At 36.8% G+C, this 144179-nt stretch overlaps 7 protein-coding genes and 1 long non-coding RNA gene across 33 annotated transcripts; 3 read left to right on the forward strand and 5 right to left on the reverse strand.

The window, feature by feature from the left end:
* The first annotated feature begins 9260 nt into the window (after positions 1-9260).
* On the forward strand, positions 9261-23144 carry LOC127871367 (probable G-protein coupled receptor 75). Its single transcript, XM_052414186.1, has 2 exons — positions 9261-9373; positions 19261-23144. The coding sequence occupies exon 2, from the start codon at positions 21127-21129 to the stop codon at positions 22507-22509; it is 1383 nt and encodes a 460-aa protein (XP_052270146.1). The 5' UTR covers positions 9261-9373; positions 19261-21126; the 3' UTR covers positions 22510-23144.
* An 11168-nt stretch (positions 23145-34312) lies between these two features.
* Positions 34313-59344, reverse strand: LOC127871363 (mitochondrial ribonuclease P catalytic subunit-like). Of its 2 annotated transcripts, XM_052414178.1 has the most exons (7): positions 59181-59344; positions 55986-56910; positions 54332-54379; positions 50810-51038; positions 48490-48650; positions 38754-38946; positions 34313-34638 (listed from the first exon to the last, which is right to left on the reverse strand). In XM_052414178.1, exons 2-7 carry the CDS (start codon positions 56891-56893, stop codon positions 34363-34365), a joined length of 1815 nt encoding a protein of 604 aa, XP_052270138.1. In that variant the 5' UTR covers positions 56894-56910; positions 59181-59344; the 3' UTR covers positions 34313-34362. The 2 variants fall into 2 exon arrangements, with proteins under 2 accessions (XP_052270138.1, XP_052270139.1); XM_052414179.1 differs by lacking the exon at positions 38754-38946 and having other exon boundaries at positions 34499-34638.
* A 9116-nt stretch (positions 59345-68460) lies between these two features.
* On the reverse strand, positions 68461-76740 carry LOC127871364 (uncharacterized protein DDB_G0271670-like). 2 transcript variants are annotated; one of them, XM_052414180.1, is made up of 8 exons: positions 76573-76740; positions 75953-76459; positions 74408-74621; positions 73203-73300; positions 72135-72314; positions 71399-71476; positions 69858-70037; positions 68461-68994 (listed from the first exon to the last, which is right to left on the reverse strand). In XM_052414180.1, the coding sequence occupies exons 1-8, from the start codon at positions 76631-76633 to the stop codon at positions 68522-68524; spliced, it is 1791 nt and encodes a 596-aa protein (XP_052270140.1). In that variant the 5' UTR covers positions 76634-76740; the 3' UTR covers positions 68461-68521. The 2 variants fall into 2 exon arrangements, with proteins under 2 accessions (XP_052270140.1, XP_052270141.1); XM_052414181.1 differs by lacking the exon at positions 75953-76459.
* Positions 76741-77826: 1086 nt separating this feature from the next.
* Positions 77827-84286, reverse strand: LOC127871356 (uncharacterized). Its single transcript, XM_052414165.1, has 2 exons — positions 84117-84286; positions 77827-81042 (listed from the first exon to the last, which is right to left on the reverse strand). Exons 1-2 carry the CDS (start codon positions 84151-84153, stop codon positions 78041-78043), a joined length of 3039 nt encoding a protein of 1012 aa, XP_052270125.1. The 5' UTR covers positions 84154-84286; the 3' UTR covers positions 77827-78040.
* Positions 84287-87823: 3537 nt separating this feature from the next.
* Positions 87824-93407, forward strand: LOC127871373 (uncharacterized). Of its 24 annotated transcripts, none has more exons than XM_052414240.1 (10): positions 87824-87929; positions 88237-88356; positions 89165-89228; positions 89664-89771; positions 90062-90113; positions 90165-90274; positions 91599-91673; positions 91792-91893; positions 92256-92366; positions 93072-93407. In XM_052414240.1, the coding sequence occupies exons 2-10, from the start codon at positions 88305-88307 to the stop codon at positions 93298-93300; spliced, it is 903 nt and encodes a 300-aa protein (XP_052270200.1). In that variant the 5' UTR covers positions 87824-87929; positions 88237-88304; the 3' UTR covers positions 93301-93407. The 24 variants fall into 24 exon arrangements, with proteins under 24 accessions (XP_052270200.1, XP_052270204.1, XP_052270199.1 ...); XM_052414244.1 differs by having other exon boundaries at positions 91602-91673; XM_052414239.1 differs by having other exon boundaries at positions 90165-90273; positions 91595-91673.
* Positions 93408-99886: 6479 nt separating this feature from the next.
* On the forward strand, positions 99887-101566 carry LOC127872575 (uncharacterized). Its single transcript, XM_052415901.1, has one exon. The coding sequence runs from the start codon at positions 99887-99889 to the stop codon at positions 101564-101566; it is 1680 nt and encodes a 559-aa protein (XP_052271861.1).
* Positions 101567-115143: 13577 nt separating this feature from the next.
* Positions 115144-118288, reverse strand: LOC127871380 (uncharacterized). The gene is made up of 3 exons (XR_008045307.1): positions 118199-118288; positions 117244-117390; positions 115144-116708 (listed from the first exon to the last, which is right to left on the reverse strand). It is a non-coding gene; the product is annotated as an uncharacterized LOC127871380 (long non-coding RNA).
* A 3796-nt stretch (positions 118289-122084) lies between these two features.
* On the reverse strand, positions 122085-123790 carry LOC127871368 (fork head domain transcription factor slp2-like). Its single transcript, XM_052414187.1, has one exon. It carries the CDS (start codon positions 123612-123614, stop codon positions 122334-122336), a length of 1281 nt encoding a protein of 426 aa, XP_052270147.1. The 5' UTR covers positions 123615-123790; the 3' UTR covers positions 122085-122333.
* Positions 123791-144179: the final 20389 nt, after the last annotated feature.

Consider the following 144179-nt stretch of genomic DNA (forward strand, 5'->3'; position numbering starts at 1 on the left):
CCAGAACGCGGCTAAAATATCAACCGTTTATTGCAGACCAACGATGGCTCCAATCTGGTTTGCACTTGCGCCTGCTCTCGCCGTGTTGATGACGTCATACAACGATGCGCACGCTCAAGCGATCAAGGATGCTGAACGTTTGTTCAGTAACCTAATGGTGGATTACAACAAAATGTTCAGGCCAGTGTTGAATCAGTCGAAACCGGTTGTTGTATCTACTTGGTTAGATCTCGTCTCTATCCAAGATTTTAACGAAGTCGAAGAGAAAATATCATTTACAGCTATATTGTTCCTGACATGGACGGATGAGCGACTGGGTTGGGACCCTGAGAAATACGGCGGTATTAATCACATCAATATTGACGTCAGCAAGATTTGGGCTCCACAAATGATGCTGCTTAACAATGTCCTAAAATCGAGAGTCTTTATGAAGACTGGCATACAGTCAATGTCAATGCGTCGGGGAGTTGCCTTTATTTCATAGCCAACGTCTTAACATCATCTTGCGATGTTGACGTCACTTTCTATCCATGGGATACGCAGACATGCGCGTTTCAATTCATGCCTGCGAAATACGAGCCTAGAAAGATCGTTCTGTGGCCACTCAAAGGCAATGTGGATTTCAACTACTACTGGCCTAATGGTGCCTGAGACCTCGTGAACACCAGCGTTACCTCAGAGATTTACGGCTACATAGTGAGTTTCAAGATCGAGGTGGAAAGGAAGCCGCAATTTGCGATAGTGAATGTGATACTTCCGCTGATTATCATGTCCGCGCTGAATATCCTGGTGTTTCTGATCCCTACGGATTGTGGGGAGCGCATCTCCTTCTGCTTAACGGTGCTGCTTTCCATCGCGGTCTTCCTGACGCTTGTGGGAGACAACCTCCCGAAGAACTCGAGGCCGATGTCGGTGTTCAGCTACTACCTGGTGTCAGTGCTCATCATCAGCGTCGCCATCTCGCTCGCCGTCATATGCAGCCTTCACACGTACCACCGAGGTGAGAAGCAACATCCTGGTGCCGCGTGGAGGGCTGTCGCCAGGCGTTTAGGCTGCTACTGTGCGCGGCGGTCAGGGCCAGAGAAAGCGTACAGGGTTACCGGTATTCCGGGTGTTGATTACAAACTTGCTCGGCCGGAAAACGTTACCCCTCGGGCTTCGCTCGGCATGCATTTAGTGCCATACCCGATGCGCAATCATCGTGGTGTATTCCTGAACCGAAACACACATGTTAACGGGACTCTGTCTTCAGATCATTCGGAGGACTCAACATTTCACGAGGAAGATTCGCATGAAGGTGATAGCTCAGTAATGGAAATCAAATGGTCAGAAGTGAGCATTGCCTTGGATAAAGTATTTTTCGTCTTTTTCAGTCTTATTCTAACGACTGACACGCTGTGCTTTTTCATGGTCATTTACAACAATGTAACTCTATAAAAGAGTAATTTAAAACTTACAAAAACTATTCAATGACCAAATTGGACAGTATTGTTTTCACGGAATACTCTTAGTCGGCTAAGATCACATCAATTATAACACGACATCTTGGTGGTGATAAAATGTGTTAAACCGTAATTACTCTTAAGTTTCCAGACACTAAGTTTTCGGACGCCCTCTTTTTAATCCCCAATAGATATATTTTGTAACTCCTACTTTTCGAACACTCAGGTTTCCCCGAATAAAAGTGAGTCTTAATTTGTGGACAGATGTATTGCACGTGTATCAACATTCGTACTATTTGTGTTGATCCGTTGAATGCGAGATGGGGGTTAATTTGGTTAAAAGCGCTAAATCGAGATCGGATATACTTAGTTTTAAAATTAATGATGGAAATGCATAATTAGAACTTAAAAACTTCGCAAGTTATTAGGAAATAAATTAACCGTTTTTATGGATAATGGTGCACGACTTAACACAAGTGTGTTTTGGACACTGACTGTTTTAACCGACTGTCAACCTCCTGTTCTACAGACTGCAATATTCCTCCCAATTAACACATTTTCTTTCTTTAGTCCGCACAAGCGAATCAGAGACGACACTTTCCGCTTTTATAATATTTTTCGTTTAAAGAATGTCTCTTCTTAGCAAAAACCAGTTTACGCGGAAAATTTCGTCACTGATTAACCTATGCGGACTGCACAGGCTAATCTGGGACGACGCTAAACGCACATGGATCAAACTCCATTTTCACAGAGCAAGCACAATTATTTACATACGATGATAAAATAATACGTTGGAATGATACAGCTCGGGTGGTTCTAAATAACCAATAATAGGTAAATAGGGAAAACAAGTGCAATTGCCGTCATATGTTTACAAAATAAACATGCACTGTTATTACAGCCCGGGCTATTAGAATAACTCTCGGTCAGTTTTCAAATTAAGAAAGTGCACATCGGTAACGTCTGGGGGACCGTTTCATAAACGATCGTACGACAATTTTAACTTACGAGAGAATTTTGTAATCTTAATTAGTAGATGAACTAGTTCGCCATGCTCGTCAAATATATACGGCGCTTGAGATGCCAATGTAATTAATTAAGTACTTAAAATTTATAATCATATGATATGGACTTAAGCAATTATGCATCTTTGAAAAACGTTTCGTATCGTACATTTGTACTACGACGTTTATTGAAACGGTCCCCCAGGTGAGTAAATTAGATGCAGTATTAGCCCCCAACGATCTTATGTAGTAAGAATATATCAACTGATGTAATCTATGTTGTTCTTCTTGATTGAAGATTTTGCAAAGGATTAATGAACGTGCCTTAATCACACAATATTCAGACTCAATTACCTTCGCAGAATACGTACGTTGCTAATAAAGCATGGATAATCGTTACTTTGACAACAATAAGGGTAACTATCACCCATTAACAAGTATCAAATTCAAAAACAACTTAAAAATAAATCGAATAACCACATAACATCAGTCAGTATCGATGGCAGATGTTGAAACTGGACCTAAGGGAAAACATTTTTTGTTTAAAAAATCCTGGAGAAAAATAAATTATTCTAACATTTGGATTTGTTACATTTTAAAGATTTAATGTGGCTTTTGTAATATATGAAATGGTAATGTAAAGGTAAAAGGAGGCGTGCCCTGACGTCTCGGTTGATGTAAACCCATACAGGTAACGTGTTTATAAATACCTGTACACCAAATCATTTTAAACTTCAGGGTGATTGTGTTCTTTTGTTAGAATTTATGATGTTTTTCGGCATCTTCGACCCGCAACACAGGCGAACGCAAACGCCGATGCTGATCGACAAGTTATTTGAAGATGGAGAAGTATATACGCATTAAAAGTGTGCGACAATTTACCATACTGATACCGACATGTTTCCCCGGGTTATAATGTTACTGTCGGTACGTCAGTTTGTGTGGCTGTAGTGAGCCTGCGAAACAGATTTGTTTTCGTTATTTGGGAATACTATCATTTAAGAGCGCGTGCGCCTTGACAAACGCAATACACAGCTGACGATATGAGTGCAATAAATACTGATAAAGTGACTACTGTCCAACGATTATATGTATATAATGTATGTATAAATTTAACAAACAATTTGAGCCGCGCTCTGTGAAAAAGGGGGTTCAAAACATTTGCGTCAAGTGTCGTCACAGATTAGCCTGTGCAATCCGCCTCAAACTGGATTTTTGCTCAAAAGAGACTTTCTTTAAACGAAAAATCGCATAATAGCGGAAAGTGTCGTCGCATACTAGTATTAGCCTCATGAACGACACTTTACGCACATGATTTAATCCCCTTTACTAAGAGCACAGTACATTTATATAAATTCAAGAGGGATAGGTCGGTTGAATGTCACGAAGCGCGATCAAAAGAGTTACTTCCCTTACCAATATTTGGTATAGTTTTGCTTAAAACTATTTTATTTCGACTACAATATTTGAACATTTACATACGATTTGATATATTCGTTTGATCATGACAATTGTTTAATAGTGTGAAAACAGATTGAACAACACAGTTGTTTTTCATGCTCAAACTGCGGTGCACTGTTAAGTCAAATTGATTAGCGTCTTTAAAAAATAACATCTTAGATTCGAAGCCAACAGTACAATATTAAGTGTCAACTGGTTAAGAAAATTCAAGTTCTAATGACCATTTACTAAGCCCTAGTTGGTGAGTCCTAAAGGGTCGCGTGTAAAAATTGCATTATTTTATTTTCTGAACATGACTTGTTTTGAGAAAAAAAATCCTACACTCATAAGAGAATTGTATACGATATAAAAAAACATTACTCCGAGCAAGTTTCCAAATTCGAACTCGTTTAATATGAATTATTTTGAATAGTTTGAATAGTTTGTTGTATTTTTATGTTAATATTGAACCATTTAAAAAAATCAAGGATGACCACAAGACCTCCCCAATTATCATCTGTTTTATTCGTTCAAACGTACCAACTAGTACAATTTGTGCATCTATTTCAAATGTTGATTTATTTAAAACAAAACATTTTTTACAGTGTGTTTATACTGCTGTATATACGTTTGTCCTTTCTGTATGACAACAGCTGAAAACTTTATTAATCTGCTTACTAGTCCCTTGCGCAATACGAGGTGTGTAACAGCGTAAAAACGCTATAAATATGACGTTTAATGTACACATTGGGAGTAGCATCGAAAAAGCAAAGGGAGTCTAGTGATTTCCGATGCAGCCTGAGTGAAGTCGCCAAATGGAAATCCGACGTCACAGGTCGAAACATTGAAATGCCTGTTTTAACTGAATCTAAAAAAAATATTTGCAAACGTCGAATACGAAGGAAATGTGCATATTATCTCCAATTCAGTAACTTATGCTTTAATATCATAGTTTAACAGGTGAGGGAGGAGACAACAAAGGAAACGACTAAGCGTTCAAGAATACGTTTGGAAGGTTTGTGCTTTGCCATAGCCAACCCTTACAAAAAACAACAATTAGTTTTGAAACCAAACTTACACATCAGACATGCTCTTTTGATATAGTCTACGAATTCCAGTTTTTAAAAAAATCATGAAGTAATAATGGTTTTTAATTTTCGTTCGTTCTTTCTTTGAGGTCAAAGCGGTGATAATTTGTAGCGCAAAGACATACGAATGTTAACTTACTAAATATATCGCCACGAGACTTGATTTGTTTAATATGGGAATTTCATTCAGAATTCCTCAGTTCTAAATGAATTCCCCAGATGGCCAAATGGCGACCCGATGAATTCCCCGGATGACCAAATTTCATATTTCATATATATAGACAATATGTAGACTGTCATACTCATAACACGAAATGATTGAATAATATTTGGTTGCCGCGTGGAATAAGTTTAATATTAGAACATCTGTCTTATCGCAATGTTTTGTAATGCAATTGCTTTTTTGCTAATATCTTTTTTGTTGTTAAGATTTAAGTGAAATTTTACGAGTGAATTGAGTTAAGTTGAGTTAAGTTAAGTTGAGTTGAGTTGAGTTGCGAACGAAACATCTTGAAACATATTATTTGTGTGTGTCTGCCCGTATATAATTTAAATATTGCTTTTAAAATCGCAACTTAAGAAAGCACACTTATCTTTTGAGGACGAAAATATCGTGAATGTATTAGCACCGTTAACCCATTTATGCCCAGCGTCTAGAAAAACGGCCTTGTCACACAGCGTAGACCCAGATGAGACGCCGCATGATGCGGCGTCTAAACTGGGTCTGCGCTGTTTGCTTCAATGAACTTCTGTAAGAAATATTATAAATATAGAAATAAATATACTAGACATCCCTAATACGGGAAATAAATTGATCCAATTTAGAAGGATCGCGGAGTCCACTAGGCATAAATGGGTTAAGCATCGTATGGATATAAAGAGATAATTTATTCCAAACATCACAAAAGTGCCTGTTTAGTACGCAAGTAGAGCAAATATGATGACGACTGTATAAGAAACCAGTGAATATGAAATAAAATCATTTGCAATCACCAATCAATAAAAATTTCGTCTAACTACATGATCCTTTTACACTATAAATGTAGTTTCATGAAAGAAATACCCTTTAAAAATGTGCTTATCAATATCAAAATATACAATTCTGATTAGAGTAGAAAAGAGTAACCATCCAGCCTCTACTTTCTATGGCTTTCTACAGCTATCGGCCTGCGACCGTATTTGCTGACAAAGTTTGTCAATTCCAAGTACTTTTTTTCTTTTTATGCTCTGTTTTATAAATTTGAGCAAAATAGTAATAACAGCACCAAACATAGCCACATAGTAATATTGCGAAACGTTCAACGAGAAATCCCTGGTCGATATTTTGGGCCGAATAATTCGGGTTTGTCTACTATAGACTCTTACTACATGTATTACTACTACTACAACTTCGTCTAAGTGAGACAGACAAATCAGGAACATGATTTACCGGTTAGAAATTTGTTTAGAACGTTTGAGTTTTGCTTGTGCCAATACTTTCAAATAATGACAATCATGTTTGCAACCACGGGAACATAGCGCACAGGCGCTTTTGATAAATTCTCCGAATTACTATTTGAAAAAAATATCAATTTTATTTAAAATGTTTTTATTCACTTTCGGTCGCAGTTTATAAAAGGTCAAAGCGGCTATCTATTGTAGAGCGAATGCATTATATTGTTTAGTAACTCTACATATCGCCATGAGTGTATGATTCTTTAGTACGTTAAAGATAAGAACGTAGGAATTTTAATCAGAACTCATTCCTAATCCAACAATGCGCACTAGGTAGCGCTAATGAATTCCCCGGATGACCGAATGGCGACCTGATGAAATCCCCGGATGAAATCATGGCGGCCTGATGAATTCGTCGGTCAACACACCCTACACCCAACAGACATCAATCATATCAAATTTCATATGTGCAGACGATATGTAGACTGTTATATCCATAACACGAAATGATAAAAAAAAATTGTTGCGCATGGAAAAAGATAAATATACAAACATCTCTCTTAACAGAAGTGATGATAAATACAAGTGCGTCTTGTTAATATTTATTTTGTTGTTATTAATTAAGGCTATTTTACGTGTTTTATGGACATGTTATGCATATTTTCAACACACTTACATATTTTGTTACATGTAATATATTTCTGTCTTCACGTGAAATCCTCTTTTTACATGTATTTTGCTAACGAGAACCCTTTGATATGCGTTTTGCCTGTGTCCATCTTCCAACCTATGGCTAATGTAAGTGGAAACTTAAACATTATAATTGGCCGATATTGACATTGAGATATTACTTGGATAATGGATACACATCAAGACTGCACGGTAAGTACAGTAGTTGGTACGCATGCTTCTCGCCTTTGTTGAGATCGTCCATTTTAAACATATAAATAACCTGAAAGAAACCATCACAATTATTTACATGAGACATTGACTTGAAACATAATAAACTTATTTTGTGGCCAAGAGATAGTAACCCTTTTTGTCAATGTTTTGGGTCGGAGGTTATCTTCGCTACTTATTGAACAGGCCCATTTTGGTATGTTTATATCATATCGATATTAATATCATTTAACGCGAACAAAGCAGTCCGAAAGCAACGTTCTTACCATAATAATTATCAGTTTAGACCAGAACGATATGATAACCTAACAGTTTATTATTAAGCATATACAGTTCATCGCACAAAAATAAAAAACAACATAAATACAGATGCGCCAAAATAACAACATGTTTATGCATTTGTTAAATATATGATTTTTGTGATAATGTAATATGTAAGAGAAGGCACTTTTTTAACAAAGTTAAGGAAATATTTTAAATCCGTAATTGATTTAGAACAAAATGCAAAGGTATCATGGTAAAGACTCAATGTGTGTTATAAATATTGGGATATCAAAATTAATTTAGTTGTGGAAGTGCAATATATTGACTTTCGTTGTATATATGGTTTAATAAATTAATATTGACACTTGACTTGATCAGCATAACCATAATTCGCCGATTCGAGAAGTGCACACTGTCAAACAATCCAATTCTTTACGTGCAATGTTTGACAAATGACAACGCTGGTTTGGCGATATTGTAGCTTAAATGTTGCAAACAAGCTCATATATAATCGTAACACGACATCCTGTAATCCGAAATTCGCAACCAAATTTGAAAATGCCGGGATACGAAATATTTGCGGGTAATTTATCAAGAGATATACGACAGAAAGATAAGAACTTATGTAAACGCTCGAATTTGCTTTAATGCAATTATCCGCCATAAAGTTGTAATTATCAGCGACTCGACGAATAGCAAATCCATTTCTGTATTAAGGAGAAAACTTAGCAATTCCCCCGTACTTGGCTTAACTTCCGTGCTGTAAATAACGGGGTTTATCGCGAAGGTATTTCAATTACATCGTTAGACCCATTTACGCCACACGTATTCCCTTCTTTTTTTTAGTTGAAAAGGTGATTTTTTGAGTTTTCCGAGATTTGCATACTATTATTAATGCTGTTTGTTTGTATTGTTTGCTGTTTTTTTAAGTTATATAACGGCGGCCTGTAACTCGCACTATTCCTTAACAAGGTTAGATGATCGAAGTATATTTCAAGTACTTAGAACCGGTTCTTATTCCAGAAAATTACGTAAAGATAAGAACACTTTTTAGGCAGTGACTTTCCTAAGTCTTACTTGAATAAAAAACGGGGTTTAATGGCAGTAAAACACATTTCAGCTCAATGAAGTTATGTGGTCGGTATGTCACTCCAACTCCCGAATCCAGGATTGATAATACGGTACTGTTCTTATTGAGATGGGTCGTGCCGGGTGCGAATCTTATATAAATATATATTTATAACCGTATTCTTTTAAGATAAGACTCTTGCTTTTGTTGTCCTTAAATCGGTAGTTCGTTGCCATATAGATGTACCGCGCTGACAACATCCGATTTCTGTGTGAAAACAACATAACAACAACAACATCAACAGCAATTATATGTTCTGGATGCTAAGTTACACAGAGAATATTCGTCAAGCAGCATGGTGGATGAGAATACATATTTGTATTTTCTGCTTTGATTAATGTATCAATGTTCAATGTTTCATGCGGCATATAATTATAGATAATACGTTCAAAATTGGCTCTGTCGTGTACAAAAATATTTATTCTACAAAGTTTTATTTCATGTCTAGAAGTTAAACTGTTTATAAATGTTTCTTTATTAAACGTCGCGTCCAATTTAACCAGTCTGAAGTTTAGCCCAGTTCCATCTTTTATCTTTCATTTGTGATAAGGGTTGAAGTAATAGATTAAAGTTAGCAACTCTATAAAATTATCTTACCCATTTTACTGCGTGCCTTTGTAAAAAAACACACACTATATACCGTGTAAAGAGGATACGCGTGTGTCACATTAGGTAAGTACATGTTCGCATTATGCAAACATTTTAATGAAACAGCTTTAAGAATGTTTATTAAAAATTGTCATCACCCAAATGTTGTAAAATTATAATATTATCTATAAAACATCTGTGAAATTGGACTAAACTCTTCGCAGATGAAAGGCTATTTTATGATGCAATTTATTTTATGTTTATTTCAGACTTAAGTCCGCTTTGACATTACTTTCGCCTTATCAGATGTAGGTTTTTGCTCAACAAATATATTATTTATGAGATATTTATTCACATAAATTCTTATCAGCGCGTTTTGCACGAATGTGAGATATAAAACTTATAATTAGCGGAGAAATTATAAGCAACAAAACACAAGTGCTGTTTCAAATACCCAAGATTAGAATCGATTGCTAGACAACTACAACTTCAACAACTACAACAACAACTACAACAACTACAGCAACAACTACAACAACAACTACAACAACAACTTCAACTACAGCTACAACTACAGCTACAGCAACAGCAACAACAGCAGCAGCAACCGCAGCAGCAACAGCAGCAGCAACAGCAGCGACAACAACAACACCACCAGCAGCAACAACAACACCAGCAGTAACAACAACACCAGCAGCAGCAACAACAACACCAGCAGCAGCAACAACAACACCAGCAGCAACAACAACAACACCAGCAGCAGCAACAACAATACCAGCAGCAGCAACAACATCAACCACTACCACTACCACTACGACTACTACTACTACTACTACTACTACTACTACTACTACTACTACTACTACTACTACTCCTACTGCTGCTGCTGCTGTTGCTGCTGCTGCTGCTACCACTACTACTTCTGCTGTTGCTGCTGCTGCTGCTGCTACTGCTACTGTTACTGCTACTGCTTCTGCTACCGTTGCTGCTACTGCTATTCTCATTTCAATCATGCCAAACCTACAATCGCTGGTTTTGTTTCTTATAACATTTTGCTGATGTTATGTCTTTTTCTTGATCAACTGCTTCTATTGGTACTGCTACTTTTGAATATACTTTAAAGGTCAACATATCTACTAGTTCTATCACATATGCAAGCATTTTCATTATGCCACCTGGTGACTTATTTAACAAAGTGACTTCTCTTTGTGAACGATTATCTTATGTTATTATTATGTAAGTTATTTATATGAACTTTTTCAAATGAAAAATCGCTGAATTAATTGGAAAAGACGCGAACTGGATTAACATGTAACATAAAACATAAGTTAAAACGGTGGTTTTAAGTATCTTGCGTTTTAGATGGTATCACTTCTTCCATTAGCAAAGCTCTCCATCATGGTTGTAACTTTATCTTATCGTCAGTTTATGCAGAAACGGAATCTGGAGTTTCAGTCAATCTTGAGTGAATTTCACAATATCTTTATAGCATCTTTTATACTTACCGTTATCGCTTCTTTTCAAATGCGTTTTTTTCGTTTTATTTCATCTTTGGAAATAAACGTACTATTCTTGTTGTCAAGACGCCAGGAATTAAACTGATTTAAAAAAAGGTTTTGTGCTAAAATGTTTATTAAAAAATATGAATGTTCTTGCATATTAACTATTACCGCGTACAAGTATATTTTGCGGTAATAAAATTTGTATTTTTTTCATCTTGATTATAATTTTGCTCAAATGTTACTCATGCAAAATTAAGATAACCCAGTACACAGGACTAACAAATTGCATCAATATGACTAAATATACACATAACCACCTGTGCCACAATCACCACAACCAGTTCAACCACAAAAACATATGCTGTAACAGCAAACACTACCAAGACAACCAAAAAACACCACAACAATAAAGACAGCACGCAATCAAAGACCATCACTATAAAAATACCACCGCTACAGTTTATCGGAACCAAGATTTAGCGGTTTAACATTGTCACAAAACCTCGGCGGTCGCAGGTTTGATCCCTGTTAAATCCTTCCCTACTAATTTGTCTGTCTCATGAGACGTTATACCGGTTGCAATGATCTAGATGCGTAACACCGGGCACGAAATTACCCAGGGTCGTCTGTGGAACGGGATGTCATCTGTATCTAGCAATATCCTCTGTTAACTTCTGAACATTTCTGTATATCACATATTCTGCGCAATCGATAAAAAGTATTATACTCTCAAAGAACATTACCAACCCGATAACAAAGACAAATGCGAAAATTACCAACATACTAAAGACCATAACTACCAAGTCCATCAATAAAACAAAGAGCACACCCTAACAACCAATCTCAACAAAACACTACCATCCTCGTCCTATAATAATCCTGACAACAACAAAAAACGCCGTAGCATAGAATACCACTACGACAAAAACATCATTATAACAAAGACCATAATTGTAACAAAGACTACATTACAACACAAACTATGATTGTGACATGGAACATGATTATAACAAAGACTATCATCAGAACAAAGACCACAATCATAGCAAAAACCATCAATCTATATCTCTACAACAAAGACTAACTCTACAACAAAGACCACGCTGCACTCTAACAAAGACCGGCACCACAATAACAAAGTCTACCTCCTCGCGAAATACCACCACTATAGAGACCACAACAAACACACACACAACTATTACGATAAAGACTACCATCACAGACACGGGCCTCGCTCTGGGAAAACTTGACAAAATGCATGTGCATATGCTTAACAGGGACCACACTTTCCGCCTAAACTGGATTTTTGCTAAGAAGAGACTTTCTTGAAACGAAACATATCATAAAAGCGGAAAGTGTCGTCTCTGATTAGCCTGTGCGGACTTCACAGGCTAATCTGGAACGACACTTAACGCGCATCCATTAAACCCACGTTTTGCCAGAGCGAGATTTAAATTTAACAGAGGAATGATTAAAATGAAAATACTGTCAGCAACGGTTTTCTAATAAAGATGTTGCGGTTACAATTAGGTTTTTTGCTTAAAAACGATCCCATAAATTACCCCAAAATATGACTTCAGAGCGCATACGACGAGTGAAAGTGAGCCAAATAATAGGTGTATACATTTGAACGAACCTCACTTAAATTAAGTGCATCGGTAAATTTATTTTCCAAAACGAAATTTGAACCTTTGATTTTCATGTTTTCCATTTGCAGCTGTCGGCTTGTTAGTGTGTGATGAGTTACTTACAAGCGTTGAAGCAGACTATTATTTGCTGTTTGCACTTATTGAGCTTAAAGCAACGATTATTTCGATGGAGAGAAAGTTTAAATGGTATGACGTTGTTTAAATTATATTGCAAGGGGTATTTACAGTTCGGTAGTAATATGTGCTGAACTTTTCACAATCTGGTAGCAATCTGGTAAATACACATTATGAACACCTTATACAAATATAAATTTAATATGTGTAAACATACATAACGCGCATAATATTATTAACTAAACAAACTTGTGTATTCAATCGCATATATTCTGCTATAAAACATGTTGGTAGAATAATATAAGCGTTTTTATTTAGAGTAATTATCGGATATGCATTATGTTGACTCTATCGTGTAAACGGATGTTTCCGTCGGATATTTATTTCAGAAAAAAAGATTAGAACAAGAAATACATTGTCGTATTGAAACAATATTACCGCGTAAAAAGAAATCGATAACAAGAATCGGGGTTCGAACCCCAGTGTTTTTTTCACCTATAGGGGAATGGTGGCGGGGCCCGTCCAAAGGGGAAAAACGCGTCGTTTATTAAGGAAAAGGGCATAATTTCACTTAAAACGGTATTATGTTTTCATTTATAGGATAATAAATTCAACGCCAACAAAGCTTCGAATATCAACAACCACAAGTTACAGTGTATCACAGTAAGCCATAATTTACTTCTTTAATCACCTTAGGGACTACCCATCAATATTCAAGGCAATACGTCCTCGTTATCATTGTTTCACTGCCAGCTCAATTGGACACGTATGCATTCAACAAAGAAACCCTAGTTATCATCGTTCAAGTCAATACGACCCCGAAATGGCGGCGAATCTGTTTGTCCAACGATTTGGTGTCTCATCTGATTCCAATATTCAATATTACATGTCACTTGATAGCCCATTTGCTTTATAAATTGTTTGAACTGTCATCGGTGGATTAAGCGAGATAGATTGGTCTTCTGAAATGCGACAACTGAGCTTTATACGATGGTTATCAAAGACTCAATGTTCGTCTTTTCTGTTTGTATATTAAACGATTAGGATTGTCAGCTTTTGCAGTCATGGGTCCAATGATAACCTAAATAATAAATAATGTATATAAAACGCTGTCGATTAAATTTCGAAATATTTCCATTCTATAAAAATATTACCTAGCATTCGGACTTTCCGCCATTTTGATTATAGTTGGGTGCATCGAATGGTTATTAAACAAGAGGGCCTGAAAGGCCCAAAGTCGCTCACCTGAGATAACAAGATATTATTGGGACAAATCTTCTGAACAAGTTTCACGAAGATCGAAAAATAAATGTGGCCTCGAGAGTGTTAACAAGGTTTTACTATAGCCATATAAGGAAAAATACACCGCTCCTTGGCAGCCATGTTTTTCAACCAACCAGCATCATTTTTAAACTAATCCAAGATATTATCGGGATGAATCTTCTGACCAAGTTTCATGAAGATCGGACAGTAAATGTGGCCTCTAGAGTGTTAACAAGATTTTACTATAGCCATATAAGGAAAAATGCCCCGCCCCTTGGAAGCCATTTTTTTCAGGTAAACATAATTATTTTCGAACTCATCCAAGATTTCATTGAGACAAATCTTCTGACCAAATTTCATGAAGATTGGACAATAAATGTGGCCTCCAGAGTGTTAACAAGGTTTTACTATAGCCATACAATGTATGTAGCCATATAAGGAAAAATGCCCCGCCCCTGGTGGCCATGTTTTTAAAGCAACCAACACCATTTTTGAACTCATCCAAGATATCATTGGTACAAATCTTCTGACCAAGTTTCATGATGATCGGAAAATAAATGTGACCTCTAGAGTGTTAACAAGGTTTTACTATAGCCATGTAAGGAAAATAGCCCCGCCCCTGTGGTGGCCATGTTTTTCAACCAACCGGCATCATTTTTGTACTCGTCCAAGATATTATTGGGATGAATCTTCTGACCGAGCTTCATGAAGATCGGACTATAAATGTGGCCTCTAGAGTGTTAACAAGATTTTACTATAGCCTTTTATTGCCATATAAGGAAAAATGCCCCGCCCCTTGGCGGCCATGTTATTCAAGCAAACGTAACCATTTTCGAACTCATTCAAGATATCATTAAGACAAAATCTTCTGACCATATTTCATCAAGATTGGACAATAAATGTATCCTCTAGAGTGTTAACAGGGTTTTACTATAGCCATATAAGGAAAAATGCCCCGCCCCTTGGCAGCCATGTTTTTCAAGCAAAGGTTACAATTTTTCAACTCATCAAAGATATCAGTGGGACAAATCTTCTGAGCAAGTTTCATGAAGATCGGAAAATAAATGTGGCCTCTAGAGTGTTAACAAGGTTTTACCAGAGCCATATAAGGAAAAATGCCCCGCCCCCTGGCGGCCATGTTTTTCAACCAACCGGCATCATTTTCGAACTCGTCGAAGATATTATTGGGATGAATCTTCTGACCAAGTTTCATGAAGGTCAGACAATAAATGTGGCCTCTAGAGTGTTACCAAGATTTAACTATAGCCATATATAGCCATATAAGGAAAAATGCCCCGCCCCTTGGCAGCCATGTTTTTCAAGCAAAGGTTAACATTTTTGAACTTATCCAAGATATCATTGAAACCAATCTTCTGACCAAATTTCATGAAGATTGGACAATAAATGTGGCCTCTAGAGAGTGAACAAGGCAAATGTTGACGTCGCACAACGCACGACGGACAAAGGACAACGGACGACGGACAAAAGGCGATCACAAAAGCTCACCATGAGCACGTTGTGCTCAGGTGAGCTAAAAACATGACCTTAACCAATTTATGCCTATTGGATTCTCCCATCCTTCTTAATTGGATCAATTTATTTCCAAAATTAGGGATGTCTTGTATATTTGTTTCTATATTTAGCATATTTCTTACAGATTTTTTTCCAGCAAACAGCGCAGACCCTGATGAGACGCATCATGCGGCGTCTCATCTGGGTCTACGCTGTTTGCCAAGGCCTTTTTTCTAGACACTAGGCATGAATGGGTAAATAAATGTGAATTTATTACTATGACTTGATGAAACAGAACGGGATGTGTTCTATTTATTGCCGTATGGGTATATAGGGTTCTTTCTTCAACCAACACGTTTGGGTTTCTAAATATATTATATTTATGATTTAATATCATCAACATACAGGTTTAACAGCATGAATGATATGCAAAGAATGACTCTCTTATCATAAGTATACATTTCAATTATATATAAAATGGTGTGTTCCGACGGTAAGATACCAACAGAATTAATACACAAATACAACTATTAAAACAAAATAAATACAATAATACAACCGACAGACATGAATACAATAGATGGATAAAATGCATATTTACCTAAATATATTATATTTATGATTTAATATCATAAACATACAGGTTGACAGCATGAATTATATGCAAAGAATGACATTCGAAATAGTTATTCATGCACACGGATGGGGTTGATTGAATAAACTCATGCTTGACAAGCCAATTTACGTATTAAAATGTTAGTAAAAACAGTTCACCTTTCTACCCAGTCTCTAAATACTGAAAACTAATCAACTACTACAAAAGAAAGCTAGTAATTCTATTTACAGTTTAAATCTACTCTGTCCAACGATTAAACAATCAGAGCAATGTTTCCTTTAAAAATAATTTACTTCAATATCATTAAGAATAAATATATGTATGAACCAAATATATTTACAACAACGACAATTTAAATACGCCTATAACATATTCCGCCTATGGTCAAAAGCAAATACGATTAAATTTCGACACTATATGAAAATGGAACTGTTCTCAATAACATACCCTACCAAATGACCTTACCAAATGATTAACTGTACGGAAAACATTGCTCTTTTTGAGGCTTTACTGTTGATAAATGATGCGCGACAGTATATTCATTTAAAGTTACTATTTACACAGAAAATGTAATTTTCTAAACGTCAATATTCGTGATTATTTTCTCCGATGTAGCTCTCTAAAAGAGGTGGAAATGTAAACGAAATGCTTTCAGTGGGATTTGAATAAAATGATTTATCATTGATAAAAATGTTTTGCCGTCGATTCTTTTTTGTAAGAACGAATCACTTACTTGTCTCGATATTTGACAAGTTAAAAGACATCATGCAGAGAATATAGAAATCAATGGTAAAACAGCTATTCTCGAGTTAACATCTTACTATAAACGTTTCATATCTGACATCAATTTGATTGTATTCATATTCCTAAATCTCTCGTGAATTGGCACGATTTAAATATAGTTTGATCGCTCCTCTAGAAAGAAACAAGCTCATAGATTTTTTTCTAAAAACGAATTGAGTTATGCTTCGAACAAGAACATTTAAACGGCAATACTAAGTCGTTTATATTTACGGTCAAGTTGTGTTTTTCGTTGTAGTATATTAGTGAAATATGTTATTATTATACTAACAGGTTCTTTTTTTTTAAATACGGTACACATTTGTGCGCGATGACAATGCTACACACACCGTATTTGCTTTGATATGAGCCGTGCTCCGTGAACAGAGGGTCTATTGCATGTGCGTAAAGTGTCGTCCCAGATTAGCATGTGCAGTCCACACAAGCTAATCAGGGACGACACGTTCCGCCTAAATTGGATTTTTGCTAAGAAAAGACTTCCTGAAACGAAAAATAACATAAAAATGGAAAGGGTCGTCCCTGATTAGCCTGTGCGGACGCACATTCCTTAAACCACTTTTTAATAGAGCACGACCCATATCTTTCAGATAACTCGAATATCATAATGTAATCATGTTGTTGGTCGTTAACAAATGAAATGCAATAAACTAATTTGGAGTTATATGCTATTAAATTATAAAAATTTCGTGAAAAATATTAGCCTCGCCGTGAGAAAATGGACTTAATGCATGTGCGTTAAGTGTCATGCCATATAAGCCTGTGCAATGACGAAACGTTGCCCTGCAATTGTATTTTTCATTAATTAACCCTTGACTACTTAGATACGTATTTTAACTCATTTGTAGTCTCTTAGAAAATCAAATTTAATTAAAGACCTTTAAAATCCGGTCCTTACATACTGATGAGCAGCAAACAACATAAAACCTGAACAGACTGCGAGTTACTCGCAGGCTGTACTGGTTGAATGCTGGTTGCAAACGCCATCTTAACATTGCTTGTTATGGGGGAAAGGGTTTTAAAGGACGTCTCTTTTACTCGAAAATTTAGTACAAGCGGAAAGTGCCGTCCATGATAAGCCTGTGCGGACTGCACCGGCTTACATTGGACGTCACTATGCGTCCGTGCATTTAGTCACCGTTTTCCAAGAAAACGGGGCTAATAAACGTTATTTTGCAAAACCCTGTCCAGCAGGAGATTTATACTCCAGTTTTGGCAGCCCATGTAATTGTTTGCTTAAGTCATTCACAACAAAAAGAAAACAAAAACGCTGATTTGCGATTCTCGTCCAATTACGTTTATTAAAAAGAGATGATAATTTGTTCTCCTGTTCGATGTGTTTAACAGAGGTATAAGTATTACCTAGTTTATGCTTTTCAGTTGATTTGAAATGATTCTAATTTCGTTAAATTGCCAAAATCCTACCCATTTTCAAAATCCTATTATAAAACGATTGTAAACGTATTGTTGAGGGGGTAATCACGTGGCAAACAAGATGGCGACGTCCATGCCAAGGAAGGTATTTTTCGTCGTTTTATACCCTGTATTACTTGTATTATTTCTTTTTATTCCGCTCACTTTCCAGCCATATTAGGAAGAAAGTTAATGGCTTTTATTTCATAGTAATATTCGCTCTATATCTCGACTTTACTCGGTGCATAATTTCTTAGCGGGATGACCTAATTACAGCTCCATAAGAAAATTTGCGGGGAGTAAAGTCGAGATACACAGCAAATTTAAATACAAAACAAACGCTAATAACCTTTTTACTGATATGGCTGGAAAGTGAGCGTCATTTAAAAAATAAACATAAGTAATAAAGGGAATAAAACGGCGAAAAATAACCGTCTCGGTATGGACGTCGCCATCTTGAATATCACGTAATTACCCCCTCAAGTAAATCGTATAACGGCATGCGGTCTCAGTGTAATAATCAATTGAGTCTTGTTCTGCGAAAACTGGGCATAATGCATGTGCGTAAAGTGTCGTCCCAGATTAGCTAATCAGAGACGACACTTTCGCCTAAATTGGAATTTTTGCTTTAGAAGATACTTCATTTAAACGAATAATGTCATGTCTGAACATGCTAATCTGGGACGACACTTTACGCACATACATTATGCCCAGTTTTCTCAGAACGCGACTCAATTTAACCATGTTCTGGGAAAACTGGGCTAAATACATGCGTAAAGGGATGTCCCAAATTAGCCTGTACAGGCCACACAGACTTGCGTAAAAGATGTTAATGTCATAAGATACTCTTTTTTGTGTGTCAGGTCCAATTAAAACGGGTTTTTGATTGATTAATTCATGTCATACGATTTTATTCTCGTTTAGTCTTTTTATTTCATAATAAAACATATATATATCGTGATAAATTAAACCTTATTTTACAATACGTTTGCATAGGTCACCATGAGATTATCTTAGTCTACCATGATTAATTTCGGTACATAGACATTGTCAGCTACACCCACAAAAATGTAACTAAAATTTAATGTTTTTCATTCTTTACAGAAGGGACACATTTAACCCCTAGACTTCGAATTCGACTCCCTAAGCAATTAATAAATTGTACCGATGACAAAAAACCAACATTGTCGTGAGACGGGACGTGCCAACCCAAATCTTGCCTGCCGAGCCAGATCGGGTGCAATTTCACATAAATAAAAGAACACTGTATGAGCGGGTAGGATCAAGTATCATCGAGCCCGATCGGATTTTACCCTTACACCAGGAGCGCTTAATTGATAACCATCAGTGGCGTGCTTGATTTATGTTCGCAATCGTGGGACTAAATCGGTTAAATATATTTTACATTTCCCCGATGGTCTTTGTTAACGTTTATAGCTTAATGATTGCGTAGTAAACTGAAAAACATATTCTGTCGAGTCATTATAGCCGAAATTGTTTCATTAAACAGCATCAAGACTCGGTGTTTTGGATTCAGTAGAATGTGCGCATGTTATTTAAGATCTGTAGGATTTATCTAGATTGTAAACACTGACAAAACATTCACCAAACATCCAGGCGAGAGAAAAAAAAAACGAACTGAAAGTTCTGAGACGTTGCTGTGAAGATGTGAATTCCGGATGCAATATTTAGATTTTCGCTCGATATCGTAGGAATTAGCTTGAAAACTGTTTATCTAAGACGCTTTAGCCGCGAGAAAGGGAGTTTACACTGAGATCTAAATATGAAATACTGAAGAAAGATTGAATATTTCACGTGAGTGGGTTTGATCAATAATAGATCGCAGGAAAAATTGTATTGAGACAAAATACGTTACTTCATAGACATCAGTTTAGACATTAAATTGATGGACTAAAATCAACAATCAAGGAGAATCTGCAATCTAAGGCGTGTGCAAACATTTTCTGTTGATGAACAGAGAACTCCAAAGAGGATAAATGTTAAAGGACGAACCAAAATGACATATCAAGTTTAATACTGAAGACGATATATATGTTCTTGTTTCAGGATATTATTTTAGATGGTAAAGTAACAAACAGACAAACTGAAAACGGATACACATGTGACTTGTGTGTGTGTGAATGGGAACGTTTAGACCATTGAACAAGAATGTGATGATAAAAGATATAGCATACACGTGGATGCAAATATTGAATGAAAATAAAATATCACATCATGCAAAATTATTCAAATTAATGGAGAAACCCCGCTCGCTATTTTGTATACAGTGTTCCATAATCCACTGAGGTATTGCCCTGAGTAAGGGAGTATATTATTGCGCTTGGATGGACGGGCTTTATCATCATAATATCCTTCATTCATTAAGACGCAAGGAATGTCCAGAGGATTTCAACGCAGGACTTAATAAACACACAGCGAATTAAATAAGATTTCATGTTTGAGTCGCATCGAGAGAGCGCAGTATGGATTTTACATTAGTCTCGCCCGATTGAAACTTCGCTCACTCGTGAAATGCGGGTTTGCTGATGAACTTTGCGGAATACACAGGCATCTTTGGACTGAATGGTGATCTGTTAGTCTACCAAAACGGCTCGACGAAGCGACAAGCACAGACACTGGTTTATTAAGTGTATTTTGGCGAAGTGCACAAATGGACGATTGACTGCAAATTTTTGTGACACCGCGTTCTGAATGGGGACTCATTGAAACGATTGTGTGCGGATAAACATTACAGACCGGCTTCGTAGCGCGATCTTCGGAGATTAGTCACTGATTGAATATCGGGATGATAGACTGGTAATTGAATATATTGACTGAACGCTTTGCGTCCCGCACAGAGAGGCATATTTTACGAGCTAAATCCTCTACTTGAAACACGCCAAAGAAAACGTTTTAATGAGTGTTTAATTTTCACAAGTATGCGCGTTTCTTCTTGAAAAATGTTGTAAAATGGGGAAAATTATTTTGTATAAATTGACCAAAGTATCTGATCTGAAATCCTCTAATTTTATCGAGTATGATATGATGGAATATATGGAAACGGAAAACGTCACCGTATCTCATAATACCGTAATAACTATGACGTCGGACTGTATTCACACGGCAACGCTCGCGGTGTGCACAGTGCTCGTGATCTTCGTGCTGTTTCTCGGCTGTGCAGGAAATGGAATCGTCTTGTTTAACGCGCTGACAACCAAGCGGCACCGGCACGCCAGCGACCTCCTAGTGATTAATCTTGCCGGCGCAGACTTCATAATGTGCACGTGCCTTTCGCCGATGTTCCTTTTCCTTTTGTTTTCAACGTCAGAAATACCAAAAGTGTTTTGCGCGAGCATTTTATTTCTTGGAGTCACCAGCGGCCTTCTGTCGCTGCTGAGTCTCGTCTCAGTCGCCATGCACCGGAAGTGTCGAGTCGCCGGCCTGTTGCGCAAGTCCATGAGTTTATCGAAGATTTCTGTCGTTGTCGGCATAATCTGGATTATTAGCGTCACCGTTGCCGTCGCCGGAACCCTACACGTGACGCTTTTGTGGAAAGACGAGACAATAAATGAGTGTACAAATGTGATTAATGGAGGTAAAAGTGGTAGTTTCGTCCTGTACTATCTGTCACCGGTGACAATAGTAGGATTATTATTAATTTGTGTGTGTTACGGGAGCATAGCGAGCGCCGCCCGAGGGCATCAAAACTATGGTCAGTTAGGTATGGCCCCCAGGGCAGGCGGTTGCCATAGTAACACGAATTGCGTGAACCGCAAAATTGACAACCAACAATTTTGTGCTGATAAATGTTCATCCCCTAGTCCCGATTCAAGTACTGATAATGGAAATAAAGCCTTAATTATGTGCTTCGTCGTAACTCTTACTGTTTCATTGTGTTGGGGACCATTAATTATGTCGCAGTTTGTTCAGATCTTTACGGGGGAAACTATTATATTGTACCAGGTTAAATTATGTGGCATTGCTTTGATATTTCTCAATAGTGCCTTAAACCCTTATCTTTATGGTCAGAATAACTGCAAGACGAAACATAGATATATTAAATGGTTATACGCGTGTGCGCGCTGCGAATATTCCCTACCTATAAAGCACAAACTGAAACAAAACTTGGATCACGAACTTGAGCAGTGTCCCCTTAAGGGATCGCCGCCAAACCAGGACGATACGGTGAGCGGCCCGATTTCCGGCCCCTCGTGCAACTCGTGTAGCGACTGTCGCGTCACGGACGCTCTGCACGCGCGCCAGTACCTGACAAACATCCGGTACGCACAGCTTCTTATGACCAGTTTCCGGGACTCGTTTGCAGTAAAAACAGCGCCCGTGGAAAACGTGTGAAATTGATCCGGTTATTATTTTTATATTAACCGATGTTGTGTTTTTTTAAGAATGTGCCAATTTGAAGGACAATCGAAATTGAGCTTTGCTGGTACTCGAAAAGATTCCTAGTGAAAACTTTAATTTCTTCCAATCATATAATTTATTTAAAATGATAAGTCACTAAGATGTTCGTGCATAAATTTAAAAATCTTTGGTCCGAGTATTGGTTTATTTACATTGTACAAAACTAGACAAGCGTTGTTTAAATTATTATTTTTTCGACATGTATAAACGTTAGTACCCTGTCATTGGATTTCGCAAATGCACTTTGATTTAAAGTGCATCTAAGTATAACGTTTGTTAAGATTGCTTTTAAATAATTTGTTATAACAGTACCATCGACATTGCTCGTTTAATAGCCTATACATTAACGTTTGTGATTAAACTTCCCTTGTTAATTAGCGAGTTAATTAATTGTTCACCGCATGTTAAGCGAGCGTAGCCATTTTGTTATTATATTTTTAAACTATGATATCTTACTTTAAAAAAATATGTTCCGTTTTTTTTATGTTCCCTATGTTTACTGCTTGCGCGTATATCATTTTATATCGATATGGCTGATTTTAGATAATAAAACTTGTTTTTTTGGTTTCCTTTTGTATTATTCATATATAATCAATGCCATGCGTGAAGGCATTTTACAATGCCCGAAATTATTTATCATCGACAATTGTACAATAATGTTGAAAGTCAAATGTCTTTCGTATGCTAATGTCCCTGGCAAGGAAATGAATCTATAGGTAATCAGTTGTAGGTAATCAGTTGTAGGTAATCAGTTGTAGGTAATCAGTTGTAGGTAATCAGTTGTAGGTAATCAGTTGTAGGTAATCAGTTGTAGGTAATCAGTTATAGGTAATCAGTTGTAGGTAATCAGTTGTAGGTAATCAGTTGTAGGTAATCAGTTGTGTCAATGTTAACAAACTGTTTTAAACATATGGTAACTGTATTAACAAGAGCATTTTGAAAAAATAAAAATTAACCCATTTATGCCTAGCGTCCTGAAAAAAGGACATTGCAAACAGCGTAGACCCAGATGAGACGCCGCATAGTGCGGCGTCTCATCTGGGTCTGCGCTGTTTGCTTAAATGAATTTCTTTATGAAATATTCTAAAAATAGACATAAATATACTTGACACCCCTAATTTTGGAAATAAATTGATCCAATTTAGAAGGATAGGAGAGTCCACTGGGCATAAATGGGTTAAAAATGTGTCAAACCACTGTAATCTTCTGAAGCGTAAAGAAGATGCATTTTATTCTGAAACATATCAAATGTACGTATATCGCTGCGATATGTATGTCGTTACGGTGTTTACAATTATCAACACATCTTTGTTATAGGAAACATGACAGTGATCATCGTTATCATCATCATTATCATCGTCATCGTAGTCATCACTATTATTTTTCCCTTTTTTGTATTGTTTAAATAATAATAATAATAATAATAATAACAATAATAAATACTATTATTTTATAATTATTATGAGTAGTTAAAGTAGTGGCAGCAGCAGTAGTTTTTTTTATATATTTTACACAAATCACCTCCATTCATGTACACTTGACGTTAGTCCTGAAAAAAACTGCTAAAAACGAATAGTTAATGGCATGGTCAAGATATAGCATGTGCAAAGTAGATGCAAAAAGCATACAACATGAGAAGTTCGATATTTGACCGAAACAACCGTCTCAGTGTTATGTATATTGACATATTTATTACCCTCATATTTAGAGATTTTAATACGGATTACTTTAATATAAAAATAATAACGTAAATCCTGTAGAGGTTGTTTCAAGGAAAAAACGAAGGAGTTATGTTTAAGTTGGTGTTCTTACTGCAAAAAAAATATATCTGTGTAAAAAAGAACAGCGTTGGGCGACTTTTTCAGTCGCATTCTGAGAAAACTGGGTTTAATGCATGTGCGTCAAGTGTCGTCCGAGATTAGCCTGTGCAGTCCGCACAGTCTAATCAGGGACGACACTTTCCGCTTTAATTGTATTTTTCGCATAGTATACTTTTTTGTATAGTTTAAGCGGAAAATGTCGTCCCGGATAAGCCTGTGCGGACTGCACAAGCTAATCTGGAACGACACTTTACGCACATGCATCAAGCCCAATTTTGTCAGAACGCGTCTCATTTGATTGCAGGTATACGATATTTCCGGGTAGTTTACACATGCCAATTCATAAAGCACTTGATATAAAACTCAGCTACAATATATTTTATTTTTATTTATTAAACATGTTATTTCAAATACTAAACTAAAATCACACGATAAACCGGGACTTCAACATGCCATATCATTGTTCCGTTTATTTAATGTACACTCCGCACAAAGGGCGTACAATGACCAATAAAGAAGAAAATCGCACATTTTATTGCAAATGTATCATAAATCATGAACAGTTTCAAACAGATTAAATATCCTCCATAAATCTGGGATCATATTGCTTTTTCAAATCCTTCATCTACCCACTTATCAAAGTGTCAAAATTTTATGAAGAAAAAATGTAGGCTGATTTATTGCTGGAAAGCAAGCTTATTACTTGTAATTTCATTCAAGTGTTCTTCGGTTAAGTTGTTACATGGACTCTCAATATATATTTTTCAATAAACATGCCGGGAAACATATTTATTGTTGCAATTGAGTATTTAAAGAATTTATATGAAACAGGCTTTTTATTGAAATGATCGGCAGACATGGGTGCACGAAATATGCACATTTGATTCACCATTTGCAGAAATTATTTATGTTTTTTTTTTATACAGTGGATATATACACTTATTATTTATGTATCTACATAAAATATACAGTCCAACCCCTCTAAAGCAGCCAGTCAAGGGAAACAGCCTAATTGGCTGCTTAAGCGGGGAGGCCTCTTAAGAGGGGGTTGGGTCATAGGGAGTCTGGAGTTGATGAGTGCATGGCCAACTGTTCAATTTTTTTATAAACAAAATGGTAAATATGTGTACATGTACTAAACAATGTATAGACTTAAAATAATTTGTATGCGCTTATTTAAAAAACGTTTTGCCTGAATGCAAGTAACGTTTTTAAGTATGGACAAGATGTAATTGTGTCCGTAATGAAAGCTTATAGAGTCACGTCATGCGAGAATGAGTCTTATGTCATAATCGACCAGTGTAGCTGACGATCAGCCTGTGTAGTCGCAGTCTTGTCAGGACCTACTCCGTCCCGATCAGCCTGTGTAGTCGCAGTCTTGTCAGGACCTACTCCGTCCACTAATGAGACCACAAAACCTTGTGGGATTTTAAAGCGGAGAGGCCAAGCGCCTAGCCAGAATACGAGGATGATCTGCAGATACGCTGGCCGCATATGACAAAAAGACCCATTTTAGGGCGGCTATTCTGCTTAAACTTTAATGTAATTAAGACTATGCTAAACATAATCAAGACTATGCTTAACATAAAATTAACGTGAACATGTCTTGTAGTATGTTTACGTGTTCTTCATAGACAGAATGCCGACTCGACAAATTTTGTTTTCTAAACAATTTGGCTAAATGGCCTCACATCTCTACTGAGAATAGCAGATGATAAACAAGAAACCGTCGGAGACGGGTGATGCTCCTGAAAGTTTTTTTTTTGTCACAATATTGCACTATACATTCAGATAAAAGGAAACGTCTTGAGGGCACAGTAGTTGGGGGGTGGACAATAAAAAAATTTATAGAAAATTTCAAAGGGCCATAACTCTGTGAAAAATCATCCGACCAGAACCCGCTGATAATATGCACATCTCCTCTTGGTAGTGAAGCTTCCCATAAAGTTTCATTGAATTCCGGTCATTAGTTGCTGAGAAATAGCCCGGACAAAAATTGTGCACGGACGGACAGACAGACAGACGCAGACTAGGACAGACGAAGCGGCGACTATATGCTCCCCCCCAAAATAATTTTTGGGGGAGCATAAAAACTGTCCTGAGCAGGTTGTATTCACAAGATTTAACTTCAGTTGTGTAAGGAACAGTCTTCCATCTATCTGACGTGTGTTCATATAATCAAATTTGAGCTAAAGAAGTAACAACTGCACTTCCACTTTCGACCATGTTTCTCAACAGAGAGAGACCATTTACTTACTCGTTGGATACATCATAAGGACAACATGGCGTGGCGTCGTCATTTATATTGGGAAAATACTGCTTAATGAATTCTGGGCAAATGCATAACTTCTTAATGAATATTGCGAAAAATACGCTACTTCTTACTGAGTATTGGGCAAATACGTTAATGATTAATAAATAGTGCCAAGATACGTGCCTTCTATGTGAATATATGGCAAAAAATGACATCTGCACGAAAAGCGGGCACATACGTGACTTATTGAGTGTTAACGATGTTTCACTATACACCATACAAGGACAAGAGCTGTCCCTGACACTCCACTATTCACCCACTTCGACAGTAGGATGTACATTTTTTGACAGTCACAATAGTGACATTTTAATGACAGATTTGAAAACAGATAAAGAGGCATATGCAAACTAAAATGTTGTTTTTTTAACAAGGTTTTGCCACGTAACAAGAAATGCCTAAATGTTAACCTTACATTTATGTTGTAGGCACATCTTAAAGGGGCCTTTTCACAGATTTTGGCATTTTTTTAAATTATTCATTGAATGCTTTATATTGATAAATGTAAACATTGGATCATAAAAGCTTCAGTAAAAAATCAAGAAAAAAAATAAAAAGGAAAAGAACATTGCCCGGAGCAGGTTTCGAACCAGTGACCCCTGGAGTCCTGCCAGAGTCCTGAAGTAAAAACGCTTTAGCCTACTGAGCTATTCCGCCGAGTACACATGCTGAACGTATTTTATACCTTATATAAGCAATCTTCGTAGTTTCACAAAATTTAACGACAAAAACAGAACTCTCCAAATTATTCAATCGTTTCGCGTTGCAACGCTTTATAATTTTTAGGTTTTAAAATCGTCAAAAGATGCATATAATGGCTATATTAGAGCATGGTTAATGTTCAGTATTACTGTTTCCTCACAAATATCAATTTACCAAAGCGTGAAAAGATCCCTTTAAATCATGTTTCTTTAAACGAAAAATCGCATAATAGCGGAAAGTGTCGTCGCATACTAGTATTAGCCTCATGAACGACACTTTACGCACATGATTTAAAGGGATCTTTTCACGCTTTGGTAAATTGACAAAATTGAAAAAAGTTGTTTCAGATTCGCAAATTTTCGTTTTAGTTATGATATTTGTGAGGAAACAGTAATACTGAACATTTACCATGGTCTAATAGAGCCATTATATGCATCTTTTGACAATTTTAAAACCCAAAAATTATAAAGCGTTGCAACGCGAAACGATTGAATAATTTGGAGAGTTCTGTTTTTGTCGTTAAATTTTGTGAAACTACGAAGATTGCTTATATAAGGTATAAAATACGTTCAGCATGTGTACTCGGCGGAATAGCTCAGTAGGCTAAAGCGTTTTTACTTCAGGACTCTGGCTGGACTCCAGGGGTCACTGGTTCGAAACCTGGTCCGGGCAATGTTCTTTTCCTTTTTTTAATTTTTTTCTTGATTTTTTACTGGAGCTTTTACGATCCAATGTTTACATTTATCGATATAAAGCATTTAATGAATAAGTTAAATAATGCCAAAATCTGTGAAAAGGCCCCTTTAAAAGTAATGTTCTTGAGTACAAACCTTGATCATAGCAGAACTCCCATGTCTTCTTCTACAAATGGGCGAATATTACATCTAAGACTATGCATTACTAGTAGATCTACAAACAAATGTTGTGTGCTGTCACAGTAAAAAGTCTATAAATAAAAAATAATAATGAAAATACGCAAAGACTTTAAAACAAGAAATATCTTTTAAAAAAGATATACGTCGTTGATTGTGGTTGGAGTTTATGAAAGGTAAAGAGTTCAATGAATGAGATCAAGGATAGCGAATGTCTTTTTCTGTGCATTTCTTAGCTGCATCACACGCAGTACGGGATGTTAGGCGGAGTTTTTGCGGCTTATTTTACATTATTACATATTGCTGGTCATAAAGCTATAGAAACAAAACAGAAAACCAAAAGAATAATGGAAGTGCAATTAAAACATATGAGTCAACCGGCCACACGCGAAATGTCCGTACACATTTTAAATATTTATACGCGCGTTCTTCAAACAAACCTGTTTTAGTGGTTTGTCGGGCATTGCTATTTGATTCGAGTATTAACAGTATCGAGAATCATCGCGCTTATGCTTAATACATTAGTTAATATGGTGGAATAATTCTTGTTAAATTAATTAAAAATAATATTTATCATGGTATTGTTGAAAACACATTAAGAATCTATTATTGACATACCATAATTATATCGCTGTATATCTTAATTTAACATCTTTCTGGTCTAAAGAAAATTCCAGTTCACCTAGTTCACGCTATAGCGTCTTTTTTATATAACGATTATTTTACTGGCCGCGAACTCCGGTCAGCACATAAGGGGGCAGGGGATATATTTTTGACCAAATTTCGAGTTCCGAAAGGCCGCAAACAGTCAAATCCATTGCATCAAAACAGAAAGTGACACAAGAAAGCCTTTTTGTGTCAGTGTCATAGCATAGGCATTATACATTGAAAATACAACCAAAGACAAGGCTGGCTTCTTCACTTGTGAAACTATGGCCCTTGATCTTTCCCCCCACCCACCTCATTTTTAATGAAAAATTGAGAAATTTGACCCATTTCATGGCATGCACAGAACATTCAAACAGAATGCAATCCTAGTTTTGGCTACATTACTCATTAATTTCATCCCTGTGCTTTGTTTATTTGCCTAGAAAAGTGTCTCCCATACGTTTAGATTTTTCACAATTTACCTTCAAAATTTTGTTCTGTTTCTGCAGCGTGAAATATTGACTTCCGACAAAAGTGAAAACCTCCTTTTTGAAGATTCAAAATTTCCTTGCTAGGGAGCTGTGGCTAGTTGTAATGTTTTTTTCCAAAATTTTGAGACATTCTTTCTACAACCTTAAACAAGAAATACATCTTATAAATTCCTAATTGATTTTTAAAGACCATAGGTAACACCTACCCTAAAGATATGTAATTTTCATGGACCCCCCTTTCACTGATATATCCCCTGCCACCTTAAGTTTTTTAATGTATGCATAATAAAACAAAAAGCTTTTGTTATATTAAAATATAATGTTTAATGAATTAAATGCAACATTTCTGAACTGTATCCTGTGTTTTGTTTGTATTTCATAGTAATTCCAAAAATTCACACAATTCAAGGGAAACAACCAGAACAGAAATAATCAAAAAAATAGTGTTCCTATTCACAACATTTGACTCTATTTAGCAGAGAAGCACACAAGTTATATGTCAAATGTTTAAAATGATTATTGACACTATCAATCAGTCTTACAGATGTATATTCCCATATGATTACATAATACATGCACCAAATATTGATATTCATTCATTAAAATACCATTCAAAATTAGATCACTCCATAAGAAATCACAGCACAGTTATAAAAACAATCACGCTAGGAAAAACAAAGGTGTACTTTTCAAAAAAGGAGTATTTCCAAACTATAAAGTTTCTGCAGGCATGTGCCCTGTGTAGAGAAACAAGTTCAAGATTCTATTCCGTTGAATTCAGACCCTGACCTGGAAAGTGTCGTGCGATTGGGTGATTCTGTGGCTAACGATGTCTTGAATGCGTGTAATCGTTCTCGGGGTCCACTCGTTCTCCCTATTAAACTGCGACCACATCAAACAGTACCACAGTCTGAAAATCAAAGTGCTACAATTGGAAACAGTGGGCAAATATATCTGACTATGAGAACATCATTGTAAACAAGACACAGCTTGGAAACATTTTCAAGTGCATAAGGAACCTTCATGAGCACATATTTTCCTTTTGTTAATGCTTTGAGGCCCATAACTTAAGTGCTTGATGTTGACACAAAGTTTACTGTGGCATAAATGTGACACATGCATTTTTGATGACATGGCATGTTTATTTTCAAGATAATATAGTGCATGGTGAGCTTTAAGCCTTAGCCTTTTGCCGCGGAAACTACACCGCAGAACACCATAGACGCTTGGAGTGTACGCCCCCTTCCAGATGTGGCATTCACTTATTATTTCGTATTTATTATCAAATAAATGCTTCAATCTTAGTCTTTCTTCATCTGTTAGGTGTCACATGAAGAAATATGTTGCCATAATGACTTCAAATAAGAAGAAAAAAAGAATTTATGTTTGCGGCATGTTACAAACCACTATTTTGCATAATTTTCCTATTTTTACCAACTTTTTCTACAAAACTGCAGACTTATCTTGCTTATTTAAGTATTCAAGCTCAGAAAATGTGCAAATGTAGATGCTATTACACAAATATGAGTTTAAACATTGTTTTCCAGTGCGAAACCAGCACACGTGAAATTTTCCTAAAATTAGCAATGGTTTTAACATTATTACCTCCCTTTGTTTTCCATAATCTCAACCATAGCGGTTAAAAGATATATGCAAAATTATGTTCGATTTGTTACCGCAACACATTTGTGGAATACATGTATCAATTTTCGTATGATATACACAATTTTAAAATTTTGCGTTTTGCTATTAAGGGGGCAGGGGATATATTTTTGACCAAATTTCGAGTTCCGAAAGGCCGCAAACAGTCAAATCCATTGCATCAAAACAGAAAGTGACACAAGAAAGCCTTTTTGTGTCAGTGTCATAGCATAGGCATTATACATTGAAAATACAACCAAAGACAAGGCTGGCTTCTTCACTTGTGAAACTATGGCCCTTGATCTTTCCCCCCACCCACCTCATTTTTAATGAAAAATTGAGAAATTTGACCCATTTCATGGCATGCACAGAACATTCAAACAGAATGCAATCCTAGTTTTGGCTACATTACTCATTAATTTCATCCCTGTGCTTTGTTTATTTGCCTAGAAAAGTGTCTCCCATACGTTTAGATTTTTCACAATTTACCTTCAAAATTTTGTTCTGTTTCTGCAGCGTGAAATATTGACTTCCGACAAAAGTGAAAACCTCCTTTTTGAAGATTCAAAATTTCCTTGCTAGGGAGCTGTGGCTAGTTGTAATGTTTTTTTCCAAAATTTTGAGACATTCTTTCTACAACCTTAAACAAGAAATACATCTTATAAATTCCTAATTGATTTTTAAAGACCATAGGTAACACCTACCCTAAAGATATGTAATTTTCATGGACCCCCCTTTCACTGATATATCCCCTGCCACCTAAGGTAGTCGTGAAGACCCAGCGATGACGTATATACACTCTGACATTCACACACACTTACCGCGAACTGACGAAGGTGTATAATCTACGCACAAATTGTTTTGATGTGAAGAGTTGAGTGTAAAACTGTTCTATCTATCATGCCTTTTCATAAGAGATCAAATTGTTTCATACTGAACACGCAGTAAAAACAGTGTTAGAAAGACGCGGCCATGTTTCCAATGGTCTGGTGGTGTTCTTAATTCAGCAAATGGACTAAGTGAAGTGTATTCATTCGTGGGTAGCCGCGGGCATTTTTATGAATGTAACCTAAAGGTCACCTAAGGTCAAAAGTGATGTTAAACAGCAGCGGAAAAAACTTGATTTTTAAGAGGTCTTCGATATAGCATTTATGTTTATTAGTTGTACTCTATTTCAAAATAAGTTTGGATCAAGGGAGTAAACTCTAATTGTTTGCTTAATAAGAAAACGACTATGCTCTCCCCTAATAAACACTACTGTGACAAAAAGTAATTTTCCAGGACATGTCGTCTTTTGCAAGAAACAAATGAATGAAGTTGATTTCTATATACAGTTATTCTTAGGAAATATTAAACTTGAAATAATAATCAAATCTTTAAGACCAAAATTAATTATTAAAATCATTAAATACTAAAAATTTGAAAATGACAGTAAGATATAATAATGGAGGACAAGAGATGTGTTTGTCAGAAACACAATGCCCCCTACTGAACCGCTTTGATGTAAACAGTTTTGTTTTTGATTATATCCCTTCAAAAAATATTACTTCCCTTGTAAAATTATTTTTAACTGCCAAATGAAAAACAAGAGAGCCTGAAAGGCCCAAAGTCGCTCACCTGAGATAACAAGATATTATTGGGACAAATCTTCTGACCAAGTTTCACGAAGATCGGAAAATAAATGTGGCCTCTAGAGTGTTAACAAGGTTTTACTATAGCCATATAAGGAAAAATGCCCCGCCCCCTGGCAGCCATGTTTTTCAACCAACCGGCATCATTTTTGAACTCATCCAAGATATTATCGGGATGAATGTTCTGACCAAGTTTCATGAAGATCGGACAGTAAATGTGGCCTCTAGAGAATTAACAAGATTTTACTATAGCCATAAAAGGAAATTGCCCCGCCCCTTGGAAGCCTTATTTTTATGCAAACATAATTATTTTCAAACTCATCCAAGATATCATTGAGACCAATCTTCTGATCAAATTTCATGAAGATTGGACAATAAATGTGGCCCCTAGAGTGTTAACAAGGTTTTAAAATGCCCGCCCCTGGTGGCCATGTTTTTAAAGCAACCAAAACCATTTTCGAACTCATCCAAGATATCATTGGGACAAATCTTCTGACCAAGTTTTATGAAGATCGCAAAATAAATGTGGCCTCTAGAGTGTTAACAAGGTTTTACCATAGCCATATAAGGAAAAATGCCCCGCTCCCTGGCGGCCATGCTTTTCAACCAACCGGCATCATTTTCAAACTCGTCCAAGATATTATTGGGATGAATCTTCTGACCAAGTTTCATGAAGATCAGACAATAAATGTGGCCTCTAGAGTGTTAACAAAATTTTACTATAGCCATATAAGGAAAAATGCCCTGCCCCTTGGCAGCAATGTTTTTCAAGCAAATGTAACCATTTTCGAACTCATCCAAGATATCACTGAAACCTATCTTCTGACCAAATTTCATGAAGATTGGACAATAAATGTGGCCTCTAGAGAGTGAACAAGGCAAATGTTGACGTCGCACAACGGACAACGCACGACGAACAAAAGGCGATCACAAAAGCTCACCATGAGCTCGTTGTGCTCAGGTGAGCTAAAAATAGAAATAATCTCCCTTTGAAACTTGTTACTTCCCTTGGATTTTTTTTTTTTCCTTTGATCTTAAATAATGATCTTGACCTTTCATCACTCAAAATGTGCAGCTACATTAGATACACATAAATGCCAAATATCAAGTTGCTATCTTCAATATTGCAAAAGTTATTGCCAATGGTAAAGTTTTTGGACGGACGGACTGACTGACAGACAGTCGGACAGTTCAACTGCTATATGCCACCCTACCAGGGGCATAAACAGTTTGAATCAATCGCCTCACAAATGATATAATTTAACACAAAATTGCCTATGTATGTTACTAGTTTCGTAGAGAATCCATGTACTTGTCTAGTTGCGTAACTGACAGACAGTACAGTAATAAACACTTAAATTTTACACTGCTAATACTAATTTTTAATGGATTTAACCGAGAAAGATCTATGTTCTTGTAAATGTACAAGGTTCTGTTGAAAAGGGAAAGGGGTGAATACACAGATTCATAAAGTATGTTAATATCCATTATCCAATGAAAAAGACTGGACTTGGAGAGTAGAAATAAGAGTTGTGTACTTGCCCACCGTTTGCCTTGCTTACATAAGCCAACAAATATACCCCCTACATTTGAAGGACATTACATAAAACAACAATGTTGATACAGTATTGTATGTTAAAATTTAATTTACAGGTGTTTCATGCAATGTATTTATTTAAATTTCACACTGCTATCCTCAAGTTTTGATGTCATTCTCGTTTGAAGCTTATCTCTGGCCGCCCGTATTTTCATCACTTCCTCTGACTCATTGTAACCAGGCGGTTTGCGAATGCACAGGAAAGTATGTGGGGGGAACACTTTGTCTAAACGCGAACGTCTTTCAATGTCCACTGTCTCAGGTTGAGGTAATTTTTTCTCGCTCTCAAGTTTGTACGGGACATGCCAGTGAAGGTCGGACTCGTGGGTGACACAGCGAGCATTTGGGTACTGAAATGACAGCATACACAGACATTTGGGTACTGAAATGCACAGCAAACACAGACATTTGGGTACTGAAATGACAGCAAACACAGACATTTGGGTACTGAAATGCACAGCAAACACGGACATTTGGGTACTGAAATGACAGCAAACACAGACATTTGGGTACTGAAATGCACAGCAAACACAGACATTTGGGTACTGAAGTGCACAGCAAACACAGACATTTGGGTACTGAAGTGCACAGCAAACACAGACATTTGGGTACTGAAGTGTAAAACAAACACAGACATTTGGGTACTGAAATGACAGCAAACACAAACATTTGGGTACTGAAATGCACAGCAAACACAGACATTTGGGTACTGAAATAACAGCAAACACAGACATTTGGGTACTGAAATGACAGCAAACACAAACATTTGGGTACTGAAATGAGAGCAAACACAGACATTTGAGTACTTAAATGACAGCAAACATAGGCATTTTGGTACTGAGTGACAGCAAACACAGACATTTGGGTACTGAAATGACAGCAAACACAGACATATGGGTACTGAAATGACAGCAAACACAGATATTTAGGTACTGAAATGACAGCAAACACAGGCATTTGGGTACTGAAATGACAGCAAACACAAACATTTTGGTACTGAAATGACAGCAAACACAAACATTTGGGTACTGAAATGACAGCAAACACAGACATTTGGGTACTGAAATGACAGCAAACACAGCCATTTGGGTACTGAAATGCACAGCAAACACAGACATTTGGGTACTGAAATGCACAGCTAACACATACTTAATCCTATCCAACTCAGAAACAAAGTGAAAATGGGTATGTGCAAACAGCATAAAACCAGAACAGACTGTGTGTAACTCGCAGTCTGTTGAGCTTTTTTATGCTGTTTGCTGCTAATCAGTAATTAACCCTTTGCATGCTGGGAAATTTGTCCTCTGCTAAAATGTTGTCTGCTGAATTTCTAAAATTAGCATTTTCTTCGCTTCTTTTCAAAGAATACTATCAGAATAGCAAACAGTTTGGATCCTGATGAGATGCCACGTTCTGTGGCGTCTCATCTGGATCCAAACTGTTTGCAAAGGCCTTCAAAATTCGGTTCCAGCACTGAAAGAGTTAAGGGTTAGAAAAGAAGCCATTAAAACTTGATTCGTTGAATTAAGTAAGAAAAGTATTTAATTAAATGTAACTTTCATGGGTCATGCTTGGTCAAAAACTAGGTCACGGGGTCACTTAGTGCGTTTTAAACATTCAGCATGTTGTCCGCTCTGTAATGCAAGTAGTTTTCATCCAATCTTCACCAAACTTGGTATCTAGATGATCTCTAGGCCAAGTTTGAACATGGGCCATGCCGGGCCTAAAACTAGGTCATGGGGTCACTTAGTGCGTTTTTTTACATTCAGCATGGTGTCTGCTCTCTAATTCAAGTAGTTTTCATCCGATCTTTACCAAACTAGGTCAGAAATTTTGTCTAGATGATCTTAAGACCAAGTTCGAACATGGGCCTTTCTGGGTCAAAAACTTGGTCAAAGGGTCACTTATTGCGTTTTAAACATTGAGCATGGTGTCCGCTCTCTAATTGAAGTAGTTTACTTTCGATCTTCACCAAACTTGGTCTGAAGTTTTATCTAGATGATCTCTAGGCCATGTTCGTATATGGGCCATGCCAGGCCAAAAACTAGGTCATGGGGTCACTTAGTGGGTTTTACACATTCAGCATGGTGTTCCCTATTTCAAGTACTTTTTATCCGCTCTTCATGTGGGGGTATTTGTCATGTCTGTGACAAAGCTCTAGATTTTATATAATCACAAAATGAATAGCATTCGTGACAATCAGCTTAACAAGTTGCTTACAGGCATTTAGTGATTGAAATATTAATGACAATATGAACTGACTGGGATCTAGTGGTAAATATTTATCTTAATTCAATCTAACATCATGCAAAATAGTTTTTTTAATCCATCCTTTAACCCTTTACCACTTAGATAGGTATTTTGCCGCATTTGTAGTCCCTTTGAAAGCTAAATTTAATTAAAGACCTTTCTTACTAGATTCAAGTTTTAAAGGCTTTATTTCCAACCCTAAGATACTGATTAGCAGCAAACAGCATAAAACCTGAACAGACTGTGAGTTATTCGCAGGCTGTTCTGGCTTTATACTGTTTGCACATGGCCATTTTCACTATGCTTCTGAGTGGGATGCGGTTAAGAGGAAAATTCGTTAAGTAACTGTTGTATACAAATCTTTATAACCATGTGACCAGTGCAGTTTAATCCATTAATTCCTAGCGTCTAGAAAAAAAGACCTTGGCAAACAGCGAAGACCCAGATGAGATGCCGCATGATGCTGCGTCTCATCAGGGTCTGCGCTGTTTGCTTAAAGAAATTTCTGTAAGAAATATTCTAAATATAGAAAAAAATATACTAGACATCCCTAATTTTGTAAATAAATTGATCCAAATTAGAAGGATGGGAGAGTCTACTAGGCATAAATGGGTTAAACCAGAGCACTGTGCAGAAGACTACTGTCCCATGTAATGTACCAAATGTACAACATGTGATAAGTGTACTGTGCCTACTTACAGGCATCCATGACAGGTTTTTTTTCACCATTTTGGGAATGGGGCCGGGTCCCTTTGAATTGGGAACATTTGTGGCGTTTTGACTAAAATTGGGAAATTAGTGTTTTTGTTGTTTTGCTAAAAAATGCTTCAAAATTGAGAATACAAGTGTTTTTAGTATTATATTTACTAAGGTTGAACTTATATGGACAGGACGTGAACAAAATATTGAGATCTTAATAATTTTTTAATTTTTTCCGGAAACCTTCCATTTGGAATTTTTAGGTCTCATTTGGGAACAAAAGGGTCATGATGGCCCTGAATCGCTCACCTGACTTACCTTGCTACATCAACTTAAATTCTATCAGACCCATTACAATCCCAAGCCAGATTTCATTAATTAATACATTCTGACAAAATTTCATTCAGATGTGATGAAAACTGTGACCTGTTTCATCTACACAAGGTTTTACTAGAATTGGCCCAGTGACCTAATTTTTGAACCCAGATGACCCATATACGATCCAAAATCAGATATTATAAAGATAAACATTCTGACCATATTTCATTAAGATCAGATGAAAACTATGACCTCTATTGTCTACACAAGGTTTTTCTATGATTTGACTAAGTGAACTAGTTTTTGACCCCAGATGACCCAAAAACAATCCCAATCCAGGTTTCATCAAGATAAACATTCTGATCAAATTTTATTATGTTTGGATGAAAACTGTGACCTATTGTCTACACAAGGTTTTACTATTATTTGACCTAGTGACCTAGTTTTTGACCCCAGATGACCCAAATACAATCCCAACCCAGATTTCATCAAGGTTAACATTCTGACCAAATTTCATAAAGATTGGATGAAAACTGTGACCTCTACTGCCTAGACAAACAAATTGTTGATGGACGCATGCACACATGCATGCACAACAGACGCCAGACATCACACTGTCACATAAGCTTATCATGTCACTTCGTGACAGGTGAGCTAAAAATATACTCTTTTTTCCATTGGGAATGGGACCTATTACCGGACCAGATTTTGAATGAAAAAAGAGATGTGTTTGTCAGAAACACAATGACCCCTAATGCGCCGCTATTTTTTTTACCTTTGACCTTGAAGGACGACCTGGACCTTTGACCACCCAAAATGTGCAGCTCCATGAGATACACATAAATGCCAAAGATCAAGTTGCTACGTTCAATATTGCAAAAGTTATGAAGAAGGTTAAAGTTTTTGTTAAAGTTTTGGGACACACACAGGACACATACAATGACAGACAGGCCAAAAACATTAAACCCCGGATCTTTTGATGCGGGGGCATAAAGAACACTGCATGATGATTCCAGTAAAACCAAAAATCATGTACTTCTGAACAGGGGGTACCATTATCAAATACCGTAAACACAAATCCTGACTTGACGGAAAGTTTTGTCTGTAGTTAGCCTGTGCAGAGCACAAGCTAATCTGGGACAGTACTTGATATATGTACGACGTCCAAACGGGGCTTGATTGACCATTTAATCCCTACCTCAAACACAGATTTTTGTTTCCCCAGAGCAGATGGGATTTGCAAATGGCACTGTTTCTGCCAGAGCCAGAACAGGTTTTGGTTCGGGACATCCAACCGGGCGATGTGGTCACGGAAGAAGTCGCTTGAGGCCAGGTAGCAGCGCTTGCCACTCAGCATGGCTGCTGTGAGCCCGTACACATCATCATATGTCCTGCCATACAGAAACACTGTACATGTATTTACATGGCTTTTTTCCTGTTTTTTTGAAGCGACCTTGCCACCCCACCACTCCCTCCATTTTGTGAAAAAAATTGAATCGTGAACTGTTCAAAATTGTGAAAAAATTAGTCACAAACTTTCAAAAATTGTGAAAATAATAGTCGTGAACTTCTTGAATTTGTGAAAATTCGAGTGGCAAAGTTCTTGAAATTGTGAAAATTTTAGTTGCCAATTTTGCAAAATTGTGAAAAACAGCCATTCTCACAGAAGAAAAAAAAGACCTGATTTATTCTCCTTTATAATGAAGTTACTGGGATAAACATTTTGCTTGATCTCTTCTTCGTATTTCACTTGTGTCCATTTTGATTGAGAGTCGTACAGTGGTGCATGGTACAAGGTAGACATGAGACACTCAAATGTGCAGGTATAAAAGTAGGTTAAACAAGATTTGTGTTTGTCAGAAACACTATGTCCCCTTTTGCACCGCTTTGAAGCTATATATTTTAACTTTGACCTTGAAGGATGACCTTGACCTTTCACCACTCAAAATGTGCAGCTCCATGAGATACACATGCATGCCAAATATCAAGTTGCTATCTTCAATATTGCAAAAGCTTTCATTAAATGAGTGATTTTGACCCATATATTTGACCTATGGCCTTGAAGGATGACCTTGACCTTTCACCACTCAAAACGTGCAGCTCCATGAGATACACATGCATGCCAAATATCGAGTTGCTATCTTGACTATTGCAAAAATTATTGCAAATGTTAAAGTTGGGGCAAACAAACAAACACACACACAAACCAACAGACAGGGCAAAAACAATATGTCCCCAACTATAGTGGTGGGGGACATAAAAATCTTCCTCATTGTACTCTAAAGAGTATATAATAACAATACACATCACAAAACAACTCATATGTGTTTCAATATCTATAGTATTGGCATACAAACTTGAATTGTTACAACTAGAGCTTTGTCACAGACATGACGTATACCCCCACATACAGCATTTACACAGACTATTTTGCATGCTGTCTTTACAAAACAAGAGAATCTTATTTATGGCGATTTTTAAGAATTATTATGCCAGTATCATTTATAGCCATTTTGACCTTTGAACTCTTGAATTTTTTCACATGACACGCTGTCCAATGAATGTGAACAAAATTAATGTTAAGAGTAATTTTAAGATCTCACAATGAATGACATAGTTATGACCCGGGCAAGATCATTTATTGCCATTTTTGACATTTGAACTAAAAGTGTGACTTTGACCTTGGAGATATCGACGTTATTCTTTTGTGTGACACACCTTCCAATGATGATGAACAAAAGAGCCAAATGATTTAAAAATTTCACAATCAACTACATAGTAATGGCCCGGACAAGCTCATTTATGGCCATTTTTGACCTTTGAACTCAAAGTGTGACATTGACCTTGGAGATATTGACGTAATTCTTTCGCCAACACACCTTCCAATGATGGTGAACAAATGTGCCACATGATTTTAAAATCTCACATTGAACGACATAGTAATGGCCCAGACAAGCTCATTTATGGCCATTTTTGATCTTTGAACTCAAAGTGTGACCTTGACCTTGGAGGTATCAATGTAATTCTTTAGCATGACACACCATCAAATGATGGTGAACATATGTGCCAAATGATTTTTAAATCTCACAGTGAACGCCATAGTTATGTCCCGGACAAGCTCATTTATGGCCATTTTTTACCTTTGAACTCAAAGTGTGACCTTGACCTTGGAGATATTGACGTAATTCTTTCGCGCGACACACTGTCCAATGATGGCGAACAAATGTGCCAACTGATTTTAAATTCGCACAATGAATGACATAGTTATGGCCTGGACAAGTTAATTTATGGCCATTTTTGACCTTTGAACTAAAAGTGTGACTTTGACGTTGGAGATATTGACGTAATTCTTTCGCGCGACACACTGTCCAATGATGGCGAACAAATGTGCCAACTGATTTTAAATTCGCACAATGAATGACATAGTTATGGCCTGGACAAGCTCATTTATGGCCATTTTTGACCTTTGAACTAAAAGTGTGAACAAGACCTTGGAGATATCAACATTATTCTTTCGTGCTACAAACAGTCCAATGATGGTGAACAAATGTGCCAAATGATTTTAAAATCTCACATTGAATGACATAGTTATGGCCTGGACAAGCCCATTTATGGCCATTTTTGAACTTAAAGTGTGACCTTGACCTTGAAGATATCAACATAATTTTTTCACACGACACACTGTCCAATGATGGTGAACAAATGTACCAAGTCATTTCAAAATCTAACAATAAATGACATAGTTATGGTCCAGACAAACTTTCGGTTTAAAACACACTAAATGACCCTGTGACCTAGTTTTTGACCCGGCATGACCCATATTCAAACTTGACCTACACATCATCTAGGTACAACTTGTGACCAAGTTTGGTGAAAATCAGATGTAATTTTGGGACAGACCGACAAAGTGACTCCTATATAGCCCCCATTACCACTCTTCATAGGCGAATTTGGAACACTTTCCCATTTTATGGTGTGTGTTTTTTTTTATAAAGAAGGTCTCTCGAAATGAAAATTCAGCCCAGAGTGGAAAGTGTCACTAACAAGAGAGATCTTGATTAGATTCCTTAATTTGGAACTTTCCTGTCCATGGCTAAACAACAACCCTTAATGTTATTACACTTTTTCTAATAAAAGTGCTTAGCAATCACAGAACGTAAGAAACAAGAAATGTGTTTGTCAGAAACACAATTCCCCCCTATTGCGCTGCTTTGAAATAAAATTTCAATATATCATTTGGCAGGTTTAGAAATTATCTCCCTTTAAAAGCTTTTTTTTTTCTTTTTTTTATTCACTAAAGGACATAATGTATACATGTATATGATCATAAAAACAAAGTGATACCATGTAGCAGCAATAATGTTCAAACATGTTATACAAGATATGCTAATATATACTTTTTTGACCTTGTGTTTTCCTTTTTATTTAAAAAAAGGTTAATATGTATTGTTTTCTTTGGTTGTTTGTGATTTTTAAGAAAGAAAAACAACAGAATAATTATGAATAAGGATGAGTTGCATAAAGTGGGTAGAAAGCATACTGGACTTGTTTATAAAAGTTTAATGTGTTTTCCTTTTTGTTCAAATATATAAAGAGTATCATTGTTTAGGGCTATTTCTTTTTCAATTTGAATCTTTAGTTTTAAATTGATAAAACAGTTCATTGTATGTTTTTGTTTTCTGTATTTTATGCTGAATATAAAATATTTCATTAATATAATTATGTAATTCACAGCGTTATTAACCTCTTGTATTTTGAAGGTATTTACCCCTAAACTGATGTCTAAGAGAGATAGTTTAACATTTAATTTTTGTTTCTCTAGAAAGGTTGTCAATTGATTCCATAGAGATTGAATATGTTTACACTCCCAGAAAAGGTGTTCTATTGTTTCAATATGTTTACTACACATATCACATAGATTTGTGTTGGATAGGTTGCACTAAAAAAGATATTTATCTGTAGCTATGATTCTCTGGATGTATTTGTATTGAAAATTTCTCAGTGTGCTGTCAGTAGTTGCTTTATATGGCATGACTTATATTTGTTTCCAATTAAATTCTTGTTCTCCAAGAAGGTTTTGCGATTTAGTTTGAGCTTTGGAGATTTCCGCATGGTTTTTAATTTGAAGTGTGAAAAATATTTTGTTCGTTTTTTTTATTTTTATATCTTCAATAATATCATTTGGTAGGTTTGGGAGAACTGTTAGTGTGTAAATTAATTTAGGGAGCGCAAACGTTTTCAACACGGTGTTTTTTCCGATTAGTGTTAGTTGCTGCCATGATTTTAAACAATTTTTAAATTTTTGTAATTTAGGCAATATGTTTTAAGAATTGTTTCATTTTCATTGCATGTAAAGGTCATTCCTAACATTGTTGCTTCATCTGATGTCCAGTTGAATTTAATTTCTTTTTTAAGATGAATATTACTTTGTTTTAATTTACCTACTCTTAGCACAGTGCATTTACTTTTGTTTAGTTTAAGACCCGATGCCATTCCAAACAAGAGGGCCAAGATAGCCCTAGTTCGCTCACCTGAGAGGAGTCGGTTCATTTAATTTTTACCAAATGTCAAACTTGACCTAGATATTGTCCAGACAAACATCCTAGTCAAGTTTCATCATTATATCATCTGCGAGTCATGATCAATGTACCTATGAAGTTTCATGATCCTAGGCGTTAGCATTCTTGAGTTATCATCCGGAAACCATTTTTCTAAGTTGAGTCACTGTGATCTTGACAGCCATTGTGTGAATACGTTTTTTGGCACTGTGACCTTGACCTTTGACCTAGTGACCTGATAATCAATAGGGGTCATCTGCCAGTTATGATAAATACACCTATGAAGTTTCATGAACAGAGGCATAAGCGTTCTTGAGTAATCATCCAGAAACCATTTGATTATTTCAGGTCACCGTAACTTGACCTTTGACCTAGTGACCTGAAAATCAATAGGGGTCATCTGCAAGTCATGATCATTGTATCTATGAAGTTTCATGATCCTAGGCATAAGCGTTCTTGAGTTATCCAGAAACCATTTTACTATTTCAGGTCACTGTGACCTTGACCTTTGACCTAGTGACCTGAAAATCAAGAGGGGTCATCTTCGAGTCATGATCAATGTACCTATGAAGTTTCATGATCCTAGGCTTAAGCATTTTTGAGTTATCATCTGGAAACCATTTTACTATTTCGGGTCATCGTGACCTTGACCTTTGACCTAGTGACCTGAAAATCAATAGGGGTCATCTACTAGTCATGATCAATGTACCTATGAAGTTTCATGATCCTAGGCCTAAGCGTTCTTGAGTTATCATCCGGAAACCATTTTACTATATCAGGTCTTAGTGACCTTGACCTTTGACCTAGTGACCTGAAAATCATTAGGGGTCTTCTGCGAGTCATGATCAATTTATCTATGAAATTTCTAATCCTAGGCATAAGCGTTCTTGAGTTATCATCCGGAAACCATTTTACTATTTCGGGTCATCGTGACCTTGACCTTTGACCTAGTGACCTGAAAATCAATAGGGGTCATCTGCGAGTCATGATCAATGTACCTATGAAGTTTCATGATCCTTGGCATAAGCGCTCTCTCTTGAGTTATCATCCGTAAACCATCTGGTGAACGGACAGACCGACATGAGCAAAACAATTTCCCCCCTCTTCTTCGAAAGGGGGGGGGGGGGGCATACTGAGAAAACTGCCCCACTCCCAGCAGCCATGTTATTCAACTGACCTAAACCATTTTTGAACTTAACTCTCGTATCAAGGAAACAAATGTTCTGAGCAAATTTCATGAATATTGGGCCAAAAATGTGACTTCTACTGTGTTCACATGTTTTCACTACATACATATAGAGAAAAATGCCCCGCCCACTGGCGACCATGTTTTTTCACAAATCCCGACCATTTTCAAACTCGTCAGAGATATCAATAAAACCAATGTTTTGACCAACTTTCAAGATTGGCCAAAAATTGTGACTTCTAGAGTGTTTACAAGGTTTCTCTATGGCTAAATAGGGAAAACTGCCACTATATACATATAGAGAAAAATGCCCCGCCCACTGGCAGCCATGTTTTTTCACCGATCTCGATCATTTTCGAACTCATTTACAAGGTTTTTCTTTTTTTTGACCTAGTGACCTAGTTTTTGACCCGGCATAACCCAGTTTCGAACACGGCCAAGATTGTATTGGAACAAAGCTTCTGACCAAGTTTCATGAAGATGGGACAAGAAATGTGGCCTCTAGAGTGTTAACGAACAAATGTTAACGGACGGACGGACGGACATACGACGGAAAAAGACCGGTCACAAAAACTCACCTGAGCAATCAGGTGAGCTAAAAAGGTTAGCGATTCTATAAGATTATTGAATGAGTCACTACAGTCATTTAAAAAATAAGTTGCATCGTCAGCAAATAGGGACTGTTTAATTTCTTCGTCAGGTTCTAGCGATATTCCCTTTATATGTGTATTTGATTAGATATAGTGTGATAGATACTCGATGCATATAATAAACAGCGAGGATGAAAGTGGACATCCTTGTCTTACCCCTCGTTTGATGTTGAAACTGTTTGAGAGGAAGCCATTGTTAATAATTATTCTGTTAATATTAATATAAAATAGTTTAACCCATTTTATTAGACTTTCACTGAAGTTCATATTTTCTAAGCAAGAGAACATAAACGAATGGCCTAGTGAATCGAAAGCCTTTTCGAAGTCTGCAAAAAAAATGAGGCCAGAATTGTTTGGTTGGTTGAAAAAATTTATGCATTCTTGTATCAGACGTACATTTTCACCAATGTTACGTCTTTTAATGAAGCCAGATTGAGATCTTGAAATGATTGATGGTAATATTTTTTTTAATTCTGTTTAATATACTTTTAGTTGCAATTTTATAATCATTGTTCAGTAAACTAATCGGTCGCCAGTTTGATAAGGATTCTAAGTTTTTTCCAGGTTTTGGAATGAGTGATATTATACCTTGTTTTTGTAGTGTAGTTAAGTTTTTGTTGTTAAATAAATAGTTAAGTGACTTCATTAAATGTGTTTTAATATCATTCCAGAATATCTTATAAAATTTGTTTGTGATGCCATCAGATCCTGGACTTTTGTTATTTGCATTTCTTTTAGTGCGAGGCCACATTCATATTCATTAAGTAATCCGTCACACAATAATTTTTCTTCTTGATTTAAAGCATGCTGTGTATTTTTTAAGAGGGTGTTATTTTCAACATGTTTTCGTTTATAGAGGGTTTCGAAAAATAAACGTTCTTCTAGTATTTGAGTTCTGTTTGTTATATCTTCGCCATTAACTACTAATTTGTGTACATTTTTTTGTTCACTTTTACATTTTTTCAATGTTTGCGAAGTATTTTGTATTTTTTTCATTGTGTTCAACATGCTGTGCACGCGCTCGTAGTATTATTCCATTGAGTTGTGTATTATAGATTTCCTCTAATACTTGTTTGTTTGATGTTATTTCATTTTCAATGGCAGTGGTATCATTTGTGTTTGTTTCATGCAATTGTTTTTCAAGTGTTTCAATGGTTTTGATGGTTTCAGTGTCAAGTTTGTGTGTTTCTTTTTGTTTAAATGATGTGTATCTAGTTGTTGTGTTACGTATATTTCCTTTAATGACTTCCCATAAGGTGTTTGTGTTTGCATCTTTATTATTTTTAACTGTGTTTAATATTTCCTGTTTTATTTGTGTTTGAAATGTTGTTTCTAATAAGATGCTGTTATTAATTTTAAAGTATCCTGGGCCTCTTTCAGGTTGTATATTGTGCAGTTTGAGTTCAACTAGAGAGTGGTCAGTCATAAATCATGGTTTAATGCTACATGTGTCAATAATGTTGCAAAGTGACTCAGATATTTAAAAAAATAGTCTAATCTACAAAATATTGTTGGTTTTGTGTTTGAGTGCCAGGTGAATTTGCTTTCGTTTGGATTTACTGTACGCCAGATGTCAATCATATTGTAGTTTTCAATTATGTTATTCAAAATGTTTCTATTTTTAGAATGAGTATAAAGGTTTTCCTTCTTTTTATCTAATAATGGGTTCAGGACAGTATTGAAATCACCACCGATTTTAATATTTTTATCCTGGTTATTAAGTATAAAGGATTGTAATGTTTCGTAAAATGTGGAATCATCTATGTTAGGACCGTAGACGTTGATTAATATTAGTTGTGTTTCATATATTTTGATATCTATATTTGCTAGTCTGCCAATTATTATTTCGTTAGTTATCCACTGTGATCCCTATATTATTTTTTATCTTTCATCTTTTAAGGTTTGTGCTAAAGTATGTGTCAAGTGACTTTCTTGTAATAGGCATATACTTCTTTTTTTCGTCTAACCATTTGAAGATTTTTATGCGTTTGTCTTTATTGCATATACTGTTATATGCATTTGTAAATTAATAAGAACAAAGTTTTTTTTAATCAAAAATTTAGATTCTGAAAATAACAAACTATGAGAAACACAGTGATAAGGGTTGCTAGATATAATTACATACTTTATATTTGCTATATAGTTTCCAATATTTCATCGGATAAGGAAGGTCAGGGCTCGAAATTAACACTCGCACACTCGCTAAATGCGAGTGAAAAATACCGATTGCGAGTTAAGTTTTAAGCCACTAGAATTTGTTTGTGAGTAAAGAAATAGTGAAAAAAGAGTAATATTGCTAAATGCGCTCGACGTTGTGAACGCTAAACCGCAGGTCAATTTATAGAACGTCCGAATACCCATATGCGGAAGCTCGCACCTTGTATGTAGACTGGTGTACTTATAGTACATATATGCGGATGGTATTGGTACAAAGAACGTGAAACAGTCGATTATCCACACATGTTCATTATAAGAGACATAAAACTTAAACAGTCATGGCGTCGAAGCGAAAAATAACTAGTTTCTTTTTGCCCACTGATGGAAATAACTGAGCCCAGTTTCTCTTTAAGTTCTTCAAGCGTTTCCCTTATGATATTTTTTATGATTAAGCTGTCATCTTTTGTAAGAACAGTTGACAATTTTGAGCTGATCTCTTTTAAGCGCTTTTCGATCGATGATAGCGATTGATCTGCTGGCATTTCCGTTTCTTTACTTGTCATGAAATTAGTCAGGCTTTTCTGGTTCGATATAGCTTGGTCGGTCGTTTTCTTTTTATAATGTCTCTTAGTTTGCTTTGATGTTACGGGTGTTTCAAAAACTGGTGGTTCTAAATGGCTATCGTCTCTTAAAGCACTTTCACTTGCTGTTGATGAATGGGGTCTTTTATTAATTGTTTGTGGTCATAACCACGTGATTTTACTTTTACTTTAATCACAACAATCACGATAAAAGAAAAATAAACCTCTGGCTCGGTCACCCTCGACTGATCTTCTGTCATATTGTACCGTATTGTACCTATTGTCTGAATTTCAATAGCTTGTCACACTGTTGTTTGGTAGGTTATTCGACAATTAAACTGTTCAATCATGCGTGACAAACTAACTGTAAACTGGTGGGTAGGTCTAAAATTTTCAATAAATTGGATACCCAACCTGCCGCATTATACCGGTAGAGGAAAAGATTTCAAACAAACTACTAATAACTTTATGATGTAGTTTTCTAAATTGTCATACTTGCGTTTTGCTCATTATCCTACACATTAATCCATTCATTTTCACCATAAAATATCACTTTAAAAGCTTATTACATGTACTTCCCTTGGATTGTATTTTTTGACTTTTGACCCTGAAGGATGAATGTGCAGCCTCATGAGATACACAAGCATGCCAAATATCAAGTTGCTATCTTCAATATTGCAAAAGTTATCGCAAAACTTAGTTTTGGGATAGAATGAGAGACAGACAGACCAAAAACCATATGCCCCCGATCATTCGATTCGGGGGCATAAAAATCATAAAATCAATTAATTGTCTAGCTTACTTTCTCGACACAGTAAATACGATACAACTTTTCCTGATGCGTTCCACATAGGCCTTTGGAAGGCAATTCGTCCGCAACGTTACATTACGATGTATAATGAGAATTTGCTTCCCCTGGTTGCGCAATACCTCGAGATCAGACAGGAAGGCATTCATTATTTGCTACAAAAAAGGAAACACAAGCATAAGTCATTTAAACAAGTCTTGAATTATCTCTTAAATAAAGTGCTGAATTCATTAACTCTTTCAGCGCTGGAACCGAATTTTGAAGGCCTTGGCAAACAGTTTGGATCCAGATGAGACGCAACAGAATGGGGCATCTCATCAGGATCCAAACTGTTTGCTATTCTGATAGTATTCTTTGAAAAAAATAAAAGAAAGTGCTAATATTAGAAATTCAGCAGACAACATTTTAGCAGACGACAAATTTCCCAGCATGCAAAGGGTTAAATGCACATGCCCCCAAGGGAAGCATTGTAAGAGTTGATTCATTTATTTGAATGAGCAGGTCCGAAATCCCACCAGTAGGTCAAGGTCAAGATGAGGTCAGGTGATATGAGTGTTCTGAGTGATTGGTTGAAGTATCAAAGCTGTTTAGTATAAAGAAGAATTAATATTAATCAAAAGTTAAATTTGGATTAATAAAAAAATGTTTTGAACTACTAATAATTCAAAAGTAGGTCAAATGAAGGTGAACATGATGAGTAATTCAAGAGTAGGTCATTTGAAGGTCATGTTGATAATTTTAATGTTAAGAGAATAGTCTGTGCATGTGTCTTTGCTTTGTAGAAAGCATAATAAATGTAAATGGTACGTGCAATTTGTCTTAATAAAAAAATTGGAACTTCTGAATTAGTCCAAAAGTGAGTCCATGTCAGGTATCAATGCGGTAAGGGAGATGTTATGTTGATATTATCAAAGCTTTATGGTAAAAATTATTAATATTACACAAAATGGTTAATTATAGGTTAATCTCTTTAAAACAGAAGGACAGATGGAAAACAAATGGTCAGTCAAAAAAGTATATGCCTCCTGCATTATTTTATGCCAGGGTAATAAATAATAAATTTGTACTAACTGACCACTGATAATGTGTGAGTCTCACTTCCTGACCACTGATAATGTGTGAGTCTCACTTCCTGACCACTGATAATGTGTGAGTCTCACTTCCTGACCACTGATAATGTGTGAGTCTCACTTCCTGACCACTGATAATGTGTGATTCTCACTTCCTGACCACTGATAATGTGTGAATCTCACTTCCTGACCACTGATAATGTGTGAGTCTCACTTCCTGACCACTGATAATGTGTGAGTCTCACTTCCTGACCACTGATAATGTGTGAGTCTCACTTCCTGACCACTAATAATGTGTGAGTCTCACTTCCTGACCACTGATAATGTGTGAGTCTCACTTCCTGACCACTGATAATGTGTGAGTCTCACTTCCTGACCACTGATAATGTGTGAGTCTCACTTCCTGACCACTGAAAATGTGTGAGTCTCACATCCTGACCACTGATAATGTGTGAGTCTCACTCTGGGATAAGAGTCTTCATGTGTGAGTGTAAAGTGTGGTCCCAGATAAGATGCTTTATGTGTGAGTGTACAGTGTGGTCCCAGATAAGATGCTTTATGTGTGAGTGTAAAGTGTGGTCCCAGATAAGATGCTTTATGTGTGAGTGTAAAGTGTGGTCCCGGATAAGATGCTTTATGTGTGAGTGTAAAGTGTGGTCCCAGATAAGATGCTTTATGTGTGAGTGTAAAGTGTGGTCCCAGATAAGATGCTTTATGTGTGAGTGTAAAGTGCGGTCAAAGATAAGATGCTTTATGTGCGAGTGTAAAGTGTGGTCCCAGATAAGATGCTTTATGTGTGAGTGTAAAGTGTGGTCCCAGATAAGATGCTTAATGTGTGAGTGTAAAGTGTGGTCCCAGATAAGATGCTTTATGTGTGAGTGTAAAGTGTGGTCCCAGATAAGATGCTTTATGTGTGAGTGTAAAGTGTGGTCCCAGATAAGATGCTTTATGTGTGAGTGTAAAGTGTGGTCCCAGATAAGATGCTTTATGTGTGAGTGTAAAGTGTGGTCCCAGATAAGATGCTTTATGTGTGAGTGTAAAGTGTGGTCCCAGATAAGATGCTTTATGTGTGAGTGTAAAGTGTGGTCCCAGATAAGATGCTTTATGTGTGAGTGTAAAGTGTGGTCCCAGATAAGCATGTGCACTCCGCACAGGCTAATAAGGGACAACAATTTCCGCTGATAAAAATATGTGGAATTATTTCTGTGAACATGAAAATTGCCTTCATACATCAACTTTCTTACTGAAAATCCTCTGGCTAACGCAACATTCTCCCCATCGATGACGTAATCAAATGGCCCACAGAACGTCAGCATCTTCTTGAACTGTAGATGATCTCCTGGCTCTGTTGTGTAGAAATGGTTTTTAGTCCCAAACGCCTGCATGGCAAGATGGTTGCCTAGGCATTTTATTTGGGAGTCTGTGAATGGCTGATCCTTGGTCAGGTATTCGCCGCAATGATCACACTGCCATCTTTAAACAAGAGATGTGATCGTCAGAAACACAATGCCCCCTATTGCGCCGCTTTGAAATAAAAATTCAATATATCATTTGACAGGTTTAGAAATTATCTCCCTTTTAAAGCTTATTACTGTCTATGAATTGTATTTTTTGACTTTTGACCTTGAAGGATGACCTTGACCTTTCACCACTCAAAATGTGCAGCTTCATGAGATACACATGCATGCCAAATATCAAGTTGCTATCTTCAATATAGAAAAAGTTATTGCAAAACTTTAATGCAAGGTTAAAGTTTTTGGACAGAATGACAGACAGGCCAAAAACAATATACCCCTGTTCATTCCATCCGGGGGCATAAAAAGAACACAGTGTTTGTTTATGTACAAATGCCTGGCAACCATGTTACATAGTTTACATTGTATACATATGAGCCACGCTCTGTGAAAATGGGGCTTAATGCATGTGTATAAAGTGTCGTCCCAGATTAGCCTGTGCAGTCTGCACAGGCTAACAGGGACAACACTTTCTGCCTAAACTGGATTTTTACTTAAATGATACTTTAAACAGAAAATATCATTAAAGCGGAAGGTGTCATCCCTGATTCGCCTAAGCAGACTTCACAAGCTAATCTGGGACGACACTTTAGGCACATGCATTAAGCCCCCTTTTCACAGAGCACGGATCATTTATACTTAGCTAATGTGACTGAAATATGTTACAGTATGAAACAGCCATTTTACTTTGTTATTTTACTTTAAACCCTTTCAGTGCGGGAACCGAATTTTAAAGGCCTTTGCAAACAGTTTGGATCCAGATGAGACGCCACAGAACGTGGCGTCTCATCAGGATCCAAACTGTTTGCTATTCTGATAGTATTCTTTGAAAAAAATCGAAGAAAACGCTAATTTTAGAAATTCAGCAGACAACATTTAAGCAGACGACAAATTTCCCAGCATGCAAAGGGTTAAAGATGAACAACTAAGGATCATCGCAGCCCAGTTTGATTCAAGTCAAATTCAAGTGGTTTCGGTGATATTTTCCTCAATTGATGTAACATTGCAGCACATCTTTATTATACTTGTAAAACAATTAATAAGGACTTGCACAGGAAATTGCTCATACATACAATTAGCCCTTTACCACTGAGATATTTATTTTGACGCGTTTGTAATCCCTTAGAAAGTTAAATTTAATTTAAGACCTGTTTTACTAGATTCAAGTTTTAAAGGCTTCCTTTTTCAACCCTTAAATACTGATGAACTGCAAATCACATAAAACCTGAACAGACTGTGTCGAGTTACTTGCAGGCTGTTCTGGTTTTATGCTGTTTACACATTTTTACTTTGCTTCTAAGTGGGAGAGAGTTAACTTAAAGGGCAATATTAACATCTTATATGGTATGCAATTCCAAAGTACATAATATGAAACCATAGCAACATAGTAATATAGAAATGGATATGATGGTTATAATTAAACACCCTATAGAAACACTTACTGTTGAGTTCTACATTCTCATTGAAGAATAGGATGTTTGTGGGTGTGAGTTAGAATTTCACTGTAAATGTGTAAGAAACAAGACATGGTCTATTGGACAACATGTTAGTTTTGTTACTGAATTTATCCTTTAACCTCGAAGTGTGACCTTGACCTCTTACAAGATAAGTGTTAAGTGTGCGAGCGTTCCATAATTGGTCACGGCAGTTATTGTGACCCGTTTTTGGTCACACTGTGACCAATATTTGGTCACAGTGACCAATTTCTGGTCACAAGTGGAACCCCGCGGCTATATAAAGTGACCAAATTTTGGTCACAAGGTTCATTCTAGTTTTAATCTTTAAAGAGGTAACCTCTATCATGTTTTTCTCTAAAAAGTAAGCTTAACATTAACAAAAGTAACTTTGGTATTGAACCCTTGAATTTTGAGACATAAGTAATAGCTCATAGCCTCATACTAAGTTCTTTTAAATATTGAGTAATTGAACTATTAAATCTAACTTTAACTACCGTATTAGATTTAGAGGAGCGTCATTGAATCTTTGACATCCATTACTATTATGTGACTACGCTACATTGTCAAGAACGTAAAGTCTGATGAATGCCACGTATTAATTAATGTATCTGATGTTAACATTTTGTATATCAGTACACAATTATAACTGTTTAGTGTGAATAAAACTGTTGAACATTTTGTACCGGAATTGCGTTATAAATTTAGTACCACGGAACGCAACAATATATGGCAAAGTTATGATTGAGGCAAGAATTTTAACTATGTTTTATGATGGAATTTGACCTTTGACCTCTTAGTGTTACCTTCACCTTTGAGGTGGAAAGTTATTATACAATCCATCATATAATACAAGTTATGGAGAAACCTTTGAGAAAGGCAGAATGTTTGACAAATGACATGCCTTCATAAATGGGTAAAATTTGTGCCAAGTTGTTTTTGGCATTGAATCAAGCCTTTTACTGACCATTTCAGGGAAAAATGAAATTTCAGGATCAGGAAATTTTTTGCGTGATTTTTTTCCCCACCTATTTGGGAAAAATATATAACTTTTCATATAACTTTTTATTATTATAAAATTAGAAGAACGAAATCTCATGTATTATAGTTATAAAGTTTTAGATGTAATTAAAATAAAATTGAGACAGAATAATCATAATAATTACAACTCTTTCTTAGAAAAAACAAATTGGGGTGAGGGGGGGGGAGGGTGAAATTGTGATTAGAAAAAGTTGCATATGATAACTAGATACAAATAGTTATAAAGCTTTTACTAAAGCCATATAAGGAAAAATACCATGCCCCCTAGCACCCATGTTTTTCAACCAATCAGAACCATTTTCGAGCTAGTCTTGAGAGATATCACTGGGACAAATGTTCTGACCTAGTTTCATGAAGATTGGACAATAAATGTGGCCTCTCGAGTGTTAACAAGGCAAATGTTGACGACACTGTATGATGGACAAAAGGTGATCACAAAAGTTCACCATTGATCACATTGTGCTCAGGCAGGGACATATAAGTCCCTGGCTCAGGTGAGCTAAAAATGCAAATATTAAATCATTATAAAACCAGTGTATAACGACTGTCCAAGACTTCCTAAAATGAGACTCAGAAACCTTGTGGTTGTGTCAAAATCATCTCTGAATAATAAACAATCCCTTCATTTACTTATTCCTTTTTTAAGATCAGAATGTCGGCACGTGTAAGCATCCAAAAATCATGCCACTCATCATTTTGATTGAATACATCCACAAAAACAAAACAATCTGAAATTATTTCTTCGACATTTAAGTACCTGGACTGCTTGTTGATTGTTGTCAGAGCAACACTGCCAGGAGATAACCTACAACAAAAGATTGGCACAGATATATATTTCGCTTGCTCCATGAAAAAAAGGGCTTTATGCATGTGCGTAAAGTCTCGTCCCAGATTTGCCTGTGTGGACAGTCCAAAGTCAGAAAAAGCCGTCAATGATAAGCCTGTGCAGTTTGCACAGCCTAATCTTGGACGACACTTTACACACATGCATTAAGCCATGTATCCCAAAGCAAGGCTTTTATGTGTAGCAGGACGAGTTATTAAAAGAGCACTTTTACTGTCTTGCTCAAGGAGCTAGCTGGATAGTATTTAACCCATTTATGCCTAGCATCTAGAAACAAGAAATGTGTTTGTCACAACACAATGCCCCCTCATGCACTGCTTTGAAAAAAAAATCAATATATCATTTGGCAGATTTAGAAATTATCTTCCTTTCAAAGCTTATTACTTCCCTAGGATTGTATTTTTTTAACTTTTGATCTTGAAGGATGACCTTGACCTTTCTCCACTCAAAATGTGCAGCTTCATGAGATACACATGCATGCCAATTATTAAGTTGCTATGTTCAATATTGCAAAAGTTATGAAGAAGGTTAAAGTTTTGGGACACACACACACACATACAATGACCAATGACAGGCCAAAAACAATATACGGTACCCCGATCTTTCGATCCGGGGGCATAAAAAGGCCTTGGCAAACAGCGTAGACCCAGATGAGACACCGCATGATTTGGCGTCTCATCAGAGTCTGTGCTGTTTGCTTAAAGGAATTTCTGTAAGAAAAATTGTAAATATAGAAATAAGTATACTAGAAATCCCTAATTTCGGAAATAAATTGATCCAATTTAGAAGGATGGGAGAGTCCACTAGGCATAAATGGGTTAAAAATCTTTGATTGGTAACTTGGTAAGTGTGGTATCTTGGCATAGTAGATTACAGAACAGAAGTATATTTAACTCTTTCAGTGCGGGAACCGAATTTTGAAGGCCTTTGCAAACAGTTTGGATCCAGATGAGACGCCACAGAACGTGGCATCTCATCTGGATCCAAACTGTTTGCTATTCTGATAGTATTCTTTGAAAAAAAAACGAAGAAAATGCTAATTTTAGAAATTCAACAGACGACATTTTAGCAGACGACAAATTTCCCAGCATGCAAAGGGTTAAATAAAAGAGCATCCCTCACACTCAAAGTGTTTGGAGTTAAAATTCAATTGAAGGCTCACATTTGTTGAGAGACTGTCAAATTTGTTTTTCCTACTCTGTCTAAAATTATGTTTACTCTTACTGAATTTCAAAAAGTACTAAGTACCGGTGTACAGAAGAAATTCTAAATTGCCTTCAGAGTTATGGGCCTCGATATGTGAATGTTGCATGTTGATCCCAAAAACATCATGAGTAAAGTTTCATTTAAAAATCTGTATTAGTTACAGAGACTCGTACATGTTGCATGCAAAGTTGACACTATCCCCTTTTATGGTATTTCCCGTTTAAAGAAAGTATTTTCTTAGCGAAAATCCATTTTAGGTTGAAAGTGTTGTCCCACATTGGCCTGTGCAGTCTGCACTTGCATTAAGCTCCATTTCCCCAGAACACTGCTCAACTATAGACCTTTACCTGTTATGACTTACCTATTGAAATGTTTCTGCACAGCAGCTGCTTGATAATCTTTGAGGTACATGTTATGAACTTTCAACAGCTCCAACAGGACATCATGCCCATATAAACCCCTCTGCCATTCCTCAAATAACAAGTCAGCAATCGTATCCAACTGCTCGCTGGGGTCAGTATTTCGAACGTGATACTGATGCAAAAACAGGAAGAAAGTGTGGTAGTCTTTATGTTTTAGGGAGGCCCTCAGAATGTAAAAAGCGCTTGAGATGAATGCAGGGTCATCCACAGGAAGCCATTCATAATATATTTTTGCCTTTTCCCAGACACGAGTCTGTGAAACTGCATCGATCAAAAGCGCGCATTCTCTCCAAAGCATCTTTAATTTTGGATCCTTTTCCAAATCAACAAGTTCCTCTAAAACTAAGTCTTCATATTTCGTGCAACAGGCAAGCATGAATTGCAAAGTTGTAGATATAGATGTCTTCTCTATATGTTTCAGAAATTCCATTAAAGATTTTGCTAATTCTGGCTTTTTCTGAGTCGAAGCCATTTTCATCAAAGAATGATCCATGCCCTTAGCAAAATTTGGATTGTCTTTCTCAATTATATTTCTTAGTTTGGTCCATTCCTCAAGGGACAACTGGAAATCATCCCTTAACATGACTTGATCATGAAATTGATCAAAAATGTCACTCTTTTCATTCCTAAACCTTACATGTTTTAACTGTATTGATACGGCACTTAAAAATGTGTTATACGAATTACAGGTCGAATTAACAAGACTTTTCCCGTTTATTTGTGTGTATCTGTCCAAAACATATCCTCTATGTATTATCAGTGGAAAACACCATAGTTGCATGTGTCTGTTCAGTAGTTGATGATGCCTTGCCCAGAGATTTCTTCCAATTCTACATGAAGATATCATCTTGCATTAACTGCGTTCTGAAATTCAAGTAATCACAGTTTATATCATAACCACATTATCATACAATACAGAAATTATAATAAAGTTTTAGCACCTGCTTAACCCTTTACCACTAAGATTCGTATTTTTACGCATTTAGCAGCAAACAGTGACTGCGAGTTACTCGCAGGCTGTTCTGGTTTTATGATGTTTGCACATAGCCCAGGGTTTTTTATCTGATTTTGGGGAAAGGGCCTGGCCTTTTTTGAGGGGAAAAAAATCGCGCAAAATGCCGGATTTTTGGGAAAAAAATCACGTGAAACGCCGGATTTTGGGGAAAATAACTTATTATAAGGAAAGTCTTAAATAATCAATTCAACATATTTTGCTGTTTTTAAAACAAAATCAAGGCAACATATAATTTAATTATGCAATATGTTATATTTTCTACACTGGATCAGGTTAACTTATGTATTTAAAGTTAAAAAAAAAAAAAATTTTTTTTTTTTTTTTTAGGGGAAAAATATGAAGTCTGGGGGAAAATTTACCTGCTGAGGGGAAAAAAAATCTGAGGGGAAAGGGCCGATTTTCGGCGGGTCCCAAAGAAGGAAAAAAAGCCCTGACATAGCCATTTTCAATTTGCTTCTGAGTGGGAAAAGGGTTACAGAGTGTTTTTTTTCATTCAAAATCGGGTCTGGTACTCGGCCCCATTCCCGATGGAATAAAGTATATATATTTCCCAAATGTGAACTTAAAATTCCCAATGGAAGGTTTCCAAAACAAACAAATATTTTTTTTATATCTCAATATTTTGTTCATGTCCCATCCATGTAAGTTCAACCTTAGTAAATAGTTGCAATAATTCAACTCCTTACTATATTGACCCTCCAGGTCGCTCTGAGCTGTACGTATGTACTCATTAAAGCTCAGAGCATTCAAGAAGAACTACCTAAGTAAATATAATTATGAAAACACTTATATTATCAATATTGAAGCATGTTTGAGCAAAACAACAACAACACCAATTTCCCAATTTTAGTCAAATGCCTCAATTTTTTCCAATCAAAACGGACCAGGCCCCATTCCCAAAATCATAAAGGTGAAAAAAAAACAATGCAGGATTAATATGCAGCAGCCAGTCATGCCTCTTCAGTCATCAGCGACATATGAGCTTAGCTCATGGAAAACAGGGTTTCAGGAACTTTTGACTTTTATAGTATTTTTCTTTTATAGGAAGTCTATCCTTTGGGACAATCCAATTTAGGCGGAAAGTGCTGTCCCTGATTAACCTGTGTAAAATTCACAGGCTAATCTGGGATGACAATTTACGCACATGCAGTAAGTCTCATTTTGCCAGAGCAAAGCTCATAAACAATACATTTAATTTAAACTAAGCATTAACAATTTTGGGAATTCGAATCGCAGTGGATATGGTGACCGCCTAGCGATCGGGATGTCACGGGGGTTCCATCCAAACTGTGAGTGTTTTTTAGATCACTTCTTCTTCTTTTTCCGGATTAAGTGCTGGGCTCCTCTTGAGCATTGTCACACAATGTGAATATGAACATAAGTGAAAGGAACATCGGTGCAGTTAAAATCAGGTTAAAAACAACTTGCTCTAGTGTTACTCATGCAGCACACCCATCCTTGTCTGGAAGACCTCAAGGGACGGGGCTGACATAACTTCTTCAAGTAAGCTGTTCCAAAGTCAGATTCCGGAGGGGAAGGAGAACTTGTAGGAATTTACGCTTGTCAATGGCTGTAAGAATATGTTGGCGTGGCCCCTGGTGTGTACTTTAGTAGGGATCAGTATGTGCTGGGCTCGGATATCTACCAGGTTGTTGATGACTCTGTACATCATGACTGCTTTGGTATGTTGGCGGCGGGATGCTAAGGTGTCCCAGCTCCACCAAAGACACCAAGTACTGGTTCTACTCAGGCCCCAGACTCATTGAATAGTCAATTTGCGTCAATGCTCCAGAGGGCCTTGCAATTAATGGGAAGAAGAAGAAGAAAACGAAGAAGATAAATGTGATAGCCCTGCCCCTATCAACATTTTGTTGTTGCTGTTCATCCGTAAACAAACCAAGTGACGAGAGTGTTAAGTCGCATTTGTCTGCATACGAGTTAAGATAATCTGATTAAATCAATCTTCATGCAAAATTTAGCATTTAACAAATAAAAGGCAAACAAATACTCGGATATTAAGTTCTACTTAAATTGTGTCCGAATATTATCATCCGAAATTTACACAAAGCCGAAACGACGTCGACTTAACAACATATAGATATATCAAAATAAAAGTTACCTTTTTATATGTGTCGAGATTCTGTTGTTAAATTATGTAAGGTCAGCAGTATCACTAAAATCATCTCAATCTTCTTCAATATTGTGTACCTAAATAAAAAGGCATGACTTTTAAGTGCATACGCACCGGATCATGTAAACTTCGGTTACACTACACATATGTTTTTTGTCAATGGACTTGAAATAGACAAGAACAATCTTAAACAAAGACGTATGTCCTGATTTTTTTTTTTTGTTAAATTAAAAACAATGATTTAAGTTTTCTTGTGTCCTTTCTTTACTTTATAGTCGCATATCTACTGCATTAAATGCATGTTATGAAGTACACGTATAATAAACAACACAATCGTGCTTGTAGATATGATTTTTACTACTTGAGATCACATCATATCTGTCCTCGCATGACTTATTATGCATTTATGTAATCGTCATCGAAACATGTGGTATGTTGATATTTGTTTTAGACGAAGTTTCATTTCCCCGCATTCAAATATCAAGGCGCTGAAGGCACTGAAGTTGATCGCTTTTGCATAATTTAAAACGCAATTCATTTTTTTAATTAATCGCTTTACAAAACTTTTGATTTTTGACCCCATATACAAATTCAAAATATACAAGAAGATCATAATGAAAATAAATAAATAATAAATATGCGAGCAATACTTTTTACTCACGAATTAGGTTGTCACCAAGACAGTCCTGTTGACCCGTACATTGTTGTTTATGCATTACTTAAGTTGTAACCCAAGCCGTTCACACGGTGTCAACAACTCTTACCTAAACATAGGTATAGAGCACTCATGCGCCTTTTCGGCAAAGCTGTTTTACTTAGCTTTTCATCTTAATGACTTTTACATAACGCCAGCAGACACGCATGAATATTTTCGAATATTTCATAAGCTGATTCGATATAAAACCTCTGAACGTTGGCTACATCACTGTGTCTGTGCTCAGCGCAAAGGATGTTGCACTGTTCAGTGAAAGGAATTCCGGACTACTCTCTGAGTGTTCAAACGACACAAATTGTGTCCCAGTTACAATTACGCGTTAGCATCTATTTCGCAGAATTTCAATTTTGCTTCAAAGATGAGAAAATAATTATTACCAAAATAGTATAGTGTCACGATAAGAAGAAAATCGTTTAATTATCAACCACAATGTTTGCAGTACTCCTTCAGCACGTCTGGAAATCGTTCCTGAACGCCTGAATAGGCTGCCTTTATTTACAAGTTTGCTATTTTGAATTCAATTTTGTATCGAAAAGCATTGTGCTAAAATGTGACATTTACATTCGAAATGAGATTTTTAATGACCCTCGTCATGCGAAAGTGGGTCTTATTCCATATGCGCCCATCATATATATAGCCCACTCTGACTACTCATCTCTCAGTCTGGTCAGGAGATACATAATGCGACCCTAACATATTGAGTGATTTTATAGCGAACGGCATAGCCTCTGACCAGACTGCGCAAATGCACATTTTGAGTTTAAGAAACGCTGGTCGAAACGCATTTTCGCATGACGCGGCTATGAAAGTGTGATTTAAATGTGTTGAAATAAAACTGCGTTTAAATCAAACATTAACATACGATATATTTCGATAGTAAAGAAATATACCCGGTACTCATAAAAAGGCATGTGAAGACACATATGATGTACACTCCCGTAGTTTTTTTTTATCTTCTTACACTAATGTGTGGGTTGACACTGACAACACACATTTCATGCGGTGATTATGCAAACAATAAATGAAAAAAAACCCACAATATTTAAACTTTTGTTTTCATTTTATTTATTTATTTAGAAAACTAAACTGCAAACTTTATTTCAAAGTCAGCGTTTACGTCGACTACATTTTAAAAATATATTTCTTGTTCTATTTAGTCGCTTTCGGTTTTAGCGATTATAAAGCATTTTTGAGGTTGTCTATAGCATTCCTGTAGTAATTGGTGAACCCGTGTCCAACGCTTTATAAATTGAGAACTGTGAATATAAACAAGCTTTACCTTCTACTATTGCGTTGTTAGCACCCGTAAATACAAAAGATCGCAGCTATCTGTTGAGAACAAAAGAACGTTCCCAGAAATCCCTCTGTAGAAGTATGAACGAGGTTACGAAACAGATTATTCGTTTTATATTTAATTGTTTGTTATATACGGTTTTAGCGATTATGAAGCATTTTGTTGTTTTCTATCGTATCCCTGATGTTATTGTTGAACTCATGTTCAACGTTTTATAAATTGAGAATATAAACAAGCATAACCTTATACAATTGCGTTGTTTTCCCGAATCTATTAAAGCGGGTATATACGATTTTTTATATGTGTTTAATTGTAATATATTGATAAAATATGTTACAATAACATAAAATGGGAAAGAAAAATTATACATTAAAGCCGAATTTCATAAAATGCAGCAAAGACAAATTAGCGCCCCGAGCCGATTGTGACGTACATATTTTCCTACAATAACCGAAGCATTCGTCTTTGTATAAGGATCGGAGTTAGTGTTCGTGTGTCGTATGAATAGATATCGTTGCGGGAATTCAAATATACCGTTAAACTAAGTTTAGATTCACATCGTACATGTATGGTATACATGCTGGCGAATTCGGCTGTACAGCCGTTTTCAATTTCAGAATTAAATATCTGGCTTATTTCGCTTTTTTGACACATGTTCTTCTTAACTTTTATTTTAATTTATATTGAAATATATATATAATATTGTTTTACACATTTTATATAAATTCATAAATATTTGACAAAATCGTATATACCCGCTTTAATAGGCTCAGATTAACAAGCGTAACCTTATACCGTTGTTATCACCCGTGCAATTGGACTCTCCGTTGTTTATCTGCAGCCGCATCTATTAATAGCCTCATATTATGAATGGGCTGAGCAAAAATACTTCGTCATGAAAACGCAGCAGAAAGTGGACTATTTCAATCATTCATAAACAATCTCTTCCGCGACACGTATAATACAATCATTGTTTATTGATTCTTTTCTATATAAGCTCCGTTCGAAACTATTACATTTAACACGATATTCATATAATGTTTCCATTTGTGAATGAATATACATGTAGTTGGAAAACTCAAACCTGTTGCATAAATTACACAGCTCTCGTGCGGGTGTGGCAGGTAGTAGGCTCTCCGTAGATAAGCCGAACCGACTTAAAATTTTGAGTAACAACATTAGCTGAAATTTTGAGTAACAACATTAGCTGGACGCTACGCGACCAACTAAAAACTGTAACATCCGCGTCATGCGAAAATTGGTTTAATGTCATATGCTGAGAGCGAAGCTCGAGTCCATAACCCGATAAGACTGCGCGGATGCGCAGACTGGGATGGAGCTACGCTGTCAGCATATTGCATAAGACTCATTTTCGCATGACGCGTGGCTTTTAAAATCCAATTGCGTCTCTTAAATGGAACATTGTATCATAATGTTTACCGAATAAAAATTAAAGTGACACTGTATTATAAATAGCAAACTTCAAAGGTCAGTAGCCTATCGTTGCTTGCAGGAAAGATTTTCAGACAGACTGACCGCGTACGTCACACATGTGTGCCTAGATAATTAAACGATTTTCCTTCTATCATGGACACTTAACTATTTCGATGTTGTTGTTTTTTTCACAATGCAATACAAATGGCATTTACCGATAGGTCTTCATTCACTTCTTTTCCTTAAATTCGTGTTATTGTATATCTTAAAAGCAATACTGTGTTATCAACATAAGGCGTTTATTAATAGTACATTCCGTCTGCCGCTGACGATTTACTGACACAGCACTGACTTGAAAGTCTTGAGGAATATATTTAATTCGGAACTCGCGCGATGTGGGTTTTTCCGATTTTCTTCCCATTCAGTAGTGGGGTGAATATTGGATTAAGTTCCATTCTACATTCAAAATTATTCAAAAACACAATTAGTGAAGCAGTGTCGACAGACCATTTATCAGTTACGTACATGTCAGACGGACGTCAACCTAAGCTGGACACGACCTAATGTGACCCAGACCGCGATTATGAAGGCTTATTTGACGCACGACAAAAGCTGTGAAGATAACACCGTTACGGACGTAAATACTTGTTTGATGGTGTTTTTTATTTAAACTTGATTTATATGATTATTTTTTTGCGTTGTTTCATTGTCTAAAGTGATTGTGAATGGCTATTACATAAATTCCAAAATCGTAAGTGTCTTTATCAGAACATACAGTGCGTAACGGTGTAAATATACATTTTAATTATGTGTTACAACTTTAAGATTTTTTATAAAATGTTTGGGTACATCATTAGTTTAAACATATTTATTTCTTTTTGGCAAGTACAATATATCAAAATACACAATACAATAGTTATCAGAAAAGGATTGAAACGGAAGAAATAATTCTTATAGAGTTTCTCTCCTTGCGATTATATTTACACATAATTGGCAGTTGGGTACATCATTACTTGTTTATATACTAAATTCTTCTTTCATTGGACACCTTTTTGAGGACTTTATGATGCTAAAACATGTTTGCAGTTTTTGTTGAATTTAATTGTACATTATATATATAAAAGTCTTCTTTTTTGCGGCGTAACACTGTTGTCATAATTGTAACGGTGTGGAAAGATTATCTTATACTTTCATATTCTTGTTAATTCGCATCGTGTTTTTTACAAGACCTTTTTGTTGTTTGTCTGATAAGTTCCATGTTAAGTTTGCGAAGTTGTTTGAAAGACAATCGGCGATATGAATACGAACTTTATTCACACCAAATTGTGTTTATATATTTGTCCACACCGTTTCGATGTTGTCAACACCGTTTCTCGTTCAGCGTAACGGTGTGGAACGTAACGGTGATGACATTCAGGCATTCTGAAAGACCTGATTCCAATTGTATTCATTCTCCATTTTTATCTGATAAATTCCATGCAAAATTTGCGATGTTGTTTGAAAGACAATCGGCGATATGAATACGAAATTTATTCACACCATATTGTGTGTATATATCTGCACACACCGTTACGATGTTGTCAACACCGTTTCTCATTCAACGTGACGGTGTGGAACGTAACGGTGATGACATTGAGGCATTTGATCATCCACAAACAGCATGCTACTTGTCTCAAAATCTCAAAACGCACACATTTTTTGTGGAATCTAAGAAAACATAATATTTGAAAATAATTAACGAACAGAAAAAATGAAATAGAAACAAAATGGAAGAACGGTGTTGGCACAGAATAAAAGTACGTTCAATATTTTACTAACTTTTTGATTATTTTAATATGTTTCACGCTCTGTTCATTGCTTCATTATGACGCCAATGGTTGAAAGAATGTTTACTTTTCGGAAAACATAGTATTCCCGTATCATTCCCGTGCGGTAGATGAAATTTCCTTCGTAACGGTGTCGACTTGCAAAATTACGGACAGAGCCATAACTTACCGTTTAAAATTATTCTGCATATATAGCTACTAAATGTAACTGTTATTAAGTTAAGTTTAAATATATTTAGCTCCATATGGTTGGTTAATTTTATTTTCGTTTGACATTTTTTATAAAACAATCAAGAAAATTACCTATTAAGAATTCGGACAACATACCGTTACCAACTACATGGGGATTAGTTACTTCGTAAAAGCATAAAACGGCTTTAAGCGTGTTTTCTGCTATTATGAAAATAATACCGTTAATTTCTACCATTAAGAGTATTGTTGAAGATGGACAATAAATGGAACCTATAAATAAAATATTCACCCAGTGGATAATAAGTATTTAAACGACAGTATTATTTCTTTTAGAAAAAGTCACAATTCAAGTCTTTTGTTGTTATTACTATTACTAATATTAATAATAATTACACATACTAAATCTAACACTGATATACATGTATGTCAGACGTTTAATGCATGATTCAAGTCTAAATACACCGTTCAGATGTACAGCCGCCTATACGAATGGGTCCAGTAGCTAACATCCTTAAAAGACATGAAAAACAGACTTTGTCAGCTGTATGGTAACGAAGGAACCTTTAAAAACGGCTTTTCATGCCTCTATGCAATATTTCGCCTGAAAAACATATTCATGTTCGTGTTTTTTTTCGGCATGCTTTATAGATATAGCAATGCAAAGTAATGTATGGTACAGATCGTTAGTGATGTGCCTTCTAATCTTAAGGTCTTAGTCTTTAGCGAATAATTTTCTTTACTTTTTAGATTAGATTAAATAAAAGCATCATAATACAGCTATATCAATAGACATATAAATATCCAACTGATATGGAACGATATATTAGTGCTAGTACTACGAATTGACTGCGGACAGTAAGGTTTTTGCTGTTTGGTACTTGTCTGTATGATTTTAAATAAAATAATGAATAGTATAATATATATACAATGTCTAGTTTCGTTGACAAACTTCCATTAAAACTGTATGCCCAGGCCTACGCACAGTATATGCAATGACATAGTTACGTGACCGAAGCTGTTTACATGTACATGTAGGCGGATGCAGCATTATATCGTGTTACATAGTATTCTTACAAATTAAAAACTATCGAGATAAGTTCGTCTAAAAAAATGATTAAATCATGGTATTTTTATAAACTATAACGAACGTTTGAGCAAAACAAGTGGTGTTTACTATTCAGCGATAAGAGAAACTATTGATTCACTCTATTTTAAAATATGCTAGTCAGCTTTTGTTTGTACCTACCGCGCGTGCTTAAATATCGGGAAAACCCAGACTGGAGAGTTCCGAAAAACAACTATTGGGGATGGAACATAGTGGTAATGGTAATTGTAACTGGACCTAAATGTGAAACTATATTCCGTATTAAAACGTCATGTCCACATTTCCCTACATTGAACAGTGTTATATCCTATACTACAAAGACACGGTGATGTTGCTTATGTTCCAGGGGATTATGCCAATATCAGCCGATGGAGTGAATGAGGTGTATTATTTCGGGTCTGCTTGCGTTATGTAAATGTCATCAAATGTTAAAACCTGGGTTAAACAGCTATGGCGATAAATGCGATTACACAGTCCTCACGTGCACACGTTAAAACACATCAAGGATTTAAAGTTTTAAAGTTAAAAAGATATGGTGATTAACACATGCGCACGTGTTAAGCCACCCAAAGAAACGGTTGTGTAAGGTATTTTTTAATACCTTACTAAATTAGCGCAGAAACCAATTGTCACTGAGTTCCAAACAACAACTTTTTATTATTCAATATTTTGCACACAAGAACCATATCGATTCCTTCAAGTTCATTTTTACAATAGGAAGTCACGTGTAAAATGACTGCTGTTCTGTGTAAAAGTGTATGCTCTAAACAAAAGTATTGAAGTATTCTGAAATATCATGGCAAAAATGTTAACCTTTATCAAAATACGGTACTAATCTCGACACATCTTTCAATCCTTGATGTTTTCTGGTGGTAATAATCTCAAATTGACAGTGAAGCTCTCGGTTTGATACATTGACAACATTGAAGAAAAAAAGATATGTGATTGTCAGAAACACTATGTCCCCAACTGCGCCGCTTTGAACGTATATATTTGACCTTTGACCTTGAAGGATGACCTTGACCTTTCACCACTCAAAATGTGCACCTCCATGAGATACACATGCATGCCAAATAAGAAGTTGCTATCTACAATATTGCAAAAGTTATGGCAAAATGTTAAAGTTGGAACAAACAAACAATTAAAACAACAAACCAATCAACAGACAAGCAAAAACAATATGTCCCCACTATAGCGGTGTGGGACATAAACATGTTTCAGATTTGCACATTTTCGTTGTGGTTATTTCATTTGCGATGAGACAATAATATTGAACATTTTACATGCTAAAAATATTCATTATATGCATATTTTAACGATTGAAAAACCTGAAAAGTATAAACCATATAACTGATATAAGTGATAAAACATTCCAAAATCTGTGAACAATTCCTTTTAATACAGAGCATTATACGACCATACTGAGAGCTGTACAGTTGAGTCGTGTTCTAAGAAAACTGGACATAATGCGTGTGCGTAAAGTGTCGTCCCAGATTAGCATGTGCAGTCCGCACAATCAGGGACGAAACTTTCCGCCTAAATTGGATTTTTGTTAAGAAGAGACGAAAAATGTCATTAAAGCTTAAAGTGTCGTCCCAGATTAGCTTCTGCGGACATACAGGTTAATCTGGGACGACACTTTACGCACATGCATTATGCCCAGTTTTCTCAGAACAAGCCTCATTTTATTTTGACCTCCTAAGTCTCAGCTGTATAATTATGTACGAGTTATTGCATCATTATGTACGAGTTATTGCATCATTTTACTGACAAATGTTGCTATACATGTATCTTGTTTAAGCGTAACAGTCGCGATTTGTGTTTGAAAGTATAAACTAAATGGACAGTCCTTTAAACATTTAAATGTTTGAATTTCGAGACAATAGAGGGCTTACAGAAGATATTACTTACTCTGTAAGTTATATTCATGTTCAGTTATTTTCCCTTATTTTTTCCACAGCAATGTTCCTTAAGTAAAAACAACACAACACAACCGCACTTTAGAAAATTGCTTGGAATAATTTTTTTTCTCATAATGTTCCCGAAACAACTAATGTTTATTCGCTTCAGAATAAACCATTTTATCCAACGCAAGCTATTTAACTATATTGATATATATATATACGTATTATCCGTCATACACGAGTTTTCATGAAAATTATTCCCTCGCGTAAGGGCGCTGAACCATAGTATAGTAGGCTCTAATTCCACGTGCGTTCTTTAACCCTGTTGTCTCACTGCTGAGTAAGTTGCATTTCATTGTTTATTTAGAAATGTATTCGCTTTTTGGCGGAAGATTCTCTCACTCAACGAGTTTCTTTCGAGAATCTTGTTGGCATGATCCTATTATAACACATCCTTCCGGGGTCGGGGGATATAAGCTATCATAATTGTATTGTATAATTTTTGTTAATGTTTTATTTCTTACAAAAGATTACTATGCATTTGTTGTTTAAACTCAGCCTTGACAGATATTTTGCCAAACTTAAATAATTAATTAATTCCAAACTTATTGTGCTTGTCGTTGGATTACCTATGTTAATTCGCTTCAGAATAAACCATTTTATGTATCGCAAGCTATTTAACTATATATATATAAAGGGCGCTGAACCATAGTATATAGTATGCACTAATTCCACGTGCGTTCTTTTACCCTGTTGTCGTTGTATAATTACAAAAATATCAGAACTTCAGTTAAAACATTTGTTTTCAAACACTTTATTTCCCTACATTCTCTTCGTTACAGTAAACACCGACTTGCTTTTATCGTCCAACTTGCGCCTGTGGGTTAAAGAAGTTGAAGGTCTGAGAGTTGTACTGGTCGGGATCGAACCCCCCAGCCGCTCCACCGCTCTGACCAAGCTTTGACGTGGATGGGTCAAGGAAATTCGTCTGCAACTGATTGACCTTGTTAGCGTCGAATTTCGGTGCGCTCCCGCTGCTACTGCTGCCGCCACCGCCGCCACCACCCGACTGCGACTGTGGGTTAAAGAAATTAAAGTTCTGTGTGTTGAACTGATCTGGGTCAAAGCCGCCGGCAGCGCCGTTGCTAGCCCCGAGCTTCTGAGAGGAGGGATCGAGAAAGTTACCGGTAATTTGGTTTACGCTGTTAGGGTCGTATTTTGGGGGACTTCCGGATCCGCTGCTGCTGCTACTGCCGCTGCTGCTGCTGCTGCTGCTGCTGCTGGAACTACCACCAGGTGCACTTGGGGATGCTTGACGTCTTATGTAGCTTACTACATCGAAACGAAAAATTGTCAATTAACGTTATAGCTTCTTCCGATACAAATATTATAATATGTGTCGTTCCTGATAAGCCTTTTTGGATTGCAAAGGCTTATTTGGGACGACACTTCAAACTCATGCACACAATCCCATTTGCCCAGAATGGGACTCAAATATATAAGTAGTTGAGTTTTTCAAGTAATATACTTAATGCCGAACTCGCATATGTATTGTCTATAGTTATTATTTTAAATGAAATGTTGAATAGGAAGAACATTTTAATGGCTACAATATGGCTCGTTTCGGCTGTTGCTGTTGCAAAAATCCTGAATCTGATGATATTTCAAATATTTGAGCCGCGTTCTGAGAAAACTGGGCTTAATGCATGTGCGTAAAGTGTCGTCAAAGATTAGCCTGTGTAGTCCGCACAGGCTAATCAGGGACGATACTTTCCACCTAAACTTGATTTTCGGTAAGGAGGGACTTCCTTGAAACTAAAAATACCATTAAAGCAGAAAGTGTCGTCCCTGATAAGCCTGTGCGGATTGCACAGGCTAATATGGGACGACACTTTACGCACTTGTATTAAGCCCAGTTTTTTTCAGAACGCGGCTCATTTGAATTGTTAAAGAAACGGCAGGTGGCATTATCTTTCTTTTAACACACGGAAAAATACGCCAAAAATAGATTAAAGATTGCTCATGCCTCTGGCATATTTCCCGTACCAAATCAAGCATTGAACAAAAATAATCTGCCGATATTTACCCCATTAAACTTATTGTTCACAAAGTTTTGTCTAGCCTAGAATTTATAAAAATGCCCCTACAAAAAAGAAAAAAAACTTGACGTGGCTCAATGTTTTTATATTCAGTACCTCGTCTTTTTCCCAATAAAGCTGACGGGTTGAAGAAGTTGAAGGTTTGCGAGTTGAACTGGTCCGGGTCGAAACCTCCACCGCCGCCGCCGCTTGGTCCCAGCTGAAGTTTTGACGGGTCAAGGAAGTTGGCCGTGATCTGGTTCACCTTGTTGGGGTCGAAACTGGGTATCGAGCCACCTGTAGTTATGTTTACGGATTGAGATTTATTTGCATATTATTGCGACCTAAACCGTCAGGGGTTGCGTAATGCGATCAATGTGTGGAATTGTGATGTAGATATTACTGCGATATTGACTGTAAGAAATTGCGATAAAGTTATTATTGCGGTCATATCTGTGATAAATTGCGATCAAGTTAATGCGATCAAAACTATGTGTCATTGCGATTAAGTAATAATTGCTATCATAAGTGTATCGAATAAGAATAGAGTTATGATTGCGTTCATAACTTTGCGGAATTGCTGCTTAATTATTACGATCATAACGGTGAGGAATTGCTGTATAGTTATTGCGATCATAACGGGGAGGAATTGTTATATAGTTATAATTGCGAACATAACTGTCAGGAATTGTTATTTAGTCATAATTGCGAACATAACTGTCAGGGATTGCGGTTTATTTATCATTGCGATCGTAAATGAAAGGATTGGCGTGTAAAAAACACAGGTTTATAAATATAAATTCATCATTTATTGAACGAAATCCAAATGAAGCTGTGACAATACCCAACATGAATTGCTAAGTTTGTATCGGCCCAGTGAATGGTGGCTTAGTTATTGCCATATATAGAGCGCTTACGTAGGCAAAATAAAATAGTTCTTTAAAGGGGCCTTTTCACCGATTTTGGCATGTTTTGAAGTTTGTCATTAAATGCTTTATATTGATAAGTGTAAACATTGGATCTAAAAAATTCAAGTAAAAAATCAAGAATAATATTTAAAAAAAAAGGAAAAAAGAAGCCCGCAGCAGGGCTCGAACCAGTGACCCCCGGAGTCCTGGAGTAAAAACCAATTAGACCGCTCGGCCATCCTGCCAGGTATGGATGAGAGACGTATTTTATAGTTTATATAAGCAATCTTCGTAGTTTCACAAAATAAAACGACAACAACAGAACTCTCCAAATTAATCAATCGTTTCGCGTTGCAACGCTTTATAATTTTCAGGTTTTTAAAACGTCAAAAGATGCATATAATGGCTATATTATGGTCAATGTTCAGTATTACTGTTTCCTCAAAAATATCACAACTAAAACGAAAATTTGCGAATCTGAAACAACTTTTTTCAATTTTGTCAATTTACCAAAACTTGAAAAGATCCCTTGAATTATGTGATTGAATTCGACATTCTGTTGTTGACATAAAATTACAAACAGTGCTCGTTACTTTCTTCAGTGCTATTTTTTTTTCGGAAAAATATCCATAACTTTATTTTTGCTTAATATGTAAATAACGATGCAAATTTTTCGCCTTATGTGTATGCCACAGTTACAGGTGGACGTTAAGCCATTTTGTACAATCCACTTGAACTACTGGAACCTACTTGAGGAACTTCCGGATGAGCTGCCACTACTGCTGCTGCTAGGAGCGCTGGGGGACGACTGGCGCCTTATGTAATTAGCTGCATCAAAATGACAATGGTCAATGAGAGTGTTTTTTTACCGTTCTACCCAGTTGTTATTTTTTCTCCGTGAACACCCGTGTATGGGTTGAGTTCACAAGCAATATATGCATATAACAACACATATTTTACCTTTTAATATCAATAGCTTTTACCTTGCAATATTAACAACATTTGCTAAAGAAAGATTTGACAATACATTACTTGTTATCTCTATTTTCAAATCTACTGAAAAATTCGTGACGATAGTTCCCACATTTTACTTTGCCTAAAATCATTAAAAAAATGTAATTTCATTTAGTACAAGGCGATGTAAGTTATCGATCTTTAGGAAAAAAATTATATTAGAAGTAATATGAAAATGTTAAAAATGTAATGGCGAAAGAATGGCTTGTTGCTGTCGCAAAAACTTGAATATGCTAAGATTTCAAAAATGTGAGTTGTAAAGGAACCGCAAGTGGAATATTCACACTTTGAAGTATAAGAGCAAAAATTAGATCCTAGGTTTTTGATGCCTCCGGCATTATGTCCCCACCAGCACCAAATCAAGCAAAATAGCATATCGGTGTTCTCCCGTAAAACTATATTTCCACTAAGTTTTGTCAATCAAATGCCATTATAGCCCTTAATCAAACAAAATGCAAAAGAACCGTACTACCTCGTCTTTTCCCCACCATAGCCGATGGGTTGAAGAAGCTGAATGATTGAGAGTTGAACTGGTCCGGGTTGAAGCCTGAACCGCCGCCGCCGCTCTGTCCGAGCTGGAGCTTGGACGGGTCCAGGAAGTTGGCTGTGATCTGGTTCACCTTGTTGGGGTCGAAACTGGGCACTGAACCACCTGTATTAATGGTTTTAGGAATTGAGATTGACATATAGTTGCGTTCATGAGGGATTGCGAGATAGATACCATGGCGATCAAAACTTGCGACAGTCTTATCCCTTGATAGATACGAAGAAAATGCTTCCAGATCTTCAATGATTTTACTTTTAACCCATTTATGCCTAGTGGACTCTCCCATCCTTCTAAATTGTATCAATTTATTTCCTAAATTAGGGATGTCTAGTATATTTATTTCTATATTTAGAATATTTCTTACAGAAATTCCTTTATGCAAACAGCGCAGACCCAGGTGATCGATCGATCAATCAATCAGTCAGTCAGTCAGTCAGTCAGTCAGTCAGTCAGTCAGTCAGTCAGTCAGTCAGTCAGTCAGTCAGTCAGTCAGTCAGTCAGTCAGTCACAGTCAGTCAGTCAGTCAGTCAGTCAGTCAGTCAGTCAGTCAGTCAGTCAGTCAGTCAGTCAGTCAGTCAGTCAGTCAGTCAGTCAGTCAGTCAGTCAGTCAGTCAGTCAGTCAGTCAGTCAAGTCAGTCAGTCTGTCTGTCTGTCTGTCTGTCTGTCTGTCTGTCTGTCTGTCTGTCTGTCTGTCTGTCTGTCTGTCTGTCTGTCTGTCTGTCTGTCTGTCTGTCTGTCTGTCTGTCTGTCTGTCTGTCTGTCTGTCTGTCTGTCTGTCTGTCTGTCTGTCTGTCTGTCTGTCTGTCTGTCTGTCTGTCTGTCTGTCTGTCTGTCTGTCTGTCTGTCTGTCTGTCTGTCTGTCTGTCTGTCTGTCTGTCTGTCTGTCTGTCTGTCTGTCTGTCTGTCTGTCTGTCTGTCTGTCTGTCTGTCTGTCTGTCTGTCTGTCTGTCTGTCTGTCTTATAGTATAATTATGTGGAAATACTGGCACACACTAGAGGATCCGCTACTGGAAGAGCCAGACGAGCTGCTGGATGAGGAACTTCCGGAGCTGCTGCCACTACCGCTGCTGCTGCTTGGGCTACCGCCGCCTCTGCAATAATTATAACATAAACTTTTTGAGTCGCGTTCTGAGAAAACTGGGCATAATGCATGTGCGTAAAGTGTCGTTCCTGATAAGCCTGTGCAGTCCACACAGTCTAATCAGGGACGACACATTTCGCCTAAATTGGATTTTTGCTACAAAGAGACTTCATGTAAACGAAAACTGTCATAAAAGCGGAAAGTGTCGTCCCTGATTAGCCTGTGCGGACTGCACAGGCTAATCTGGGACGACACTTTACGCACATGCATTATGCCCAGTTTTCTCAGAACGCGACTCATTTCCTGTTTTGGGGATGATGATCTTGAAATCTATCAAACACTCGTTGATGCCTGTAGGCACCATGTCGAACACAATGTCAATTATTCACATGTTTTATCTTTGACACGCCTTCTTTGTATGTTTTGCGAGTAATTTGTAATAAATTATTTATATTCAAGGCAATTCTATTTTTTACAATTAGACATGTAATCTACAATTTGGACCTGACTTTATACCGCCTATTATGGTTTCATCCCATGATTTTTCAAAGTAAAGGTTTGAACCAACAATATTTCAATAAAAATTGATGGTTTTGGAAGATATTTGCTTTTCACGTAATAACATTTGTATTTATCATCTAGAAAAGAATACGAAGTTTACTTATGAGAATAAATATATAATGCATTATTATGCACCATGTTCAAATATATCAGTTACCATCGATACTCATTTGCCATATTAACATCTAGAAGGTAGTTGATTTTCTACTAGCTGTTGATTTATTTCGCACTTATATGGACCGTGACTTGTTAAAAGGGGGTTTAATGCATGTGCGTACAGTGCATTCCCAGATTAGCATGTGCATACCACACAGGCTAATATGGTATGACACTTTCCGCTTGTATGATATTTTTTTGTTGAAAGATAGTATCTTCTTAGCAAAAAGCACAGTTAAGGCGTAAAGTGTCGTCCCTGATTAGCGTGTGCACACTGCACACGCTTATCTGGGACGACCCTTTACGAACACGCATTAAATCCCCTTTTAACAGAGCATGGACCATATACAAACAATCACTTGTTAATTATCAATACTTGAATTCATAAGAAATCTCTCACCCTCCACTGATGAACTGCGATGGATCAATGAAGGAGGAAGGCGGCTGCATGTTTTGAGACAGCCCGGAACTCGAGCTACCGGAACTGGTGCCTCCCAATGGCGGCGATCCGCCGGGGGAACTGCTGCCACTCGACGAGGACGACGAAGACGAGGAGGAGGAGGAAGAGGAGGAGCTTGATGTTGGCGGTACGGTCTGCCGACGTTCTAAGTGCCCTGAAATATAAATTATTATATAACAATAATAATAACAATTTGAATAATGATATTTATAAAAATACTGATAACAAATAAATAAATAATAGTAACATTGATTATCATGATGAAAATAATATCAATAATAATGTCAATAGTGATAATGATCGATAGTCGTCGTCATCATCTTCTTGATCACTTTTATAATCGAGATCATCAACAGCAGCAGCAGCAATCCCTTCCTCATTCTCATCCTTAGCATCACCAATATATTCATTATCATTTGCATATTAATTGCACATATTGTCTTCATTGTCATTATTTAAATCATTTTCATCCAATACTTTGATAGAATTTTGGAAAAAAATGCTTATGGGTTTAATATTACATTTACGGATATTTCTTATTCATTACGGCATATTTTGTTTGAAAACATTTCTGACTAACCCGATTATATTTCTGTTAATCATTGCACTTTTGAAGTTTATTCTGTTTGTTGGTAAGTGCGTTTAAAACAACAACAGCACAACTGACTCGACTTATTTAGATGCTATTGTTTTTTTAACTCTAAGAAATCCTTGATAAGGAAACCATTATTCCGCAAACATACATCGGTAAGGATTCGTCAATTAAGACACCCCATTTCCATTGTATATTATGTTATTTTGTCCCCCAAAATAAGCTAAAACCACAATTTACCTCTCTGCTAAGCTAACACGAGACCGGCAAGGCCAATTCCAGGACAGACTACTATATGAGGCGCGCTCTGTGAAAACGGGGTTTAATGCATGTGCTTAAAGTGTCGTCCCAGATAAGCATGTGCAGTAAGCTTTTATGTTATTTTTCGTTAAATGGTAGTCATTTCTTGGTTTAGGCGGAAAGTGTCGACACTTACTCAAATGCATTAAGCCTAGTTTTCCTTGAGCGCGGCTTATATGGGCCGTGTTCTGTGAAAAGGGGGTTAAATGAATGTGAGTAAAGTGGCGTCCCAGATTAGCCTGTGAAGTCCGCACAGGCTAATCAGGGACGACACTTTTCGCTTTTATGATATTTTTCGTTTACAGAAAGTCTCTTATCTGCGTAAATCCAGTGTAGGCGGAAAGTGTCGTCCCTGATTAGCCTGTGCGGACTGCACAGGCTTATATGGGACGATACTGTACGCACATTCATCATATCCTCTTTTCACAGAGCGCGGCTCATATTGTTTGTAATGGAATTCAAAAATATTCGTGCTTACAGTTACGAGTTGCAGTTCGTACTATATACGACTGTATAGAACACATCAAACACAGAGACAAGTTGGACGGTAAGTTGTTCCATTTTCTATGATTTACATTTAATTGACTACTTACTTCGGCCAAATAATTGATTCGGATTAAAACTTCCATTTTGCGATGGGAACATGCTCCCCAGCATTCCCGGGTTAAATTGACCGCCACCATTAAAACCCGCGGTGCTCGTTGACCCATTTCCGGTCGGCTGTCCAAAAGGATTCATATTCATGTTCGGGTTCATGTACCCTATAGGGGAGCTACTTCCGTTGGTTCCGTACTGGCTCCCGGACATCGGAGAGCCAGAGTTGAAACCGGACGCGCTCATTTGATTTGACGTCATAGCGCTTCCGGGCAAATTTTGACCGCTTCCACCGGAATTATATCCGGCGTTGCTCATTTGACCGGCGCTTGGCTGTGTGTTAAAAGGATTGTTTGAGGGCTGGGAACCACTCTGCGTCTGATTACCGGAGGTGGAATTCTGTTGGTTGTACGTCGGTTGAGAGTTGAAGGGATTACCGCTGAAGGGGAGACTATTCATGCTCGAGGGGTCAAACGTTCCCGACTGACGCCGATGAAAACGTGAACCTGAAAATGTCAAACCCCTTGGTCCCTTCATTCGCAAAAAAAAGTCCGACAATTTATTTGAATTCGTTTTTTACACACAATTTTTAATGAAAGGACAATAGTATTCAACTTACGAATTTTGAATCCATTTGTGCTCAGCACGATGAGCGCAAGACAAAGCGCTCGGAACCACATCTTCTTCTGTTTTGAGAATTTCGCCTCGTAGAATCTGAGTTTTAATTAGGATTGTTCAGAGTTCCAATTCTGTTTCTAAATCTTTCTCCAACAAGGAAGTTTCGCGCTGATAAGAATAATATCGTGATGTTGCCATGCTGTTTCTACTGATAAGAACATTTATTTGAAGTAAAAGCGATCAGTCACGGGTTTAGAGCTCAGGTTAAAATAATGGGATCTAATTGGCCTATTTGAGTATGTAAAAGGGCTTACACTTTATGGAATTTACCCACTATAATCCAACACAAAAACAAAACCGTCTTTGTTCAGACATGGGCCCGTATTCATCAACCCATTCTTAGATTTAGAATAAATGTTGTCGCAGGCTGGTCTGGAGTTACCCTGTCCGTTAACGAAACCATGAACTCATGCTTTACTGTCAGATTGGTCTGTAGCTATGCTGGCCGCATATGACATACGACTCATTTTCGCACGATGCGGCTTAATGTCAAGATGATGCAACTATTGGTGATCATGACTATGATAATGACGACCGTGACTATGATAATAGTGACGATGCAAGTGGTAAAGGTGATGATGACCGTAACGATGATACAGAAATTGATGAGTGTAACGATGATTATTGTGATTTGTATGCTTACTTCAACCATAGCACAACATCAAATATAAATATAGTTCGCTCTTTTATCTCTAAGAAAACCGCGTAGAAGGCCAATAAGTGTTCCTTATAGCAATTGCCACAATTTCAACGCTAGATGTGGTATGATTACATAGATCGTTGCTGATACAAAATGCTCGTTTTTATTTATCTGTGACACAATTAATTCCATTTTAATTTCCCGCGAATATATCTATTCATACGACACACGAACACCATGTTAGTGTTCATGTTTCGTATGAATAGATATTGTTGCGGGAAATTAAAATGGAATTCAATATGCATAACAATAATAAAAACGAGCATTTTTTATTTACAAACATCTATTTTACCAGACCACATCTAGCGTTGAAATTTCGGCAAATGCCATAAGGAACAGTGCTTTTTAATTGTTTAGCTTTATTTTACGAAATATTGTACGAAATGTTCGTTGATTTTGAGTAGTAATGTTATTTTAACACATTTTCCCTAGAGCGGTGCTCACATAGAAACAAACAGAAAGAAGACGTTGGTGTATATTCGGAAAATGCAAACAACAGCGACGCATATTTTATGTTTGGTCACGCAATCATTATTAATGGACATCAACAGCTACGTTAGCAGAAAATGTTTCTCTGAAGAAAAAATCAACAACAGGATTTTCAGCGTGTATTATTAACACGGACTCGATTAAATCCACCAAGATTTGTGGTTCCATGTTGAGGTTAAATGTTCAGGTTATTAAAGTTTTATTGATGCATTTATTGTGGTTACAGAACTTGTGTCGTGGTAGACATCGCAGGGTCTATCGTAGCTAACTTCGATGTAAGTGCTGCCTGTGTTGATGACGTCAACGCTGGTGTTGATGACGTCAATGCTGGTGTAGGTGACGTCAACGCTGATGTTGATGATATCATCAGGTGCGTTTTTGAAACCGGTTTGCCTGAGGACGACGTTAGAACCGGTGCCGGAGTAAAGCTGTTCCCGCCGGTGCCTACATTACCGCCGCCGGATGGATTTCCACCGGGAAGACTTAACATTCCGGAAGGATCGCGGTTTTGCTGCTGAGCGCCGGAAGTTCCCGGATAAAATGCCGACGCCCCCTGCATGAGTCTCGACATAAGGTCCACCGGGTCGAATGATGCGCCTTGCTGTCCGCTGTTATATGACGTTGCTCCGTTCACACCTGAATTGTTCATAGTACCGGAATCATTCGGATCGTATTTCAAGTTTGATAACACGTTTTTGTCCATCCCGGGATTCCGACCTAACATGTCAATTGGAGAGAATGACTGCTGACTGTAGGCGCTGTTTATCTTGTCCGGATCGAACTTCGCACCGACGGCCATAAGAGTTGCTTTGTCCATACCCGGATTTGACATCAGCATTTCTAAAGGATCAAAGTTTAAATGCGCTTTGTTGAATGCGTCTGGGTCAAATGTCATTTTGTTCACCGTATCGGGGTTAAACGCCCCAATGAAGGCTGAGCCATAGGCGCTTTGGGAATTTCCGCTTCCGCTGTTTTCGCCGCCGGAACCACCGGAACTCCCGCCTAGGAAGTACCCAATCATCTGACTGATGTCCGAGTCATTGTCAGGCACGTATGGATTGCTCATCGCCATTTGGTTCGCTTTGTTCGGGTCGAAAGCGGAAGAGTATAGATCACCGCCGGCGGACCCCGCCGCAGCATTTCCAAACGTGTTGGCGCCAAATCCCCCACTAGACCCATACGGATTGTACCCAGACAGGGCGCCTGAGCCTGAATCATTTCCGTTTTGGGTTAATCCAAAATAATTTCCGCTGCCTACTGAACCAAAGCCTGTATTGGCTGAATTCGGATCAAATCCGCTGTTTGTGCCGAGCCCTATTCCAAACGAAGAGCCGGAACTGCCATTTTCTGACGTAGACCCGTTGCCCATAGCTTTAGACATCATATTGAACATGGAATTCGGATCGAATCCGCCATTTCCGCTTCCCATGTTTGAAGTGTTGCTTCCAAACGACGCCTGATTTGGATTGAAGCCACCATTAGAACTACTCTCAACTGGACTCTGGCCGAATGCGTTTTCGGAAACGGCACCGGAAGTTAAGCGACCGGGAATAAACGATGATTGTCCTTGTTGCGCATTCAATTCGTTAGGATCGAATCCACTTTGGCCTCTGACTGGCGCGGCGGTAGCAACAGTGGTGGTAGATTCAGATGCTTTGCCAGAGATAACCGTTGCTGGCGTTGTGAAATGTGACGTGAAATTCAAAGTAATCGTCGTTGTCGTGATAGGTTTCACAGTAGTGGCGGTTACACTAGCGGTGTTCGTAGTGGATTGTAAAGTCATGGCTTCAGGAGACACCGACGGTGAAACGGTTATTTGGGAAGCTGCCGTCGTGGGGAATGTAGTTAAGCCATTACCATTATCATCGGTTTCTTTTGTTGTTTCACGGCGGGTTCGAATCCAGGACTGAGCATTAGGATTGAAGTTTGATTGACCGGAGTTCAGGAGATTCGGATCAAAGGCTTGGTTCCCCATAGGCATAGTCCGCAAAAAGACTGGGCTTCCAGCAATCTGCCCGATCCCGCTCTGCTGATCGACGAAAAAGTTGTTTTGACCCCCACCTCCCGAGTACAGACTTCCCGGGACAAACATTCCGCTGGGGTTACGCTGAATCGATGGCGCTTCGGTTGCTTTCGTACTGGCGGCTTTTTTCGGGGTTGTGTTCGCGTCTGGAGCGTGCGTGACCCCTTTATCGGAGGTCTGCGCCGCCTGAGCCTGTGCGGATACAAAGTTTGATCGATAGTTCGGGAAGAAGGCTTCAGGCTGAATATTCGGTTTGTTGAAAGTCATTAGAGCTTGATTTAATGCTGTCGCGTCAAAAGAAGGTCTCTCAGCATCCTCGTATGCGTTGAAACGATACCCACCGGAAGTGCCCTGCGGTGTCTGAGAGACGCTTCCAGCTAGCGAATTGTCGGGGTCTTTCATTTGATTGACCTTGTCGGGGTTAAAGTTTAAATTACCCCCACGGCCATGCGGTTCTGAACCTGTCTGCGTAACAAAACCTTTGAACGCTTCGTTCGGACTGAAAGCGTTCTGTTGGCTATTGATCACATTGGGATCGAACACCTGCGCTGCCATCTCGAAGTTCTGAGTTTGTGTCGGTATTTGCGGTTCCCCGTGTTGAGAGCTGTGCGAATTCTGTTTACCGCCATTCGTTTCCAAGGTAGGCGGTATTTCCGCTACGGCCGCCACAGCCTGTGTCTGCGCTCTGGCCTGCTCTTGTAGGAACATATTTGCCGCTCCGGAACCGACCGGCAGCGGGTTCACATCAGGTTTCTCCACTCTCGAATTGGCATGTATATCGACTGTATGCTGCTGACTACCTATAATTTTGTTGAACGTTTTCGAGAATCCTGTGTGAGCCGCGGGCAACGGTCTTGCTGGGGGCTGAGGTTTTGGCGTTGACGGTTTTGCTTGGCGGTTGAACGCTTGACCAGAAATTTCAACGCCGTAAAATCCATTTGCACTGTGCGGAAGCTCCGTTGCTTTAACATCTGGTAGGTATGTAGTCGGGATATTTTGCTCGGTAAATTCCGTCAAAAGCGATCGCCAGCCGCCGTTTCCGTATAATTTATCGAGAAGCTTCTCCAGTGGACTTTCAGTTGTTCCGATTGCAGCCGACAGTGCGCCATGGCGTGAAAACTGGGGCGGGAGAACATCGTCGTCATCTTCTGCACTTCCGTAGTATTCGTTGGCACCCGGAAGAGCGACTGAGCATGAAACTGAAATTGAAAAATGTTTTATTAATACTAGCTGCCTGTTGAGGACTATTGTCAAGAAATTTGTATTATTTAATAACGTGCATCACGTGCCCGTGTTTCATATTTCACGTTTTAGTGTGACCTTGACCTTATCGTACGCACCGGTATTGTTCGAGACATGCCTTCTCAACACGGTTATCATGGTGTGGTATTTGTTTTAATTTACAAGATGAACGTGACTTTGAACGTTGAAATTTGTGCACAGGTTTTACTGGCGTTGCAATCTTTCCACATAGTGAACACATGTGGTAAGCTGCTTTAAAGAGGCATTCGATGGTATTTCGTACTAAATACAAGAATATTATAGTCATTTTCCCACTCTTCAATCATATAATTATCTAGTAACAGTGAACATATTGGTGAAATATACAATATACATGTACACGATGCCAATTCACGAACTCACGCCTACATAAAATCGAACTCCAATCATGATTTTACGTGCATACATATGACGGTCTTATATTTATATTTCACCGATAATTATTTTACTGGCATTATTTAATTCCCTAGCCCGCGAAGTCTCCTCGCGAGAGCTTTGGTGTAATTATAAAAATATCTACAATGTATTTTATTGCGCGTTTAAAACAGATACATATGTATTATCAACCATTGACCGAATATTAATGAAATGATACTCTTAATTTAGAAAATATACTGCTAGAAAGGCCTAACAATTGTGTATTGTATAATGAAGGTACAGCTTGCACTTGACGTTTGACGCACGCACGCAATTTAACGGCTATATCAAACATTTTGCAGTTGGACTTAGCAAAAAAAGTGTGTAAACAAACTAAATATGAGCCTTGCTCTGGGAACACCAGGCTTAATTCATGTGCCTAATGTGTCGTCCCAAGGAACACCAGGCTTAATTCATGTGCCTAATGTGTCGTCCCAGGGAACACCAGGCTTAATTCATGTGCCTAATGTGTCGTCCCAGGGAACACCGGGCTTAATTCATGTGCCTAATGTGTCGTCCCAGGGAACACCAGGCTTAATTCATGTGCCTAATGTGTCGTCCCAGGGAACACCGGGCTTAATTCATGTGTCGTCCCAGAGAACACCGGGCTTAATTCATGTGCCTAATGTGTCGTCCCAGGGAACACCGGGCTTAATTCATGTGCCTAATGTGTCGTCCCAGGGAACACCGGGCTTAATTCATGTGCATAATGTGTCGTCCCAGGGAACACCGGGCTTAATTCATGTGCCTAATGTGTCGTCCCAGGGAACACCAGGCTTAATTCATGTGCCTAATGTGTCGTCCCAGGGAACACCGGGCTTAATTCATGTGCCTAATGTGTCGTCCCAGGGAACACCGGGTTTAATTCATGTGCCTAATGTGTCGTCCCAGGGAACACCGGGCTTAATTCATGTGCCTAATGTGTCGTCCCAGGGAACACCGGGCTTAATTCATGTGTCGTCCCAGAGAACACCGGGCTTAATTCATGTGCCTAATGTGTCGTCCCAGGGAACACCGGGCTTAATTCATGTGCCTAATGTGTCGTCCCAGGGAACACCGGGCTTAATTCATGTGCATAATGTGTCGTCCCAGGGAACACCGGGCTTAATTCATGTGCCTAATGTGTCGTCCCAGGGAACACCAGGCTTAATTCATGTGCCTAATGTGTCGTCCCAGGGAACACCGGGCTTAATTCATGTGCCTAATGTGTCGTCCCAGGGAACACCAGGCTTAATTCATGTGCCTAATGTGTCGTCCCAGGGAACACCGGGCTTAATTCATGTGCCTAATGTGTCGTCCCAGGGAACACCGGGCTTAATTCATGTGCCTAATGTGTCGTCCCAGGGAACACCGGGCTTAATTTATGTGGCTTATGTGTCGTCCCAGGGAACACCGGGCTTAATTCATGTGTCGTCCCAGGGAAAACCGGGCTTAATTCGTGTGCCTAAAGTGTCGTCCCAGGGAACACCAGGCTTAATTCATGTGCCTAATGTGTCGTCCCAGGGAACACCGGGCTTAATTCATGTGCCTAATGTGTCGTCCTCGATTAGTTTGTGCTATCCGCCTAAACTGGATTTTCGTTAGTTTAAGCAGAGACTTTCTTGAAACGAAAGTCCATTAAAGCGAAAAGTGTATTGAATGAAACTTTTACGCACATGCATTTATCCATTCTTTTCCAGAAAAAGGCTCATATCAATTATTTTACAAGTAACCAGATCAAACGTTATTTCAAACTATAAAACATATATGAGTCGCGTTCTGAGCATAATGGGCAGAATGCATGTGCGTAAAGAGTCGTCCCAGATTAGCCTGTGCAGTCCACACAGGCTACTCAGGGACGACACTTTCTGCTTTTATGACATTTTTCGTTTAAATGACGTCGCTTCTTAGCAAAAATCCAATTTAGGCGGAAAGTGTCGTCCCTGGTTAGCCTGTGCAGACTGCATAGGCTTATCTGAGACGACACTTTACGCAAATACATTATGCCCAGTTTTCTCAGAACACGACTCAATTATTTTAAAAGTAACTAGATCACAAGTTATTTAAAACTATAAAACATATATAATTACGTTTACATGACATATAAAGGAACAATAAATATATCATAAAGGCAAAGATAACAAGGGTTAAGGTAATTTTGTTGACTACATCAACAACCTTTCGTCGCCGTATACATTCAAAAGACATATAGTTAGAAAGAAACCGCTTTTTCTTTCATTCTTGAAATAAAACAAAAACATCGCAACCTCGTGTTACTTATTAAAACATATCTGCTGCATGTACATGATTTAGAAGCCGTTGCAATAAAAAATGCGAATATATTTGTGAAAACTTACGTAAATGTTAATTGTATGTTTGTGCCACTTTTGGAGTTACACCAAGGATCTAAACTTATTTTACACCATTGTTTTAAAACTCATTATTAGAATATCGTTTATTTATGATTTTTTTTATAAATACAAAACATCTAAACATAATACATTTTGAACTTAATCAAAATACTGTCAATAATTAGTTTTTCCCCCGAAGTATTCCACATTAAATATTAGACAAAATAGACAATAGTTGTTTATACCTTCAAATATAGCAAATCCAATCAGTAATGCAAACATTTTTGTAAGTAAAGAATATATCAACCAGCTTTAATTAATTTCTTTTTGAAGCCTTTATTTCTATTAACAGCTCACATAATTCATGTAACTCCAATGTTAGTGTCCATGTTTGGAGGCCATTCCTTGGCAATTTCCGGTGACAACTATGTGACCTTGATAAAATGCAGGTGTCCGATATCGCATATTTATATCATATCAACGACTTCTGACGTCATTATCATTAATCTGTAACGTCTGAGTACTCTATACTAAATTGTATAATCATAAAAACAAATTGTATATTTTTATGTTCAATACTGTTTTCATGGTTAAATATTGTTGCTTGTTGAGTACATGCGACTTTCTACCAGGTCTATGTTTCCTAAACATGAGATGCCGATTGCATGCTTATGACAGTATATGAAAGAAATGGGATTTTCAATGCAATTTACATAAAAAATGGATCCAACAAAAAATTTGAATCCAACGAAAAGTTTAAACACAAATCTAAGGACAGAAGGGGTAATAACGTGCTCGGTGAAGATGGCGACGTCCATGCCTAGACAGTTATTTTTCGCCGTTTAATACACTTTATTACTTTTTTATATTTTAAATGACGCTCACTTTCCCTCCATATCAGTAAACAGATTATTTGCGTTTATTTCGTATTAAAATTCAGTTTATATCTCGACTTTACTACCCGCGAATTTTCTTAGTGGAGCTGTAATGAGGTCATTCCGCTAAGAAATTTCGCAGCGAGTAAAGTCGAGATATAGAGCGAATATTAATGCGAAATAAACGATTGCAACTTTATTCCTGATATGATTGGAAAGCGAGCGGCATTTAAAAATGTTTGGAAATATGTCGGTTGTTTACAATAGCAAATACTCACACACACAATGACATTTCTACATGAACAGGACTAAACAATAACATTAACGTTTATTTATGCATGCATTGTTTTTTAATTATATGTTTAAATCACTCGTTATAAAAAAAACTTGCATCCGTGAAGACAGGTCGATGACCAAGTCCATTCAATGTTGATACGCCGTGACAGCCGTAGTGGAATACCGGTTGTGTATATGGTGTCCGCTTAGAAAACGGGAAGTCACGGGTTCAATTCCCGCTGTGCGAGGGTTCTTTATATCGCCATCATAGACACCAATTAATGGTTCTTGGCAAAAGGAACGGACTGCACAGGAAACGAACTTCAGGGCGAAACTAATGTCAATACGGTTTATAATACATGCACACGCTGTATAATTTTACGAAAATATTCAGACACTAAACTTAGCTCTGTTGCACACATAAGCATGGTAATAAGATTCAAAACCAAAGACCAAGGTGACCGTCAAATCCAAGCCCACAAACATTCAAACTTAATATAAAGAAAAGCTTAAATGTTCATGGATTTCATATCAAGCAACTGAACATCCAAAAACATACAACAGCAATATCAATCGACTGGGAAATGTATTCTGTACAAAAATAACACAAATAACGAACGTCTTCCGTGTAACTTTTATTATTGTCTTAGATTAAGGACTATGATGATAAATTACAAAGCAAATTTTCCAAATTTATTGACATCAGTAAACATAAGCAAGTAAACTACAATAGAAACTATCAGAATTCAGTCATTACCGACCAGTACGATATTCAAAACTGAACACATTCTTAGCTCAGCTACAACCAATAGAGTCGTGTTCTGAGAAAATTGGGCTTAATGCATGTGCGTAAAGTGTCGTCCCAGATTAGCCTGTGCAGTCCGCACAGGCTAATCAGGGACGACACTTTCCGCTTTTATGGTATTTTTAGTTTCAAGGAAGTCCCTCCTTGCCGAAAATCAAGGTTAGGCGGAAAGTGTCGTCCCTGATTAGCCTGTGCGGACTGCACAGGCTAATCTGGGACGACACTTTACGCACATGCATTAAACCAAGTTTTCCAAGAACGCGACTCAATACATAGTCGTAGTAGATGTGTTTAGAGAAAGATGCTTCAACAAAAACACTCATTCAAGTCGCCTCCAGGGAACGCAGAAACTGCATTTTGTTGAGATAAACTGATAGTTTTGGTAAGATGACATTATGGTGGGTCAACTCAACATAGTGTTTAGATGATCCAGCATCATATTAACTGCAGCACGTCATTGACACGTATTGCATGTATTACACGAGCCTGGGGAAACTGGGCTTAATGCATATTCGTAAAGTCGGCACAGGCCAATTAGGGACGACACTTTCCGCTTTTCTGAGTATATGGTGTTTTTCCAATAAAGGAAATATATTCGTAGTGAAAATACAGTTTAGGTCGGAAAGTGTCCTCCCTGGTTAGCCTGTGCGGAAAACTTGTCAGCTCAAACTTAAAAGCCCTTTAAGGATGCCGTGCGAATGTCAATAATTGCATGTATAACATGATGGGGTCCGAGAAGTCACGTTACCGAACATAATGGTCCTTTTATGTTCTGAGCATAGATAACCAAGGAAGATTATCTTTTTAAAGACATTTTTTGTTTTGCGTTGGTTTGATGTAATATTATGTCAACACTTCACTCATCTTCGGAACCCATGTTTGGAAACCATTAAATAAGCTATGTTTCGGAATCATGTTGTTGTTTCCAATTGGTTCCGCAAACAACATACGCTGTTATTTCAACGGTTTACTGGAGTGATTTTGTTACAATTATTTACGTAATATTCACAGTAGACATACATGCGTCAGAGGGGGTAATCACGTGATAGTCAAGATGGCGACGTCCATACCGAGACAGTTATTTTTCGTCGTTTTATACCCTTTATTACTTCTGTTTATTTTTAAAATGACGCTCACTTTCCAGCCATATCAGTAAAAAGGTGATTAGCGTTTATTTCGTATTTAAATTCGCTTTATATCTCGACTTTACTCGGTGCAAATTTTCTTAGTGGAGCCCTTATTAGGTCATCCGAGTAAAGTCGAGATATAGAGCGAATATTACTTAGAAATAAAAGTCAGTAACTTTCTTTTTAATATGGCTGGAAAGTGGGCGGAATAAAAAATAATTATACAAATAATAAAGGGTATAACACGACGAAAAATATATGCCTCGGCATGGACGTCGCCATCTTGTTTGTAACGTGATTACCCCCTCTGATGCGTGGTGTCTGTCAAATTGTTGTACAAAATATGGACCATGCTCTGTGAAAAGGGAGTTTAATGACTATGCGTGAAGTGTCGTCCCAGATTAGCCTGAGCAGTCCGCATAGGCTAATCAGAACGACACTCTCGGTCTAAACTTGATGTTTGCTAAGACACAACTTTCTTTTTACGAAAAATATCACAAAAATACAAAAATATCCGTGCGGACTGCACTGGCTAATCTGGGACGACCCTTTACGCACATGCATTAAACCCTCTTTTCACACAGCACGGCTCATATCTAGCATTTCGTAATTTCAATACTTCCTTATTAACGATAGTCTAATATTGACAGTAATTAGCGCAAGAAAAGACTCTGTTAGAATACAGGTCAGTATGGCATAATTTTACGTAATTTCAATGGACCGACATGTATTTCTCTTCACCTTATATCAAAGGTGCGGAACCCTTGTATATACTATCAGGCCAGGTGACGATAAGGGGCCCATTGTCCCGCCGATTCCTATTCATGACCCCTCAAGTTCACTTGCGATAACGATAAGGCATTCAATAAAGGCAATGTCGGCCGCGACATTTTTGCTCTCGCCCAGTTCTCGCGGTTTCTCGTTTGGTGCGGGATTTCAACGTTTCCGTGCTAGGCGATCAAGCAGGCGACAAAGGTATGACTTGATGACAATATATTTTGAGAAGATTTTTTTAGAAAACTGTTCCAGACCTTATTTTACATAAAAAACTAGCTTATTTGTGTCGGCTGTCGTTAAATGATACATTTTTGGAAACTAGTGCATGGAACTGATTTTTTTCGGAAGCAATATACATGTATTGACCAAAACAACAACTGCCTCGGTACAGTTTCAACACAGTGTGCCGATGCCCAATAGATAAGAGAAATTCTAGCACACTCGAATATTGGAATCCTGATAGTCTCTGAGTTAATGACTAATACTGTGATTGCCCCGCTTTCAGAACTGCGACTTTTAGTCTGAAGTTGAAGAACAAAAATCTACAGGAGCGTGAGATAAAAAGAACCGAAAATGTTACGACTGGCTGTTTTCTGTATAGTGCTCGTGTTCATACGGGCTCAAAGTGAGTTAAAACATGTTAATTATAATAAATGCTTTTTTATTTAAGGCATTATAACAGGAATATTCCGATTTCGTTTCTTACTGAACATAATATCGCTATTTTGTATCATTTAGATATATTTGCAGAAAGTGTACTCATATGAATAAGTAATTTTTTTTGGAATAGCGCATTATTAACCCAAACATAAATACCGTCATTGAACGACCTTAGTTCAGCCTTTGCTTTTGTTGGTAATACACGCGCACATCTTAAAGACCCTGGTCGGTTACTTTAGCTAGAAGTTTTGTCCATCATGATATAGCAACTATGTCCGGAATCCTCCGTAAGATAGATTTCTGCATGTCCGGAATCCTTCGTAAGATAGATTTATGCATGTCCGGAATCCTCCGTAAGATAGATTTATGCATGTCCGGATTCCTCCGTAAGATAGATTTATGCATGACTGGAATCCTCCGTAAGATAGATTTATGCATGTCCGGAATCCTCTGTAAGATAGGTGTATGCTTGTCCGGAATCCTCCGTAAAATAGATGTATGCATTTCCGGAATCCTCCGTAAGATAGCAACTATGTCCGGAATCCTCCGTAAGATAGAATTTTGCAATATGATCGTCTGTTGATTAAGAGAGGAAGTTTTGTATGGAAAAAACACGGCTTAAACTTCATGTAGAAAATATAGCTCGATGAACCCTTTCTTAATACTCGAGCCTAACGATATCTCAATTGAATATCCGTTTTATAATGGCTTTCGTTCTTCTTGGTGCCTAATATAACTAAAAACAAATTGTCTTCTGCTGTTATCTTTGCCAGGTTTCGACCCCAATGCCATGAACGGGTTCGGGTCCAGTAGCGGCGGGTCGGCCGGAGGCGGAAGGTAAATGCGAATCTGTAGCGGAAGCGATGTATATGTGAGGGTGCTTTTCGGCATGAACTGTTCCTTTATTTTGCGACATACGTGTGTTAATATCATTATTATTTTAAATTTTTACGCGATAGAACACATAACTGAGAGCAGCAGTTGTGCGTCGTTCTGGGAAAATGAGTCATAATGCTTGTGCGTAAGTACCATCCCAGATAAGTTTTGATGAAATTTGTTATTTAAAGGGAGTCTATATTTAGCAAAATTCCTGTTAAGCCGAAAAGTGTCATGCCTGATTTGCTTGTCCGGACTGCACAGGCTAATATGTGACGACACTGTACTCAAATGCAATAAGTCCCGTTTTCCAAGAACGCAGCTCAATTGGACCTTACTGCTGCTCTGATTTTTTATGAATATTCGGAAAAAGAACATGGCATACTTTCATCACAGTAGCAGTGGTGGGTTCGACACCTCTGGTGGATTCGGAGCCTCCTCGGGCGGAGACGCCAGTGGCGGCTTTGGCGGAAGTGGTTTCGGGAGCTCCGCGGGCGGAAGCAGGTACACAACTCGCATTCTCTATCAAAATTGTATTAATACGAAAAGTTTTAAGAAAGTCGAATAAAACCAGCACCAGTTACAAAGGCGAACATATATAATCTTTGAACCATATGTCTACAGTATGTATGTGGTCTGAAAGATTTACATCAACAGAACAAAATATTACAAGACACATCTCGTTTCAGCTTCTTTTTTGTGTGTTTGCATGTTGATAATAGAATTGAGTAGAAAAAACATATTTAGCATTTAATTATTAATTCTCACATGATTGAATCTAAATGTAATACCCACAGTAGCAGTGGCGGGTTCGATACATCTGGTGGCTTCGGCAGCTCATCCGGTGGAGACGCTAGTGGAGGTTTTGGCGGTAGTGGATTTGGGAGCTCGTCTGGAGGAGACGCCAGTGGGGGTTTCGGTGGCAGCGGATTTGGCAGCTCTTCTGGTGGAGACGCCAGCGGAGGATTCGGCGGCAGCGGATTTGGGAGCTCTTCTGGTGGAAGCAGGTGATACAATATGTATTTGGTTTAAGGTGCTTTAAATCAAAGGTGTTTTATCCCAGCTTCAAAGATGGCGGCTCATAGAAGTCGTGCTGTTCGTCCGTCTGACTGTCTGTGCGAAGTTTCGTTCCTCAGCCATACTATTTCCATGTATTGATGTATGTATTTTTTAATAACATACCACAATTGTCCACTATCCTAAGATGTCGCGAGTAAAAAACGCTTAAATGTCAAAGGATAGATTTGGGGCACAAAAACAGCTTGAACATTCCATTCGCAGTCTTAACTTTGCCAGACATTGATGGGTTTTTAAAAAACTTGGCACGCATGCAATCCGTTATAAGAAGCCGCATCGCATGTTTTATTTGTCTCCCAACCGAAAATGTCAAAGTCACACTTAAACGTCAGTTATTGAATTTGACACATTAACATATTGACCGAGCTGTAACTTCGTCAGGTATCACGCAATCTGAAAATTACTCCCAAATACGGGACTAATATCGCGTGTCCGTCTCATAAACTTACTCTTCAAAAGTACTATTAGAGGTCTCGCATAAAAGATTATTGAAGCAATATACTTATCAGTATTTCAAGGGCGACACATAGCAAAAATCTGACGTAACATTACGAAAGTAAGCAGCAAATGTTACGATGAATTTGTGTTATGACTTAAGTTTATAAAATTATCAGTACCTCACCAAATATATTTTCCAACTTACTTAAATCTGTATCAATGTTTGAATGATTTGTATGTATCAAATTCACAACAAATGGTATTTAATGAATGTATATCATTATAAGTGTGATTGTAAACCATGTTAAAAAATAATTAGCAAGTTTAACCCATTTATGCCTAGCGTCTAGAAAAAAGCCCTTGACAAACAGCGTAGACCCAGATGAGACGCCGCATTATGCGGCGTCTCATCTGTGTCTGCGCTGTTTGCTTAAAGGAATTTCTGAAAGAAATATTCTAAATATAGAAATAAATATACTAGACATCCCTAATTTTGGAAATAAATTGATCCAATTTAGAAGGATGGGCATAAATGGGTTAATACTACGAACGTTTTTTCCAGTAGTGTAGGTTACGGTTCGAGCCTTTTTAAAGAAAAAAAATAGTAAAATACAAACCGCTGAGGAGTCGTCTTTTTATTTTTTGTTATTTGCCATATATAAATACCATCTGCACGTGTTCAATTTTATGTCATATTTTTTTTATTTTAATACATTTCAACTCATTCATAATGGAACGGATTTTCGAGACAATCATTTTGTCGTATGTCTAAATGTTACGGTGTGATTTGTGGGACACTATTATACTTCTCCGCAGCAGTTCCGGTGCAGCGGCATTTGGGAGCGCCACTGGTGGGTCCTCTTCAGGTGGTTTTGGAGGCGGAGATGCAAGGTACGATTATTTTTACTTTTAACTTGCAGTTGAGTTCATGATGAACTCCAAAGACGCTCAAAGACACTAGTAAGTTTTGACGTTATTGAACTTGCTTAACAAACTTCTGCTTTCTTAGCAGCGGTGGATTCGGCGGAAGTGGCTTCGGGAGCTCGGCTGGTGGTGACGCAAGTGGAGGGTTTGGCGGAAGTGGATTTGGTAGCTCCGCTGGTGGTGACAGGTAGGCGAGGCAGTGAAATGGCTCCACGACTGTGACTAAATGTGTTGTCATTAGTCATAATTATCTTTCCCTGAGTATTAAGTATTATGCTTTGATATATGTTCGACTATGAGTGACTTAAAAGTACCCATTGGCATTAACACAAACATTTAAATATGTTTGCTGAAGATATGTTGGGACGAAAGTGCATGTGTGCAACGTAGAAGACTAGCAATAATTTACTTCAATCACATGTCTGCTAATGAAATGTTATTGTTAAAAAAATAAAACTGAAACATCAACAACACTGAACAGTTTAAATGGACGTAACGGAATGCTGTTACCCCATCTTATAACCTGATCTATATGCGTCTTCTCTACAGCAGTGGTGGTTTTGGAGGAGCAAGCTCCGGAGGCGACGCCAGCGGCGGCTTCGGCGGAAGTGGTTTCGGACAAAGCAGCGGTTCCACTTCTTCTTCCGGAAAGGATGCAAAGTAAATGATTAAAATGTAAAATCACCATGTTTACTATGTTACCTTACACTCGGGCATAATTTTCGGCGCAAATAAAAATTGACGTGTAGATTATTTTAGTGTTTTATTTTAACCCATTTATGCCTAGCGTCTAGAAAAAAAGCCTTGGCAAACAGCGTAGACCCAGATGAGACGCCATATGATGCGGCGTCTCATCGGGGTCTGCGCTATTTGCATAAAGGAATTTCTGTAAGAAATATTCTAAATATAGAATTAAATATACTAGGCATCCCTAATTTTGGAAATAAATTGATCCAATTAAGAAGGATGGGAGAGTCCACTAGGCATAAATGGGTTAACAGTATTAAACGCTTAGCGATAAATATGGTAATAAATAAACGATTATAAATATCGACCGTTTTCAGCACGTAAGCTTCAAATACGTTGGCATCTGATTTTTGTGGCGTGTGCTTTGTTGCAGAATTGTTTTACGGTACTGTAGGAATTTGAATTATGTATGGCATTCGTCTTCGTAGTCTACGCTGTATCTATATGGCGCCAATGTTGTGTTTATGAGGTTTTCATGTGAAATCGTTAATTAATTAAAAGGTTAAGAATTTTCAGTAAGTGACATCTTTTCTTCCAAACTTCAGACTAATTTATGGCGAAATTGCGATGGCCCAGCCATAATTTAACATGTCATATATTGCATCTTTCTGTCAACAGTGGCGGCTTCGGAGGTTCCTTCGACCCCAACGCTATGGGTAGCTTCGGCGGCTCAGGCGGTGGGGCGTCTCCCAGTGGGGGCTCTACCGATGGCTCTTTCGATCCGAACGCGATAAACGCGAACTTCGGAGGCTCCGGCGGTGGTTTCGGATCAGGTTCCGGTTCCGGCTCTAGCGGAAGCAGCACCGGTGGCTCATTTGACCCGAACTCCTTTGGAGGAAAGAAATAGAGTCAAAACATCAAACAATATATATGAAATCGATGTTACCGCATAATGTTGCATGTGTTGTACTGGTCTAGTTTTTAAATTAAAATAAAGAGATATTTTCAAAAATGCGGTTGCGTCAGATGTATTAAAAAAAAAACTGGCATTAACCCATTTATGCCTGGTGGACTCTCTCATCCTTCTAAATTAGATCAATTGATTTCCAAAATTAGGGATGTCTAGTATATTTATTTCTATATTTAGAATATTTCTTACAGAAATTCCTTTAAAGGGATCTTTTCACGCTTTGGTAAATTGACAAAATTGAAAAAAGTTGTTTTTGATTCGCAAATTTTCGTTTTAGTCATGATATTTGTGAGGAAACAGTAATACTGAACATTTACCATGGTCTAATATAGCCATTATATGCATCTTTTGACGATTTTAAAACCTAAAAATTATAAAGCGTTGCAACGCGAAACGATTGAATAATTTGGAGAGTTATGTTTTTGTCATTAAATTTTGTGAAACTACGAAGATTGCTTATATAAGGTATAAAATACGTCAAGTATGTGTACTCGGCGGAATAGCTCAGTAGGTTAAAGCGTTTTTACTTCAGGACTCTGGCAGGACTCCAGGGGTCACTGGTTCGAAACCTGCTCCGGGCAATGTTCTTTTCCTTTTTTTAATTTTATTCTTGATTTTTTACTGGAGCTTTTACGATCCAATGTTTACAATTATCAATATAAAGCATTTAATGAATAAGTTAAAAAAATGCTAAAATCTGTGAAAAGGCCCCTTTAAGCAAACAGCGCAGAACCAGTTGCAAGTCACAACGTCATCATCATCATCATCATCATCATCATCATCATCATCATCACCATCATCATCATCATCATCATCATCATCATCATCATCATCATCATCATCATCATCATCATCATCATCATCATCATCATCATCATCATCATCATCATCATCATCATCATCATCACCACCACCATCATCATCATCATCATCATCATCATCATCATCATCATCATCATCATCTTCTTCTTCTTCATCATCTTCATCGTCATCGTCGCCGTTTTCATCCACCGTAGCTTTTACACAATATGGTTCCATCTGTGTAAAGAGATATGTTACAATTATATGTTCCGCCCGTACAGCTATGATTGCTCATGGTAGGTAAATATTGAAAATGTTATAGTTGACATTATGCTCATGTTAAACTACACAAACCGATGCAAGTTTTACAAAAATTAAGATTAACAAAATTATTATTTTTTAAATTTCATACGGATAAGTTAATATTCTCATTGTAAAATGATAAAGTACTATATTTAATTATTAAGGGTTGCGTTTGTAGATGCATAGAACTCTATACGATCAGCTATAAATAATAACATCTTTATTATGCAGAAATAATACGTATGCCAATGCCGTTTAATTACTTGAAATTGCTGCTCAAAGTTACACCAGTTTAAGCAGGACCTATACAAACTTGGTTTTAGTTGTTTTTGCGTACGAATCCCATCAACTGGTTTGTTAACCACGTTACATATTTACGTAAACGACATAAGATGAATAATAATTAGTGTAGTCACCCGTTACGATACACATTAGCCTAAAATAAAAAAATCATTTAAATGAGTCGCGCTCTGAGAAAACTAGGCATAATGCATGTGCGTAAAGTGTCGTCCCAGATTAGCCTGTGCAGTCCACACAGGCTAATCAGGGACAACACTTTCGCCTTGACTGGAGTTTTGTGTAGAAGATACTTCCTTTAAACAAAAAATACCATATCATCGGAAAGTGTCGTCCCTGATTAGCCTGTGCGGACTGCACATGCAAATCTGGGATGACACTTTACGCACATACATTAAGCACCGCTTTCTCAACATGCGTCTTAAATAGCTATTATAGAGCAATTAGCTTCGTAGTGGAAAAGGTGATTTAATCCATGTGCGTAAGGTGTCGTCCCTATTAAATCGCTTAAAACGCTTTTCAGAGCTATATCAGTGTATTGACTTTCACTATTATTAATCTGGGCTTATTGCATGTGCGCAAACTGTCGTCCCAGATGAGCCTAGACAGTCCGCACAGGCTAATCAGAGACTACACTTACCGCTTTAATTGTATTTTTCGTTTAAAGGAAGTCTCTACTTAGCGAAAATCCAGTTAAGGCGGACAGTGTAGTCCCGGATTAGCCTGTGCGGACTGCATCGGCTAATCTGGGATGACACTTTACGCACGCGCACATGCATGTACATGACACTTTAAATGAACTTTGGCCAGTTTTCACCGTGCGAGGCTCATTAGCTTAGCTAACAAACTTGATTCGAGCTTTATAAGGTTCCGCTGTTATTCATCCGTGGTAAATCCACTTGCATTAATTCAATAACATTTGACTGCATATGATTTTTAAACACCTCGGGATACACACACATTTTAATAATAGTGTAGATTGAATAAGAGACTGGCCACATACATGTCACTGACACACAGTATACTAGTGGCAACATGTAGTATGTATCTCCATCTTTATTTTGATTTCGGTCAATGCTTTCTAAGTTAAGTGTAAACTCTTTAGATAGTTGATATATTTTGTAAAACAAAACAGCGATACATATAAATAACTTCATTCAAATACATTTTTAAATAATGCAGGTTTTGCTTTTCCGCGCGTTCGTAAAACAATAAAGTAGTAGTACCTCATCGACATTACAGTTAAAATAACAGTCACTTGATTTAACATAATGTGTTTGTCATTTCAAGTAACTTGATATAAGTGCAAATTTCCTGTTTTGCTAAACACGATCAATAAAAAAAATTCTAGTGCAGATTATAGCTTGAACTTTAATCGCGAACTGCTTTCATCAATTGCTCGTTGCACTTCATATCAACACACAGGTTATTAGTTATATTCCCATTATAACGCAACATGTCGGATACATAACTCATATAATGTTGTGTTTGAACGATTTCTCCATGAAGTTATGATGAAAAGGCGACAGTTGGTTTTAAAAATGAAGGGACAATGCGGCCGGTTAAACATTCGTTCCTAACATATGTTCAATCTCCACGCAGAGTTGTCGTTCCGTGCTCTCACGTACAACATACATCTCATTTTCTGCCATCAAAAGAAAATCCTTTCAGATCTGGATGGTTTTTTGTTTAAATATTATGTGATGAAAAGTAGTATCATTTTCTTTTATATTTTGAAAACAGTGTTTAAGTTTCGGGAACAACGGGAAAAATATGTGGCTCTCCTATCAGTTCTTGGTTGGTTAAAACGACATGGTATGGCAAGCGAAGTGCACATTATTGTCTTAAACAACGGTTTAACAGTTAACTACATTTTGTATATAGTTAACTGTTAAACCGTGGTATAAGACAATAATGTGCACTTTGCTTGCCATAACATGGATAATCAAGCTATGCTGGTCCCAGTTAAATCGTATTACTTATTATCTGATTTCTTATTGGTGTAAATGCATTAAAGAAGCCTTTTTTATAAGAAGTACGTTTCTAATGAATGGTGTTTAATAAATTTCATTACCGCATCAATATGACATTGGTTTTCCTGCAATTGATAAGGTTAATTTGTTTTTATAATCTTAAATTACAATTGTATGTATATATTGTTATGTTGTCATACACCTATTTACGTGACAGAAAAATATTGTGAATATTTAAGTATGAAGACAATGTATTGTTGTATAAGTCTGGATAAAATGTCCGTCCGTCCGTCCGTTCGTCCGCCTGTCTGTCTGTCTGTCTGTCTGTCTGTCTGTCTGTCTGTCTGTCTGTCTGTCTGTCTGTCTGTCTGTCTGTCTGTCTGTCTGTCTGTCTGTCTGTCTGTCTGTCTGTCTGTCTGTCTGTCTGTCTGTCTGTCTGTCTGTCTGTCTGTCTGTCTGTCTGTCTGTCTGTCTGTCTGTCTGTCTGTCTGTCTGTCTGTCTGTCTGTCTGTCTGTCTGTCTTTTAATAATCATTTTTTGATTCCAATCTCATATAATATAGTACTATTTGTGAAATAATTCTTACCGATGTATACTTTAATAATGAGATCTTTTTTGCTTTTAAAATGAAGCATCATTATTATATATTTCAATCTAAAAGCAAGGTCCATTAAGCATCTTGCTGCAAATATTTTGCTCAAATGTCAATAGGTCAGAGAGAAGGCAATCAGTTGTCAGATTGCATACAGATTGTATACCTTTTGACCTTGGCACGTGGACTATAAAGACCACGTGCACTTATGTAAACACCAGCAAAGGTCTTGTAAATGTCATGTCATGTGTACGGTTTAGCTGAAGAATTCCTTATGATACAAATCTGTTCCGATAAGGCCAAACAAATACGTGTGTGTTTCTGACAGCGGTCTCTTAAATTAAGCTACTTGATGGATTCGGTAAAAAAAAAATTTTCATCGTCGCCATTTAAGCGAAACGAATCACCAGAGACGTAGATAACATTTACATCTCTGGAATCAAGTTTTTATTTCTCTATCTCGTCAAAGCATAAAAAGCATTTTTAACATCTTTGAAAACCCGGCCGAAATCAGATGTCACAACAATATGCATTGCTTCTACTCGAAAAAAGAAGGTAGATTGCGTTTTTTGTTATATCTCTTTGTAGAAGTCGTTGACCATGGCACATATTTTTGGATTTGTTTTTGGCCTAACATGACATTAAACCGTCGCTTTGAAGAACCGTATCCTTAACTTATGATATTTAAATCTGCGAAAACTATCACATCATTTGTCACACTCTCACAGTACAAATTTTCATTTGTAAATATATCCTGGTTTAATAATAACAACAACTTATTGTCAATTTCACCTCCCGGTGACACACGATTTTCAGAGACATCGATATCAAATTATATGTTAAATAACCTTTTGAAATGGGTGTCATCTGTCACAGAAAATCGATTTTAACAACGCCAACTTAAGAAACTTCGAAATAAACTGTCAAAAATACAGAATGTCAGAATGCATTATGAAAACAAGCCATATTTTGATACTGTTAAAGTTTTTATACTCTTGAATAAAACTAACGTGTTCCCAGTCGTGCGGTAGTTATATTCTTTAAACATTTTTGTTCTAATTCATCGTACATTTGTAAATATAAATTGTGAACAAGATATGGATCTACAAACCGCGAATTTTACATGGACGCTCTTGCATAAACTTGACCTAACATATCAACCACTGTTGATGCTAAGTCAAAGGTAGCCATTACAGACAACATCCCACTCGTACGTTTGGTAAACAATCATTGCTCGAGATAATGAGAGGGATGTCACATTTATAAGCGAAGTTTAAAGTAAGCGAATACATCCGTATTTACAACCGAGGCTTCTATTTATTTTATTTTAATTTGATTGGCAAGACGATGTTCAAATTTAAAAGGTAAGAGTAACGAATATGGTACCTTTCCCGAATAAAATACAATGCGGAAGTTTGTGTACATGTCAGTGCAAACAGGATTTTGTGATATATGGAGCTGTAATTATCTGCAAACAAACAGGCGTGCGTACCTTAAAGATCGGGATATACAATAACGTGTTAACTAAAATACCACCATTATGGTAAAGCTATCTGCATAATGCACTTGGTGAGCTAGTAAATGTGTGAGCTACGCCCTTGTATGCCAGTGCGTTTTCTTCCGGATTGAACGAGATGACGACTTCACGCGCGCACATCGTGGAGACCGTGAATCAAAGTTGAACGTGTCTCAACAATGTCATAAGTTATATCCACTTGGAACTCATAACAATGATATAAAAGTGTGTCATTACTTGTAATGAACGCGGTTATTACGGCGAACAATGGATACACTTCCATCTCAGTGAACTTTTAATTGATATGAAATGAAATCCAGCTAGTAAACGCGGTTTTGATTTTTACGCGAGACAAAGTTGAGGGATAAAACATGTGAAACATTAAATACATTTCTTTTTCAAAAAAGACAAACACAACATAAATAAACATAACATATAACAACGACATCGACAACTACAACAGCACCATCAACAACAAAAAAACATAAACGCAAACGTGATGACGAGTTTTACTTTGAGGAGAGAGACTATATGTTGTTTTATCGAAAAAGGAATCTTGTTTACACCCCATTGATATTAAACAATCATACGCTCATACCGCATCATACCGATGTTTGTGAAGGATTTATGTCGATGATAGTCAATGTTTGTTGATGATTGGCGATGATTAATGGATGTGGCGAAAGTGGTCGCGTGCGTGTGCGTTGCTTCAGTTTGTTTTAAAAGTGTTTTATCTTGAAATGCATGTACATGTATTTTATAACCAACGATGAACGGAGTCGTGTCAAAATGGAAGACATTTAAAAAAGACACTGTCACACAGAAAAATCAAATGAACACACACGACTAAACATTATATCTTTAGGTCTGGAAATAGTTTTAAAAAAACACTGGTGAGGGATTTTAGAATATATATTGATCTACTGAAATCGTCCGCAAGGAAGACGTGATTGACTATACAGTGTCATCTTTGCATACTTTATAATTCATATTTCTCTGCTCGTGTAAAACACATTGAACCGAAGTGTTGTCAGGAAAAAAATGAATGTTTCTGAAACACTCACTGAGGATGACGTCATCAACAGTTTCAACCACGAATTCACGATCAACGCACTTCCGGTAATCGTGTTCATGGCGATGATGTCGACTCTTGGCGTCCTTGGCAACATCGTTGTCATCAACGTGTACTCCCGGAAGTACCCTACATGCAACTTCAAGTACTTCGTTCTTATTCTCGCCATCATCGATCTCTTCAGCTGCGCGTTGTTGATGCCTCTGGAGATAATGACGCTCGTGTATTGGTACGTGTTTCCGTTCCGTTGGCTGTGCAAGCTGAAGTCGTTCTTTAACGCTTACACCGTGACGTCATCAGCGTCGTCGTTACTATTAATATCAATGGACCGGTATAGAAAAGTGTGTAAGCCTCATAGCAAACAAATCATGCCGCGCATGGCACTCAAATTAACCTTGGTTGTTTTAGGGTTGTCGCTAGTGCCGGCTATAAGCGACGCCGTGTGGTGGGGCACGCACACGTTTCAAACCGAATACATGGGGCAGAATATTGTAGTTAAAGTTTGCGAGAAGGATGACAAATATAAAGATACCATCTGGCCGACACTCCACACACTTGTGCTATACGGAACTAGCAATTTGATTATTATGCTTGCGACCATGATACTTTATATTTTAATCGCCGTGAAAATGTTCGCGAAGCAGACCGTACCGTTTATGACGAAACTTCCGCGCATTTCAATCTCAACCACAACCACAAACCCGACTTCACCGAACAGCGAAAGTGCGCATGAACGAGAAAACGTTTTTAAGTTTCCGTCTGACATAGAGTCAGGGTTGTCAGACACTGATGATGGTCTGCATTCAATCAACCTGTCCGATGACGTCATCACGGACTGTGAAAGCGCCGACGTGACCGAATTTCTCTCTGGTGAAGATGAGCCGAATGATTATACCGTTCAACGCAGCATCGGGGACGCAACCAGTAAAGAAGAGCGTGAAGAAGATGAAGCGCTTGAGCTTCAAGAACAGGTTCCGCTCAAGACGACGCTGAGCTGTGACGTCACAGATTATCCCACGATGCGAAGAAGTCATAGTGACCTTAACATACCTCGCCGTTGTCACTCTCGTCACGTGCGAATATCACTAGAAATCCTGTCCGACCGGAAGGAGTACACCGAGTCACTCGAAGTACCGAAAGTCGGAATCCGCCGGAAAATACCTAAACCGTTAAAGTTACTCAACGTAACCAAAAGCAGACATAACTCTTCCAGTCCTCGGGACAGTCCAAGCAAGTACACTCGAAAAGCGGCCTGCCGAAGACGCTCAACTATCGCTAGCATGCCGGGAAAAAGAGGCACGCGGCTACGCCGGAAGACACTTATTATGTTCATTCTAACGACAACATTTGTAGTAACTACAGTTCTATATTTAGGTTTGATCGGTCACATGTCCAGGAACGAGCATTATGCACAAGACCTCAATCAAGTTGAGCTAACGGTCTGGATGTTCTTCTTGCGTCTCTATTTCATCAACAGCGTCATTAATCCGGTGTTATACGGATTCTTAGATCCGCGCTTCCGGTCGTCCCTCTGGGGGATGGGTGTCAGGTTTGGCTTCATTATGGGATCGCTGAAAAAAACAATGCAGCGAGTCGGAAGTGGTAACACTCAGCACGCGGTTACCGAGAACAAGTCCTGTGATTTGTAAACTGAGGATAAATGTGTCGCGTTCTGAGAAAACTGGGCATAATGCATGTGCGTAAAGTGTCGTCCCAGATAAGCCTTTGCAGTCCACTTTTATGACATTTGTCGTTTAATTGAAGTCTCTTCTTAGCAAAAATCCAATTTAGGCGGAAAGTGTCGTCACTGAATAGCCTGTGAGGACTGCACAGGCTAATCTGGGACGACACTTTACGCACATGCATTATGCCCAGTTTTTTCATAACGCAACTCAAATGTGCATAATGTACAGGTATATAAACTATAGAATTTAATGACCTGTATTACGTTAATTACAATGGAGTAATAAGACAAACGGTAGTTTCACTATCAAACGATCCGTCTCATTCTGCTATTGCCTTTATTGTTGTTCCTTTTTACATTATTAAGCTCTATATTGCACCCCGGTTATTACTGTTATTTGTGTGTGTCTAGTTTCATTTATTAAATGTTCGTTACTGTGTAGATTGTACAGGCGAGTGTTCACAAAAATCGTGGGTAGGGGAGGGTTGCCCACAAAGGCCACATGGTATTATTAGTTACACCGTTAGTAACTGACGGCGTATGGGATATACACCCTCAGTAATTTCATACCATTCAAGAGCGAAGCTCGAAGTATGGTATTAAATTACTGAGAGTGTATATCCCATACACCGTCAGTTACTAACGGTGTAACGATTATATCCCAACCGACTACTCGATTACTCGGGTACTGTAGGATGGAAATTACTCGGGGTGTATGGAAAATACTCCATGGGCACGTGACCGCTTTAAGCCAATCGTTGTAGGAGGTGAGATATATCTAAATGCAACTCAACGTTTATATTCAGACGTTGAAACGTTTAGACATAGAGGATATTTGTTGGATTCGATGGAATATCGATTTTATTTCACTCGTGATCATATAAAATATGTATTTTTTATGATCACGAGTGAATTGAAATCGATATTCCATCGATTCCAACAACTTTTCTTTTTATTTATTGCTGATTTCGCCGTTTATTTACATTGTTAAAGAGTTTTACTGGATAATTTCACTGGATTTATGACGTCATTTCGCCGAAAAAAATGACGTCATTTCACAGTAAAACAGTGAAAAATATCGTTATTTTTCAATGTTATTTTTCACTGTTTAAAATAGTGAAATACCAGTTTTATTTCACTTATATTTCTCTATAAACTACAGGAAAGCATAAAATAAAAATATTGTTTGGTAAAGATATAAATAAAGTCAAATAAATTGGTTATCAGTGCAATAATTGCATTATTTACTTAATATATCTTTATTGGAAAAATATATAGTTAACTTCGGTCCTAATGGTCTATTGTCGATATTTAAGTATAAAATACTCATACATACAAAAAAGCGCGTCGCATTGCTAATTAAGTATGATTAACCGACGGCTTTGGTTTCGTTTACATATCTCTTCAGCGAAATGTTGTATAGTTCATTTGTTTATAGCGATTTAATCTTCCTGATGAAAAATAAATATGTTGTGCATGACAATTACATTTTTACAGTCACTGTTTCCGTGTTAACGAAATATCTTGTTGTGGCTGTTGCTTTTTTTATTATACATTTGTTTAAAGGGACCGTCAACCGCGATTGACGAAAAAAAGAAAAGTTTTAAAATACCGTATTTTTTTTTACAATTAGAGGCTATTTGTTTATATTGATTAAAATATCACGACTCGTATATTACATTACCTGAAAAAAGTTGTTAAGTTTTCATATTTTCAGTATATTCACCGTAGAGTAGATTCTGGCTCATGTGCATTAAAAAAAACCTATGTCACCTCGTCTAATCTTCGAAAAACTGTGTTGCTATTCTAGAGACCACATATATAACTGAACCTGTATGAAACTGTATCAGAATTATTATCTTGACAGTATAAAAGATAAGTCCCAATCTGGGTTAAAAGGGTCAAACACTAGTTCACCATGTCAAATCTTTGACAATTGGTGTACCTTAAAATCCGTGAGCACTTCTGGACCATCAGGACTATCTTGCCTGTCAAAATCTCGACGTTTATGTTTCAAAGGGAAGTAACTACTGACAAATCTTAAACACCCTTCAGTGCAGTTATGTCCGTACAGTGTTCACATGATTGTTATGCCATACATGCACACGTTTTTTTAAGACTTGTTCATTAAAAACCAAATAATGTGTAGTAGTAGCAATTGAGATTAAAATCTCTTGGACACTTCCGGTGGTTCCCTCAACCACTATCCCGCCGTTGGAAGGAAGTAGAGACGCGAGCAATCCTCCATGTAAGCGACGAAGATGTGAATTAGGCTGTAAGTGTTGTTTTCATGTGTATTCTTACAATTATAAAAATGCTTATTCGATATGAGTGCTTGATTGTTTTACAGTTAATACAAGAAACGATTTGAATTCTTGCATTAAATAGAGGCAATATTAAATATGTTCACGCCCCCCCCCCTCATGAATACCCAATCTCTTGCACGACGGTTACATTACATTCACCTCTGTGATGGGCACATAACGGACTATTTTTATGAAAGCGTCTCATTCGGGCCATGATCATTCGAAGCGTTCATTATGGAGGTTACAGTATACTTAACAATCTCTTGCACGACGGTTACATTACATTCACTGCATTAAAGAAAACCATCTTATACCATAATATCTTATATCAGTCTTAATTAATAATTATAAAATTGATATGTTTTTTATGTTAACAAACCCACATACATGAACATACATACGTCGAAGCAATGCCTACCGTCACTCAATAAAAATGATGTTCAATTGTTCACATTTGTGAAGTGCGTGGAATGATTCCATCTGCGTACATGGGCATTAATAGTTCCAAAGAGTTGCATTAAAACTCGCAAGTTTTTGCACGATTTATCGTAAATTTAAAATTCTTTCTTTATTTTTCGCCTCTGATCCTAAAAAATCTAAATCAAATGTACTTTGAATGCGTTTGTTCGGTTTTGCCCAGTTTCTGGGACAAATGGCATACTGAGCCTTCCGCAGATGTGTATGTGAAAGCAAGGAACGACAACTCTGCGTGGAGATTGATGAATACCGTGTTCAAATCCAAACGGTTTATATAATAACAAGGTACGTAACCATCAACATCACGCGACGTGCGTATACAGCAGTTGCTCCGCTTTGTTACAAAGTTAGTGTATAGCGTACAGTGACTTTAAGACTTACTGCAGATTGATCTGTTGGCGAACGTAAATATAAACACATGACATTGTCATATTGTCGCATTGTAATACTTATAGAATTTTATTGAACAATGCAGTTAGTGCAGATGACTCTAGCTGGTTCAATTGGTACTTATTAAAAAATGTACTTGCGCAACAGGCGATGATACAGGTATGGTTAACCCATTTATGCTTAGCGTCGAGAAAAACGGCCTTGGCAAACAGCGTTGACCCAGATGAGACGCCGCATCATGCGGCGTCTCATCTGGGTCTCCGCTGTTTGCTTACAGGTATTTCTGTAAGAAATATTCAAAATAAAGAAATAAATATAATAGACATCCCTAATTTTGGAAATAAATTGATCCTATTTAGAACGATGGGAGAGTCCACTCGGCAAAAATGGGTTAAGAGGGTTTAGACTATTTCACCGTTATCAATCACAAAAAAGATAATCCGAACGCTGCATTAACTATGTATAACAATAAAATGGGCACAAACTCGCATTTTATTATACATGTAGTTTTAAGTCATCAACGAAAGTGTGAAATTCAGCAGAAGTGACATACAACAGAAAGAAACTCAATAATTTACTTCACAAAATTATCAAATCACACAGTTTTCATTCAAATAAGTTAGAATGACTGAAAAAACGATGTTTCTTGGGAGGTGATTCGTACGCCATTTCGCCCCTCTAAATCCGCAATGCTGTGAATATTTGATATTCTTTATTTTTGACGGTTCCAAATACTTCGAACTATCAGTGTTCAACTGTTTTATGACAAATATACAATATTTCTAAAAAGAGATTATTTTAGTAAAAATGTAAGTCCCCCGTTTACACATCTTTTTAAATGACCAGACTGCCAACATCTTCTTAACCCATTTGTGCCTAGCGTCTAGAAAAAAGGCTTTGGCAAACAGCGTAGACCCAGATGAGACGACGCATGATGCGGCGTCTCATCAGGGTCTGCGCTGTTTGCTTTAAGAAATTTCTGTAAACAATATTCTAAATATAGAAAAAAATATACTAGAAATCCCTAATTTTGGAAATCAATTGATCCAATTTAGCAGGATTGGAGAGTCCAATAGGAATAAATGGGTTAATTGAGTGGCAGAGAACTTCCGTTATGGACTGCAGCTTATAAAACAATTAATAATTAAACTTTTAACAATTGCTGTGTCATTTTAACTTTCCCGGAATAGCGATCAATCGAATATCACATTCGTTCATGTGCGGAGTCAACATCCGCCACAAAACAAAACAAATTATAATGTTTTACAATACCTCACCGTATAACGAAGCTCTCGCACAGGATTATGGGAATGTTTCCTTATTAAATTGTCTTTGAAATCTGATAATTGTGGATTTAGTGTCAATAATCTTTTTATCTGTCTATCACAGAAATGATAGGGTTGCAGTCACAGGAGACGCTAATGGTACACGTATCAATCAACGCTGCTCGTCGTGGTATATCAAATGAACCGCTTTTTGAGAAAAATGGGGTTTGTGCATGTGCGTGAAGTGTCGTCCCAGATTAGCCTGTGCAGTCCGCACAGGCTAATTAGGGACGCCACTTTCCGCTTTGATGACATTTTTCGTTAAAATGAAGTCTCTTCTTAGCAAAATCCAATTTAGGCAGTAAGTGTCGTCCCTGATTAGCCTGTGCGGACTGCATAGGCTAATCTGGGACGACACTTAACGCACATGCTTTATGCCCAGTTTTCTCAGAAAGCGACTCAAATGTATTGCTGTTGAAATGAAGACAATGCGATAGAAAACGAGATATATTGTAGCATAGACTTCTGCTGATTCAGAAAATAATTGTTTCTCGATCATTTTCTTATTTGTGAGAAAGTCTTCAGTTACTTGTGGAATACGTATTTTACTGTTTCTTATAGTTATTCCCTTTTACGGCGCAAACTGTCCATGGCATGTTCAGGTGGGTTTTTATTTGTTCCTTTCATCTTCCCAGGTTACATCACATTTTGGGGAACTAACTGTATTGGAACATATCATAAGGGGTCGTGCAATACTGGTCATGTACGTAATTCCGGCCACTTTTGGGACTATTTAAGAAAACTCTTTAGTGTTAGGCAACTGCTTGAAACTAAACTTCACATATATAATCCTGGGTTCAAAACTCACCTAGCATGAAAATTTAAATAGAAATAGATCGGTGAATGTTACTTAATGAACAGAAAATGATGACATGTAAACTATCCATTTTCGTAGGTTAAATGTACCTAAAAAATCGGCCACTTTTCAGTTTGATCTGCAGATAAAATTACAAAGCAATATCTTTAGACAAATGTCCTCAATTTCTGAGTATTAATCAATGTTTATACTATTAAAATTGTTGACTTGAAATTTAAAATAAATGCGAAATTATTATACCAGTTACTCCCCCTACCTATTTTAATAAATATAAACAATGGGAAACTGCTAATTCATTAAAAATATTTGTTTTTAATGGGTTTAATCAATTTTTTCAAACAAAGCTAAAAAAGTGAACACATTTTGTTTAAAAAGTTTACTTCAGTGTTGATTATTAGTAAACGCTTACATATAATTTTAAACATGTAATCTAGTAATATTCTTATCAAGGGAGGTAATTCATTTATTAAAAATTTATATTTATGTTCTGATTTATATGTTTTGAATATATTTTTTTGTACAATTAATCGATAAAACTTTATTTAAAGTTAATTAGATAAAATACAAATAATTTTGTCAAATATATTTGTTTCTTATATGAATATAATTGTTGCAACTAATAATGACATCACTTTCCCCACGAGCCAAGATTTCCTGCTATATTTGTGACATTTTAACACAAAAGTTTACAGTGATATGGTTCTTACATTTCCAAAATATTGAGAGTAGGGAAGGTTTTCATGTTGATTTTTCTAAATAAAAACAAAATATGTGCGTTAAGATCATGAAAATGATTTTACACAGGTGGCCGATTTTTTACGTACAGGCCGGAATTACGTACATGACCGTAGGCACATTTGGGAGCAAAATAAAATACCGGTAGTGTAGATATATGAATAGAGACTTCGGTGTGTGATGATTGCAACACTCTATATCATTTTTCTCTTTTGTTGTTGATGTAGTTGAAACTCGAATGCAACATGTCATATCTTTTATGGTTTTAATGTACCCGTCTTACTTTCATCATACAATAAGATGTTGACTTTAACGTATTGCAGAAAACATTCGCGGCTGTCGAAACAGAAGCATAAACTTCAAAACTAACAAATTGGCTTTTATTATATAACAATGTCACATCTTCGTCTATTTACATCCAACATACATCTGTGTTTACATAAGTCAAAGGATTGACTTAAAACATTTCATCGCAATACGATACAACGGAATAAATATGTGTTTCCATTCAGTATTAGAACAGTAGTTAAAATACCCCGCTGACAGTCGGTGGAGGGACGTATGGGATGGGGATGATGCCCAGGGGGACCACATCTCTAAACAAACCCGCCAGAATCGGGAAAAAATTGCACCGGGTTCTAAGACATTTCAGATGCTCAATATTGGAAATATTCTATAATGAGCCCCGTTCTGGGAAAACTGGGCTTAATGCATGTGCGCCAAGTGTCGTAACAGATTAGCCCGTGCAGTCCACACAGACTTATCAGGCACAACACTTTCAGCTATTGTAATATTTTTCGCTGAAAAAGTCTCTTCTTAGCTAAAATCACGTTTCGGCGTAAAGTGATTAGCCCGTTTGGACTAAGTCCGATCATCATCATCATCATCATTATCATCATCATCATCATCACCACCACCACCACCACCACCATCATCATCATCATCATCATCATCATCATCACCACCACCATCATCATCATCATCATCATCACCACCATCATCATCATCATAATCACCACCACCATCATCATCATCACCACCACCACCACCACCACCACCACCACCACCACCACCATTATCATCATCATCAGCAGCCTCGCCCTCCTCCTCCTCATCATCATCATCACAACCACCATCACCACCATCATCATCACCATCATCACCACCACCATCATCATCATCATCATCATCATCATCATCATCATCATCATCATCACCACCACCATCATCATCATCATCATCACCTCCATCATCATCATCATCATCATCATCATCATCACCATCATCATCATCATCATCATCATCATCATCATCATCATCATCATCATCATCATCATCTTCTTCCTTATCCCCACCACCATCATCATGCAAGAAATAAAGAATAATAATAATCCTGATAATCATTTTTTTCGCACAGTTTTTCATGAATATTTAAGTTTATTTATATTTGCCTTTGTAAGGTATAGTTTTAACAGGATTGCCTCCGTACAAAAAGTGCTCATCTTGCTCTATCGCAAGGAAGCAATAAAACACGCCAGAGCACGTGCAAGTTGCTGACGGCGCACAGTAAAAGGATTGCGTCCCTTTTCAAACAAGCACGACATATACACAATACATCGTAGCCTCTGATACGGGAAGCGACGGTCTTTAGTGATGTTGCCAGCCAGAGGGCAGCGAAAATAATCGTGAAATAGTCACCGGACTTATTTATGGGCATTTTTATTCCAAATGATACCCGTATTAGTAAATCGGAATATTGCCGCATTAATTTGGATGTAGTTAAATACCGCTGAAAGCAACATAATACAAATATCAAGTAATAAATAGAAATTGAATCTGACCGTTTTATTGGAAGGGAAAATAATCCAATCACATCGCATGAAATGCAATGCGGGTAAAATGGTTGTTTTATGACAAAGTCATCATGCGATAGAGATTGGACATTTTGTTGCTGCAACGTTGTGTTTGTAATCTAGCAAATATGGCAGTGGTTTGTTCGGTCACAAACACGTACAAAGACTTTATCATCAAAGAAAAAATGTTCAGTTAAAAGTAATCAAATAATCATTGGATAATTTTGGTTGCTGTTGCTTTTTCATTTCTCGAATTATTATACTTTTATAAACATACAGATCACATGACATAATCAGAATCGTTATACCGATTTTCCTCGACTACCCGTGCCCGAGAATCGAGTCGACAGGGCATTTTATATGATTAAAAAAGACTATTTTACTGGTTGAACATATAAAAAAAACTCCGTTTCAAACAATATGTCAATAAATAATTGTATAGTATGTTCATATTTGTTATTGCGCACAAGTGATTAAATCCCAACTTATCCGAATTCCCTATAGGTACGTCTTGGACAATAGCAAACGATAAAAGGAAATAAAATATAATCTTAAACGATAGTCGTGTGTTTTCTTCCTCTTACGAACTCATGTTTTAAATCTAACTCACCAGACATCCGAATCATTGTATTTTCCCCATGAACTACGATAAATCTAAAACTATTATTGAAGTAACATTATCCACAAATAATATGCGCAATTTCACGCATAAGCTATTGTTATTGAAGTACATGGTAAATTGTAAGGGCAAATAAACATGAACCCGACGGCCCACAATTTATATTAATGTCACATATTACAGTTAATGACCGTTATGTTAGAAGGGCCATATTTACTTACGAAGTTCGAATAAAGGTAAATCATAGTATCACATTACTATCGAATATCTGATGTTTATTTTTCAATTATTCATAGAACAGTAAGAAATTCATACATACCGTGGGGTTAAGTCATTATATATTTCGCGTGAAAGAATATTTTATGGAAACAACATCGCACAGTTCTCGGTTGTTCAAAATTCACCGTTGGTAAATTATAAACTCTTTTAATTTTCGAACGCACACAGATATTACAATCCTCAGTAAATATATAAATGTCCTAACACAAAACACATTAAGCTATTAAGCACAATTTAGAATTCATGGCCAAGTCATGCCAGTAAACAAAGAGGCAATTGCCTCGAAACTTGTATCATGGCTCAATTGAATCTCGCTCTGTGAAAACTATGCTTGGAGTGTCGTCCCAGATAAGCATGTGCTTGGAGTGTCGTCCCAGATAAGCATGTGCTTGGAGTGTCGTCCCAGATAAGCATGTGCTTGGAGTGTCGTCCCAGATAAGCATGTGCTTGGAGTGTCGTCCCAGATAAGCATGTGCTTGGAGTGTCGTCCCAGATAAGCATGCGCTTGGAGTGTCGTCCCAGATAAGCATGTGCTTGGAGTGTCGTCCCAGATAAGCATGTACTTGGAGTGTCGTCCTAGATAAGCATGTGCTTGGAGTGTCGTCCCAGATAAGCATGTGCTTGGAGTGTCGTCCCAGATAAGCATGTGCTTGGAGTGTCGTCCCAGATAAGCATGTGCTTGGAGTGTCGTCCCAGATAAGCATGTGCAATCCGATTATGCTCATCAGGGACAACACTTTTTCGCCTAAACTGGATTTTCGTTTAGATGATTTCCATAAAAAAAAACTCCATAAAAGCGGAGAGTGTCGTCCTAGATTATCCTGTGCGGAAGCTTTGACACCGTGGGCGTTTAATTGGCTGCGTTTTGACATTGTAGTTGAATTCCTTTACACAAAGGAAATATTCGGAATAAATGATACTGAGTAATCGCTCTAGATTAATATACATTTGTATTTGTAAAATCTGGGATTATACTTTATTTCAATACGGTACGTGTTTATAGTTCAGGGAAATACTGCCCAAATGCCTTTTCGATGTCAATTGATGTGTTCTTCTATGCTAATTGTATGATCTAAAAAAAATAACAATCAGATGTAATTTGATCCATTACCATACAGCTTTAAAACAGTTAAGTAATAAATTGGATAGTCTTCGCAAAAAAAAACTCCTCTGGCATACCAGGCGGTATAACACCCGAATGTGTTTCCTTTCTAAGCAGCCGTATATATCCAATAAAGCAATCACATAAACAAATAAACTTTGATGTGCAAATAGCTGGTGTCTGGTTGGGACTAATAGTAAACACAACCACCGGGGATGAACAACTTTTGTCACGTGACCACAAAAGTCAACGCAGGTTGTTGAATTACATCAGGAATCCCGCTCCGTCAGGTAATTTTCATCTTTTTATAGAGAATATGTTAAAATTTCTGGACAATACAAAGCTTATGACATGCTTCATACCTTTTCGCATATTAAGACGCATTGCACTTGTTTCGAAGCTTTGCAGTTTTTAAGAACACTTCGACACAAACTTTAGATTTTCGATGCAAACGCAGTTTGATTTTATATTTTTTTACTTTCCATTCACGAATAAATCATATTTCTAGAAAAATGAGAGCACACGATGCTTAATTTTTGATGATTTATTGTATTTGCGATATAAGTTGTTGTTGTTATATTTAATTTGGGCAGTTCTTGCTATTTCAAAAATTTACAAACGCGGGTTGGTTGAGCAAACGCAGTTTGCTGAAGCTGGATTATGGCAAACGCAGGTTGGTTAAGATTACGGAATCCGGATAGTGACATCTATATTCTTGCCCTTCTTTCATCAAGGGCGACACACGACACACGAAGCGATACACGATATTTTGCGCGACAGTCGCGGCGACGCGCGATATTTTATTATTCAAATATCGCCCATATTATCCGAATTTCGTGTAACGCGGTCTAATTTCAGACCGCGACACACGACACACGAAGCGATACTCGATATGTACTGTTCAAATCAAATCATCATCAACATCTTCATCATCATCATCTCCATCTTCATCGCCATTATCATCATAAAATAAATCGCGATTCGGAGCGGAGTATTGTAAAATGAAGATCTCAAAAGAATTGAAAAATAATTTGTCGGAATGTTATTTTTCTCATGCTGTTTTGTTAGTTGTCCAAATATATTTAATATTAAATATTATCTTAATATTAAGATTTGGTAGTTAAAGAATGCAATTTGAATGAACACAATTGTATGCATATGTTTTGCTCAGCTGTGAAGATTGAGGGAACAATTTATAGAAGAACTGTGAGAATCATCTCTACAGTGTTGCTACTGTTCCGCAATTCATAATACTATATTTTCGGCACACGAGCATTTTACTAAAATGTTGAAAGTTAATAAAAACAAAATATACGGTGTTTGGGAAAACGTATTGAACACCTGAATGTTGAGACACTTTACGACAATGGGCTCGAGTTACAGGTTGTAGCACGGCGTCTCCGTTAGCAACGTACCAGTATAAATTTAATATAATAGCAAAATTGAACTGAGCCTCGCTCTGTGAAAAGGGGGTTGAAAGCATGTGCGTTAAGTGTTGTCCCATATTAGCATTTGCAGTCCGCACAGGCTAATCAGGTACGCCACTTTCCGTCTAAACTGGGCGTTCTTCTAAGAAGAGACTTCTGAACGAAAAGAATCATACAAGCGGCACGAGTCGTCCCTGATAAGCCTGTGCGGACTACACAGGCTAATCTGAGACAACACTTTACACACATGCATTAAACCCATTTTTCGCAGAGCGACGCCCAATTTTCCGAGTCTAAAAAGTTTGAGAATATTAAAACCCATTCTTAATATTAATTAGCACATTCATATATTGTCAGCCTGATTAAAATTACTGAGAGCAACACCACTCATTCGAATAAAAAATCTGTACCCGCTTCGTCCAGATAAACTTACTTGCTTGTTTGTTTTAACCTAACCATGATAAAAAGAGACATACCTACTTATTACAATATATGAACATAATTTAATTCCATCCGCATCATCAGATGAGGATAAATATAACAACCAATGTTATCTTATTTCTCTTAATGAATAAATTGAAAACACAAATAATGTTGCCCATTTGTAAAACCAAAAATAAAATCAGAATAATAACACGCCAAATCAATGTTTCGAAAGCACTGTTATGCAATTAGAAAACACAAACGAGCAATAAAACCAATCGAAGCATTTGAAATTGACATTCGGATTATGAATGCAGTAAAAATAGCCCCTTTTTGTCTCCCCTGATTTTTTGAAAACGCGACAGTCGACAGGCGATATGATTATAGCGAAACTTGAACAGTACAAATATCGCGTGTCGCCGCGACTGTCGCGCAAAATATCGTGCGTCGCTTCGTGTTTCGTGCGTGGTCCTTTGAACGCGAGACACGACACACGAAGCGATACACGATATTTTGCGGGACAGTCGCGGCGACGCACGATATTTTGCGCGACAGTCGCGGCGACGCACGATATATTTAACACGATATATCGCCTTTTGGGCTACCTACACAAGGGCGATATTTCCTGGTACATTCTCGCTCGTCGCTCCGTGTATCGCGCAAAATATCGTGCGTCGCCGCGACTGTCGCGCAAAATATCGTGTATCGCTTCGTGTGTCCCCCTTGATGAAAGAAGGGCGAGATTATATATGGCACTATCCGGATTCCGTAAAAGATAGTGGTATACGCCGGTTGATTGAATATTGAATACCATTTTGTTTCAATTTTGAATGTTGTACTTATTCCTATGATATCATTTTCCTTTTCAGAATGACACGAAAAAAGTCTCACCTCGGGCGGACCAAACGAAGGACTGGATTGCAAGACGAAATGACAGCAAAATGCTTCTAACATCAAAAATGGGAATTGACATTGACCCGTAAAAGGAAATCATAATATCATACGACAGTTTGTAGTTCTTTAAAAGACAGCTGTCATTTTTGATATTCGTTAACCAACGTTACCTATATTGATTCCGTGTAATGCTACTGAATTTGATTTTGTGTTGCTCTTTCTATGTTTATGCATTGAGGAGCTACCAATATTGGGGCCGTATAATATGCTGCCTATATTGACGCTGTGGGATGCTTCATTTAACGAGGCCTACCGGTATATTCAACCTTTTTGGGGGATTTGAAACAACAACAGACATATTGGATCTAACTTTATTTTGTTTGCTGTTATTTGTTTCAAGTTTTAAAATTACAGTTTCTAAAAAATGCCATGTATCTTGTATCTTGTTAATTAAAAAAAAGGTATCTTTCTTTTAGTTGCATAATGATAAATAATGTGGACCTATAAGGAGAGAGGTATCATGAAGCAAATAAAACAATCGATTCCTCTTATTCTGCAAGACATAGTTTTCATTTTAGGTGTATACCATTATCTTTTGATCCGAAACTTTAAATATAATAATAACTATTGACCTTTACATGGGCGCCTTGCAAATCACTAGTGTCTTCATATTGGTCATACAATATAATGTCTTTATGTGTAACGTGAGAATCCTGACAATCTTACAATATGATTGTTGGAGATAATACTTAAAATAAAGCTGAAGGCATACTACATCCATGACAAAGTACACTTCACCGAGATAAGTCTAACTATACTGTGAAAAACATTGAAAAACCCAGCGGTTGAACGCAAACAAGATCAGTGTCTTTAACAACAAAACGAACCAAACATATGCAGATTAATTGTTTTATTGCTGCAAAGAATATCCCGTATCGCAATAATAGCTTATACGCAAAACATTAAACTGGCCTATGTGCAACTTGAGAAGGAATTACAGATTTACATGTAATTGTTGACAATTCGCACAATGATTCCAATGAGACAAAAAGCTAACTCACCAAAAATATATTTTAATCATATTGATTCGAAATAGATAAACAAAAATCGCAGATTACAAATGAGTCTCGCTCTGTGAAAAGGGGGTTTAATGCATGTGCGTAAGGTGTCGTCACATATTAGCCTGTGCATTCCGTACAGGCTAATTAGGGACAAACCTTTCCGATAAACTCGATTTTTGCTCAGAAGAGACTTTCTTTTAACAAAACATATCATAAAAGCGGAAAGTGCCGTCCCTGATTAGCCTATGTGGACTGCACTTTACGCACATGCATTAAACCCCCTTTTCACAGAGCGCGGCTCAAATGTATATTCCAGCGGATATGGTGAGATCAACAATAATCACAGATAATCAACATAAATTACAATGATTTTGAAAAGATCAACAATAATCACAGATAATCAACATTAATTACAATGATTTTGAAAAGATCAACAATAATCACAGATAATCAACATAGATTACAATGATTTTGAAAAGATCAACAATAATCACAGATAATCAACATAAATTACAATGATTTCGAAAAGATCAACAATAATCACAGATAATCAACATAAATTACAATGATTTTGAAAAGATCAACAATAATCACTGGTTATATAAATCACAATTAATCGGTTGAGATCAACAATAATCACAGATAATCAACATAAATCACAATGATTTTGATAAGATCAACAATAATCACAGATAATATAAATCACTATTAATAGGTTAAGATAAAAAATTCACAGATAATCAACATAAATTACAATTATTTTGATAAGATCAACAATAATCACAGATAATCAATATAAATCACAATTCATGGGCTGAGATCAACAGTAATCACAGATGAGCAATAATGAACACAATAATTTGTATGAGATCAACCATTATCATAATCATTTTAAATTAGAATGATAAATATTACAACAATAATCTTATTAAAAACAGGAATATCAAACAAAACAACACAAGATAAACGATATGAAACACAATGTTTAAGACGCAAAAACACGCGTAATACTATATATTATTGTATGACAGTCTGTATTTTCAATAATTAAGAAAATAACCACGGCACATTGGTAAGAATTAAAAATAATTCTTGGTCTTATCATCGTCATGCAACAGATGACTAGGCCCGGTGCTTTGCAGATCTGTGCTTTGATAGACTACTGCGGTGCCTGTACCTCTTTTCACACATATCACAAGCAAAGTTTTTCTCTCCATTGTGGGTGGCAAGGTGGGCCTGAAGGTCAATTTTCTCCCGGAGCGTTGCATTGCAAATTGAGCAGGTAAATTGCTTTGCAGCAACCTCCCTCCGGACGTGACGATTCAGGTCATCTTTGGTTGAAAACTTTTTGCCGCATTGTTCACAGGGGAACGGCTTTTCAACACCATGAATGCTGCATCTATATAACAAAAACAAATGGAACTGTTGAATTATTATTCAATACAGAAAAATACACACAGAATATTATCCATAACAATGTGGAACTTAACAAAATGATGGTCGTCAGAAGCGCTCCAGATAAGGCGCGTTAACGCGTATTTACGCATTTCAAAATCCAAAATACGCATTAAATAATATGTTTAAGGGTCCAATTACATACGTGAAGTATCGGAACGCGTACATTCTGGATTTATACGGTGTAAATTCCAATTGTTCAGTGACAATTTGCATTGAAATTTATCTGGACAATTATGGTCGTTAAAAACTAAATACTATAATGAGCACACCAATATGCACCACACTAGTAATAATGTGTTAAGTGTTTTAAAGCCGGCTTTTTTCGAAAACACCATTCAAAACATTTTAAATAGTGCTTTGCAACTAGGTTATAAAAACATACTTTCGCTCAGAATGCAATGACCTATGTTGAATTGTATCTTGATTTTTAAACCGACAGAACCTAGCATTGTACTAAAAACAAAAAAAATACAAACCTGTGTCTGTTGAACGCCTGTTTTGTGTAAAATGTTTTTCCACAACAGGCGAATCGTCCAGTCCCTCTGTGGCGCTTATCATGAAGCTTTAACCCCCACTTCGATTTAAATGTCTTTCCACAGATTTCACACACGAGCGTCATGTTTCTGTAATGAAAGAATTACTTTTTGTTAAAATATATTTCTAAAATGTTTTTATAAAGTTTTAAAGACTACACCAAAAGAGATATGAAACGCAAGTGATTGGATGTGACACACTATCTGCTATTCTTTTCGTCACAGTTCAATAAACATGCGTGTTTACTAATGCACGGGATTTTCGTGAGTTTTGGCGCGTTTAGCGTCATTCGAGGTCCGCTTAAAGGAGGCAACGCACGTTGTGGTTCAATATACTTGTAACAGTACTTAATGTGTTGATAAGCATATTTCCGCTCTGTTTAAATGTCCTCAATTGAAGTTCCGTAGTCATATATTGTGTTGAATAGTTAATATTTTCGTATTTGTAACCATATCATATTTTAGAAGACTTTCAAAAATGTGTACAGTGTGCGTTTCATTATCCTTTGAATATTCTCGCAACCTGCGTTTGCCATTTCCTATTGCTCAAGAAATACCAACCTGCGTTTGCAAAACAAAACAAAACAAAAAAATAAGATATTTTTCAATTTGCACCGCTATTTTTGTCATGAATCTTATTAAATATATTAAAATGAAGTGTAAAATCATACTAATTCAGTCGTTAAACCAATATTGTTGAAAGAAAATCATCAACACCACATAAACAAACAGCGTTTGCAATGCATTTCAGAATTTTGTGTCGAAGTGTTCTCGGAAAGTGGAAACAGTAAAGGCAATGGAATCATTTCAAATAAAAGTTTATTTAGTATACTGTGTCATAGGCTATCACTTGTTAAAAACTGAAATTTTGATTATATGAAAAAACAACAAAACTTACCTTAATGTACAAGATTACAATCTGTTTCTGCAACCGGCGTTGACTTTTGCGGTCACGTGACAAAAGTTGTTCATCCCCGGTGACAACGTTACACCACAACTCTAGCGTAAACATTTGATGAAACATATGTGAAAATTAATCGAGATATTTGAGCGACCAGGTCGTAATATCTCTTTTTTCTGATTTCGTTGTGATACCCTCTGTTTATATTAAATTTGATTTAATTTGATTCACAAATCTGTGATTCATTGTTCTTACTTTTACGTGTTTGGTCTTGTCCCGAAATGATGTCTTTATTGTATGGCATCACAGTTCATGTTTATTATTTTTGTTGCTGAGACAAACATTATATTAACGGTACAAATGGCGGTGAAATGGTTAATAAAATAATAACGATAGCGCTTACATTATTTACATTCAAACACGATCTAACAAGAAAGTTAGTTTAATTGCAAGAGGCGTCAGAATAACATTTTTATATGAAAGTGTATATACATACTATAGTAATAATTTTATCTTAGAACAAAACACGAATGTGACCGAGGACAGTAAAATGCATGATATATTTATGTGTATGGTACCACTAATAAAATTTTGTTTTATTACTTCAATGCAATCCACCATGACAAAGTTTTGACAGCACCAAGCTATGGCGGTTGATACTGACATTCTGTTTTGGCGTGTTTGAGGATTGAAGGTTTCCAAATCTATAACACGCCAGAACGACTAATAGGGCGACAGTGTCATAGTTGTCGTTTTGGCTCCCTTTTTGTCGTTCCGTCGGGTATATTTGAGTCGCGTTCTGAGAAACCTGGGCATAATGCATGTGCGTAAAGTGTCGTCCAAGATGAGCCTATGCAGTCCGCACAGGCTAATCAGGGACGACACTTTCCGCCTAAATTGGATTTTTGCTAAGAAGATACTTCATTTAAACGAAAAATGTCATAAAAGCGGAAAATGCCGTCTCTGATTCGCCTGTGCGGACTTCACATGCTAATCTGGGACGAAAATTTACGCACATACATTTTGCCCAGTTTTCCCAGAACACGACCCAGTTTTCGTTTTATCTTTTTGTTGGTGCGCTTGCGATTTAAAGGTCGCAAACAAGACAACACACCCGAATGAAAAAACAACACAAAAAACAAATATACTAGCATAAGTGGCATAAGGCACTACAGACTGTATTACCATAGTCGCCCTATTAGCCCTCTTTTTATTGTTCTGGTGCTGGCGAGTATATTTGCCTTTCTTTCTTGTTGGTGTGTTGGCTACCTTATTCGAACCCTCCAACACATGGACGATTTGGCGAAAATCAGCCACCAAACTACGCCGATACCGACGCCTGTGTGTCGTACGAACAAATTCTGCAACTTGTGTTCAGTGATTTAAGTAAATCTCGACTTAGGATCCGGATCTTGAGTATTAGTTACATCAGGTTTTACATAGGAGTATTTGTTTTTTATGTAAAAAACACGTCCGCAAGACATGTTAAACTTATGCACTACAATCGCAATAATATGATCCGCGTCATATGAAAATGGGTCTTATGTCATATGAAAATGGGTCTTATGTCATATGAAAATGGGTCTTATGTCAGATGCGGCGTGCGAAGCTTAATACCGTCCTACGCATTCGCGCCGTCTAGTCAGGATCTTAACTTTTAATGCGTGCATATTGTATTTCGAAGTTTATGAGATCCTTTCGCAACCGAGGATGCATTATATAAAGACCCGGAGCGTGTCTTAGCACTCCTACCTCATACACTTGACTAGACTCGCAAAAGTTGGGACGAATTTTGAAATACATGTATATCTGCAATTGCCAGCTATGAATGTTTTATTTTAGTGTTACTAAAAGATATTCAATGTTAGGGTTGTCTTGTATGCTGTGTGAGTTTGTTGGGGGTTGGGGGGGGGGGGGGGGGTCCGAGTTTCGGTACGGGGAACACTGACCGATCTCACGTGCATCGGGAATGGGGATTAAACCCGGGTCGCTTAGGTGAGAAGCGCTTGGACCAAATCAAGTCAATTTTATTGGCACAAACCACTGCACTAACACGACAGCAACAGCTTATAGAAAATAAAACCTTGACAGACTTTATAGCGGACAGGGTAGCTTCAGACCAGACCGGGAAAATATGCGGGCTGGTCTGGAGCTGCGCTGACCGCACGTGGCAAAGGACCCATTTTTGCAAGACGCGGCTTAATAATGTAATTAAGTTGCTGTGAATTCTAACTAATAGTTATAAAAATAGTATATACGCTTAAAATACTAAAAGAGCATGTGCGTATAAATAAACCAAAAAGTATATGTTACTCCAATTTGCAACTGAAATAAACGTTATATTTGCAACTCTCAGGATGTTCACTTCTTCGTGTTTTTATTATAAAGTAAAATGTTACTACTTAATATAAAACCAACCTAGACCGAGTAGAGAATATACAAAAATTCAACTTCGAAATTTACATCTACAAGTTGCATGGAAATTGTGGTATCGCATTATTGAAATTTTTGTCGTTCAGTAATTTGTCTGTTTGTAAACAATACGCCCTTAAACTATCGTCGCATTTTAACTCAAAATGAAAGTACGATGAAAGATGAAATCCAGATCCCACTGAAAGCTTGTGTTGAATGTAACGAAATGCTCAGACCTTTTTTTGACTCATTAGATATCTGAAACAACCCGTGGAACATTTGAAATATCTAGAGATAATAAAAATACATAAAATAATAACAATTATAATAATGAAACAAAATGCATAATAACGATTATGCTGATTACGATAAGCAAAAATAAAATATTAACAATTAATACCACATTAATAATAATAATAATAATAATAATAATAATAATAATAATAATAATAATAGTAGTAGTAATAATAATAATAATAACAATAATAATAATAATAATAATAATAATTATTATTATTATTATTATTATTATTATTATTATTATTATTATTATTATAATAATAATAATAATAATAATAATAATAATAATAATAATAATAATAATAATAATAATAATAATAATAAATATTATTATTATTATTATAATAATAATAATCATCATCATCATCATCATCATCATTATAATTTACCATAATGATTAAATTTAACAATCAAAATACCATGTTTTTCATTTATTAAGATATGACTTAAGTTACGATTCTCCAATGTAATTGTGTGTTATGGGCCCTTGAGGCGAAAATATCGATTTTAAGAATAAATAACTTGTATTAATAAGTACTTTAGGATTAACAAAAAAACACACAAAAAATATGCGAAATAGATTTCATAATGATATGAACTTTTTGGCAGTTAAAAATGACAGCTATGACGTATGTCAGCTATGACGTATTTTTTTCATTTAAGGGAAGCTCAGCGATTGCTACGACTTTTTATAATAGGTGTTGGAAAATGAGTACTTAAAAATATCATTCCGACATTAAAAAAAAACCTAGTTTTTTTAATCAATAAATGAATAATTTTTTCGATACATATATAAATGATTAATTAATTGATTAATACATGGAAAATAATAATTCATTAACAATAAATAAGTAATTTAGTAAGATGAGTAGATAAGAAAATAAGTAGATAAATAAGTATAGAAATATTTAATAAGTACATAAATAAATAAATAAATAAATAAATAAATAAATAAATAAATAAATAAATAAATGAATAAATAAATAAATAAAATCGGGCTAATGTATTGGTAGTTTAGCGAAGATTTGTTGCATTTATTGCTCGAAAATACTTCTATAGACACGTTCTAATAAAGAATTTTTCCAATCATATATAATCGAAAGTAAACAGAAATAGATATTTTCCCCACAAATTCACGTATTTACTAAAATATGAAATCTACAAGTAACAATACTTTTTATAGCATTTATTTAGATCATTTTTTCAATAAAATAGAAACATCAAAACAACATAAATTCTAAGTTTTCTTTGTACAATGATTAAATAAAAGGAACAAATATATACAATGCATTAAAATCAAGCTCAAAATAATGTAAGTTAAAATCACAGTTATTCATTCTGTGCGTGGTGAACTTAAATTAAAGTTTGCATCAATATAATAAAATATAAAATCAGAACTACAAATAGACCACATCGAGTTCTACATTCTAACGTCACCTGCATGGTTGCCGGCGAGGGATTTTAACGTCGCAGTAAACGCCGACGACGTCGACATACTGAAATCTCGAATACTGTTGACGCTAAGGTCAAGTCCACTAAGGCTACCGGGTGACAGCGCCCCATGTGTCGCCGCCTGCCGGTAAAGGTTCTGAATCATCGGGCTAAACAATCCCCTAGCCGCGGGCGACGACGGAAGACTTGTTAATGGCTTATTCGACGTAAAATCGTGCACATTTGAAGACGACGTTAAATTCACCGGCTCGTTTCCGAGTATCCGGTCTACAGAAAAATTCAAACGATTTGATACCCGGCCTGCCGCCGCTGCTGATGAAAGAACGCGAGAGTAGTAAGGGTACATAGGAAAAGACGTCAGACCGAGTCCCGGGATACCGGTAGGGCCTTGAACCTGCATTTGATACAGCTGTGAGTACGGCCACGAATATGGCGACGGTCGTTCTCCGGTTAGTCCGCTGTATGCCGCTATCGACTGCAAGTGCGGAAACCCCATCCGCTTGAACGCTGCGAGTCGGCTACGTGACGCCGTCGTGGAGCGTCGACGTAACTTTCCTGTCGTTCCGCCAATGAAAACGTCGTCCGCTGACGGGTCCAGCATCCAGTAATTACCCTTTCCGGGATCGTCGTAATGACGCGGCACTTTGACGAAACATTTGTTTAAACTTAAATTATGTCTAATAGAGTTTTGCCACCCTTGTTTGTTTTCTTTGTAATACGGAAAGTTTTTCATAATGAACTCGTAAATACCATTTAATGTGAGTCTCTTATCAGCGCTACTACGAATCGCCATCATTATCAACGCATTGTAGCTGAACGGCGGCTTCTCTGGCTTTTTCGATGCCTCCTCGACGTCTATGTCACAGTGCTTTATGTCTTTATTAACCACTTCACCCTGCCTTAAGAGTTCTTTTGTTTCGTTATGATCACTTTCCGGTTCTGAGAATTGTTCGTTTGGTTCATTAGCGCCAGTGTCTGTATCTTCGCAATCATCCACTGAAATATCACCATCCACGTTGATTTCTTCATCATCACTGTCTAGGTTGTCTTTTGAAAAGTTCGAATCCGTGTCAGGTATATCGCTCGTGCTTTGTTCGCCCTGACAACTGTCTGCCAATATTTCGCTCCTATGTGCGTTTTCAGTGACATTAATTTTGTCCGTTTCCCCCAAAACACGGCGGATACTAAACGGGTGAAATTGCATGGTAGACATCTGTGTTTTAGCATTCATTTCAAAGGATTGAACCATTTCTATGCATACGTCCTATATTGTGTGACCATCAACGCTGTCAACTCAATGCCACAATATTCCGTTTCTACATACACTTAAATTAATTAATCGACTTAAGAAGCAGTCTCCAATATTATACCAAATATACACTTTTCACCCAAAGCTTTCAGCCTTGTTAGCAAAAATCACATTAATTACCAATACACAAGTGAATAAAATCCTCACAGAAAGCCAGTTTATGTGAAACTGTATTTAGCGCAAACAACCAATGAAAATATTCTTAACAGTAGTCCCGCCCAATGCGGAGCCTGCCTTTTAATTGAGCCAATGGCGCGCGGCGTAGTAAATGCAAATCAATTCTCCGTAACGGGTTTTCGCGATCGCTGACAAATGTTTAACATCTTGTCCAAATGTTAGATTATTATCTCGGTTGGATAATTATTTCACATTCTTCTGTCTGTCAGCTTAACCACTGAGGTAAATTTAACCATTTGCGATTCGTTTATATTTCAGTGAACGCGGATTGTGAATTGCGAACGATTACGGATGCAGCACATGCTTCGGATGTATTTGTTTACAATCTTTTCGCGCATTATGCCACACAAAGTCTAAGATGATAAACTGGTCTCTTAATCTTTCACAAGTTAGAATCTTCAAGTAGAAATGTAAATTCTGCTTTTATAAAACATGTGTCATGGAGTTCGTCCATATTATTGCTGACGTATTAATATTAACTAAATTGCCTATAAGGACATACTGTAAAATAACTAAAGCTGAAAATGTTTACATTGCTTTGCTTTATAAGTTGATATATTTAATTTATGTATGCTGTAGGTTTAATTACTCGCGCAAACTTTTTAATGACGAAATTGTGTATGAATATTTGAATAATTGAAATTAATATAACACTTTACTCTTTATTTTCGGATCCGATTCCATTTTTTTATTTAAACAACGTAATTGCAGGTCCAGTAATGAATCAGTTGAATATTCTTTTTGTTATTGAATAAAAAACACAACTTGTGCTTTAAATTATGTTTACTTATTATGAGAACTATGGGAAGGAAACACTGGATTCCCTGTCGTATTTAAAAAAAAATACATTCAATGAAAACATATTGACCAATTAAATCAAATACAATATAGGACATAATCAGAAATTTGATAGAAACTAATAAGCAAATGGTATGAAACAAAAACTAATAGGTAATGACCCCACGACCCATGTGCAGTTCGCACAGGCTAATCAGGGACGACACTTTCCGCTTTTATGACATTTTTCGTTTTAATGAAGTCTCTTCTTAGCAAAAATCCAATTTAGGCGGAAAGTGTCGTCCCTGATTAGCCTTTGCGGACTGCACAGGTTAATCTGTGACGACACTTTACGCACAAGCATTAAGCCCAGTTTTCTCAGAACGCGGCTCTATTATTAGACATCGCTAGTTTACTCTCGCTTTAACAATTTTATCGGCCTTGGTAATTAACATCGTCCAACATAAATAGAATACTCACACAAATGACGTCAACATAAAACATTAAAATGGACAAACACACAAGTCCGAAATGTTATCAATGATTTTTATTTCATATTTAAACTATTTTTGATGAATGATTGATTTGTATGCGTAAATATATGACCTAATTCTTTTTGTAAAATTCAGATAAAAAAATTAGATTCTTTGGGGGCAATTTACAGAACATGGTCCCTTTCAAGAGCGCTGATGTATAGCCAAAACAAAAACAATATAGTTGATTCGTTTTTTAACGAGATTATGAAAGAATCAACAATGTGCATACCTTTTTTTTTTAATAAACATATTCACGATTATCAAATAAATGCTTAATACTAAACTTCATGAGATATAAAAGTGAGCATTTGTGTTTCTTGTTAAAATATTAGCAAATATTTCCACTTTCTTGACAGAAGAAACTATCTCAGCCTGCTATCGTTGTATACTATCTCTGTATAACTGTAAAACAATTAAACAAAGAACTTATCTAATATAAACCAAATATTTACACAACACTAACAAAAGTATGTGTCAACTCAATTAAAATGATATGATACGCGAATGTAAACAATAAATACAAAATCCCAAGGGACAGCAATTCTCATCGATGTCACATTAGTTTCAATTAATTCCGACCTATTGGCGAGCGAATTGTTTAAACAAGCGGATGCAACTTACGTAACCATGGCAACATATTTGGGGCGCTCATCTGTTGCGTGCCGGAGTCTGGCACATGTCAGAATGTAACCCCTGGGGCGGGCCGAAACGGGTGGGAACGACTGAATTAAAATTTATTTTCGCTTTTATTTTTTATTCAATTTAGTTTATATAAATAAACGCCGAATTAATGCGGATGCTGGTGTACCTGAAAGACATTTATATTTGCGTTAATTAATAAAAGGAATTTGTGGGATTATTTTTTTACGTGTGAATGATATGTTAAAAATGCTAATGATGCGAATAATTGTAAGTTAAATAAGCAGTCTTAAGTCTACGCTGGTATATTGTGACTTTGATTTCACTCCAAGATTTTATTAAGCGAGTAAGCTAATGTTTAGATAATGTTTAGATAATCTTTATGCGCATGTATTAACACACTAATCATGAAGTAATCTGACGAATGAATTAACAAATGATTGAGCGGATCAATCAATAGTGAACTGACTGACAATATAATAAATTATTAGTAGAATGGATTTGTGTGTGAACGAACGGTCGAACGAACGAACGGACGACCGAACAAACGAATGAACGAACGGACGAATAGACCAACCGAAAAACCGACCAATCAGCAACCAACCAAAAAACCAACACACAAAACAAACAACCAACTGAACAAAAAACAAAAGGGACACGTATCAATGAATTCGTGATTCATTGAATATGCCTTTAATTATTTTTATTTGTATTTGCAAACTAAAATATATCATTTCTAATATATAATGCTAACTACGTTCCTAATGATTAAGATATAAACAACAAAACGCTGATCTATCAGCCAATTTGAATTAGGATTCAACAAAGCATAATCGGTCATGCTGTGTATAGTCCATATTATTTAAAATAAGTACAATACGACGTTAGGGTACCAATGGCATAAGTATACATATCACACTAATGTACAACAACAGATCTTATCGAAAAGAAAACACAATAATATGCAATAAGTGATACACATTTCTACGCTTGTCATTACATCCAGGTAAGAAAACAGTTGACTTGACATCTATTGCGAATGAATAACTATTTAGTGTCAATCGCGCGTAGTTACATAACTTTGGGTTGATTATGATCTTTGGGTCCGTTAAATAAAAACAGTTATTCGCTCCGGGATTTTCCGTACTCGAGAAATGTTGCAACTATTTGTTTTTTCGAGATAAATTGATGATTTGGTGACATCGGTTTGAACGACGATAACTACTAACAATATTTCTTGTGTATTATTTTAAACCGTTGCCTAACAGCGACATTTGTTTATTTTATACTGTCTCTATTGTAAACAAAATAATGACCACTAGGATAAAACGACAATGGTGACGCGACACAAAACAACACCGGCTAAAATACGAAACCCCGCAAATGCGGTAAATAGACAGTATATGATAGCATGGTTGGACACTAATTTACAAGAGAACTCCGAGCTACGGAGAAAAAAAACATTTTCAACGTGTAATCTTAATGAAAGCCGAACACGGGTAGTAATAGAGTAGTTATTAGACGGTCTTTGGGCGATCACAGAAAACAGAAATGTTTCTTATAAACGGTCATTGGCTAAGACGTGTCAACGGAAGTTAATAACATCTCTCATTCAACATTCTGGTGTCAGAAGAGACATGCGCCAATTTTCCAATAGATCCGTTTTATAATCAAGTACTGTCCGTTTTGCCTCGTGTTGTTTCCCGGCTCCTCTGGGTCCATTGCCACGCCCCTAATTGCATTATTGGGTGTTCTTCTCATACGCAAACAAGAGTATCGAACGTATGGGATATGATTATTGTTGCAATTTGAAATAAGTGTTCGAACCAAAACATCAGTATGATTTAAACTTGATTTAGGTGTTAACTCTTTCAGGCACATGCACTTTTAACATAACTGAAATAAACACTAATTACAACAAAAACACATTATAACATACGCAATCTTATGATATGATACGAAATAGAAGTCTCAATACTTTATCATCCGGTGTAATGGATATTTTTTTTGGTCCCCATACCCATCGATATAAACTGTGGTTTAATAAAATGTGTGTTGCTTGCTGTCATAGTAATTATAATTATTGTTTTTGTCATGCGATATTGATGATTATTTCTAGATGAATAGTGCTTATGTATCAAGATGTTAAAATCAACATAAAAACTAATTTGTAGTTTATTTAAACTTTTGACAAATATCTGTCTTGTATTTTTGTTAAAAAAAGCCCACAGATGAGACAACTCGTTGGGTTTAACATGCATTTCTACAATTTATGATTTATCATGACATTGTATTTTTTTCCAAACATAATGTTGTCACGATATGAAACGTTGCCGTCTAAAAAGGTTACATTTCACATTTTATTTATTGAACTCTTTTTTTAGAATAGGCAAAATTTCCAAAAAAAATAGTGAACATTGTTTTTGTCCTTGTATCGTGACTTTCAAGAAAATGACGAATATGTGTTTTATGCAAAAAATTTCAAAAACGAAACGATTTGAATTAGTTTCGGTGAAATGTGTCGATATTTTTGTTATAATTAATGTACGGAGAAATGTCTCGAAGTTTAACGTAATTAGTGTCTGGATTTAAAAAAACACACGAATGGTTTCCCCACCTGCTAAATATAAACATTTCCCACCATCCCTCATCATTACTTGCTGCGCGCGTTTCTGGTAACTATGCATAGCCACGTGACCAGAACTTGTCATTGAATTTTAATAAGCGCCTAATGACACGGGCGCGTGCACAAAATGGATGCACAGTCAGAGTAAAGCAAACATGTTTTGAATTTAGAGACCTCTATTCATGGCAACATTCTGCAGGTGCAAGGTGATGGTATAATTATGAAAAATGCATACATTTGTAATATTGTAACGTAGCCTTGACATATTTTAGAATATCAAATTTCAACTAATAAATCATAGACTTGTGTTTCGTTGATTACAAAGGACAACACAATGAGCAACGTTCCATAAACAAGCTTCATATAATGGAAGTGTTGTGCTAAAGAAAATTGTTTAGACATTAAGACATCAGAATCGAACAATATTTGCAAACAAATGTTCAATACATTAAACTTTCATTTCAATGTTTATCGAAACATTACAACTGTTATATATTCATCCCTGAAAAGAAAGGGACATACGTTGACCACTACAATATATAGATATATTAAAGTAATAAATTTCCAATAGCAGTCAAAATTCACATATTTTATTGAGGTGCAATTTAATTCAATTAATGTAAACAATATCTTTTTTTTCAAAAGCGTCCTGCATACACACAAAGACAAAAATAGCAAGTCATTTATTGTACTTCTTATTTCCCCGGTTTCGGTTTCCAAGTACCGCTTCCCGATCTCCACAACGGTTTCAATTTTCAGCTCCCCGGAAGAGCGCTGTCGTCGAACGCCGCGTGGCTCATCTGGCATCCCCAACTCTCCGTATAAACACGTGATCCATTTCAGGAGAAGAAGCGCCAATTAGCGACGGACAGAAGACAGTAGAAATGTTTACATCTTCCATTGCAAATATTTTATCAAGACAATACCGGGAAGCCATTTCCGAGCGTCAATTATAGTAGGATGTAGCCGTCAGTTCGAATCCAGTGCTGATGTGCTCTCAGGGAGATATTGTGTTACCCGCGACGATTGTTTCCATAGAAATGGAAGTGACGCCTATGTTTTATATTGTGATATGAACTTTTTTTAAATTTTCAAATTCACTAAAATTCTTTATAAGTATGCTTAATTTACTGACATTTGATAATAAATAATTAGGAATAAAAAATAAACAAGTGTTAAACGCTTTCTTAAGTATAACATATATGTTTGTTCTCTTACATTACTTTGAAGGATAACACAGTATATAAGTATGAGTATTCATTAACTTTAAACTAAAAAATACAACTGCGGGAATTTTTTGTGTTAACATTCCCATAGTGTCAAATTAAAGGAGCAAGTTGCAAAGCCATACTATTTCACACTGCTACTTTATTCTGAGATATGAATGCTTACTTTTAAAATCTTAGTCAATTATTTATACCACACATGTTATTATTAATTCAATTATTCACGTCTACAAAAATCAAATTACTTATGTTAATCACATGTTCTGCTTTCTGGATAAAATACAAATACAGTTTCAAGAAAACGACAAGATTAGCGTGAGTATGACACGTCGTTATTTTTGCAAACCAATGTCTGATCTTTAGCAAATCCAAATTCGATATAACGCCAAGATTATTTCATAATGAAATTCCAATCTTATTAAGTGTTCAAGATCCAACAGATTGTTCGGAACTCCTCTGCCAATCACAGCCGTCTAGATTCGGGATTCTCACGGTTCGTTTTGACCCAGGATTCCATAACGTCACCTATCGTTCGCACCTTTAGCGGGACCGTTCGCGTGTTGGGCCGGAATCAAGATCAATATTTATTTGATATTTGCCAATGTTTGAAAACAGTGTAGGCTAGCGAGGCGGGTATGGTGTAAAAGCGGCCGTGGGATCAGACAATATTTGATGGACGAAAATGTGCGAAGGAAGCATCCGTTGCCAAGGCTGTCAGCGGTTCATGGACGGTGCCAGATCTTGGAATGTTTTCATTATGAATCAATAGGATAAGTAATGAGCATCGAAAACGGAGTTTACTGCATGTGTGCAACGTGCCGCCCCAGATTAGCATGTTAGTCCGCATAGCCTAATCAATAACGACACTTCTGCCTGTTTTTTGTTCTGTTAACCCTTATAGCGCTGGAACCGAATTTTGAAGGCCTTTGCAAACGGTTTGGATCCAGATGAGACGCCACAGAACGTGGCGTCTCATCAGGATCCAAACTGTTTGCTATTCTGATAGTATTCTTTGAAAAAAACCCAAAGAAAATGCTAATTTTAAAAATTCAGCAGACGACATTTTAGCAGACGACAAATTTCCCAGCATGCAAAGGGTTAAAGAAAGTCTCTTCATAGCGAATACCCATGTAAGGAGGAATGTGTCGTCCCTTATCACGTGCCTGTTGATATTTCCCCCCTTCCCTTGGAAAACCAAATATATAGCTATGTATATTCATAGTCTTTTTTATTTTAAAGATTTTGTTACAATAAAACAGCAGAAGATAATTACAACTTGATTTAACAAAATTATTATTTGTCACAAATGCCTATGCAATAACGATGTTGCAGTATTAAAGATGTTGCATACACTTATGAAACATATCTCATTTGGCATACGTCCATCATAAACTTCTTTTAAATATGAAAATCATATAGCACATCATTTGCAAAAGAAAAAAATCATATTGCTCACATAAGCAACGAAATTCAAAATTGCCTATATTCTGTGTGCAAACATGAGTTGAATTATGTAAACAACTGTAAAAGATGGACGGTTCACAATCAGCGCATATTGAAACAAACGATATGTGCACAATGTGCCTGCAGAGATCAGGAATAAATTTCGCACCTAAACAATAAAAATGTGATGTTCATAAGGTGATCAGGGGAATCTTCATTGGCAATATCAGCAGAAGTACCCATATTCATTGGCAATATCAACACTATTAGTACCAATATTCATGGGCAATATCAACAAACGTAGTATCAATATTAATTGGCAATATCAGCAATGGGAGTACCAATATTAATTGGCAATATCAACAGTAGAAGTACCAATATTCATGGGCAATATCAAGGAAAGTAGTACCAATATAAATTGGCAAAATCAGGAAAAGGAGTACCAATATTCTTTGGCAATATTAAGAATAGGAGTACCAATATTAATTGGCAATATCAACAATAGAAGTACCAATATTCATTGCCAATATCAACAATAGGAGTAAAAATATTCATGGGCAATATCAACAAAAGTAGTAACAATATTCACTCTCATTATCAACAATCGTTATATCACTATCAAATGACAGTGTCAAAAAATGTAATATCACTTTCGATTCGCAGTATTAATAAAGATTTATATTATCAATATTCTATGGCAGTATTTACTAAAACTAATATGCCCTTTTCCTTAGTAGTATTGATAACAGTAGTTTATTTATAAGTTTACAGTATTAACAACATGATATCATTTTTGATGCAAAGTTATTATCACAAATTAAAAACATGAAAATGGAAATGTGATATAATTTAATATGTATATATGCACAAATAACGATTTATGTGTGCGTGCAACGTATTTAGTAGATATGCACACTTTAGCCCAAACGTATTCTTTGGCTATTGTTGCCTATTTCCGGTTCATTTGCAAAAGTTTTTGTAAAACATGGCTAATGAAAAAGTCTCGAAAATATTATTATGGATAACGCTTTTGTTTGCTCAAACATACGGAAATATTTATATTTATATTCATCAATGTACACAGCAATTTCCTCAAGCGGTAAATGTCAACGGCTTAAGTGCGTCTAATTGAAAATGGTATTGTGTTTTGTAAATGTTAGCTGTTCTAATAAGCCGCAAAGTAAATTGTAGCACCAACAAATACTTAATGTAAGCGTTTTGCATACCAGCAATTGTTGTGACCTTTATAAATCGACAAACAAATACGCGAGGCATTCAGCCATATTGCAAACCTTGAATTATCTCATCCTTTCCTAAGCGATAGATTGTAAACTCCGAATCTGTTCGGCAGAACTATTTGCCGTATTTATCCTTAATCATAGGTTACACATGTTAAACCGGAAGTCCCGAGAGTAACGTTACATGTTCTCAGTTTAATAATAAGCAAAAGCGGTTAGGTGAATGATAAATATTCTTAATAAATAACAACAGTTAAATGGAAGTGTTTCGGTTGCAAATTTGAGGTATATATGTAAGCAATAAAAAACCTTCTTTGGCACTACTTTGAGTGATGTTAAACCGCACAGACTTAGCCCTATGAATTCGTTTTCACAATTCAGTCAGTATACGACAAGGGCCGGTTTGTTAACTGCAAGGAAAATATTTTGAGTTAAAACACATATGGGCCGTGCTCTGTGAAAAGGGGGTTTGATGCATGTGCGTAAAGCGTCCTCCCCGATTAGCCTGTGCAGTCCTAAACGGGACGACACTTTCTCCGCTTTTATGGCATTTTCCGTGTAAAGAAAATCCATTTATAAGCAAACTGGGAAAGTGTCGTCCCTGATTAGCCTGTGTGGAATGCACAGCCTAATCTGGGATGACACTTTGCGAACATGCATAAAAGCCCCTTTTCACAGAGCACGAACCATATATTTTTTGCAGTTTGTTTTTAGAAGTTATTAATTATATAAGACATATTAGAAAGGAGCTTGGTCAGGTGAAGCTGACGTCAAACATTGTATATTTTATATAGTACAAACAACTAATATATTTACGCATGCGTAACCTATGACCTTTATTGTTATCCGGTTTGTTTAAAGAAAATAGTGTTTTGTCATACCCGTAGCCAGCGGGGTTGCGTTGGGTGCGTTCGCACCCAATGTTTTTTGACATGTACAAAAAGTGTACTATAAGTTGCACCCAACTTTATTCGACGCAAAAACGATTATTTATATTTAACTGAATCCAGTGAGTGTTCGTTTTTAAGAGTTACAATAATGTTGAATTCAATAGGCTACCGACAGGTCACCATATAATTAAATTTCTCTATGAAGTCATTTCCAAGAAAGACCGTGATTTTTATTTACAATTTTTAACCGCAGAATTGCTGAAATCAATAGAAGTTTTGACAGCAACATGTGAGAAGATCTATGCTGTTATAATGAATTTAAACCGTTATAACATTTGGTCAGGTGGACGTTAATGTTTAATGTTCATTAATTGTGACGGATCTTGAGCATAATGGGGAAATACGTCCTTTTTCAAAGTCCTGGTATACACTGTTAAGGACTTTGAGACCAAAGGGCCAGTAGTTTGTGGTTAGAGGGTCTTTATGAAGCCTTAAGTTTTATATGTTTCTGAAATTCGTTAAGAAAACAGATAAATAATTTGTTAAAAATAGTTGACAAAAGTAAAAGTAACCAATTATACCATTTTGTTTCTGTTAAGTATTCATGGTGCAGAATCAGCCTGGTTTTCAGGTATTTACACACGGGCTGGACAGAATGTAAACACACCGTTCAGAACGTTATTTTTACAAATATGTCACGTTATTGAAAAACATTTGCAAAAATATTTAGTGTATAAAAGACAGTTTTTCTTGCAGTTTGTGCCGATCCTTGAGAATAAGTCTGAAATCGGTGACAAAAAAATCAATTTACGTGAAGGATATTTGTGCAGAATAAATATAAAAAAATGAAAAAAGAACACATGCTTATTATATAAAGTAATTCTGATGTATTTCACATTGACATACGCAACTTAAATTAAATTTCAAAATGTTTCTAGGGGGAGGACCTTCAAAATCCCGATTGCAGGAGGGGAACACCACTTCGTTGCTCGATAACATTCGTTGATGGGAAAATTCGCACCCCCCCCCCCTTTCAAAACCCTGGCTACGGGCCTGTTTGTATACTAATTTTTAAGACACATTACGGTTTTAGCTGAAAATTGTCATGATTAGTGTGCATGGTCGGATCTCTCCAGTTCTGAACAAGATTGGTTTTAGATTTAAATGTGACTGGTTGTCAACGGAATGCTTAAGAGTTATTTATGTAAGACCATAATGCAGGCAGTTTAAATGAGTATACTTACGGAATATAACGCTAGTCGATTGTTCCATGTGTTTGTTTCAGTCGAGTGGCTTGTGTGATGACGTATCTCAAGAGAGGCGAAGCCTCGAGTGTGATACGAAATATCGCAAGCCACGAGACTAAATACAAACTCTTGTAACATGTAATATTCATTTTATTATATACAACTTTTAATCATTTAAGTTAAAAAATGCGTTTATGCGTTCACAATTTACAAGAATGCTCTTATAATTTCCTGCATTCAAAGTGACGCCATTAAAAGTAGTCCGGCTAGTATGGTAATACGGAATTAGAAAACTAGCGACTGACATAATACGGGAATATATCTGCAGTTGTATTTTACCGATCAATACAACTTGTATTTTTGGGGGAACATAAAACAGGTATATAATAAATGTTTATACAATGTATGATGCATGTTGATACGCAAAGAGATTAAGTTAAAATACTAAAATTTCAAAGTGTCCGTTTGTTCTCCATAAAGTACCCTTTTCCTGTGTATTGCACGATGTGCTTGATTGAACAAAACTTCTTTTAATATACATACATACAGCTCCTAATGAATGTATAGCTTTTCCCCCTTTTAATTCAAACTTAACCAGCTACAACAAAATACAGAGCACACTATTATGTAATTTTATAATTATATTGGCCGTGCTATGTGAAAAGTGGGTTTAATTCATGTGCGTTAAGTGTCGTCCCAGATCAGCCTATGCAGTCCGCATAGGCTAATCAGGGATGACACTTTACGCATTTATGATATTTTTCGTCAAAAGAAAGTCCCTTTTTGGCTAAAATGCAGTTAAGGCGGAGTTTACGCACATGCATTAAAACCCTTTTCACAGAGCGCCATTCATACGTGTAATTTTCATGGGTACACGACGGTTCACATGATGCTTTTGTGAATGCGATTCCTTTGTATTCACAATATCTATGCTGCATGTATGAGAACATGAGAAGTCACTGTAGTGTTCTCCATGAATACTACTCAGCCTGTGAATGACGTCCACACTTGTACTTCGAAGTAAGTGTAAAGATGTGTACATGTCATTCCCTGGATTCAATACTTAATGTTTAGGCATATATTGTGCGGTTATAACAGTATTATTTAACGTTTTATTGCGTGCATTTGGGAGTTTCGCTGGTCGTTCTCTCTCATATATTCCCATTACGTGAGAAGAAATGCTAAATAGGTCGACGGGGAATAGTGCAAGGCGCAGTAGATTCCCCGTTCCAGGGGCGTTACTGTTTGTTGAGTATCGGACATGAAAGGTTTACGGCGGATAGTGCAATACACAACCAGTGCACAGTATTATGAATTTAGTACACACTGCGTCTCGGTTTAATTTTACACAAGACGGAGAGATGAATACAATAAAATCGGTTATTCGTATCGGAAAAGCAAACCTGCAACCCCTGGACTGTAGAGCCTATACTTTACCATTAGTCAAGGGATCTGCTCTACATCCGATGTGCATTACCGATACCTATACATTCGCTTCTTCAAACTCGTTGCTAGGAGCAATCTGTCTTTTTTATCAAAGTTTCTATTGCTCCATGCGCACCTTCCATCAAAGTTTCTATTGCTCCATGCGCACCTTCTATCAAAGTTTCTATTGCTCCATGCGCACCTTCTATCAAAGTTTCTATTGCTCCATGCGCACCTTCTATCAAAGTTTCCATTGCTCAATGCGCACCTTCTCCAATGTTCACAAACGCTCTTCTGCAATTAAATCTAATATAGAAACAATGGCTCTAGAGTATATCATATTAGAAATTCTTATCTCCAAACGCTTTTCTTATTCAATACTTTATTTGTAGTTTTAATTGAATGTCGTCACAGCATGCAACTAAAAATACAAATAAAGTAAAGTAAACATGGGCTCAAGGCATTGCAACTCTAAATGCAAAGCACTTTTAAGAACTTTCGCTGAATTATGATTTTCAAAGTATTACTTGATAAAGACGAACGCGTTTTGTCAAAGATCTATAAAAACAGTGTATTTATAGATCCTAGTTTTGACAGTTTAGGAAAGCGATGTTCTCAGTAAAGCTTGGCGTGATTGAAACACTCAAGAACAGAATAAAGAGCAGAAAACGTCTAAGTCACCACAGCCATTAAAGGGATCTTTTCACGCTTTGGTAAATTGACAAAATTGAAAAAAGTTGTTTCAGATTCGTAAGTTTTCGTTTTAGTTATGATATTTGTGAGGAAACAGTAATACTGAACATTAACCATGCTCTAATATAGCCATTATATGCATCTTTTGACGATTTTAAAACCTAAAAATTATAAAGCGTTGCAACGCGAAACGATTGCATAATTTGGAGAGTTCTGTTTTTGTCGTTAAATTTTGTGAAACTACGAAGATTGCTTATATAAGGTATAAAATACGTCAAGAATGTGTACTCGGCGGAATAGTAGGCTAAAGCGTTTTTACTTCAGGACTCTGGCAGGACTCCAGGGGTCACTGGTTCGAAACCTGCTCCGGGCAATGTTCTTTTCCTTTTTTAAATTTTTTTCTTGATTTTTTACTGGAGCTTTTATGATCCAATGCTTACATTTATCAATATAAAGCATTTAATGAATAAGTTAAAAAAATGCCAAAATCTGTGAAAAGGCCCCTTTAATGATTACATGCATGTTATGTTGACACCATGGATTCAACTGTATTTTTATTTGCCGCTGGGTATGACCATGTCTTTTAGCATCGAGAAACTTGTGAAAAGGTTAAATAACAATTATAATACGGAAATGTTAACTTAACGCACACAAACTTGAAATAAGGCGTTCTTCTATGAGGTGACCAACATTTCGACGTCTCGCTCGAGATAAGCTCATTAGTAAGATTTTCGGCAAGATGGCGGACATTGAAAACGAGACTCCGCATGGGGCGTAATTAGGAAATAATGATGCCCGTTCGCGCCATTGCAGGGCCGGACCAAGTGATTATTTGTGGGTATTGGAGAGGAAACGTTGATCAAAGTCATTCCCATTGTAGTGACACGGTGGGAAAATATTTGCTTTGTGCGTGTGGCAGCAATCCGCGTATCATATAAAGGCATACGTCTGTGATTCGATGATAAAACTGTGAACAGACTTGTTAACAAAGTGGCAAAAATGAAGATTTGTCCCAAAAAATAAATAAATATTTGTCATTTATTATAAACAAGAAACTACTAATAACATTATTTAAAAAATAAAAATCCTAACTTTAAAAATGGTATAACATATCGTTTTGATTTCGGATCATTATCAATCGAAATGGTTGTTAATAGAAAGCGTCTGTGGCGCATGTTATCGATATGCATATGGAAAATATTGCATTATGAAACATACGTGGTAGCGCGTTACAGTTTGCTAAAAAACGGAGTTGAATACCGGCGGAGGAACTTTTTTATTCAAGCTTTTTTTCTTAGTGTATTATTATAATTATTTTATGTCATATCAAATATAATAGTTTTGTTATTAAATAAATGTCATGATATGTTTCAAAATACCAAAAATATGTTACTTAGACCCTTTAAGAACAATTAAACCTATTGTATATGTTTCCTTTTAGTAAAACATGATAAGTACGGATTGCGAATGTTCTTTCTTTGCTGTTCTTTTCTTTTGAGTTTCTTGGAATAATTGTTCGCATGTTCTTTATTATTATGGAAGTGAGTTATTTTGCATGTGTATAACTTAAGTATTTAACATTATTTGAGACACGGGGAGAAATATCATCAATTTATTAAACCTCACGGGCGGTTACAAAAAAAACAAAATATCATGAAGAAAACGGTCGTCTGTTGCAGCAAACGATTTCAGATGGAACCCCACTCTCGTCGAGAAGCAATTACAGACGATATATACCATCTTCCATTAATTGTAATGTGCTACAAACTACAAACATCCTTCGAACAATACAGCAGAAAAGTTCTCACAATTTTCCAGACAACCATTTTGTACGTGCATTTCTGTCAGATGTCTTCTGCTCCTGGCAAAAGCAATATTTACAATCCAAACACAATTTCGTAAATTCACCCAGGCAAAAATAACAAGGAACAAATTATTGTGAAATATACAGACTTGACAGAGATTTGGTTTAAATGTTTGCTAATTTTCCGTAAATAATTACAAATGATAGTGCAGCTTGCGGCCAGAATTCCGTTTGAGCAATTTAGAGCCTCCGTGAAACCTTGCATTTAAAGTATAATAATTGGCGAAAATGTCAGAGGCTTTCCGAAATCTAGCTGTCAAACATGGCGCTAACTAATTTTCCGGAAGCTCAAATTAAGTATTTCACTGGCGAACGCTTCTCGACAATTGCGGAGAATAAACTTGTCACAACGACCTCATTGACGTCTGGAAATGCAGACCAAAAAAAACGAAAATAATTGGCGAGCGTTATTTTTAGCGATTAAAATCCAATAATATGGGTATTGTTATTATTTTAAAATATTTTTCCGGAAAACATGTGCAATCTAAATAATTTACTTCTTACAAAACGAGTAATATTTATCACTGTGCAGTATTTGATGCTCTATCAATAACAGCTGTTTCTCGATAAGACGTTCATAATTCACTGGATACTTTTATAAAAACAACATCAGATGAAAACATCTTTACATATATTTCATACAGGCGGAAAGTATTTAGAGTTTAAACACATGTTACCCACTATGGCGAAATTATGTGTACACTTTGCATTTAATTGATTAATTCTCAATTAACGTATTTCTATGCGTTTTATTATGCTTTCACAACACGTCGTGCTAAAGTGAAAGACTAGTTTATTACACGACTGTAACATTTGGTTCAATTATTTGAATTCTAAGACGTGTTTACCTCAGGAATTTCTTTTTAATCTTTGCGCTATATTTGTAAACATGGCTGCGGGTTATCAAAGGCAGACGACTTTTATATTTATCACGATCGCGCGTGTGAGTAAAAATGCAAATATTCCGTATGAAGAAAATAAATGACTTCAATAAGCAAAGTATAAAAAGTTATAATGAAACATACGACCCTTTATATTCAAGGTAGATCATGCAAGGAAAATAAGTTTTAACACATTTAATCGAGTTTCACTAATGAACAAATATATGTCCTCTAACATTCAAAAGGGGATTATTAAAATTAGTTGATGTTTTTCATGAATATATTTCGAGAATGTGATGGATGTAAAGTCCAGTTCTTTTCCTGAACAACACGTACAAATGCAGAAAAGAAATAGTTTTTTATTCAAATAAATAAATGCCTTTGTTGTTATAAAATTGATATTTTGCTCTCTATTTCTTGATCTCTGCCTTTTTCAATTTCCCCCGAAATAGACCACGAATAAAACGAGTCGCTGGCCCTTAATAGTTGTATAATGTAACAACCGTCTTCGCATACATGTATATATCTACATTTATTCTCGGTTTTCTTTCCTATTAATAAAGTTTCATCATTTCATGATTTTTTATTTATATGGTTAATAGTTTTTTTTAAGTCCCATATATACATTTCAACTTAACTCGTCGCAAATAATGACACTTCATTTCCCCTCTTTTTTAATTTTCCGGTTCCAATTTACCCCTAAAGTAATTAAAGAAAAATGACAATTACCAAATTTCTAACAGGATCAGTGTAATTTTAGTGTTATTGAATACGTCTAGAATTCCTCTTATAACGATAAAACTACAGTTGCAAATTACTCGAATAATGAATACCAAACGCTCTGCTCCGTTTTAATATCTTCTGCGCCGGAAAATGCGCGCGTGCCGATCACGTGATTTATTTTCTGCGGGACTGTTGTGATGACACGGACATTGCCGTAAAGTGACAACCCGGGGCGGTCAGTCGATGTCGTAAAACAAACGAGGCAATACGGTTCACTAATGACAAGTATTGAGCATATGCGGTTCTGGTTATGAAAGGCCGATGATTTAAAAGTAATTAAATAAAGAATCTGAAATTCGGCTAATGGTCGCTGTGACATTTCAGGGCCAAAATTAATGAGTGCAGCATGGGAAATTGTCAACATTGTTATATCAAACTATTTCGCAAAAGGTTGAACGCCGCGTTTTTGTTTTAACTTAAAACGTCTGTGAACTCATACGTTACTTTGGTTAGAATTATTTGTCCCTTAAAAGTTTGCTAATCTCGACACAACATGACGGAAATCTAAGTTAAGGATCTGTAAGTAAAAACTAACTTGACAACAATCATGGGGGTTAACAATTTCATTCAATAATAACAATAATAAAATGCATTCATGATGAAACAGGATATTTAAACGTCTTTCCTTTTGTTAGACATCTTTAAAGTAATGATATAAGAATCGGAAGGAATCAAACATTCGCCTCATCACCCGTGTTCCCGAATATAAGATCCGTTTTGAAAATCTTAACAACATTAAAGCCGGATGATTATGAATTTAAAAAAAAAACTAAATTGAAAAACATCACACGCTTATTCCATTTATGCCTAGTGGACTCTTCCATCCTTTTAAATTGGATCAATTTATTTCCAAAATCAGGGAGTATATTTATTCTATATTTAGAATATTTCTAACAAAAATTCCTTTAAGCAAACAGCGCAGACCCTGATGAGACGCCACATCATGCGGCGTCTCATCTGGGTCTACGCTGTTTGCCAAGGCATTTTTTCTAGACGCTGGGCATACAAGTAAAATAGTTAAAACATGCAGCATTCTTTAAACATCAATACCAGCATGCACTTTGGCTCATTATTTATAAATGTATTTCGCGTAGAGCAGCTTCGTAAAATAGACTGAAATTCACAGATGCAGGAACATTCAATTCAATCAAAGATCAATCATTCCAATTAAAGAAAATATTGAAATTAGGCAATAAAATATATACAAATTGCTCGCGTGTATACAAAACAGCTGAGTACATAGCCGATGTTCGTTATTTCATTTCTGGAACATCTTTACACGAAACGAGATTTGTTTCCAGAAAAACATTCGCTAAATTGCAAAACTGGCGGATTATTTTTCAATTGCATTGGCGATATTGATGGCAAAATACGGAGACATATTTTCACTAATGACTGATTGATGATAATTCCTCAGTGATCAAGTTTCAGTTTTCAGTTTTTGCAATTTTCTTGAGAAAATAATCGTAAATTACGGTGTCGATAGCGGACAAGTTCTTCTTAAAGGGACTTGTTCACAGACTGATGCATGTTTTGAAATGTGTCATTAAATGCTTTAAATAAGTTAATGTAAACACAAGAACTGAAAAGCTCAAGTATAAAAAAAGAAAACAATTTTAAAAAGAAAAAACGTAATACACACTTGGGTTCGAACCAGCGACCGTTGGTGTTAAAGTTTAACTCTGAAACCACTCGATCATACATGCAAATGTGTGTGCAATTCAAATTATTCGATCGTTTCGCGTTTGTAGCGTTTTATAGTTTGCAGGTTTTTAAATCGTCAAAAGTTGCATATAATGGGTATTTTAGTGCATGGAAAATGTGCAGTGTTATTGTTTTATCGCAATTTATATAACTACAACAACAATTTGTAAATCTGATTTCTTTTTAATGCTGTCAATTTACCGAAACGTGAACAGGTCCCTTATATGCGACAAGCGCAGTGACTCATACATTCTAAAACACCGAAAACATGTATTTTTTAAAATGTAATCAAGATGCTTGTTTATAAATAAAGGAAAGCGACCAGAAACAAGTAAAGTTACACCAATTTTTGACCAGTCTATGTATACGCGCCATTAAAGTATCATAAATCATTTGAAGTAAACATTCCCGCGTACATATATATATATATATATATATTTAATTTGCAAAATTAATTGTCAAGTTAAAGTTAAGACAAAGCGTATCAAAGATAGAAACATATGCATCGAATACCCTGTGTTTACTTCTCTTTAGAAATATATTTTATAGTAGTCTGTTTTTCACGTATAGCATATTGTTGGGCATTTAGTTGCTTAGCTTTTTCCCGAACTCTAGTATCCTATATATGGACGTTTTATTGTTTGAAGAAACTTTTTGGCGGAATATTTTAAGTACTGATCTGTCAATGTTTTTAAGGAACATGTGTTTTTTTATTTCTGTGAAATTTCTTAACCATTTAATAATATGTGTAGTATGCGGATTTGTGTTCCTCATAATCACACCTAGCCCATTTTCTAGTTCGAGTTTTCGTGGCCCTAGTACGGAGTGTATACGTGTTGTTAATAACATTTTCTTTTGACAATATGGACTAAAGTCGCTTGAGTTTATTACGACTCAGAATCTTAAAAAAATGTATCTTAATTTTCCAGTAGTTTTTCCTCCCTCGAGACAGGAATACGCTTCCCGTTACGACAGGGGCGGCGTGAGCCGCTATCAGCCATTCCATGCGCACCGGAAACGCCCCGCGCAATAACCCAGCGTTGTTTACGACCCGATCTGTTTCCAACGCTACCCGCATTAGCAACCCGAACACCGGCGATACTAATTGGAATGTATTTAGATACGACCGTCGGCTGCAGTCGGCCATGATGGTTAATAAAATGGAATTGTATCTGACTGTTTCATTGCATGCAATCATGAAAAACATGCGGGTAAACGGTGAGTGACACATTCGCGTTAAAGTCAAATATTTAAAACACTCTGTTTAACGAAAACAATAAACAAAGTTCCGTTACATGTATTCAGAGGGGTTTGCTTGAGGGATATTTCTAGTTAATGTTAATTGATATTTTTTATAAATGATGTAAACGTGATTTAAAGTGATATTATTTATATTTCGCCCCATTGGTGCAAAAAGGTACCATGAGATATTGAAATTAGAAGGCACGTGGTACCTTTTTGAACCAATGGCGCACTTCATAGTCGGGTAATCTCAGTTGATAGAGCGCTGAACTGCAACTGCGAGGGTGGCGGGTTCGTGCCTCAGCATGGCCAGGTAAATTGTGTGGGCATTGTTCACGTTATCCTTTATACGCCCAGTATCCCCGTACCTTTCATTTAAGTATGGCAATCGTCAATTATTAGCGATGAAATCCTTTGTACGGCCATTCTCTCCCTATCCTGATTCAAGTAAGGCGGTTTTCAGTTACTGGCATTAGTATGTTAGTCGTGTTCTGAGAAAAATGGACATAATTTATGTGCGAAAAGTGTCGTCCCAGATTAGCCTGTGCTGTCCGCCGAGGCTAATCAGGAACGACACTTTCCGCCTTAATTGGATTTTTGCTTAAAAGACACTTCATTTAAACGAAAAATGTCATAGAATGTCATAGAAGCGGAAAGGGTCGTCCCTGATTCGCCTGTACTCTAATATCACCCCTCGTTATCTAGATGGATTTATCGGCGGAGAAGCGAAGAACGGCGGCGATGTTCACTTTCAATATGTTTTGTACTTCGCAATCTGTCATTCAAATTCATATCGTCCGTCATTGACTGTTTAAAGCTCCATCCACAACACTGAAAGAGGGCTATATACCTTCCGCTACACGGTACACTCCCGTATAGCAAACCACGCGTGCATCGTCTTTCGCACATTGACTCACATAAACACCCGGTGTCGATAAAACGAAAACCAATTTTATTATGAAAATAAAGACTAAATATTGCATTCCTTGACCAGGTGTATCTCTGGTGAGACTCTGTCGGCACCGACCAATCCCGGAAGCGACAACAGCTGCCAGGGGGCGCTACCACACGCAATAGGGCACGTGCATGGCTGCACACCTGTTAACGGCGGCGA

The sequence above is a fragment of the Dreissena polymorpha genome, chromosome 3, assembly GCF_020536995.1.
Source record: "Dreissena polymorpha isolate Duluth1 chromosome 3, UMN_Dpol_1.0, whole genome shotgun sequence".
In the NCBI taxonomy this organism is placed as follows: Eukaryota; Metazoa; Mollusca; class Bivalvia; order Myida; family Dreissenidae; genus Dreissena; species Dreissena polymorpha.

Excerpts from the sequence above, each read along its gene's own strand:
- LOC127871364 (XM_052414180.1), bottom strand. The coding sequence starts at position 76,633 with ATGTGGTTCCGAGCGCTTTGTCTTGCGCTCATCGTGCTGAGCACAAAT. Across the intron at positions 74,622-75,952 it reads GAATCAATTATTTGGCCGAA|GGCACTTAGAACGTCGGCAG; the intron begins GTAAGTAGTCAA and ends TTTATATTTCAG. Across the intron at positions 73,301-74,407 it reads TCGCAGTTCATCAGTGGAGG|AGGCGGCGGTAGCCCAAGCA; the intron begins GTGAGAGATTTC and ends TAATTATTGCAG.
- LOC127871373 (XM_052414225.1), top strand. The coding sequence starts at position 88,305 with ATGTTACGACTGGCTGTTTTCTGTATAGTGCTCGTGTTCATACGGGCT. Across the intron at positions 88,357-89,164 it reads CGTGTTCATACGGGCTCAAA|GTTTCGACCCCAATGCCATG; the intron begins GTGAGTTAAAAC and ends TATCTTTGCCAG. Across the intron at positions 91,674-91,791 it reads TTTGGAGGCGGAGATGCAAG|CAGCGGTGGATTCGGCGGAA; the intron begins GTACGATTATTT and ends CTGCTTTCTTAG.
- LOC127871363 (XM_052414178.1), bottom strand. The coding sequence starts at position 56,893 with ATGATATCTTCATGTAGAATTGGAAGAAATCTCTGGGCAAGGCATCAT. Across the intron at positions 38,947-48,489 it reads GTATTTACTGTGTCGAGAAA|GACATATGATGATGTGTACG; the intron begins GTAAGCTAGACA and ends TCTGTATGGCAG. Across the intron at positions 34,639-38,753 it reads AACAAAAATCTGTGTTTGAG|TACCCAAATGCTCGCTGTGT; the intron begins GTAGGGATTAAA and ends CTGTCATTTCAG.
- LOC127871356 (XM_052414165.1), bottom strand. The coding sequence starts at position 84,153 with ATGTTTGCATTACTGATTGGATTTGCTATATTTGAAG. Across the intron at positions 81,043-84,116 it reads TGGATTTGCTATATTTGAAG|TTTCATGCTCAGTCGCTCTT; the intron begins GTATAAACAACT and ends TTTCAATTTCAG.
- LOC127871368 (XM_052414187.1), bottom strand. The coding sequence starts at position 123,614 with ATGGTTCAATCCTTTGAAATGAATGCTAAAACACAGATGTCTACCATG.
- LOC127872575 (XM_052415901.1), top strand. The coding sequence starts at position 99,887 with ATGAATGTTTCTGAAACACTCACTGAGGATGACGTCATCAACAGTTTC.
- LOC127871367 (XM_052414186.1), top strand. The coding sequence starts at position 21,127 with ATGGGGAAAATTATTTTGTATAAATTGACCAAAGTATCTGATCTGAAA.